Source organism: Bos indicus x Bos taurus, chromosome 22 (assembly GCF_003369695.1).
Source record: "Bos indicus x Bos taurus breed Angus x Brahman F1 hybrid chromosome 22, Bos_hybrid_MaternalHap_v2.0, whole genome shotgun sequence".
Taxonomy (NCBI): domain Eukaryota; kingdom Metazoa; phylum Chordata; class Mammalia; order Artiodactyla; family Bovidae; genus Bos; species Bos indicus x Bos taurus.
In genome coordinates, this window is record NC_040097.1 from 7,936,144 (window position 1) to 8,076,927 (window position 140,784).

Below are 140,784 nucleotides of genomic sequence, written 5' to 3' on the forward strand. Positions count from 1 at the left end.
CGCTGCTTGGGTTCAAACCCCAATCTGTCACTTACTGTCGATATGGCCTCAGATAAGACGCTTACCCTTTTGTGCCGCTGTCTTTTTATCTATGAAGTGGGAGTGACGATGGTCCCCAGGCTTAGGTGTACAATGTATAGCATAGTGTGCTTGTACCTATGAAGCTTGGAACAGTACCAGACACCAAAAGAGAGTTAATAAATGTTAGCTTTTATTTATAATACTAATAAAACAATTGTTTACTGTTATTATATCTCTCTACAGGTTTAAATACGTGTGTGTGTATATATATATTTATTTATTTATTTATTTGGCTGTGCCAGGTCTTAACTGTGGAATGTGGGATATAGTTCGCTGACCAGGGATCAAACCCAGGCGCCCTGCATTAGGAGCTCAGAGTCTTAGCCGCTGGACCCCCAGCGAAGTCCCTCTCTATAGGTTCTATCATTCCTCTTTTACGATGAAGAAGCTGAGACTTAACAAAACTACTTAACTAGTGTGAATCAACCAGTGACAGAGCTGAGATTCAAATCCAGAGCCTCCAAGAGAAAGTGAAAGTCGCTCAGTCATGTCCTCCTCTTGGCGACCCATGGATTATACAGTCCATGGAATTCTCCAGGCCAGAATACTGGAGTGGATAGCCATTCCTTTCTCCAGGGGATCTTCCTAACCCAGGGATCAAACCCAGGTCTCCCGCATTGCAGGTAGATTCTTTACCCCCAGGGAAGCCCAGGGAAGCCCAGGGAAGCTGAACCACCAGGGAAGCCCAGAGCCTCCAAATGTATGCCTTTTCCCATGTGTGTGTCTGAGCCAGTGTGTATGGAAACCTTACCAGAAAGATGAGGAGAGGGAAAATTCAGAAAGAACAGGAAAGGAGAAAGAATAGATTATATTCTAGAGAAAAAGATGTGAAAGAACATCTCAACTGACTGAGGACTATGAAGGAAATTCATGTTCTCACTTACGATGGTTTCCTAAGTTGGAAGCCTCTGCTGCTGCTGCTGCTAAGTCGCGTCAGTCGTGTCTGACTCTGTGCGACCCCATAGACGGAAGCCCACCAGGCTCCTCTGTCCCTGGAATCTACGGCTGGTGAATTCAGTGGTTCAGCAACGTCATGGGTCACATGGGTCCGTCAATCTTTTGACTCCGTGTTGTCAATTCAAAATTCAAACTACGAAAATCAGAAATGTTTGTCCTTTGGAGTAAATGAATTATGGAGACTGTGAAATTCCATGCTAGGGCCTTAAGTAGGTTTTCAGATCACTTGTGAGCACCAAAGGAGCAGCAACTCTTCAGAAGCTCAGGTTGATACATTTTTTCTTAAAGGACTTGCTAATGGTTTGTCTAAGGTCTGAGGAATATATGTATATGGCATGTCAGTTAAAAAAAAAAACTTTCAAGACAATCTTTCACCTATTAAATATTGTTCCATTGTGTATTTCTTTTAAAGAGGAAGATGCAGTTAAAAACTTACAGAATAAATATTTTAATAGCTTTTTTATCCTGTCCTCTCTGTTTGCATATAACGTGTATCAGCAGAAAAACAGTAAAAGCAAAATGGGTATCTTTACCTTTACATACAGTCCAGTGATATCAGCGTTGCTGTTGCTATCATTTTGAATAGGTGATGCTTAGCTCCTTCTTCCCCTGATGAGAAAATCTCCACTGCATGATCTAGTTCTGCTATTCCAACAGGCATTCACAGTAGGAGAGAAAAGATTTATTAAAATACCTCTACAGATTGAACATCAGCAATTCCACTTGCATCACTGCCCTCGGATTTTACAGTGGAGGCTTGAGCTCTGACACTGACACTCATATAATTAAGTTATAAGCACGCTTACTAGTAGCCCAGCAGGGTCTGAAGATGACCTGACTGTTCTCAGATAGGGACCATTTCAGATGTTTAACCCAAGAACTCAACAAGCTCCTTGAAATTGCTTGAAGGCCCCTTTCAACTGAGAAGCCCTTCTCAGTTTAATGCCTTTGCTGGAAGATGGTCATCGGTGTCCAGTTCCTGCTCCTGCTGGGGGAGAACTAAGCAAACTGTGAAATGTCATCACCAAGCTCCCTGAGTGGATTAGCGGCTCCAAAGGACAACACACATCTCTAAGTCATCCTGTAAAGTGACCCCGAAGCGTGGCTTGTCACACCATCCTGGGCTCGTTTACTCTCTGAAGGGCAGAGGGCGGCCTGATGCACAGCAGGTTCAAGCTCACGGATAATCCAGAGCATTTTGCACAATAACTCTGGTTCTAGCCAAGTCATGGTCCCTGCAGGGCCTGCCAGAGCAGAAGCTTACCTGCCCTGAGGTTGGTAGGGGGAACAGGCGATGGGGGCTATTTTTCACCAGGAAAGAGGTCATCATGTGCCTGGAATGATATCTCTGTGATTCTGCTACTAATTTGGTGCCTGTAACCTTGAAAGGCTGAGTCGTTTCTGAAACACCTCCCCTCCACATATAAAGGGTTGATGCCCTGAGGTTTCAGGACCAGACCGGAGCTGCTGCAAACCCTAGCTGCAATACTCACCCTCCTTGACACCGTATCAAGACAGCAGCAGATTCATCACAAAGGTAAAGGATGTTGAACTTGAGTGTACATGGGATGGAAGTTCATCTTGCCCTTCTCAGGGGGGAGTGAACGGAGAGAGTTCTTGTAACCCTGTCTTTTTCAGCCACTGAGGTTCATCTTTCCCTCTGAATTCTCACCTTACACCTGTTTGGGAATGGTGGAATTCCACTGCTTAGAAATCTCAACAGGACTTTTCCATATCAAGTTTATATATTTAAGTAATGCAATCAAAACAGCTCTGTGAGAGAACCAGAAATCTGTTCCAGTGTTCATTTAACAAGGCTCTGATAAGATGATTTCCTGTAAACAAAAACAGTGCATATTGAGGGGGAGATGCTAAACCTCAGAGGAATCAACATCCTTTCAAATAGAGATGCTCAGCTACAGCGGGCTCCTCAGAAGACTGATGCTTAAGAAGATGTACTAAACTCTGGTCTTTGTAATTCTGAAGCTGAGCTTCTTAAACTTTCCTATGTGCGTGAATCATCTGGGGATCAGGTTAAAATGCAGATTTTGATTCGGATTTTGGTCTTGATAAACTCTGCCTTCATAACAACTCCTCGGTGATACTGGTGCAGCTGGTCCACACAACAACTGAGATGGTTCTGTGGTGTTTCAGGGATTGTAAATAATCTTTAGACTTTTCAATGACTGCATCTTATCAAATCAGTGAAAAATCAAAAACAGTTCTGTTCTATTTTTAAATTTTGATTTGTATGTTAACATAGAGCAAAATGACTCTTCTGTGTTTTCTAAGAATTTATCACATATTCAGCTCTGTGGAACCACCACCACAGTTGGGATACAGAATAATTCCATCACCCCCACCCCTAATTTCTTCAGCTCTGGCTTTGAAGTTATGCTCTCCCCCTATCTCTAACCGAAAGCAGTTATTATAGGCTTGTTTTTTAGAGAATGTCATATCAGTTCATTCGCTCAGTCATGTCTGACTCTTTGCGACCTCATGAACCGCAGCACGCCAGGCCTTGCTGTCCATCACCAACTCCCAGAGTCCACCCAAACCCATGTCCAGATGCCATCCAACCATCTCATCCTCTGTCGTCCCCTTCTCCTCCTGCCTTCAATATTTCCCAGCATCAGGGTTTTTTCCAACGAGTCAGCTCTTTGCATCAGGTGGCCAAAGTATTGGAGTTTCAGCTTCAACGTCAGTCCTTCCAATGAACACCCAGGACTGATCTCCTTTAGAATGGACTGGTTTGATCTCCTGGCAGTCCAAGGGACTCTCAAGAGTCTTCTCCAACACCACAGTTCAAAAGCGTCAATTCTTTGGTGCTCAGCTTTCTTTATAGTCCAACTCTCACATCCATTCATGACCACTGGAAAAACCATAGCCTTGACTAGACGAACCTTTGTTGGCAAAGTAATGTCTTTGCTTTTTAATATGCTGTCTAGGTTGGTCATAGCTTTCCTTCCAAGGAGTAAGCGTCTTTTAATTTCATGGCTGCAATCACCATCTGCAATGATTTTGGAGCCCAGAAAAATAAAGTCAGCCACTGTTTCCACTGTTTCCCCATCTATTTGCCATGAAGTGATGGGACTGGATGCCATGATTTTAGTTTTCTGAATGTTGAGCTTTGAGCCAACTTTTTCACTCTCCTCTTTCACTTTCATCAAGAGGCTTTTGAGTTCCTCTTCACTTTCTGCCATAAGGGTGATGTCATCTGCATATCTGAGGTTATTGATATTTCTCCTGGCAATCTTTATTCCAGCTTGTGCTTCCTCCAGCCCAGCATTTCTCATGATGTACTCTGCATATAAGTTAAATAAGCAGGGTGACAATATACAGCCTTGACGTACTCCTTTTCCTATCTGGAACCAGTCTGTTGTTCCATGTCCAGTTCTAACTGTTGCTTCCTGACCTGCATACAGGTTTCTCAGGAGGCAGGTCAGGTGGTCTGGCATTCCCATCTCTTTCAGAATTTTCTACAGTTTATTGTGATCCACACAGTCAAAGGCTTTGGTATAGTCAATAAAGCAGAAATACATGTTTTTCTGGAACTCTCTTGCTTTTTCAATGATCCAATGGATGCTAGAAATTTGATCTCTGGTTCTTCTGCCTTTTCTGAAACCAGCTTGAGCATCTGGAAGTTCACAGTTCATGTATTGCTGAAGCCTGGCTTGGAGAATTTTAAGCATTACTTTACTAGTGTGTGAGATGAGTGTAATTGTGCAGTAGTTTGAACATTCTTTGGCATTGCCTTTCTTAGGGATTGGAATGAAAACTGACCTTTTCCAGTCCTGTGGTCACTGCTGAGTTTTCCAAATTTGCTGACATATTGAGTGCAGCACTTTCACAGCATCATCTTTCAGGATTTGAAAGAGCTCAACTGGAATTCCATCACCTCCATTAGCTTTGTAGTGATGCTTCCTAAGGTCCACTTGACTTCAAATTCCAGGATGTGTGGCTCTAGGTGACTGATCACACCATCGTGATTATCTGGGTCATGAAGATCTTTTTTGTACAGTTCTTCTGTGTATTCTTGCCACCTCTTCTTAATATCTTTTGCTTCTGTTAAGACCCTACCATTTCTGTCCTTTATTGAGCCCATCTTTGCATAAAATGTTCCCTTGATATCTCTGATTTTCTTGAAGAGATCTCTAGTCTTTCCCATTCTATTGTTTTCCCCTATTTCTTTGCATTGATCACTGAGGAAGGCTTTCTTATCTCTCCTTGCTATTCTTTGGAACTCTGCATTCAAATGGGTATATCTTTCCTTTTCCCCTTTTCTTTTTGCTTCCCTTCTTTTCACAGCTATTTGTAAGGCCTCCTCGACAGCCATTTTGCTTTTTTGCATTTCTTTTTCTTGGGGATGGTCTTGATTCCTGTCTCCAGTACAATGTCAGGAACCTCTGTCCATAGTTCACCAGGCACTCTATCTATCAGATCTAGTCCCTTAAATCTATTTCTCACTTCTACTGTATAGTCATAAGGGATTTGATTTAGGTCAGTGGCTCAGACAGTAAAGCGTCTGTCTGCAATGCAGGAGACCCAGGTTCGGTCCCTGGGTTGGGAAGATCCCCTGGAGAAGGAAATGGCAGCCCACTCCAGTATTCTTGCACGGAAAATCCCATGGACCGCGGAGCCTGGTAGGTTACCGGCCATGGGGTCGCAAAGAGTCGGACACGACTGAGCGACTTCACTTTCACTTTCCTTTGAGTGGTCTAGTGGTTTTCTCCACTTTCTTCAATTTCAGTCTGTATTTGGCAATAAGGAATTCATGATCTGAGCCACAGTCAGCTCCTGATCTTATTTTTGCTGACTGTATAGAGCTTCTCCATCTTTGGCTGCAAAGAATATAATCAATCTGATTTCGGTGTTGGCCATCTGGTGATGTCCATGTGTAGAGTCTTCTCTTCTGTTGTTGGAAGAGGGTGTTTTCTATGACCAATGCGTTCTCTTGGCAGAACTCTATTAGCCTTCGCCCTGCTTCATTCCATACTCCAAGGCCAAATTTGCCTGTTACTCCAGGTATTTCTTGACTTCCTACTTTTGCATTCCAGTCCCCTATAATGAAAAGGACATCTTTTTTGGGTGTTAGTTCTAAAAGGTCTTGTAGGTCTTCATAGAACTGTTCAACTTCAGCTTCTTCAGTGTTACTGGTCGGGGCATAGACTTGGATTACCGTGATATTGAATGGTTTGCCTTGGAAACAAACAGATTATTCTGTCGTTTTTGAGATTGCATCCAAGTACTGCATTTCAGACTCTTTTGTTGACCATGATGGCTACTCCATTTCTTCTCAGGGATTCCTGCCCACAGTAGTAGATATAATGGTCGTCTGAGTTAAATTCACCCATTCCAGTCCATCTTAGTTCGCTGATTCCTAGAATGTTGATGTTCATTCTTGTCATCTCCTGTTTGACCACTTCCAATTTGCCTTGATTCATGGACCTAACATTCCAGGTTCCTATGCAATATTGCTCTTTACAGCATCGGACCTTGCTTCTATCACCAGTCACATCCACAACTGGGTATTGTTTTTGCTTTGGCTCCATCCCTTCATTCTTTTTGGACTTATTTCTCCACTGATCTCCAGCAGCATATTGGGCACCTACTGACCTGGGGAGTTCATCTTTCAGTGTTCTATCTTTTTGTCTTTTCATACTGTTCATGGGGTTCTCGAGGCAAGAATACTGAAGTGGTTTGCCATTCCCTTCTCCAGTGGACCACATTCTGTCAGACCTCTCCACCATGACCCGCCCATCTTGGGTGGCCCCACACGGCATGGCTTAGTTTCATCGAGTTAGACAGGCTGTGGTCCGTGTGATCAGATTGGCTAGTTGTCTGTGATTGTGGTTTTCGTCTGTCAGCCCTCTGATGCCCTCTCTCAGTGCCAACCTCTTATTTGGTTTTCTCTTACCTTGGATGTGGGGTATCTCTTCACAGCTGGAATCATAAAGGGTATATAGTTTATTGAGACTGGCTTCTTCCACTCAACATGAATGCCTCTGAGGTTCATCCAAGTTATTGAAAATATCAACAGGATTCTTTTTTATTACTGCACAGTATTTCATCCTTCAGATGTTCAACAGTTATTCACACATTCAAAGACTGTTGGTTGTCTCCCCTTTTTGGCATGAAAAATAGAACTGTGGTTAGGTGTACAGACTTTGCTAGAACATTAGCTTGCATTCATTGTTGTTGATTGGTGAGTTGCTAAGTTGTGTCTGACTTTTTTGCGACCCCATAGACTGTAGCCAGCCAGGCTCCTCTGTCCATGGGATTTCCCAGGCAAGAATATCAGAGTGGGTTGCCATTTCCTTCTCCAGGGGAGCTTCCCAACCCAGGGATTGAACTTGCTTCTTCTACATTGGCAGGTGGATTCTTTACCACTGAGTCACCTGGGAAGCCGAGGTTTGCATTTCTCTAGGCTAAATACCTAGGAATGGAATCCTGGGTCATATGGTGGGAATATGTTTAATTTGACAAGTCATACATTGACAGTTCCAATTGCTCCACCCCTCTCCTCTCTAGCACTTGATATTGTCAATATGTTAATTTTTATTTTGGCCATTCTTATAAGGATATAATAGTATCTCTGCACTTTTTACTTAATTTGTAATTTCCTAGTGGCTAATGATGTTCAACATCTTTTAATGTTTACTTGTTATCTATTCATTCTCTTTGGTGAAGTGTCTGATAAAGTGGTTTTCCCGTCTTTTACTTAGGTTGCTTGTTTTCATACTGTTGAGTTTTGAGAGTTCTTCATATACTCTGGACACAAATCTTTTGTCATAGACATGATTTGCAAATATTTTCTTCTCAATTTGTATCTCATCTTTTCATTCTTTTTTGGAGAGCAAAACTTTCTAATTTTGATGAAGCCCAATTTATTGAATTTTTTTTCTTTCATGGAGTGTACTTTTTATGTCATATCTAAGAATTCTTTACCTAGCCCCAAGTCACACACACACACACACACACACAAAACTAGATTTTCTCTATAAGAGTTTTATAGGTTTACATTTTATATTAAATCTATAATAAGTTAATTTTTATACATGGTGTGGGCCTTAGAGGATTTTTTGGGTTTGTTTTTTTCTTTTTTTTTGGCATATTGGTATCCTGTTGTTCCAACACTATTTGTCAAGACATGTCTTTGATGTGCTTTTTGTTGTTTTTTTTTTTTTTGCTGAAATCACACATCTACATTACTATAGCTTTACAGTAAGACTTAACATTAGGTAGTATAATTTCTTCAACTTTACTCCTCATTTTCAAAAGTGCTTTAGTTACTTTAGTCCTTTTGCTTTTCCGTATAAGTTTTAGAATTATTTTGCCTTTAATTATTTTTAAAAATACAGTTTGGATTTTTGCTAGAATTGCAATAAATCTATAGATTTATTTTTGGAGAACTAATATCTCTGCTATGCTATCTTCTAATCCATTAACATGATATGTCTCTCCATTTATTAAATTTTTATTTTATTCATTAGCATTTTGCAGTTTTTAGCAACAACATTTTGTACACATTTTGTTAGATTTATACCTAAGTATTTAATTGGGGGGCATTATTGTAAATGGTATTATCTCTTTAATTTCAATTTCCAATTGCCCATTGGTAGCATACACTAATTTGTGTGTATTGAACTGATATCCTGCATCTTTGCTAAACTCACCTACTAGTTTTAGGAATTATTTTGTGACTTGACTCATGTGCACTTGAAAAGAATCTATATTCTGTCATCATTGGATAGAGATCCAATAAATTACACTTAGATCTAGTTGGCAGCTGCTGCTGCTCAGTATTTTTATATCTGTGATGATTTTCTATCAGTTCAGTTCAGTCGCTCAGTTGTGTCTGACTCTCTGCGACCCCATGGACTGGAGCACACCAGCCTTCCCTGTTGATCGCCCAACTCCCAGAGTTTACTCAAACTCATGTCCATTGAGTCAGTAATGCCATCCAGCCATCTCATCCTCTGTCGTCCCCTTCTCCTCCTGCCTTCAATCTTTCCCAGCAACAGGGTCTTTTCCAATGAGTCAGCTCTTCGCATCAGGTGGCCAAAGTATTGGAGTTTCAGCTTCAACATCAGTCCTTCCAATGAACACCCAGGACTGACCTCCTTTAGGATGGACTGTTTGGATCTCCTTGCAGTCCAAGGGACTCTGAAGAGTCTTCTCCAACACCACAGTTCAAAAGCATCAATTCTTCAGTGCTCAGCTTTCTTTATAGTCCAACTCTCACATCCATACATGACTACTGGAAAAACCATAGCTTTGACTAGACAGACCTTTGTTGGCAAAGTAATGTCTCTGCTTTTTAATATGCTGTCTAGGTTGGTCATAACTTTCCTTCCAAGGAGCAAGTGTCTTTTAATTTCATGGTTACAGTCACCATCTACAGTGATTTTGGAGCCCCCAAAAATAAAGCCTGTTAATGGACAGGGAGGCCTGGCGTGCTGCGATTCATGGGGTCGCAAAGAGTTGGACATGACTGAGCAACTAAACTGACTGACTGACTGACTGACTGACTTTTTCCACTGTTTCCCCATCTATTTGCCATGAAGTGGTGGGACCAGATGCCATGATCTTAGTTTTCTGAATGTTGAGCTTTAAGCCAACTCTCCTCTTTCACTTTCATCAAGAGGATCTTTAGTTCTTCTTCACTTTCTGCCATAAGGGTGGTGTCATCTGCATATCTGAGGTTGATATTTCTCCCGAGAATCTTGATTCCAGCTTGTGCTTCCTCCAGCCCAGCGTTTCTCATGAAGTACTCTGCATATAAGTTAAATAAGCACGGTGACAATATACAGCCTTGACGTACACCTTTCCTGATTTGAAATCAGTTGGTTGTTCCACATCCAGTTCTAACTGTTGCTTCTTGACCTGCATACAGATTTCTCAGGAGGCAGGTCAGATGGTCTGCTACTCCCATCTCTTAAGAATTTTCCACAGTTTGTTGTGATCCACACAAAGGCTTTGGCATAGTCAATAAAGCATGCTGAGAAGACAGAGAAAAAAGTAGTGAGGGTCTACTCCACCCAGTGGGACCACAGCTCCTCCTATCAGAGCTGGTGGGTTTTGCATCTCTGCAGGCCCTGCTGCTGGTCCATTCCATTGCTGCTGCCAAGCTCAGCAATGTGTATGTATTGGAGTTTCCTTGGTCAGCTGGGACACAGTGAACCACAACTAGCCGAGAGTCATAGGATTCTTATGAAGATAACTCTCACATCCCTCAATGTGGGTTTAATACTCTGAGTAACCAGAGACTTGGGAAGTTAAATGATTGGCACAGCAGTTAGCAATGGGCAAATGTGCCTTTGTCTCAGCTGACTCACTAAGATCAATCAGCCCCTGGGGCAGTACTGATGCCTCACGGATGGTGAAAAATTCAACACGCTTTGTTTAACTGAATTCTATGAAGGTGTTACATGCTGCTGTTCTCTTTAAGCATGCATTAATTTTGTGAGGTAAAGTTTATAATTGTCATTGAAGTTATGGCTTTTCTGAGTTGGTGGTGATTGACTGGAAGGAATACTATTGAGTCTCTCAACAGGAATGCTTTGTGCTATCTGCTCAGTCGTTCAGTCACATCTGACTCTTTGCGACCCCAAGACCTGTGGCCTGCCAGGCTCCTCTGTTAGTGGAATTTTTCAGGCAAGAATATTGGAATGGGTTGCCTTATTTCCTCCTCCAGGGGATCTTCCTGACCCAGGGATTGAAACTGTATCTCTTACATCTCCTGCATTGGCAGGGAGATTACCACTGTGCCACCTGGGAATGCAGTCTGGTGGATGGCATTGTTGGCACTGTTGAACAGATACAGATGAATAGTCACTTATTCATTGAAGACAATCTTCCACATTTTCAAAGGACTTTCTGACTATTGATATCTTCCTTGTCACCTTTCTGCAAGCTAGAGTAGTTGTCCTTATTTCAGAAGCGAGAAAACACAAATGTTCCTGGAAATGTGTATTATCTGTGAGGGGATGGGCTAAATCCTAACAATGAGATGCTGAATCTCCAAGGAGGTTAGAACTGGGGAACTTGGATGAATCTCTAGTCCAAAGATAGAAGACAATTTTTCTCTATTTATTGAGACATAACTTAAGTGTAATAAAATTCACCTGCTTTAGGTGTACAGTTTGATAAGTTTCAGCATTGTATACAGCTGTGTCACCATGATGAGAAACAAGATATAAAACATTTCCACAACCCAAAAACATTACCAGGCCACCCACCCCATCTGCTTCTGTCCCTCTGTTTCTGCAGGGCTCTCACCCCAGGTCTCTGCAGAGTCCACTTCCTACACCCTGGGCACTCCTACCCACTCATCCTGCATGTCCCTACCCTTAGGAAGCACCCTGAGGCCCTCAGACCAGGCCAGGTGACCTCAGGGTGCCCCTCACTGGCCCCACAGACTGGCCCTCAATGCCTGAAGCACTGCCACAGGAACCACTGCCACTTCCTGGCCAGACCTTCAGGATAAAGATAACTTGGAGGTGGGAGGCATTTATTCAATCCAACAAATATTTATTGAGCACCAGTACACCCTTTAATATATTTAAATAAAACATAGGATAATCTTATTTCCTAAAAGCTCTGGGAGCTTTCTGCAAAGTCAGTTGGATCTCTGCTCTTTCGCCAGGAAATTGTGAGATCACTGAGCATTTCCAGGAGATAAGAAAATCACTCTCCTCCTTCTTAGGGAACAATTGGGGCAGGGGATGGGGCCTGGCCCCTGAGTATGACAGCTGCCCCACTTACCAGCTATATGACCTTGATAAGGTCAGATTGCTACTCAACTTCCTTACCTGCAAAATAGTGTCTACCCTGAAAGACAGCTGTTGCTGAGACATACCTAGGTCCAGCCTTCACTACCTTAGCCTCCCTGGAGCCAGCTCTGGACACAGACATGACCAACACACAAGAGGACAGGATCAAAGACTGAGTTCTCACCTTGACTTGCAGGTTAGAATCACAGGAGGAACTTGTAAAAATCCTGACACCCAGTACATTTTCAAGGCTGATGAAATTAGACTCCTTAAGGAGGAATCCCTGGCATCCATTTTTTGTAAAGCTGCCCAAATGACTCCAAGTTCAGTGAAGGTCAACAGACACTGATTCAGAAAGAAAAGAGAAGTATAATTATTTCATGTCTATAAAAAAAGTTGGGGGAGGTTGTGATGATTACTTACTGCTAATTATTGTCCTATATCCTGTACAATTTGAGGTTTTAGAATTACAAAAGGCTATATTTAGATCAGAATTCATAAACTGCAAAACACTTTTACATTTATGATCAAATTTAATCTTCAGAGAAATTTTAAAGATGAGGAGACTGAGACCTGGAGAATTATTGGCAAAGAGAAGGTGCATCAAGCTGATAGGTCTGGAGTAAACGTCTGGTTTCAAACCTGTCTCGCTTCCATCCTGCCCTAGGGTCCTTGCCCGTCCCTCTGGGAGAGCTGTGATCCAGAACTTCATGCTGATTCCAGACCGAGTATCCACACACCCCTTCAGGAGTTCCCTTGGATGTTGGTGCCCAAACAACTCAAACTCTGTCCAGCATTGCTCAGGGTTGCCCTGCACAACCCTCTTTCTCTGGTTGCCTGTCTGCACAGGCATGGCCTGGGCAGCTCCACTGACACCCCTCACTTTCGTTCACCACGTGGAGTTGACCTCTTCAGAATGCCTCCGTCACCCGTGCCTCTGCCTCCCTGGACACTTCCAGTTGCCCGTTAACTCCTTTCCCTGCACCCACTCTCACCCCTCAGCCCCTGTTTTGACCTGTCTGCTGGACCCACCGAGGTCTGGGAGTTGGGCAGTGGTCTCTTCATGTAAAAAGTGAGCATTATTGAGTATCTGACATGTATGATTCCACACACACGTGTGCATATACACACATGTGCATGTATACACATGCACGTGCACACCGAGCTGCTCGCTCTGTTGTGTCAGATGTTGGGACTATTTTCTGTGACACATCTCTTTAGTAAAGAGCCTGAAAATGTTCAGAGGTGTGCAGCCTGCCTTCTGCCTGTTACAGCCATGAGACCTCGAGCAAATTTAATCACTTCTCAAATGTCTCTCCTAGAAAATGAGGAAGGGGATATTGACTCATGGAGATACGATAACTAAAGGGACCAATAGCATAAAATGCCTGGCTCATACTTCCTGCTGATAAAAAGCTGAGAAGTCATTCATTTGTGAGGCGGAAGGAAGGACAGAGGTATTTGTCAGATGCTGGAGAAGGGTCTAGGCTACCCACTCCAGTATTTTGGGGCTTCCCTTGTGGCTCAGCTGTTAAAGAATCCTCCTGCAATGTGGGAGACCTGGGTTTGATCCCTGGGTTGGGAAGATCCCCTGGAGAAGGGAAAGGCTACGCACGCCAGTATTCTAGCCTGGAGAATTCCATGGACTATAGTCTATGGGGTCGCAAAGAGTTGGACTGAGCGACTTTCACTTCACTTGTGACATGCTTCAGCGGGGAGCTTCTGCAGTCACATCCCTGGATCTCATAAATAAACCAGTGTGTCCCTATCACGAGGTTTTGTGCCTGATTGAGGTCTCCCTCGGGAGTTAAACAGCAAGGTCTGTACCTTCCAGAGTACAAGGGAGCATGTTCTGTGGGGGTTCAGTCGATATTTACTTTTTCAGGGGATGAACAATCAGTACGTCCGCCGGGAGGTCTTCTGCCGGAACACCTGTCACGAGCTCAAACGCTTCTGGGAAAGGGAAATTGGCAAACAGACTTACTATCGAGAATCAGAAGAACATCGCCTGGGAAGAAGTGCACTGAGAAAGTACGTGCCTTGTCTACTTTTTTATTATTAATTTTTAAAAATAAACTTTGATTTTTAGGGTGGTTTTAGGTTCACAGCAAAACTCCGCCACACAGCCTCTCCCACCAGCAACATGCCCCACCAGAGGGTACTCTGTTATAATTCATAAACCTACATAGACACATCATAATGACCTTCGCTTGTGTGTTTTTTGAAAGCAAAATTAATTTCCCCAGAAAAATGCCAGTCCTAGAGGATGCAATTATTTTAATTTTCCCTGAATGTGGTCCTGCCACCATCTGTGGTTATGGGCAGTAATTTAAGAAATTCTTCCAAGTTAACAAGTGTACACAGCTCTCATCTTTATAACCAGAAAAATCTCTCCTCTCTGTCACCATTTCTAGTGTGTGAGGGTTACACTAAATTTGTGGAGTGTGTCAACAGATGTATCCATGAATAACAATCAAACAAAGGAGACAATGACCAGTTAATGGTCAGTGCTCATTTGGATAATGACACAGGATGTCCTGCACGGTTCTGGGAGGCTCTTGGCCCTCTGGTATGCAACCCTGTTCTAGCCAAGCAAGTCGAGTGGAGAGCAGTGACTCATATGAGCAGACCTGGGTTGCTGTCTCTGGAAACAGTGGCACTTCACCACCCTCACACATACAGCCTCTTGATGACTGCAGGGAGTCACCTACAGGCCACAGGAAAGGACAGGCCAGCTTGTCTGTTCCCACAGGGGGAACAGTTCAGTTGCTGTCTGTGCACTAAGACCACAGCTACTGTGTAGCCAGGGGCTATGGGGCATGTGTATGCTAGCCATTTTATCTCCTCTATTGGCTTTTTAGCTATATCTCTCTGTGTTATTCTAGTGTTTGCTTTAGGATTTATATACTTATCACAGTCTGCCTTCAAGTGATATATCATTTCCTGTAGAGGGTAAGAACCTTGCAATCATATGAATACAACTTTATATCACCTCTGGTTTTTGAAAGATAGCTTTGCTGGGTAAACAATTCTAGATTGGCAGGGCTTTTCCCCCCTCTTAAACTTTAAAGATATTGCACTTTCAAAGGAAATTTTAGAAATTAAGACTAAAATAGTACTCAAATAGAAAGAAAGAAAGTGAAGTCACTCAGTCGTGTCCAACTCTTTGCGACCCCATGGACTGTAGCCTACCAGGCTCCTCTGTCTGTGGGATTTTCCAGGCAAGAGTACTGGAGTGGGTTGCCATTTCCTTCTCCAGGGTATCTTCCCAACCCAGGGATTGAACCCGGGTCTCCCACATTGTAGGCAGATGCTTTACCATCTGAGCCACCAGGGCTCAAATAGAAATGAGATTTCAAATATGTATATATTTAAATTTGCAAGTCCTCTGCATACCTTTTCAAGCCCAAACACACACATGCACACACAAGCATACTTAAAACACCTTCAGAATAAAAGGGACAGGAGCTTCCCTGAACCAAAAGTCATGGAGAGGAACACTCCATTTGTGTATATTTTGTTTCTGTTTTCAGGCTCAGGGAAGAATGGAAGCAGAAAGTGGAAACAAAGCTGAGACTACGCAACAATCCAGATGAGACAGAAAAGCAGGCTAACGTTGGCCAAGAGCTGCACTGACACCAGAGGATACAAAGCACTGAGGTTATTCTGCCAGGACAAGCCAGTGCAAATCCCTTAGTCCCTCTGCTACACCATACATATCCCATACTATTGTTTCCCCCACCTGTGAGGGGATTCACCTGGGGATCCTTCTCCAGTGCTGAGTGGAAATTATTAGCCGAGATAGTCCTCTCTTCATGGGAGCCAGAATATTATTCCCAGCACGTCTAAAGATGGAATTATCTAACATCAAAGCTCTATGCAGCTTACTTTATTTCCATATTATTATCTTCCAATTTTGAAATCCCAATATTTGAAATTCTAAGCACACAAGGTGGGGGTGGGTGATGATTTTTATAGTCATACTGGGTTGACCAAAAAGTTCACTCAGGCTTTTTGATAACATCTTATGGAAAAACTCAAATGAACTTTTGGCCAACCCAATACTTTCAACATTTGCACAGTACTGTTGCTCGACATTTCTCCTAAGAAACAGATCATGTAATCCTTTCTCTTGTTTTCTTTTAATAAGAGAAATGCACCTATCTGCAGCAATAAAAATATTGTAAATAGTCAATAGTATAAGGTTCATAAATTAATTGATCTAATACTATGTTTTCTTCACATGAATTTAATTGGCTTATTCAAAAACACGTTCACATCGAACCACTCAATAAGATTAGGATAATTTTAGTCTAACTTGGTTGTCATGCCATTGCTGGCATGTGTGGTCTGTGTTTTGGCCATTCAGACATGCAGGATCTTAGTTCTCCTGACTAGGATCAAACCCACACCCCCCACAGTGAAAGCGAGAAGTCTTAATCACTGGACCACTAGGGAAGTCCCATGTGGTCTTCATTTTCTTGCTTTAAATCTCCATATGCTGGCAGCTCAGCTAAAGTATATCTTGCCACCCCAACAAAGTGTCTCACATAGATTCTGGACTTTGAAATATCATTGTCACTGCCCAACTATCCCTCAGATCCCCTTACAGGGTTGCTGCTTCTTAAAGTGAAAATTATAACTAGGCCTGGTGCACTTCCCAAACAGGGCAAAGGAGCAGAGAGGTAGATGCATGTTGTAAAGTACTTCATGGTTGTAGGTAGCTAGCACCTGCAAAGTCTTACATATTCAAGCAGCAGTGCTACCAGGAGACACAGAGAACAAGGCAAGGCAATTCTGAACAGAGAAAGTGACGCGTCCCAGTCCTCTAAATGCCCTGATATACCACAAAGTGCTTCCATTAACATCCCCAGGGGGCCCAGATGGAAATCACCATCTCAATGGGAAGCAAGAAGAGTTAGGGGATCATTTCCTCAGATTACACTTATATGATCCAGGAAACAGGGCTCAGAGCCCTTCTCCCTGCTACGGTCTCTCATTCAACCTGGGATTCAATTCAATGAATAAACCACGAATCTCAGTTGGGATCACTGAGAGCATTCTGATGAAAGAGGAATTTTTGTTGGATATAAGAGGGAAAGTGAAAGTGTTAGTCACTTAGTCGTGTCTCTTTGCGACTCCATGGACCGTAGCCCACCAGGCTCCTCTGTACATGGAATTCTCCAAGCAAGAATACTGGAGTGGGTACCATTCCCTTCTCCAGGGGATCTTCCTGACCCAGGGATTGGACCTTGGTCTCATGCATTGCAGGTACATTCTTTATTGTCTGAGCCATGAGGGAAGCCCCTAAGAGGGAAATAGAAGTTAAAAAGAAGGAGAATAAAAGACAGAACTTGCAGGCTCTGTCTGAGAGGCTCTTAGAAGCAAAGGCCTACCATCACAAACTGCAAAATGCTGCTGCTGGAATGTAAATGCAATCAAGTGAGGCAGAAAATGCAGGTGAAAATTTGTTGTGGATTTTCTGACTCATCACATGCCCAGCACTGTGCTATAAATACAGCAGGAAAAAAAAAAAAAAAAAAAAACAGAAGTGATGGCTCTGGAGGCTACCAGTCTAGGGAAGAAGATAGCAGAAAAGCCAAGGTAATAATTGTGAAGAACTAAATAACACTGGGAGCCACAGCAGCAAAGGTGCCCACCTGATATAGGGACCCATTCTGGCCGAAAGAGGGCTTCTTAAGAACAGGCTAGTTAAGCCCAGCTGAGCATAATCCAGTGAAGGCGAAATTCAGGACTCAGGTCCTGTGTGTCTTGAGGGAATACATTTAGCTAAGCCAGAATGGGAGTGAGGAGAAAATGTAGCAAGAGCTGAATCTGAAGAAATCAGCATTCAGGGCCTTGCTGGCTGAGTACCTGAGCTTTTCTCAAGGGCCAGCCACTGAAGGGTGTTGGCCAGGGGAGTGCCACAACGGACATGGTTCAGGAGGATTACTTTGCACAGAAAGATGGCAGGACAAAGCTGGGCAGGAAAGCCAAGAGCTTCAGCAGATGCCTCTCAAGAGGCAAGAAGGACCACACGAAGTCCTCAGTGCCCTGGCAGCAGCGACTGGGGGGAAAGAGATGGGGAAAGAAGCATGAGTGCCTTTTCTCACAGTACTAGAGGCTTGAAGTCCAAGATCAAAGTGGCAGCATGGTTAGTTTCTGATGACAGCTCTTTGCTCTATTGTAGATGGCCACTTCTCACCATGTCCTCACATGGCATAAGGAGAGAGAAAGGGAGAGAGAGAGGGTGAGAGAGGGAGGGAGAGAACAAGCTCTCAGGTGTCTCTTCTTGTTGTTTAGTAGCTAAGCCATGTCCGACTCTTTGTGACTCTGTGGACTGTGGCCTGCCACGTTCATCTGTCCATGGGATTTCCCAAGCAAGAATACTAAGAGTGGGTTGCCATTTCCTTCTCCAGGAGATCTTCCTGACCCAAGGATCGAACCTGTGTCTCCTGTATTGGCAGGCAGGTTCTTTATCACCGAGCCACCAGGAAAGCCCGGTGTCTCTTCTTACAAGGACACTAATCCCACCATGAGGGCCCCACCTGCATGACCTTATCTAAACCTAATAACCCCCCAAAGGTCTCATTTCTAAATACCTGTCTTTAGGAAGGGTTAGGGCTTCAGGATATGAATTTGGGAAGGGGTAGGATTTCGGGGATAGGGAGGACACTGCAGTCCATAGCAGAATGGGATGCTTTCAATCTGTGTATGAAGTCCTGGACACAGCCCATTTATCAAACGGATCAGGATCAAACAGCAAAAACTTTGATAACTGAACTACAGCATGGAACAGCATAGGTTTCAAATTGACCTCTGGGTAGCACACAAGCAACAGACCACAAAAGCACTGCAAAGGCTTTGAAAAATAATTGATATTTAAAACATAGCCCACAAAAGTGGGCCAGGACACGCATTCTTAACATAAATAGATTGACTGCCTATTAAAATAGTTATATGAAAAACAGAGTCTCCTAACCTTGTACTCAAAATGTCCAGGATATAGTCCAAAATTACTCATACCAAGAGCCAAGAAAATCTCAACTCAAATGGGAAAAGATAATCAACAGACACTTAGTACTGAGATGACATAGAGGTTGAAATTATCTGACAAGGATTTTAAAACAGTTACATAAACACTTCAACAAGCAATTACAAGAACTCTTTAGGCAAATGGAAAAAGTAAAAAAATATCAGCAAAGGAACAATAGATATGTAGACGAACCAAACGGAACTTTTAGAAATGAAAGCTTTCACAACCAAGGCAAACAAACAAACGACAAAAATAACACTGGATGAGCTCAAGGGTAGAAAGGAAAATACAGAGAAAAGGATCAGTGATGTTTCAGATAGTTGATAAAATTATTTAATTTGAATAAGAAACAGAAAACAGTTTTATTTTATTATTATTATTATTTTTTGGCAGTGCCACATGGCTTGTGGGATCTTCGTTCCTCAACCAGGGATTGAACCCACTCCCCCTGCCTTAACCATTGGATTACCAGGGAAGTCCTGAATACAGTTTTCTCAAAAAAAAAAAAAAAAAGTGGCAGAGTGTCAGGACCTATGGGACAATAGCAAAAGATGTAAAATTTGTGTCACCAGAGTCCCAAGAGGAGAGGATGCCCACTTTCACCACTTCTATTCAACATAATACTAGACATCTAGTGAGAGCAACTAGCCAAGAAAAAGAAAATAAAAGGTTTATCTTTGTTCTTATATGACATGATCTTATATCAAGATAACCCTAAAGATTACACACAAATACAAAATAGACTGTCAGAACTAACAATAAGTGAATTCAGAAAAGCTGAAGAATATAAAATATACTCAAAAATCAGTTATATTTCTAATATACCAAAAATGAACTATGTGAAAAAGATTATGAAAACAATTCCACTTGTTTTAATAGCATCAAAAAGAATAATATACTTAGGAATTAAATTAACTAAAGAGGCAAAAAGTTTTGTACACTTAAAAGTACAAAATATTGCTGAAAGAAATTTAAAAGATACGAATAAATGAAAAGACATCTCATGGTTATGGACTGGAAAAATTAATATAGTTAAGATGTCAGTATTATCCAAAGCAATCTATAGATTCAATGCAGTCTCATCAAAATCTCAATGGTGATTTTTACAGTAATAGAAAAAAATCTGCCGTAAAATTCAAAATTCAATGAACTCCAAATAACCAAAAACAATCCTGAAAAAGCAGAAAGTTGGAGGTCTCATACTTGCTGATTTCAAAACTTTCTACAAAGCTAAAGTAATCAAAACAATGTGGTACTGGCATAAAGACAGACACACAGGCCAATGTAATAACACAGAGAGCCAAAAAATAAACTCTTGCACATGTGGTCGGATGCTTTTCAACAAGGGTGGCAAAACCATTCAATAGGGAAAGGATAGTCGTTTCAGCAAATGGTGCTGGGAAAACTGAATATCGAAATGGAAAAGAATGAAGTTGGACGCTCATTACACCATTTACAAAAATAAACTCAGAATGGATCAAAGACCTAAATATAAGGGCTAAAACTATAAAACTCTTAGAATAAAGCATAGGGGTAACTTTATGACATTGAATTTGATGATAATTTCTGAGTTGGACTTGGATATGATGACAAAAGAAAAAACAGATCAATTGGGCTACATCAAAATTAAAAACGTCTGTACATAAAAGGACACAATCAATGGAGTGAAAAGGCAACCCATGGAATGGGTGAAAATATATACAAATCATATATCTGATAAAGGTTTCACAGCCAGAACATATGAAGAACTAGAACTCAACAACAAAACACAAACTACCTAATTCAAAAATGGGGAATGTAGTTGAGTAGCTATATTTAAGTGGATATTCAACAGAAATCTCCAAAGAAAATATGCAAGTGGCCAGTGAGCCCATGAAAATATGCTCAATATCCTTAAATCATTAGGGAGACACAAATCAAAATTACAATGAGATACCACCTCACATCCATAAGACGGCTACTATCCAACAAACAGAAAATAAGTATTGGGGAGGATGTGGAGAAATTGAAATCCTGTCTGTTAGTGGGAATGTAAAAATAGTACAATTGTGGAAAACAGTGTATCAGTTCCTCAAAAAATTAAATGAAGAATTATCACATGGGCCAGCAATTCTACTGCATATATACTCAAAAGAATTGAAAGCAGGATCTTAAGGTGGTGTTTATACACTTATGTCCATAGCAGCATTATCCACAGTAGCCAAAAGGTAGAAGCAACCCAAGTATCCATCAACGAAGGAATGGATAAGCAAAACGTGGCATAGCCATACAATGGAACACTATGGAGCTTTAAATAGGAAGGAAGGTCCGACACATGGTACAACATGGATGAACCCTGAGGACATTGGGCTAAGTGGAATAAGCTAGTCATGAAGGAACAAACACTGTATCCCTCCAGGCTTGCATGGAATGGGGAAGGAGCAATTTCCTCAAATAAAAAGCGGAAAGTGTACTGAGCAGAAAATAATTTGTCCCCATAAATCCAAGGGGACCACGACCAAATGGCAAACACCCACAGGACCTCAACACATCTGTGGTCACATTCCCACCCTTAGCTGTTCTGAGCAGCATCTGCTCAGAGCTAAACTCAGAGAAGTTCCTTTCTGGCTTTCCTTTCCAAATCTGTGGTTCCCACAGCAGCCAGTCTTATACCGCAGAGCCCTGTCCTGACTTGGGTTCAGAAAAGAGCATGGTGCAGACCCAGCAGACATTTCCCCAGGGTGAGGTGGGGTGGATCAAGGAAGAATCCATTTCCTTCTGAGCATCTGAATGAATACCATGGAAATCTGAGAGCTCCAGGGGCCACCATGGCCTCAGACTGTAAAGAGGAGAAGTCTAGCTGCTTGGAAATAAGAGAGAAGCAGATGCCTGGAGAAAAACATATGGGTGAAAAAAGTGTCCTCCAGGGTTCTCAGCGGCCTTCCATTCCCAGTTCTCATCTTTCCCAGGGTCTGACTGCTTACCCAACTTGGGCTCCATGAGGTACTGATGCATCCGTATAATAAATTCCCTTTTCAAAGCTGCCTACACATTTCCCTTATTCACAAAGTTACAAACAATATGGATTAAAGGAGATTTCAGGACTTCCCTGGTGATCCAGTGATTAAGAATCCACCTGCCAACGCAGGGGACACAGTTTCTATCCCCAGTCTGGGAGGATCCCACATGCCGCGGAGCAGCTAAACCTATGTGCCACAACTACTGGGCCTGTTCCAGAGCCCGTGCCCCGCAACAAGGGAAGCCACTGCAAGAGGCCTGAGCACCACAACAAAGAGAAGCCGCCGTTCGCCAGAACTAGAGAAAGCCCAAGCCCAGCAGCGAAAACCCAGTGCAGTCAAAAAATAAGTATATATATATTTAAAGGAGATTTCAAAGTCTGGGTCAGGGAACGGGGCTGTTCTGTAGAGACCAGGCCTCCCACATCACCCGTGAAGTCTGCTGGGACCTGAGGCCCCAGATGCGACAGTGCTCTAGAATGCCAAGTTACACCTCTATAGGGGAAAGAGGCAGTCTCAGAAGTTTGGTGCTAGGTTGCTTACTGGGAGAACACCCAGAGTCCACTCAACTCATGGACTAAATTCTGCAAACAAACCTCTCCCAGTTCTATCTCAAGGGCAGCCTAAATACCGTCGGTTCTCCAGAGCAGTCCCGATTTTTAATGTGTTGCCAATATCTGCTCCTGTGTCACCATTTTTGGTGAAGAAATGTGGTCACCATAAATATACTCCAACAGGATTCCAAGGATTTTTCAAAGACATCTCTCATAGATTGTCTCAGCTCAGCAAGTAAGTACTATGTGTACACTGGATAAAGGAATTAGTGATCAGAAGCTACTGGACAGGGCAGCATGCATTCCACAGGGCCCAGGGAGCTGGTGCTGTTTGTTCTGAAGCCACAAAGCACCTGATCATCTGTGTCGGGCTAACTTTCTGTACAACATATTAAACGTACAGAAAGAGAATTCTACTGTGCATAATTCTAGCTAGATGACCTTATTTATGAGCTTCAGTTTCCTCACCTTTAAAATAATAGTTAAAAATTACTTTCTTCATAAGTAAAGCACAGTGCCTGACATATCGTAAGTGATGGTAGGCAAATGGTGCAAATGGAGGTGTAAAGCAACTGAATAGATTGCTAAACTTTCAAGAATGGTAATTTCTACAGTTACAAATAGGCTTCAGGTGAGTGCTCTTAAAGGCTGTTCCCACATTTAAATGCTCAAGATCAAAGTATTCTTTCTTCTAAGATTTTCCCAGAAAGTTTCTCCTCTCCCACTCCCATATTCCACCACCCCCAATCGCATTATCTCCATAAATAGTGCCCCAGTCCCCTGTTACTCAGATTAAAATCTAGTCACCCTGGCTCTTCTCTCTCTCTTAAGTCTTCCATCTAAACCACTCACAAATCCTGCCAGTTCTACCTTCAAAATTCACAAGGTTCTTAAGTTCATAAGGTTTAGAATGAGACCACTACACCCTAGTTCAAAGATGACAGTAACTTTAACACAATTAAAAGTTATCATCTTTATACTACGTAATTTATAAGAGGAGGTCAGAGCCACCCACTCCCCCCAAGGACACCTTCTTTGGGAAGTGCTGTTCCCTTCCCATGAGTGATGGTTCACTTAGGATGGGTGCAAGGGAGTAGGGTTGGTGAGCTGTAGGTCCCTCAAGGAGCTTGATGGAAGTGGTACTTTTAAAATAGAGTGTGAAACAGAGAGAGAATTATATTTCCAGGCCACTGCTCAGATATTCAGGAGCACTACCTCCTCAAGACACTTTTTAGATATCTGTAAAAATGGATATCCTAGGACCTTCTGTTTCAGTGTCTACCTGGTCTCCTAAATGGGGGATAGAGACTTGGCAGAAGTCTTGGCTAGGTCCATGCTGGTCTCCAGCACAAGGCATCAGAGAGAATGATGAATTCACAGTCAAGGTGGTGATGAATGGGAAGAAAAGGTCTTGGACTTGGAGATCCCATTTCTATGGGGATAGGTTTTATGGGTGTGCTGGCAGGTGGAACAGTTTGTGAATGTCACATCTCTGAGAATTAAAAAGGGATGTCTCTCTTTGGAAATACACGAGCATTGCTGACTGGGTGGGGCTCTAACCTATTCCCAGGCTGAACATGTCCCGAAGTGCTGGAGGCCAGAGTGAGGTACTCCGCCCATGACAAAGGTCATGAGGAAGGAGGCTCGACATACGCAAAGGCGGGATCGAGCCTCAGGAGTCCCCCTGGAACTCCTCGAGCATCTACCCCCATTACCAGAGCCTGCCTACTTTACTACTTTGTGCTCTCACCTACATCTCTGACTTTACGGGGGGCTGTCCCCCACCACCTCTTTCAGAGAAGGAGTTAACCTAGAGCTCCAGTTAATAATAATTCCTGGGTGTGATAAGAGTGTTTTAACCTACAAACTCCTCTGAAGGTTCTCTAGCCTGCCTGACAGGCTAGTCCGGCCACATGTGATTGCTCACAGCCTCCCAACCGTGAGAGGCACGAGATGCTTTAAACCTTCAGGTTCCTTAGAAAAGTTAGAAAACTATTAGTATAAGTATAATGGGCTGATTAGAAATTGTATTGGTGAAGGGTTTTTCATTTGTTGAGCCAATGTTTGTTGCTACGTCTCCACATCCCCTGCCCTTACACACATTAATGAATATATAGAAGAAATAAGTATTAACATTTGATATTAATCACGTTAGACCTTAGGCTAAGTAAATTCTTTCCTTAACTAAAACCCACTACACCGTCACCCTATAGGAATGTAACTTTATTTGGGTGGTGTCTGTTTTAAGAATAATCACCCCTGGAGAAATAAGTGTCCTGGTTGACTGACTGTTGTCACAAGGAGAGGGTCATAAATTGTCAGCAGGCCCCCCTGGCCAGAAGATGATGTAATACCCCTAAGACTTCTGTATACATTTGTATGAAGCACCTGACTTTGATAAAAGTCAGGACTGCTGACCCCGCGTGACTTTTGCATAACATCTCAGTGTATAAAAGTAGACCATGGAAAATAAAGAATTGGGATCAGTTTCTCGAAATACTGGTCTCCCCATGTCGCTCTCTCTCCCACTCTGGCTGAGTCTCCATCTGAAGCGCGGAACCCACCATGCTTACTAATTATGCCTGGGCTTCTAAGATCCGACCGGGGAGGCCTCAGTGTCTCCTCTCCTTCGGGAGAATGGAAGGACGCCTGTGGCCTACATAAGTGGTGCAAACTTCTTGTCTTGAAGTTTTATTGGTCTCCCGCGTAAACCAAGCCACTCAGCCTCTTTTCTCCACTGAATTTTCCTACTGAGCTATCCTTATTCTATTACTCTTTATATCTTTAATTAATATCTAATTGAAGCTATTGTATCCTGATCCTCGCCTATGCCGTCTCTCCTTCGAATACCCTGGATCAGCCGGGGCTGGTCCCCAGCACCGAAGAGATTTTTATTGATTGGTATGTTTTAGTTTAGTTTTTTGTGAAGCATGTGAATACAAGTAGAATGAAATTCTTCTTTTAGGACTGATCATAAAATCAACTTGTCATGTTGCTGTGGATGTGACTTATCATTTTTGAAGTTCCATTGGAATTCTCTTCTAGGAAAAAACATGTTTATGGAATCTTGTATAGTGCTTGAAAATAATACCTGTATGACATAGGATTAGTTTGTTTGAGGTCAAGAAAGAGACTTAAGGGATGAATCAGGCCCTGAAGCTCAGCTCCCAGGCCATTCTGTCCCTCTGGCTTGTGTACTCTCAGAGATTTGAACAGTCCTGGATGTTGCTCTTTGGAAATGAGCAGACACTGCTTCCTTTTCTCTAATCTGTGGAAAGGTCACCAGGATAATGCATCTACCAGGTTGAAGACCAGCTTTGGGAGAACTTGAGAAACACAGTGGGAGAAGACCAGGAAAGGAAGATTCCAGCTACATGGTCTGGCTGTGGGGAAAGGGTAAGATAAGTTGGGGCCAGGAAGACCCAGGGCCCACCTCAGGGGGCTCTGAGGCTGAATGTGAAAGCAGAAACCTTGGCTGCCTTGGCATCCAGTACAGCCCTAGGGTCTGGAACAACACTTATAATAGGTTATGAGACATACAACTTACCTGCTGGGTGAATGAATGGAGCGTTCACACAAGCACATTGCTCTATGAGAAACTCCTCAACAACACCCCATTCACAGTAGGGCCAGGGAGGCTGAACAGTTGTCACCTCGGGCCTATTTCCTCCCCCTTTCAGCAGAGAACTCACTCAGCTTGTCTGAATTAGTTCACATAAAACAGGCTGAAGTCAGTGGCTAAGCTTCAGAGGCTTCTCCTTTTGACAAGGGCACTTCCTGACCAGGAAGATTTCATTATTTTATAACTGTTCAACTGGTTCCATTCGGCCTAAAAAATGAAGGGCATTACAGTGGCGTGGTGCTTCTAGAACTTTTTTTTTTTTCTTTTTCTTCTTTTTTTTTTCTCCTTTTTTTTTCTCTTCTTTTTTTTTTCCTAGAACTTTTTCATATGGGTCCAATCCAGTTGTGCCAGGCCTGGGCCTACCTCTGGGTGCGCCCTGCGGCTTCTTGGCTGGTACTTTCTTCCTATTAAAGATAATTGTATATATAAGCCCTGAGTGGCTTTAGCGATGGGTGGTCCCTGTTCCTTGTTCATGACAGCGGCCCAATTCATATCCTTCTACCCCCAGAAGGCTGCCTTGGAGGACAGCTCTAGAATCTAGTGAGGACTTGGTACAAGAAGAGGGAAGGGTAAAAAGAAGGCAGAGAACAAACCAAAGGAAGTAAAATCCATGAACGAGAGATAGTACAGTTTTTTGGAAAGAATCCTGCAAAGCGTTTAGAAAAATTGATTCCTGATCTGATACATCTCACTGACAGGCCAGCCAAATGTATTTTGTTGTCAGCAGGTAATTAAGCTGACTGAACAAGACCTCAAGTTGCAGGATGAAACCCTCTGACAGTATTGATTCAACCTCATCCCCCAGGGTTCAGGACCCATCAGCCGAACAAATCCCATCAACCCTGATGATGTGTACTTTAGAAAGCCAAGGGGCTTTCTCCTCAAGCCTCTACGCTGACCTTTCCTCTTGGCCCAAGGCATTTATCCAGGTACACAGGGTGTATTAGGCTCCACTTTCTCCTGCAAGGAGGAAGCCTAGGGAGGTTCTATCATCTGTAACAGACCCAGCCCTCGAGCTGAGGCCGCCCTGAATGCCTTCCAGAGCTGAGGTGGTGGCAATGATCAAGTGGCATTGATCACTTCAGCTGAAATCAAGGACAAGTTTTCACATCACCTTTCCTAACTGGATGATTCCCATTGGAGGGAAAAGTGCCCTCAGGGTCCACATGCATAGTGAATCTGAGCAAACAATGGTAACCTTATTTTGAAGAGATCTCAGCAATTGTCAGGGGCTTCCCAGGTGGCACGACTGGTAAAGGCCCTGCCTGCCAATGCAAGAGACTTAAGAGGCATGGGTTTGAACCCTGGGTCGGGAAGATCCTCTAGAGGAAGGCATGGCAACCCGCTCCAGTATTCTTGCCTGGAGAATCCCATGGACAGGGGAGACAGTTCATAGCATCACAACAAGTTGACACAATAGAAACAACTCAGCATGCACACACACACACAGCAGTTGTCAGGGCTACAGGAGCCGCCGGTGGTTACGCACTCAAAGGTCTCTTATGACAATCCCAAGGTACCAGTCACCTGTGGGCCTGACACGATGGAGACAGGTGTCTGTATCCAACAGAGCCATGAGCCATGAAACAGAGCCGAGCCCCAAGTCCTTCCCTTCTCTGAGTTTTCCCAGCATACTTGAAGAGACGTGTATGGCCTTTGATTTCTCTGGGGGAAATAAAGATCTCTGGCCTCTGCCCCAAGAATCTTACTCCGTAAAGGAGCTGCATTGAGGACATAGGGGGATGGGAGAATCAGTATCATGTCTCATTGATTTACTCCCGGCTTGATGGTTTCCTATGGTGGTGATCTTGGTGCTTCATTATTTATGTAGACTTTAATTCTATCCTGTGCTTTCTGATTGATTCTTGGATGAAAGACTCAAGTAACATACACTGATAGTCAAGTGCATAATTTATACAAATTTTAGGTATATAATATGTAAGAGGCACAGAAGACCTGAAGCAGTGTAGGTAGACAAACATGAAATAAATTAACAAAATGAGCCTGTCTTAGTATGTCAGGTTACAATAGATAACACTAAAAACTGGAATAACTGTGCGTGATTTTTCCCCCCTCTTTGGTCACACCACATGGCATGAGGGATCTTAGTTCCCTGACCAGGGATCGAACTTGCACCCCCTGCACTGGAAGCACAGAGTCTTAACCACTGGACCTCTAGGGAAGTCTTCTGTGCAGACTTTAAAGGAATTTTGTGTTATTTTAACAGTGCTTAAATTTGGGGCTCTGGAATGAATTAACAATTTTCTACTGAAATTAAACTTAATTATGTTTTGTAACTTAGGAGAATTTGCCCCAGATGAGGCTTTTTTTCTTTCCTCTTCTGATCTTTATGTTATAAGCATTTTCAGATTTAAAGTATAATGAATATGCATACATATGTGATCAAAATTTAACAACTGCTGACATTTTGCCATGTTTGCTTTACCTATAACTGTTCTGCAAATGTTTTTGAAAATAAATTACAGACACATTGACATTTCACTCCTTAGGTTTCTCTGAAATTTTCTCTGAAAATATGACATTTTCCCACATAACTAGTATAAAACTATCACACCTAACAAAACCAATAGTCATTCCTTAAACTTATCTAATACTCAGTAAAAATCATATTTCTCGAGAATAAATTACTCAACCTACAGTTGGAGAAACATTGTAATCCGGGAGAGAACCTGAAGATATTATATTTATATATCTAAGACTCTATAATAGTTTCCCTGTGGAAAGAACCAAAATAGCTCCCTTATACAAGGGGAAAAAGTAACAGAAATTTTCATTTTGTTCAAAAAAGTTTTAGACAGCATCAACAGAAACTTGTAAATTTCACTGCTATTGTCTGAGTGTGCATCAAGGTGAACAGGACGTTCAAAGTTCCCAAAGGGGACTCTTTTCCTTGGGCATCAGTAGGAGTCCCTGAACTGGAGACACAGCACATCTTTCCTCTCCTCTTTAGATACACACCGATGTGTGAGGTACACTGATCATCAGTTCTCAAACTCTCAAGACCACTGCCTCCCAAAAAAAGTGACCTTCCTGGATTCTCAAGACCCACTAAGGATGGCTCTGGCCAGCACCGCTCTGTGCTGTTCTGTTCTCACAGCTGTGCTCCTTGGGGTCTCTGTGAAGCACTGAGACACTGGATCATCAAGGCCAGCAACTGACTCTCAGCTACATCCCACTTACCTTCCTCCTCCTGGCTTTCTTCTGTTTTTACTCTCCATCAGCCCTCCCAACACGGGCACCTGCATAGCTCAGCAAGTGACATTTCCATTTGTGTTTACTGTGGTTATTTCTACTGTTTAGGCTAAAATCATGACTGTGGTTTTGGCTTAAAAATAAAGGCAGAAGGATAAGACAGTGGTTTATATCAGGAGCACTGACGCTGTCCCTCCCATCATGCCTTGATCCAAGTCAGAATCTAGAGTCAGGTTGGGACTCTCTCGTTTTTTCACTGAAATGAACACACACTCTGAGTCTACACACAACATCGCTGGATGCACTAAGGGCTCCGTCACTGCCTTCTACTGTGTCCTGGAATGCATGGGATCCCTGGCCCTGGGAAGCACTGCTGTGGATTCCCCAGTCAGGAACCTACCTGACACCCTCGGTGAAGCCAAGTTCAGGCATGCGGGTGTCCTGCAGTGTCTGGGTCACCTCCTTCCCTGTCTGTCACAGCACCATGGTGACCATGCAGACCTTTTTCTTCTCGGCCTCCAGTGCAGGACTACCAGGCTGCATCTTTGCCACCCGAGTGCTACATCAATATTCTGCTGAGTACTGATAAGAAAACCTTGCAGGGTTTATTTTAGGGTCTATTTAAGGAGTAAAACAGGCCCTGGAGTCAATAAACATTTCAAAGATTCATCTTATGGTTCTCAAATAAGATGTCTGATAGGTAGCAGACACATGAAAAAATCACCATTTTTATAGAGATAGTGATTTCAAACCGAATTTATAATTTCACCTGTTTCTCAGTTAGCAGAGGTTTTTCTCCTGTGTTCTCTAGTATACCAGGGGCACAGCTATGCTCAGTCAACAGTTCTTGAAACTTCAAAGTTACTTTGGATATTCCACTCTACAAAATTAAATCTATTATCCCTATTATCTATTTACAGGTACAAAAACTTCATTTTACCCTTCAGTTCTTGACTGAATTTTCTAGCCAAGACACTGATAGTTGGTACAATCTACCAGGTGGTCTACTATTAATATTTTAATTAAATTAAAATATTTTGGTCTCAATTTATTTTGGTCCCAAAAAACCTTTAGGCAGCATCAATAGAAGTTAATGCTCATTCCTAAATAAAATGGCTTTTCACATACTAATATGGGGACTTTTTCCCCTATTTCTTCTTCTAATATATTTAGAGTTTTATTTTTACCTTTTAACTATTCAGTTTATCTGGTGTTTGTTTTTGTGGTTTGTGAAGGAAGCTACACCAACCCTTTTTTTTAAGAGAGAGAACTGGAGGGTATGTGGTTTGCTATCTGTCCTGAGTGAGTCAGGTCTACTGAACATTAGTGACTAAAGTGAAAGACTGAAGAGATTTTGGGGTCCAAAGCCCCAACTTTGGAGAGGCCCTAAATGATGACAGGGCTGTTTATAAGCTGAAGATGTCATAAGCAAGGAGGGAACAGAATCGTAGTTTCCTGGGAGCCTGGGAATCCTATGGGATCTGGGCCACCCAGGGGTCAGTTACAGGACAACAAGATTAGAGAGACACAGAAGTGCATCAGACGGAAGAAATTCCTGCAATTCAGAGCCAGTCAGCATAAGAGATAGAGACGGGAGAGGCGGAGTCTGCCCTGAGCTCACACTGCCCACCATCTGGAGGGACAGGAACATTCAGGATGTGAGGGAGTTGGAGGGAGTCTCTGCATTACCCCAGGGTGGGGAGGATGAAACCTCAAGTTACAGTAACAGAGAATTACAGAAGCAGTGTGTGTGCTTTTTATTGCCATGAGAGCAAATGATCATAAATTTGGTGGCTTTAAAACAACACAAATGCACTCTCTTTCATTTCTGTAGGTAAGAAGTCTGACACGGCTTTCCCTGGGCTGTGTTCCTTCCTGGAAGCTCCAGGACAGAATCCATTTCTTTGCCTTTTCCAGCTTCTAGAGGCTCTTACACTCTTGTGCATATCCCGGGTCATTCCTCCGTGGTCGTTATCTCCTTTTGATACTCTCCCATCTCCCTCTTCAACTTTTAAGGACCCTTGTGATTAGATTGGACCCACCCAGAAAATCCAGGACCAGCTTCCCTTCACAAGGTCCTCAACTTAATCACATCGACAAAAGCATGTGACAGATTCACAGCTTCAGGGATTAGGTAACAGACATCTTCTGAGGACAATTTCTCTGTCTACCACACATTGAAAAGGAAGAAGAAGAAAAAAAAAAAAAAAAAAAGAATCCTCAAACTTCTATCCATCATACAGTGGAGAAGTTGTATTTCTGAGGCAGAAGCCATCAGTGTATGTGGGATCTGTAACTCCAGTCAGAAGGCTGCCTTAACAGGGAAAATACCCACACTCCACGAGGCCATGGCCCCACCTCTTCCTGATCAGATCTCTGACGGCTCCTCTCCAGGCAAGGCCAGGGCTCCAGCCTGTCCTTTTTAGGGTACAAAAATGCAGCTTCCACCAACACCAACCCTACCATGTCCTTGAAACTAATCTGTGTTGTTTCCTGTGAAGGACAGTTCACACAGCCAGGAAACAGAGGTTTTAGGATGAGAACCACTTCTTACTGGGAGGGATGACGCTGTTGGGGAAAGGCCATGGTTAGGACAGTGACATGGGGGCAACTGCCCAATAGAAGCCCTCCAGGCTCCCCGGCCCAGTCACATGGTGGCAGTAGAGAAGTTTAGAAGACAAGGGTGGATGAGGAAGGAGCTCACTGCACATCAACGGAAGAGCTGTGGACGCAGAAGTGCTTAGAGAAAGCAACCCGCAGGCTGCACAGGCTGCCTCCCGCTCAGGCCGGTTTGTCCTAAGAGACTTTCTGATGACGAGTGTGGGGGACTGAGAATTACGCAGCCTGGAGCCTGGGGCAGTAGGAAGCTGACACTCCACGAAGAGGACGCCTGGCGTTTTGATTGGCAGTTGCCTGACAGTTGTGGCTCAGCCTATCCCATTTGAGGCCCGTTACTGGCTTGACACTGGGCATTGGTGAACAGTGAGGGACTAGCTCCCCTTGTGTGGTTCTTCCCTGGCATGTCTGTCATGGAATAAAATGAGCCCTGCCCAGCAAGCCCCTATTATTAAGTGAAAACAGTACGTCCAAGAAAGGAGTAAACCAGCTATCAACGGACTCTCCCACCTGCGTGGAAGTGTGGCCTTGCGATGTGGGGTCTTCAGTATACCACTGTCCTGGAGGATGCCTGGGAAAGAGCTAAAGCATGTAGGGGGAAAACGAAAAAACAAAAAAACTCTGCCCATGAACAGAGATGCAGACTGGAGCTTGTCCTGTAAGACACCCCCTGAACACACCTTGTTATATGTTCAGCAACTTGCAGCCAGTAGCCAACAGCCGTCAGTTGTGGCACCTGACCACTGAACAACCTGGATACAGTCCCAACCCCTTAGGGACAAACTGTGGTGGCAGACTGCTCAGGATTCACATGCTCTGTTCACAACCCACGGAAAAGGACCCTTTGGCAATGAACATCATGGAACCAATGATCAGTTCTGCGTCACACAGGTAAAGACCGCAGCCACCTGCACATACCATCGCCCAGACTCTGGAGACCCCTTACCCTTGCCCCAGGGGTACCACTGGGTGTCAACTACCGTGATCCCCTTTCTGGGTACCACACAACAATTCCCACTTGCAGAACAGACGCAGGACGTGCCATTTGACAACTCCTAAACGTGCTGTTGCATATCTGAACTCCCTGAACACATCCAGTCCGACAGTGATCCCTCCCTCGTGGTCACGAGTGCCAACATCTGGCATTAATGTGGTATTTCATGCCCAGTATCACCCACAGACAATAGAAGCCATGAAAAGATGAAGTGGACTCTTTTTTAAAAACGGGGGACATCATAAGTGGACCCTAATTGAGGCAATTTTCCAGAAATGTACCACCATTTAAGTACACTATTTAATTAGGATGGAGGATGAGAAAAGGCCCACCCTGCCTGCAAGAGACCCCAGCCACACAATGAGACTTCTCCCACCTCCATTTTCCCCTCCTGTGCCCACCTGCAGGAACCCAGGCCACAGGGTCTGTGGGAGGCCGAGCAGAGCTGGGGACCAGGCAGTTTGGGGACATAATGAGCATAAGCATAAGGTGATAACTCCTAGGGTGGTCCTGCCAGCATGGCCAGCATGATCTGAGATGCCATGTATAATCTCCTAGGGATGAATCCATCCGGAGTAAGAAACGGCGAGGATTTTTTAAAGGGTTAAAACTCCCGTGCTTCAGGGACAGGTCATACAGATACTGACCATGGGGCCATGAAAGGACAGCTGTTCTGCTGGTGGGAGGAGACCTCGGACGCTCTGGAGGTCAAAGGTGTTGCGGGGAGGGGGGAGGGGGTACGGCATTTAGTGACTTGGCTGTCACCTGCAGGACCCCTGGCCCAGCCCGTCATCTCAGAATGCCTTGACAACCTCATCCCAGACCACTGTCATGCCTTCCGATCTGAGTCCTGGACACCCCCTCTTGGGACACTCTGAACTGAGGACTGACTGGGAAGGCAGAATGGCTTCCACCAAATGACAAAACGGTATTTCCTAGATGCTGATATGAACTCCCTTAGCTTCACCTTATTACGGCTGGTGCCCTGTGGTTACTCTCTACTGTCAAAACAAAAACAAACCCCTCTTGTGTGCCTCTTGCAGAACTGAACTGGTTGCTGGCTCTGTCACCGCCAGCCCCCACCTGGTCCTGCTGGTGGGACCACCTCCCACTCTCCTGGTTTCTTACCCACCCACCTTGGACCTGAGCCGGGGAGGCCTCCGCCAGGGGCACTTACTCAGAACTCAGGTCCAGCTCCCCCTTCTCTGTACTAGCAAGCAGAGGAAGCAATGTCCCTGGTGAACTGGGGGGAAGCAGGCACCCGCCTGTCATACACCAGTAACGTGACGGAGCAGGGGAACGGACACTAGAGAGGGCTGGGGAGCAGGGAGGCTTTTGCCTTGGGACACGGGGCTTCGTGGGATCGGGGCCTGTGAATATGGCACAGACTGGGACCCAGTGGGACCAGAGGAGGACATTTCTAGGGGAGAGAACAGGGGCAGGAGCTGGAGAGCAGGGAGGGCAGCAGACAGGTTTGACTGTCGAAGGGAAGTAGTCAAGGGTGGGGCGGGGGGCAGGGGGAAGCAGGGTTTGAGAGCTTGCATGAGAGACTGCCTGCAGGGCCAGGGCAAAGGTGGGTCTGCAGAGTCAGGGCTGCAGTGAAAAGTGGGGGGTTGGGTTGTGTGACTCGGACACATCTGCTCACTGAGAGGCCATTTACTAACTCTCAAGTGTCTCTGTCTTTCTCATCCCCAAGTCCAGGCCCCTGAAGGCCAGTGTGGCCCTTTGGAGACTGTCAGAACCCCATCAATGGGAAGCATCTCCCCTGGCCTCTCTCCTCTCCAGCCCTGGAGAGTCTTGATTGAGACAGACTGTGAAGAATTCTACCACTTCCTAGCGATTGTTGCTGAAAGCAGAATCCTCATTCTGGAGAGGAGATGGGGACCAGAAAGACGGGGGCAGAGGCTGCTTTTCACATCAACTGGATCACTCGAGGTGCTAGAGTCCCTGGTTTCCAACCAGACTCAGAGTGGACACCAGTGCTCTTACCGCAGCCAAAGGGCTCCAGCAGCGGCTGGGAGACACTATCACTGAGGGTGGACACGCCTGCCCACAGGCCATCTCCATCAACCTCCCCAGGGGACTTACACGGCAGGTGGTCACCTGGCTCCAGGCGTCTTGTCTGTAAATGAAGCACTGACCTTAGCCGTCAATCTGCTGTCTAATCTGAAGGCCCCTTCTGGCTCTGCAGTTGTGCGGAAAGGGTCTGACAGCAGAGCTGCCCCGGGAATCTCCCGAAGCCCTGTCAGGAGGCCCCAATTCAGTAGGTGTGGGCGAGGCCCAGCCAGAGGATGGGTGAAAGGGCCCTGGTGAATCTGAACTGTGGTGAGTGGGCACCGATGCTGACAAAGCCAGGGAGTGTGCGGGGAGTGAGGCTGCAGCATCGCACCACCTCAGGGCTGCCCTCAGGCAAGGCTGCTGTCACTCGTTAAAGGACAAGAACCAGCTGACAACTGCTGGAGAGCTACCACAGTCCTGGGGGAGGGGCATGCCCACGGCATCCTGGGGATCCCTATTCTTCACCAGTTCAATCCTCTTCCAGGGACCTCTGTGAGGACACCACGGGCATGTCTGGCAAAAACCAGAGCCCAAAACCGTTCTCCATTCCAGCTGTTCATGTGGTGGAACCAGTCAGGGAAGCTCAGCTTTGCCCCTTCTTCTGGAGGCACCTGCAGCCCTCTGCTCAATGCTCCCTAGTATCTCTGAGGGTCCTTGGATTGGCCCCCTGAATCCTTGGGCACAGTCCCCCCGGAACCCTTGGGCCCCTCCTGTCCTTCCTGCTTGCAGGTCCAGAGGTCAATTCCCTTGGCACCTGCTGACAGTGAGGCAAGCAAGGTGAGTTTCTTTCCCCTCTCCCTCCAGCCTGCTCCAGCATGGCCACTGTATGTGGACTGCAGTTCAGAGACCCCCAAGCCCACTCCCTCAATGTCATACCCAATGAGGGGAGGGCCTCACCAGAGGCCACCTAGCAGGGTGGAGCTGGAACAGTTCCTACCCTGAGGCCTAGAGAGGCCCGCACCGCCCTGGGGCAGAGCTGGGAAAGAAGCAGGTCAACAGAAGATGACTCATGGGAAAAAAAAAAAAAACCCAATAAAGGAAGCGATCACTAGCAGTTTGGAGCCTCTGACCAGGACAGGAGAAATGGAATGACACCCCCCACGACACAGGAACTTCACTTACAGCCCAACAGACCAAAGTCAGACTTACGGAAGAATGCCAGAAGTCAGCAAGATGGATGGAAGGCTCTTTACAGATCCCCTAGTCCACCATTTTACAGATGGCAACACTGAGGCCCAGAGCAGCTCAGGCATGTGAAGGCAAGGCTCAGGCAAGGAGAAGTCAGGGTCTCTTTGCCTCAGAGTCAAGGAGGTCATCCAAGACTGGCTGGAGGGTGGTGGGGGACAGACCACCAGCTCCAGGGCCACACCCGTCACCCTCACCCCAGTCAGGACTCCAGCAGCATCTCCCTGGAGAAACTGGACCTCATCTCCTCAAAGAGCCAGAGTCACCTCCAGGGCCCATCCTGCCTTCTGCCCCCTGGGCCAGGCCGGGCCAGGCCCGGGCCGCGGGCATTCCACAGCGGCCCTCTCAGCGCTGCGGTGTGTCCAGGAGAAGCCGAGCTACCATGGCTCCCTGGAGCTCCAGCGGCTGGGCAGGCGATGTAGCCTCATGTCCTCCTTCTGGATGTGCTCGTAGCAGGACTGGCAGGAGAGAGGCGAGGCTGGAGCCAGCTGGCCTGCCAGCCCCCAGCCGCGTGCAGAGGCTTTAGGGCCTAACACGGGTGCACCCGCTCCCAGGTCTGGACCACTGTGTCTCCAATCAGCCCTCAGCCACAGTCTGCAAGGAAAGGGGTCCTTCCCTCTCCTCCTGTGCTCAGGGACGCCGCCTGGAATACACTCAGCCCTGGGAGCCGAGGGCCGGGATGTGCTCTGCCCACTTTCCCCCACTCAGCCCCTTTTAACGAGGGCTAGAGCAGGGGCTCTGTGAGGACCCCTCCCACGGAGACACACACTAGCTGTGAATTTGAGCACATCCCCGTGATGGTGTCTGGGGCAAAAGGGGTCTGCCCCAGAGGCCAGGGCATTCCTGCCTTGGCCAACAGCTTCCATCCCTCACCTCCAGGGCCGTGAGCAGGAAGTCATACAGGCCTCCTGTGTGGAGAGGGTCCATCATGTCACGGATCAGGTGGATCTCGGCTCCCAGGTGCTGGATTCTGGAGCACCGCCGCCGCCACCACAAGAGGGAGAAGGGGACCCATCAGGACAGGTGCCCAGCAGCTGGGAAGGAGCCCTGGTCTGGGTGGCTAGACACCTGGGCTGTGGTCCCCGCTGTGAGTGGTACCCATGGGACCCTGGGTGGGCCTTTCTGGGCCTCAGCTTCCCCATCTGTCCCAAGAAAGGCTTTGCCCATAGACGGTAGTGTTCAAAGGCTTTGCAGTATGTCTTGGTTGGGGGCAGGCAGGGTGGGAAGGGAGGCTCCTGGGCCCACCCCCAGCTGGGGCTCACTGGGCACGAGACACCACGTAGATGAGCAGCGGCAGCAGGTCGTCCATGGGCAGCTTGTGCTCCCGGCCCAGCACCCGCGACACGGTGGCCTCGATTTCCCCGTATGTCCGCTCCAGCACCTCCAGCTTCTCCCGGGGGTCCACCGTGGTGCTGCAGCAGGGTAACTGGCTCCAGATCAAGGCCCTCGGGTTCAGTCCCAAACAGGGTCCCCACACTCCTGCCTCCCACGCCCCTCTCCCCAGGCTGCGGACTCACATCATCTTCTGCAGGCACTCCGTGGCCGACAGGAAGCACTTGTCTCTGACCAGGGAGTATCTCTGTGTGGTCGGGGGAGGGGGTTAGATGAGGCCTCCCCTTCCCAGGGCTGGAGCTGGTCCCCAGGCTCCTCACCACCCACCCCTTCCTCATCACTGGCTTCAGCACCAGAGGGCTGAGCGACCCAGGGCAAGTCGCAGTTCCACTGTAAGCGTCAGTTTACTTGACTGTAAAGTGGGGTAAACAGTCTCCAGGAGGTGGGAGGATCAAGGTGGATAGAGGAGAACCGTAACAGCCAATGGTCACTGGGTGCTGCCCAGTTCTAAGTGCCTTGGTCAACAGCTGCTGAATCCCAGGGCTTGTTGAAACACAAATTCCAAGTTCCCTCCCTGAGTTTCTGGCTCAGTACGTTTGGTGTGGGTCCAAGAATTGGCCTTTCTAAATAGTTCCCAGCAACGCTGATGCTGCCAATCCAGCAAGCACACTGAACACCAGTGCCTCCTCTGTTCTGGCCTGCCCCTCCTCCCGCAACAATCGCATGAGGCAGTACTAGTACTGCAGCAGTAGGTACTTCCACAGATGGGGAAACTGAGGGACAGAGATCAAATATTCCACCCACAGCCATACAGCCAGTAAAAGGGGTGGAGCCTTGGCTTGAGGCTGGTCACTGTGGCTGCACACTCACCCACATGGAAAACCAGAACACTGCAGAAAGCTTGCCGTCTTCTCCCTCACCCACCTCTGCGGCCTGAGACCGTGACTACGAGGGTAACCCGGGGCCCAGCTGAGGCTCAGGCCTCCCTCTCCTGGGCAGGTAACCGGCTCACCCTCTCACCTGATTGGTCGTCAGTGTGAGGTCCTTGAGGGGCCACAAGTGCCTGAAATAAGACGGGAGATGGGAGGCTTTGCCCTCTGAGTCAGAGGGCAAATTCCCTGCATCCCCGTGTCCCCCAGGAGGGCTGAGCACGGGAAAGAGGCTGGGGATGCACAATGCCATCTGGGAGGACTTGTGTGGAGCCCAGGCTATAGGAGGCCAGGAGGGATTCCCTGAGAGGGCAGCCCTCCATGCAGCCCCAAAACACAGTGAGCAGAGAGAGGGACGGTGCTGCAGGCCAGGGGACCCTCCTGCACAAAGTCCTGGGGGTCCATCCAGAGAGCTCAGCTGTGGAGACTGCTCCAGGGGCTCGGTGAGCTGGCACAGGCTGTCGAGAAGTAGGGATGCCATTCAAGGGAAGTAGAGCCAATGAAGCAGGGAGGCCAGCATGGAGGAGGTGGCACTGAGGCGGCAGAGGAAAACCCTTGGGAAGCTGTGGACAACCAGGTCTCTGGGCTGATGACTGGTCAGATGCAGGAAACATTCACCACAACAGAAAGGGGAACAAGGGTTTTGGGGGAAGGGAGGATAGGAAGCACCATTACCTTGAGAAAAGGGGGACCAGGTTTGGGAGGCAGGAGTGCCTTCATACCCTCAACACTCAGATCGAAAGGGCATGGAGGATAAAGGATGTTCTGATTACTGAGGGTAGAAGGGAGGCCCTGACCTGCTTCCAGAACAGTCCTCAGTTTCCCCCTTGAGGATCATCTCTCTCCCACTCTCAGTCCAAGAGCTGGGAGCAGGTGATATTACCCCAGCCCCAGCAGTAGATACTGAGGTCAGCCTGGCCAATCTAGGCCACAGCCAGCATTCAGGGGCACATTCAAGAACCTAGCCATGCCAGGGAGGAACTTTAGAGGCTCTGCTAGAGCTGTTGAGAAGGAGACTCCAACTCCTTGTGGGGACTGAGCTGAGAGAGTATAAACCTCAAGTGACTGGTTCTGTTTGTCACCACACGGGGAAACCAGAGACACACCAATAGAGAGAGGGGTCACTTCCTTTTTCATGCAGCTGAACACCTAGATCCAGCCATACCTGAATCTAGCCGTCCTGGCCACACCCTAGAACTTCATGGGTACATAAGCCAATTAACCTCTTCCCTTTTTCTCTGAAGACTACTGGAGTTGAGTTTGCATCCTCTGCTACATAAGAACTCTGGCCAAGGTGGCATGGTGGGGAGGCTTACTTCTGCACGTCCAGGAACTCAAGCAGCCTAGCGTCAGGGAAGAGGCTCAGGTGGGTGATGCCCTGGCTGTAGAGGCTGTCCTCTCTCTCATGAAGCAGCAGGTAGAGGGTGAAGAGCTCCGAGTAGAAGCTGGGCAGCATGAGAGGGAGCACCAAGCTGTGCACCCGCAGGTCCCTGAGTGAGAGCCACCAGGACAGCTCAGGGTCAGCAGGGCGCGTGTGGGGGTCTACCTGGGCTGCCCCCAAGAGCCCACAGAAATCTGCATTCCACCTCAGCATGCCTGCCTGCAGCCTCCCCCATCCCTGAGAAAACCCTTCCCAGCCCCGTTCTCAGTCATCGCACAATCAACTGCCATCTGTGACCACCTCATGCTCTCATTCAGCTTTGAGAACCAACATGGCAAGTGAGGTTGGGTTTTGATCCGCACTTGACTGAAAGCAAAACCCAGCCCTGATAGACGAGCGACCTGCAGCAAAGCTGTCAGCAGTCACTCCGGGCTAGTCCAGTTCGGCCTCCTAGCTTTCTGTGCTTGCCAGGACTCAGGGGGAAGTTCTCCCTAGGTCAGTAGACCCTAAGGTCTAACCCTGTTTCCCATGCCTCCTGCAATGCAGTAACAGAAATCCCCCTCCCCCTCTGATCAGGAGCCCTGGGCCTGGGATCTGAAGGCAAGTTGTGAGGTTTGGTCTCGGGGGCACTGGGCCGAGAGATTTAATGACCCACTTAATTCCTGCTCTGTGTGACCTCAGGCTCAGCCTCTGCCGGGCTGTTTCCCCATCTATGTACAGGAAGAAGGAGGTGCCTGAGGGAGCGGCTCACCCTCCAGGCACCTAAGAAATGAAGCTGGGATAATATGTTCAGAACAAAGGTGCATTTGATGCATTGTGACAGTGTCCCTTTCCAGGCTGCTCAAGGAACAGAGATCACAGGTCTTTATGATTCCTGAATGGTCAATATAAACAGAGTGTGGTCAACAGCATGAATCCCCAACATTTCCTCAGAAACACCTCTCTTCCCTGAGGGAAGTCCCAGGAGCAAGGTACAAGGATCCCCTGGACCTGAGCCTGGCTGCACCAGTGGAGAAGACCCCATAGACTTCCTGGGGGCAGTCACCTTGTCTCTGCATCTTCGTCCTCCTCTGGGGCCTGGCCCTTGCGCTGTAAGGCAACCTGCAGCAGGCCCCTGTGAACCAAAGAGAGGGGCGGTGTGGCTGCCATCTTCCACAGAACGCGTCCCCAAGGCCAGGCAGGTGGGTTCCGCTCCCAGAACCATGAAGCATGAGGCTAGCAGAGCCCAGCTGCCAAACCTCAGCAGTGAGGGGGATGGGAGTACAGGAGGTCCACGTGAGTGTCCTGGAACCCGGACAGAACGAACTACAGCATTGAAGGTTTCAGTTTATAATGTTTGATGGGGTCACAGCTCAGCCAGGACAGGACAGGAGATGGGGTGTGAGTCCAGGTCAGGATCAGCCTGCAGTGGGGTTAGAGCCAGCCCAGAGCCTGGCGGGGGCTTGGACTCTGGCAGCAATCAGGCCTTGTTATCACCTCCCCACTGTCTCACCCATATGCTCACCAGCGGCACACTAAACAACCCATCCTCTGTTTCTCTCAATCCAGACCCAAGGCAGAGGCACCATTCCTACCCCGCGCAGAGGCAGAGCTGAGGCTAGAAAGGGCAGAGCCCCCCGCCCTGGGGACAGGGCAGTGGTTGTCCCCAAGTGCCACCGAGCTCACCTGTAGGCAGCCCAGAGCTCCTGGGCGTGCTGCTTCACCTCCTCCTGCGCCAGCCCCTGTAGGTGCTTGTTGGCCCCGATACCTGCGTATGTGGCCTGGAAGGTCAGCATCAGCGTCCGGAGCAGCTTCCCCAGGGGATGCAGAGAGTTGCTCAGAGCCTGGGCAGAGGCGATGGCCACAAAGAGATGCTCAGCACCAGGGCAAGACCCTGCTTCTCAGACAGGAGCACCGCGGCCTCTCAGCAAGGCCTGTCCCCTGCAGTCAGCACCCTCCCCTGCAGCCTCACCTTCCTGAGGCACTGCTGCAGGGCCTCAGGCTCCCGGTGCTGCAGCAGCTCCTCCAGGAGGTCCTCCATCCTGCCCGCCTGGTCCTCGGGGCAGGTCCTGGGGCACCACACACAACGTCTCACCCATGCCCGGGCCCGCCCCCTCCAGAAAGCCTTCTTCCCCCTCCCCCACCCACCCAGAGCCCACTGCCCCCAGCCCTGGGTCTGGACACCCCGTGGGCACACACACCCCACACGCCTGGGCCTCACCTCTCACAGCACAGGTACTCCTGCGACTTGCGCAGCTCCCTTGAGCTCTGCACGTGGAAGCCCAGCAGGGCCTCCCGCAGGTCCCCAGGGCAGCCGGCACGAACAAAGTCCCGGAAGGCGCCATAGACACCCTGCCAGCGGCTCTCCACGGGGAAGACGCCCTGACCCAGCTGCCTGCGATGGAGGTGGTGGGAAACGTGGACAGGGAGGGAGCCGTGTAGGACCCTGTCCAGCCCTTGGAAAGGTGGGGATATCCAGCCTGGCCAGAGTTAGGGCCCGGTGGGGTGGATGGACTGGGGTACGCAGAGGGGTCTGACCTCCAAGACTCCAGGAGGAGAAACAGGAGGCAGAGAAGGGTCAGAGAGAATCTACTCCACGGTAGAGAAAAGAGACAGGGGCACACAGAGCCCTGGAAAGGAAACAGAAAGATCTGGAGAGCTGGAGGCCAAGTCCAGAGACTGGGGTCTTGGCCTGAGAGGTGAGGGCCCAAAGCCCAGGGTTCCCCGACTCTCCCTCCTCCCACACCTGGTTCCTTCCTGAGCTTGATCCTGTCTCGGTCGCTAGGCCCAGGGGTCTGGCTGTGTGCGTGTCTGGTGAGCACTGCCCTCCCCTGTCACACTGACAGATATCCCTACACCTGCACCTAACCCGGGCTCATGCCCCTAGGGTTTGCCATCCACTTCTAGCTCCTGCTGTCAGAGAAAAAGAAACATGCTGGGATGATGTGTCAGGTAAATCAACTTCTGAAATGCTGGCTGGCACCATTAGAACCACCAACCACATCTCAACAGACAATACAAGAGTCACCACTTGAACACCTATTTTCCCAAGGAAGAACTCTGTCCCCAGAAGGAAGAAGTCTATCCACTTCTCAAATACCCCATGATAAGGAGTGTGAATCCACTTCCAAGTTTCCCTTTTCACCCTGGCTGCCAGGGAATTCAGAGTCAGGCTAATGCTCAATTATACTGCCTATCTGCACCTCCTTTTCTTTTAAGCTCAACTCATACTTTAGTTGTCTATTTTATTCTCATTTGCTTAACTATCTTGTACTTTCCTAGAAAAAAAAAACAGAGTCTAAGCAAAGGCTATACACAGCATTTTTCTTCAGTTCTGTGGCATGTGGAGTTATCACCACATGGCCCTTGATTCCCAGAGTCTCTGATAAGGGTTGTGTGACCTGAGCTTTCTGAACTCTCCAAAGAGCTAAGAGGAGGTACAGAAAAGCCCTTCTAACGAGACCTGAGTCTTTGGGGTAGAAACACGGGCACCCACAAGCACAACCCCCAGAAAGGCTCCAGAATGCACAGGCCAGGTGGTCAGGCTCTCACCTCTTGCAGGTACTGCTTGGATCTGGAGGGAGGGCAGCTGTGTCCAGCACACCCTGGGTATGCAGTCCTCTCCCTGACACGCTGCCAAAAGAGCCCTCCAGGGTGAAGCCATTGGGGAAGGTGACCTTGCCCTGGAAGCCGGGAGAGGAATGCAGGGATGTCTGTCCATTTGTCTGTTCAGCTGCCCTTCTACCCAATCATGACAGGCCTCATGCCCATCATCCTGGGCCACAAAGGCTGGAAACGGACGGGCGGCCTTCCCACCATCCATTCAATCTGCCCCACCCCAAGGGGCTCCTTCACCCTTGCAGGAGCTCTGACTGAGACCTGTGCCCACCACCAAGGGACTTGTCTCTGAGGTAGAAGATGGCAAGGGAATCACAGTAGGGACTCAGAGGTCAGAGTAGGGGGACCACCACAGAGGCTGGGAGCGGGGAATAAGTCCAGAAGTAGGCAGTGGCCTTAGGGAAGGCGTGAGGTATTAGTGGCCCCAAGAAGGGGCAATTCCTTGCTGCATGGGACTGTCCCATTCACGGACGGCATTCTTGGTCTCTATCCATTAGATGCCACCATACCCTCCAGTCATTACAAAGAGAAAACAGCCCCTACGTGTCCAAAGGCTCCAGGAGGGATATAACTGCCTACTCCTGGGTCAGCTCGGGCAGAAGCTTCCTGAAGGACAATGCCTTCAGGGGACCCCACTCAAGGCACTGATGGTACTAGTAGAGGTCCCTAACTCTGGAGCCAGCGGGAGAAACAAGAGACCACCAGACCCTCTGCACCTAAGGCAAGCCTGCCTATGCCCTCTTGACTCATACCCAATCAAACTGCACCTTCGTGGCAGAGAAAGGTCACTGCACATGCCCCCTAGATATAGTGGAGATGGGAGAGGCCCCCCCTACCTTCTCCACCCACCCTCAGTCCTGGGTCTAAGCAGGGAGATTATAGATTCTGGCCAAGGTCACAGCGCAGAGTGGAGAAGGGTCTCAGTGGCTCTCACCTTCCCCACGAGGGTCAGGTCCCTGGTAAAAGTGCCCTCGTATAAGGAATCATCATCAGAGAGAAGGATCCCTGGGCCCTAGAGAAGGAGTGGGGAGGGTAGGAGCAGTGGGTTAGGAAGGGCCAGAAGGCTGGGGGTAGGGAGAGGAGAAGGGTCCTGAGCCCTGGCACACCTCCTAGGACTGTGCCCAGGTGGGATGCCAGCCCTTGGACTGCACAAACACCATGCACCTCGATCCTGGGTTACTCTGACTGATACCCTCAGACCTGGCTTCTCCCCTCCAGCAGCCTCTCTCAGGAAGTTTTCTGGGGGACCCTTCCTTCCCACCTACAGCTCAGGAAGTGCTGGGCTTTTCCTGAACCATCTCTACTTTCCTGTCACTGATGCCAGGGGCAGCGGAGTTCATCAGGCTCCCTTGCGGCTCTGGTTGCCAGGAAGCTTCAGAGCCAAATGGGATACAATTTGTGTTCTTATTTTTAAATCTATTTTATGTGCCTATTCTTATCTTTTCTTCCTCCTTCAACTCCTTCCAGAACAAAGTGTAGCTAAACAAACAAGCCACAATATCAATAACAGCCATCAGGCCGAGCCATACTATATGCCAACCACCTGGCAGGGTGTGGGTGAGACAGAAGGTGGGGGTTGATATGCCCATGCTCAGGATACCTGGGCTTGAGACTCATTTCTGTCACTCAACAGAATGTGACACTAGGCAGGTTCTCTGACCTCTCTGAGCCTCACATTAGTCACTCATACACTAGGGACGACGACACGAACCCCAGGGCTACTGGGAGGATCCCACGAGACCACGCTGGGAGGCCTAGCCCAGAGCTAGGCACCAGGGTTTCCCTGGTGGCTCAGCTGGTAAGGAATCTGCCTGCAATGCAGCAGGAGACCTGGGTTCGATCCCTGGGTCAGGAAGATCCCCTGGAGAAGGGAATGGCAACCCACTCCAGTATTCTTGCCTGGAGAATTCCAGACAAGACAGAGGAGCCTGGCGGGCTATAGTCCGTGGGGTCACAAAAGAGTCAGACGTGACTGAGTGACTAACACTCCCATTTTCTTTTTTGCAGGCACCCAGTTAGTGGTCTATCAATGTGGGCAGAGGAGGCTGCTGGCATTCTCATTACCATTCACTTCATTACTGCTGTTCCAGTGAGTCATTATAATAGGTAGGTAACCTGAGCTGCTGAAGGGAAAACTGAGGCTGGGAGGGGCAGGGCTCAGCCAAGGCCAGGGTAGGCAGGTGGCAGAACTGGATTCTGGCCCAGGGTTGGGCTCGCTCTAGCACATCAGAACCCTGATTCCTGCCCCATCCACCCCTGACCAGCTTCAGTTCAGCTCAGGACACATGTGGGTCACCGTACTCACCACCATCTTGTCTGCCTGGAAGGTGCCCTGGTAGCAGACACCCGCCTGGGTGACCATGACCCCTGGGCCATGGCGCTGGTCAGCCTGCCACATGCCAATATAGCGCTCACCCCTGGGGGGTGGGGGGGAGAGAAGATGGCCGGAGTTGGATCAGAATTGTTCCCACGTACCTTCTGTGTGCTCTGCTGGCATGGGACCAGGGTGGGGGGGCAAGGGGCAGATAAGGAGCCAGGACATGAATTCACTCAAGTCAGACATGGGGAGGTGAGATTAGGACTGACAAGAGGAATAGAGGGTGGAGGAGAAAGGAAGCCTGCCTGGGGGAGGGCATCCTGGCAGGCTTCTTGGGAGAGGTGGCAGGAAGGACAGATGGAGTGAGATTGCCACTGTGACACATGCAAAGCCATGGCGGTATCAGTACATGTCAGATATGTGGGGACGTTCAGTGGTCTAGAGGGCTTCCCTGGTGGCTCCACTGGTAAAGAATCCGCCTGCTAATGCTTGATCCCAGGGTTGGGAAGATCCCCTGGAGAAGGGAATGGCTACCCATTCCAGTATTCTGGCCTGTCCATGGGGTCGCAGAGTCAGACACGACTGAGCGACTTTCACTTCACTTCACTTCAGTGGTCTAGAAGGCTGGGGGGTACACAGGTGTCATGGCACGGATGAGTTCAGAGGAGCAGGAAAGGCCTCGGATGCCAGGCCAAGGACACTGGGCTTTGTCTCAGCCCAGAGAACCTGGAAGGGCTGTGACCCTTTGAGGGGACCAGATCTTGGGGGCACAAACTCCTCTCTGACAGAGCGAAGGGCTGGAGTTGGGCGGGGGGGTGCATCTGCAGTCAAGGTCAGGGTCCCTCAACCTGAGCCTCAGCAGCAACTGAGGGCGTGGAGTGGAAGTGAGGGGCTTCAGAAAGACTCTGGGAGACAGACAGAATGGACCCACTGATGACAGGGAACCCACGCCTAGAGGCATTTGGTCTGTGAGGGTCCTCTCTCTCCTTAATCCTGCTGGGGGCGCTGCAGAGTGCTCACCTGTCGCTGTCCTCCTCGACACCGTAGCCACTCCGCTGGCCCCTCTCCCAGTGGCCTGTGTACCGCAGGGGCCGAGGGGCCTGTGGGGCACTCTCAAGGACCCCGAATCCATGGCGCAGGCCCTCCTGGAAGTAGCCCTTGTACACCTCGCTGGTGCTGTACCTGAGGAGGGTCACCAATGGCTGGCCCTGCCTCCCAGAGGACGTGCCCAGCCCACAAGGCTACCCCTCGTCAGATGAGGGTCACTTACTCACAGATGCCATAGCCGCACATGCTGCCTTCCCGCCAGTGGCACTTGTAACAGTCAAACTTATCTTCGGAGGCCTGGGGCACCAGGCGGATGCCAAAGCTGCCAGTGTGGGTGGGCAAGGAGGGTGGTCAGCACTGGGGCCACGGCCCTGCCCCAGACACCTGTCACACCCCCTCCATGCCCAGGAGTGTCCCTGCTTCCGAGGTGCCTTCGCAGACAACGAGGAGAATCTTATAGGCGATCAGGTCCCTCTTCTTCCTAAGGGCCCCTCAGGATACCCCACCTCCACCCCACCCCCATGACTCTGAGATTCATGGCCCTAGCCATGGCCCTTCTGGCCCTAGCCCACTCCCTCCATGACCTGCCCTCTCCTCAGAGCCTAGTTTCCCCTTTAGGACAATGAGTGGAGCTAGACCAGAAGGCCTCCAAGTTTCTGCTGGAGGTTTGGGAATTTAGGGTGGGGCCAGGCCGGTGACAGTGATGGGGGTGGGAACCCCCACCACGCAGCCCCATGTCAGCCCCAGCCTTACCCGTGCTCCAGGCCCTGGCAGAAATCCCCCACGTGATTCCGCCCATCTGGCCACTTCAGGGTTCCCCTGGAACACAGTCGAGGTCCACAGTCACAGGTCCATGGGTGTCAGGCCCACCAGACCATCCTTCAGCATACACAAGTCCCCCAGCCGGCCTCCACCATACACTCTCTCAGAGGCCTCGATTGCCCTTGGACTGGACTCTCTGCTCCCACTGGGGCTCTTCCCTAAGCTCTACGACCCTGTATGGGCTCTCAGCCCTTCCCTACTCCTGGCACAGCTGCCCCTGCAGCCTCACGGAGGGCACTCTACACGCAGCAGGGAAAGTTCTACCAGGTTGCCTTGTTCCCTTGACCAACAGGAATCTCAGAGATAACCTTCAAGTTCAAGCCAAGCACTAGGAGTCAGTGGGGTTTCTACCATCCTCATCTCCTCTTCTGACACAGCATTGCTTTTTCTGTGTTTTTGTTCACAGGCTTCCTGAAGCCCTTTCTGGAAGTAGGCAGGGTATCAGAAATGAGTGGAATGCTTGCCAGCAAAACCTTGGCAAGTCCCTTCTGCTTTCTGGGCCTTAGTTTCGCCAGCTGTGGCACAAATTAGGGCCACATTCTTCAAAAGCCTATCTGCCTGTAGAGTCGTATAGATCTGCAGTTGAGGCCAGGCTCCCCCTAGAACCTACCCTGAGGCCTGGAGAAAGTCAAGGTTTCTGCATCTACAAAGGGCATGCTAACACTCCCTCAGGCCATTCTTATAAGGGCCACCAGAAAACGCTACACAGACACTAGTTATTCTTTCACCCGCCTTGAGAACAGAACAGTAACTGTGGGCCCTGCAGTCTGGCCTCCTGATGCCTGTCCCGGGCTCCCCAGCCTCACCGACATCAAGACTATTTGGCACAAACCTATTATGGGCCAGTGCTGTTCAGGAGGACTTAAAAATTGACAGAATTGACCAGAAAGGGTAACAGCCTCTGGTTCATGCCCCGAGGCAATAAGGTCCATCCGGTCCTATGTGCTCCCCAGACTCCCAGGAGGACCCCTGCCTTGCTTGGCCCAGAGCCTCGGTCACTCACTTGCCATGGGGCCTGCCCCAGTACCACTCGCCCTCGTAGGTGGCCTGGCAGAAGCGGCCCTCTGCACGGAAGGTGTATGCTCCACAGCGGCAGGTGGGGGGTTCAGAAGACTCCAAGCCCGCTCCCAGCACCGGGAAGTCCTTCTTCCCACGCAAGGCCTGGCACACAGCCTGGGTAACCTTCCATTGCCAGACCACCTGGGGGAGGACAGGGGAAACACAGGACAGGTCACTGCTGCTGGAGGCAGCCCCTCCAGGAAGCCTCCTGGGGTGGCCCCAGGTACCACCCCCCCCCAACACCCCACTCTGTCACCTGGGGGAAGCTCCAACAGTTCCACACTGCTCCCTAGGGCCTCATCCAGATCTGAGATACTGACTTGCAGTTTGGGGCCTTCCCAGAGCGGCCAAACAAAACCATCAAGCAGGCCTCAACACTGGCTTCACAGAGAAAAATACCTGCTCTCTATGGCAGTCTTATGCCTGCGTCCAGGCAGACGCCTGATTCACTCTGGCCATGGCTCCAGAGGCTTGACATTCCCAAGGAGCCTCCAGGGCAGTATCCTTATGCCCTCCCCTTACCCTCCTGTCGCCTTCCCTTCCTCCCCCAATCCTCATCCCCGAGTTCACAGTCCACCCACACTCACCAGGCCCTGCGGGTCCTTGGAACAAAAGGAGAACTCTTCCTCGGGTGTGAGGAGGTGAAACGTGCACCTAGACAGATGGAGGTGATGAGTCAGCCCCAGTTCCATTCAGAAGGGAGCTGCGGGCGGGTCCCAGTCAGAGCCCTGGGGTGGGCAGGTTTCATGGGGTAGAGGGAGGGAAGGCCTGAGGTGTCACTGGAGAGGGGCGCTCACCTGTCCTGCCCAGGTTCTACCCACACCAGCTTCAGATCAAAGGTGTGGATGTTGTGGCCCTGAAAGAAGATGGGGCATAGGTGGGCAAGATGCTCACCTATTCTCTGGTTTGGCCTTGCTCCCAAGCACCAGCTCAGCACGCCCCTGGGTGTCCCCAGGTTGCTCGGTTCAGCATGCCCAGCGCTGAGTCCCCCACCACCCCTGCCTGTTCCCATCTCCGGGGCAGCCCCTCCACCTCCCTTCCCACCCAAGACCCAGGATCAGTCTCCCACAATCCCCCACGTCCTGCTCCATCAGGGCCACCAGAGTGGTCTTCCGGAAATGCAGCTTGGACCTTGTGAGCCCCTTCTGGAAACCTCCCTGAAGTTCCTACGGCCGAGCCTGACACCTGAGACCACACAGAACAGCCCCAGGTCATGTGCCCCCTCCTTTCTCCACTTGCCACAAACTCTCCTCAGCCTGAACCTTCCCTGTGCTGCTCCTTCTACCTGGAATGTCATCCCTGCTCTGAGAGCCAGACCAAACCTCCCTTCCTCTGGAACATCTTGTGTAGTGACCTCTCCCGCCTAGCAATAGCCACAGGAGGAAGTGGCCCCAGGCCCAGGCCTGAAGGGGAGAAGGAACGTGCCAGACATGGGCAAGGACAAGAGAGGGTCCCGCAGAGACAACAGGACGTGCCCAGATTCAGAGGTGAGAAAGGGCTCGGCGCCTTTTAGTGAGGGTCTTGTCAGTGTACCTGGAGCACAGAGGGGGCAGTCGGGGGTGGAGGAAAACTCAAACTGCATCAAAACCCCCAAACCAGGCTTCAGGAGACATAGGTTTGGATAGGCAAGTAGCACCCTTTCCATGCCTCAGCCCCCTCATCTCCCCCAGGCACTTGTCTCTTTCCTCCTTTTCTCAACCATTCCCAAGACCTCTGGCCAGCCCCAGCCCACCTGCAGCAGGACGAGGGCATCATCAAATAGCAGCACGCGCTCTGCCCGCAGTGGGGTGACTGTCACGGGGACGTCCTGGCTGTCTTGCAAGAGTCGGCGAGCGGGGGTGCAGAGTACATCCTGGTGAGGCAAGGAGGGAACTGCAGAGCTCAGGGACCCCCGTTCTTGACACTGCACCAGTCACCCCACTGCCTGCCTCGGCCCCAGGCACCTCCACCCACACTCTGAGCGTCTCCTGGAGGCCCCCAGGTCAGTGATGGGCACTGGGGCTCTGAGCTGGTGGTGCTTCATTCCTGGCTACTCCCAGCAAGACGTCACAACTTCTCCTGAAGCCCTGCTTTGTCCTCCTCCACCCCATCTCAGGCCATGGCCACGACCAAGCCCCCATCAACTCTCACCCAGGCTTCTACAATCCCTGCCTCTCTCTGGCAATTCTTATCCCCTTCATTTGTCCTCCTAATTCTCCTCTCTGGGCCCCAAGCCTGTCATGCCTCATCAGAACACAGGGGATTTTCCCCCTGTAGGGGCAGTGTAGGCAGTGGCTCGAGGGTGCAATCATTCAGTGACATCCCAGGAGAGAGGGTCGGTTCTGTGACCGCTCTTCCAGAGCCAGCAGCTCACATCCCAGCCCAGGAGGTGCTCAACAAATGCGTGAAGATGGCTGGACAGAGAAGTGTCACAGACACTTGCTTTAGCCACTGCCCCATTTGGGTGGGGAAACTGAAGCATGGAGAATGCAGCAGGCAGCTCGAGCCACCCAGGGGGCCCCCACTGGATGGGAGGGTCTTCTCAGAGCGCCCTTCAGGCGTGGAACTCACCCTCAGCCGGCTACTCAGAGTGGGCCAGAGGGCCTGCGTGGCCGTGGCCTGGTCCAGCTCCTGCCTCATGAAGGACTGCAAGTCCCCAAAGAGGCTGGCGGCGTGTATCACCAGCTCCCGGGTGGGGTGACACTGTGGGGGGACAGAGCCACCGGGGCGGGGGCTCGTCAGAACCTTCCCCCACTCTGGGATGACTGCCCCAGCCCTGCCCTGGCCCAGCTGGTCAGGAGTTTGTTCTTTTCTCCCTGCTGGCTCTTCCTCTGAGGAGAGGTCAGCAGAAGGATGCCTCCGGGGGATTCAGGACCATCTGATGATGCTCCACCTGGGCCTGGGCCATGTGTCCTCACACCCAGCACACGAGTCTACATCTGCTCTCTGGGTCTCCGCTGGCTCCGCCAGGGAAGGCCCATGTAACTCAGATACCCCAGGGCAAGGACATGGCCCTTCAAACCCCCAGAACAAGATGATGTCCCCAAGGCAGGCCAGATCCTTTTCAAACAAGGGGTTCCTGACGTAAGGGGTTCCCTGAGCCAGAGGCCCATTTCTCCCATCCGTCAGCTTCCTCACAGAGGCAGGTCTGGTAAGCATCGATACCGCCCTGGCCCCCTGCCCCCTGCACCCCTGCTACCTACCTCCCCGACGGTGTCCCCGAGGCTCAGCAGGAGGAGCACATACTGCTGCACGTGATGGGCGAGTGGCTGGCGGAGGGCCTGGAGCAGGGCCGTGCCCACCGAGCCCTCGGAGCTCAGGCCAGACAGGACTTGCCGCAGCGCCTTCCGCTGGCCCCGCCAGTACTCACTGAGTGGAGGGAGGGCCAGCGCCCCGTCACTCTCCCTTCCTCTGTTCCCGCACCCACCACCATTGCCTCCTTGCCCTGGCTAATCCCTCAGATCCCAGGACCAATCCCAGACCCCAAAGCTCTCTCCCATGAGAACAGTGGCTGAGGTTTGGGAGGAGCATCTCAGAGACTGAAGGGATCACTGATTACAGCAGCCCTCCCTGAGTAGGAATCAGGAATGCTCCCCTGCCCCAGGGTCACTCCTGCTAGTTGGTGTCTCTGGTTTCTGCTCACAGCCTCCCGAGGCTTCCCTGCCCCTCTTCCGGGGTGTGGATCAGCGTGGGGTTGCCAGAGCCAGGAGCGCTCAGGATGAATCCTGGGCTGTGACACTCACTGCTCTGGGGTCGTGGCTTCCCCACGTCCTCTCTCCCAGACACGCCCCTCTCAGAGGCCCACCGCGGTGCCCTGTGCTCACCTCCTCCTCTTCACTGCCTTCTGAAAGGCTTGCACTGCCACGCAGCATGTGTAGGACTCGATGTACCTGTAGGTAGCACCAGGGATACCCTGCAGGCCCCACCCTCAGGTCCAGACTCAAGGGCCTGCCCTTCTGGGGTTCCTAGATCCTACCCGCTGAGTGGCTACAGCCCTGAGGGCCTGGCTCTGGGCACTGCTGATCTTGAGTCCTCACTGACTCAACCGGACAATTCTAACTCAGTCTTTCTTCCCTGGGAGGTCACCAGGCTCAGATCTGGGGTGTCTGAGCCTGCCCCCAGGCTAACACCCAACCCCAGGGCCGAGTGCAAATCTTTGCCGAAGCCCTGAGCCAGGTGAGTCCCAGCGCCAGCCCCCAGCCCACCGGGGCTATCTTACTCCAGGTGGACCTGCAGGACGCGGTCTGCGCTCTGCAGCAGCAGCAGGGACTCCAGGCCGACAGCTTCGGGGCGGCGCAGCCTCTCCCGCAGCGAGTGCAGGCTTTCCTCCGTCACGTCCCACAGCTGCTGGGAGCTGCTGTGCAGCTGCTGCAGGAGCTGCAGGCACTCTCGGCCCCAGGGGTCTGAGGCCTCTGGACCTGGGGCAGGAGCACAAGCACCCCGTGAGGGGGAACAGGGCCGCTCCACCGTCCAGGGAGCACACACAGGCCCTGGCTGGTCACCCGAGGGGCAGTAGCCCCACGAGCCCTGGAGGTCCTTGGGACAGGACTGGAAGCCCACGTGCCCCCTGGAGCTCAGCAAGGGACGGGCAGGCTGCAGTAGTGGGTGGCACCCTTTTGGATTAAACAGGGGCACATTTCCACCTCCTCATTACATAGGGGCAGCACTGATGACCTACGGCCACTGAGTACACACATTCCCCGAGTTTCAGAACTTCCTCAGGTCCAGAATGTGCAGTGATCCCCTGCCATTTACAGACACGCCGACAGAGCTCCTGAGATGAAGGCACCTGCCTAAGGTCACTTCACAGACTGGGCATCCTGCCTTCCAGTCACGCCCTGGGTGACAGCAAGATGAGAATTTGGGCAGAGAATCCAGACCTGTGCCCTGGGAGAGATGGAATATTGTCTCCATGTACAGCAGACCTAGGTTAGAATGGGGTTCAGAGCCTAACTCCCCGGGGTCCCTTTGAGAAGGAAGCAGCCAACAGTTGGGCGTGAGAACCCTGGACTCATCGAAAGCCATCCACTTCAAATGCCACCGCTCCCATCTGCAGTTAGGGTTAGGGTTAGGGTTAGGGTTAGAAGATCCAACCAGGGAGGACTCCTGTCCCTAGGAGGATGGTTCCTGTGGCCCCCACCTTTTTCACTGGAGAGCCTCAACTCACCAGCCTCAAGAAGGGGCTGGAAGACAAGGCTGTTGATGCGGGCAAGGGTGGCTGAGAAAACCTCCTCCAGCCGCAGCAGGGCCGCCTCCTCTGGGCTGCACATGGCCAGGGTGCCAGACTCAGGCCTGTGGACAGAGCACAGATTAGAGCAGCTGTGGGAGCATGGTCAGTGCTCATCTCAGGCCAGATGCCCAAAAGCAAGGCCCAAGACCACCCCACCTCAGAACTGAGTAGGGAGCCCAGGTCACCCCAAAGGGGAGTTCTAAACAGACCAGTGACTCCTATTTATGCTCTACTTGGACCCAGTTGAGGGGAGCCTGAAGGAGTAGTAGAGAGGGCTCAGAATTGCCTAAAGAAACATCTATTTTTACCCAAAAGGCAGATGTTCCTTAAGCCCTCTGGCTTGTTCATTCCCCTGCTCAAACACCCACCATGGCTCCCAAGGGCTCAGAGTAACATCTAGTAGTGATCTGACCTAGCCCCCTCTCCACAGAGTCTCTGGAAACAAGGATATTGTCAGAAGGGCACAGCCTTTTTCTCAAGGTCATGACTCAGGACCCCCTGTCTTGCCTTATAAACAAGAAGAGGTCTGGGGGAAGTAGGGGACTGCCTGCTGGAGCATGAAGGATGAACAGGAAATAAAAGAGGCAGAGAGGACAAGGCATGCAGGTGAGGGAACCAAGAGCACAAAGGCTCGATAGCATGAAGACCCAGGCTTGGCAGGGGGCCCACCAAGAGCTGCCTAAGTGGCTGACAGAGGAGCCATGGAGGGGCTCAGAGTCGGGGACTGGTGATATTCAAAGTCAGACTTGGGGACACGGACTTGGTGACAGCTGCAGACGAGAAGATGCCAAGCAGTGAGAGGGTGAGATCAGTGTGGGCAGGAGCCAGCCCCTCCATGCTCCCCACCTGGCTGACCCTGCAGGACAGGTCCTACTCCATATGTGGGGGCTTTGGGGATGAGCAGGTCTTTGTACCTCCTGCTCTGGAGAGAGGGACCCACCAAGAAGGCAGGATCACCTGAGAAAGGAGCCTCCTGACTGGAGAGAGAGGAAGCAAAGGGCCTAGGTTCAAACCCACCGCCATAGCCAGGCTGCAGCCTCCAATCAGACACAGCCCTCTCCTACCAGACCTGGTAAACGAGGTCATCTGCCCAGATTTCATGACTATACATCTTAGGATTGAAAATTAAATACTCTTTTAACCCCAGACTCTCAGACTCAGCCTCTCTCCAACTCTGACATGCTGAGTTGGTTGACCCGGGGGGAACTAGAGACATAATTTGAGGCAATGCTGGCAGACCCAAAAGACCAAATGGGAAGGGGTCTCATCATCTCCCCCCTCCCAGCCCTAAAGACACTGAAGGGTATTCCAGGCCCCTGGAAGAGCCTATGATTCCCAGGGAATTGGCTCTGGGGCAACAAAGTGAGACAAGTGTCTCAGAACTCTGGCCATGGGCCCAGGCATTCCTGCCCCACCTTTCCTGCTGTTGTTTCAGGAGGGTGAGGCCTTGGGAGGGAGAGGCAGGAAGGAGAAATGACTGGACACCCAGCTGCAGCCTTCTTCTCTTTCTGCTGGCCCTGCAGCAGCCCCAGGCTGCTTTGGAGGACTAGGGGAAGGTTGCTCCAAATCAACTCAGACAGACCAAGCGACCCCAGCCTAGGAGTCAGAGGTGCAGCAAGTGTCACCTGGGCCCATCTGACTCTCACCCACATCTCCAGAAACTGGTGGAACGGAAAGATCCTTTGGAAGGTGACCTTTCCAACCTTAGCTGGCAGTCTGTCAGGGTCAGAGCTGACAGGTGAGGACACTGGCTAAAAGTGAAGGGGGGAAGGTGTGGTTAAAATAGCAGGTACAGACTAGAGACCAGATCAGGGTGAGCTGGGGACCTGCAGCACATAACTCACTGTTGGGAGGCCTTGAACATCAGATCCCAGATACTATTTGGGGCCCAGCCCAGCCAATGCCACATTCGAGATGCTCTTCTCCCCCTCAGGTTTCCTCCCCTTGCCACATGGGGCTGCCAGTTGCTACCCCAACCCTGGATGCGTGGCTCACACCTCAGCAGTTCCCACAGGCCCCTTCTGATCTCTGCCCAGTCTTGGCCATTTCCCAGCTTATCCAGAGCCTTGCTCATCTCTGGGCCTCAATCACCTTCTCTATGAAATGGAGAAGACTAAATTATAGCTTTTTACTCTGACTAAATCACAGCTTTTTTAGTCTACCCTAGAAAGGATAACAGAGAAGGCAATGGCACCCCACTCCAGTACTCTTGCCTGGAAAATCCCATGGATGGAGGAGCCTGGTAGGCTGCAGTCCATGGCGTCACTGAGAGTCAGACACGACTGAGCGACTTCACTTTCACTTTTCACTTCCATGCACTGGAGAAGGAAATGGCAACCCACTCCAGTGTTCTTGCCTGGAGAATCCTAGGGACGGGGGAGCCTGGTGGGCTGCCGTCCATGGGGTCGCACAGAATCGGACATGACTGAAGCGACTTAGCAGCAGCAGCAGCAGAAAGGATAAAGGAGCTTCCCTGGTGGCTCAGACAGTAAAGAATCTGCCTGCAATGCAGGAGACCCAGGTTCAGTCCCTTGGTTGGGAAGATCCCCTGGAGAAGGGAATGGCAACCCACTCCAGTATTCTTCCCTGGAGAATTCCATGGACAGAGGAGCCTGGCGGGCTACAGTCCACGGAGTTGCAAACAGTCACCAACCGAGTGACCAACCCTTTCAGAAAGGATAAACTGATGGAGGGGAGCTCTTCTGGGGACCTGTTTCTCACCTTCCCTTACCTTTCAGTGCAGCCTGGGGCCCCTGGAGCTGAGTCTTACAGACCCAGACTGGCAACACTATTCTGGGACCCTTCCAGGTCTGTGGCCCCAGAAGGATCTTCTACCTTTGAGTCACACTGCCCAAAGGAAAGGCCAGAGGCTAAGCATTGCTGGTGAGGTGGTGGGTGGGGAGAAAACTGCATTTGAGGCTAAAAACATCTGGTCTGGTAGTCCTGAGAGCCTCTGCTCCCAGGCTAGGAAGCTCCCAGGCTTCATCCCAAGGGCAATGAAATGTGAGGGCAGGACCCAGGCCAGGCATGAGTGTGCCTGAGTGTGTATGAGGAAGGAGAAAGAGGTGCTGAACCTAACACCACAGGCACCCAGCAGGAGTCTCCTCCCTCAAACAGCAGTCCCATCATCAAGCCACAGCCCGATGGTTAAGGGCATGGCCTTCTTACCCTCTCACTCCATCCAGTTCTAAGGTTCCTTAGGAGCCTGCACAGGAGGTACATATGGGGAAGCTGAGGCCCAGGAAGGAACGGGAGGGCCCAAAGACACTAACTATAGAGCACATACATGGCTCAGACCCAGGCCTCCAGCTCCCAGTCCCATGAAGCTCACTTGAGCTAGGCGGTTCAGAAAGGCTGGGCGACTCACCTCAGGGCACACAGCAAATACCTAGGCTCCCCAGGCAGCTTTCACGGTCACCATGGGGCAGGGTGAGGACAGACTGGCTAGCCTTGGCATGCCCAGGTGAGTCAGCTGCCGGTCCTTGCAGCTATCTAACCAGCAGCCAGACCTGCTAGCTCACTCTGGCTCGCTTGCTTGCTCGCTCGCTCGCTCGCTCTCTCTCTCTCTCTCTCTCTCTCTCTCTCTCTCTCTCTCTCTCTCGCATTCTTGGCCTCTCTCCACGCTGGGTCCCTTTCTCCCCTGCCTTCTCCAAGGCCTGGCCCCTCAGGCCCCTTGGCCACACCCTGTCTATGATTTCCTGGTCAGCAAGGAAGTGCTGCCTGCTGCGGAGGCTTTTTCCTGGGCTGCCTTGGAAGCCCCTTGATTATCCAGCAAGCTGGGGCGGTAGACAGAGAGAGGAGGGAGGAGCTGCCCTAGGGAGGGGGCGCTGAGCTGTCACAGCTGACAGGTTCCAGTCCCCACCTGGGCCTCTCCCCCAAACCCTTCCTCTGGGCCTCAGTGGCTCCAGGCACCTTGTCCTAGACCCCACCCCCCATTTTTTCACAGCCTTCCTTCCTCTCCCTGGCCAGGCACACGCAGTCACTGGAACTTCCCAAACATGGGATCTTGTTCCAGTCACCAGGCGTTTGCCCATGCCATTCTCCCTGTGGCAACACTAGACTGCGTCACCTCCTGGCACCAAGTTCCTCAAGCTGGGTGCTGCCCACGAGGTCGCCCAACAGCCCAGGCCAAGCCCCTGGGCACTGCCCTCTTGTCAGGCACGGGACCAGAGAGGCTGTCCCATGGTGACAGGGTGACCAAGGGGCAGGGAGGACGAAGCTGAACCCCGCTGGGAGGGAGGGGCCTTCGGACAAACTCTGACGGGCCCCGAGCGAGCGTGAGTGCCGCTGAGGACTGAGCAGTAGTGGAGGGGCGGCGCGCGGCGGCCCGAGGGGGCGCGGAGACGAAAGTCTCACCTGGAGCGAGGAGAGGGGACAGTAAAAGGGCTCTGCCCCAGACGCGCGACCTCCACCCCGCCCTTACCTGTGAGGCGCGGGAACCCACGCGGGGGAGCGCGCTGCGGTTGCTTGCTCGCGGACGCCCGCCCCTCGCCGGCCCCGCCCCCTCGCCGGCCCCGCCCCCTCGCCGGCCCCGCCCCCACTCCTTCCCGGCCCCGCTCCCGAAGGCAACTCCGCCTCTCCTGCCTCCGCCCGGCCTCTGGATGTTGCTCGTGGTCCAGGACAGGGATCGGCAGGGAGGAGGCGGGAAGTGGCGTCAGTCTGCCCCGCGCACGAGGCCTCTCCTGAGGTCTCAGTTTGGCGTCCTCTAGGGTCTGGGACGCAGTCGGGGTGGGAGAAGGAGGAGAGAAGGTGGGAACTTGATTGCCCGCCCCAGCCAACACACACGCACACACACACGCACACACGCGCACGCACGCGCACACACACACACACACACACACACACACGCTCACGCTCAGGAGAGCCCAGCTACGCCTTAGGAAACATCCTGGAGGGGTCTTTCCCTGTTCCACGCATCTGCGTCCCTCCCCGCTGCCCCGCCATTCTGACGCCCTGCGGACCTAGGTGCACCGGATGGGTTCCTGAAACCTGTGGCGGAGAGGAGGGTAAACCGAGGCTGCTCCTGGTGGCCAGGATGTCCTTGGCCAGCCGCCACTCTTGTCTGAATGACCTTGGGGAAGTCTCCTGCCCCCACTCCCGACTCTCAACATAGCCCGGTAGACCGTGAAGTCAGCGAGTGGTCGTCTGCGCGCCAGGGCCTGCGACCTTGGGAAAGGTGGCAGGAAGCCTTGTCCTGGAGGACCTCCTGGGAGGGGGAGCACCCACGGTTCAAGCCTGTAACAAAGTAGCCCGCTGTCTTCCTCTGGGTCCTCCAATCACTTCCTGCGGCATGAGGATTCTAGGGGATAACCGTGTCACTGACAAGACTGAGGTCAAGAGCGCCCCTCCAGAGACGGGCAGTGGAAATGAAGAAAGGATGCGGGCTGGTCTTCCCTCACTCACTCCCCACTCACTGGATAGCATCACAGGCATTCCCAAGCCCAGTTTTACTGTCTCATAAACGGGGCAAGACCTGCCCAGCCTTCCTTCCAGGGTTGTGGATAATTTGAAATGCCCTGGTAGTGCCCCAAAGACAGCTTCTACTGGGTCCACCTGCTCTTTGCTGCCTGCAGTACCCCAAGGCCCTTACCCAATCCCATCACAGATGTGCACATACCCACCTGAACTTCTCCCCCTTCTACACACATGTGATTCCACAATACATTCACCTGTGTCACATGGACCCATCTGCTATTGAGCCCACTGGCAGGGCTTCTGTGTTGCACAACTTGAGTGGCAGCTCTGTCCATAGGCACATGTGTGCAGACTCATACACTGGTCCACGGAACACACACTGAGACTCAGACCCATGCACGCAGAGAGGTCAGTGCAGAATACTGATGTACTCCCATGTACTTGAGTGCCCCTGGACACAAGTAAATGCTGATGAACACACAGATCTCACCCAGGCCCGGCTCAGCCCCAGAGCTATTTTGGGCCAGGCCCAAGGCCAACAAGGTCAGAGGCTGCCAGCTCCCAACAGGCCCCAGCCACTGTGTCACAGGCCTCAGCCTCCCAGCCCCCACACCAGCCTAGGCTGAGTCCAAGATGCACTGGATCTCAGCCTGGCTCTGTAACAGGAGGGATCCTCCCTTCCTACCTGCTGCTTCCCTAGAGCTGAACTTTGAACTCTGGGGTTTCAGACTCCTGAAGAGAATGTCTTCAGGGTCCCCTGGCTACTGCCAAATGACTCTGCTCACAGCTTCCAACCCAGAGGCCCTAGAGGCTGGACTGGATCCCTACAGGAAACCCATAGGAGCTAAAAATAATACGCAAGGGACAAATAGGCTTCTGCAGGCCAGCATTCATACCACCATGTATAGGGGGACACTATCTTTCAGAGAAGCCAGGCTGGAGAGCTTAGGGGTCCAGAGCTCTGTTTCCCCAGACCTGATGGGCCCAATTAGGAGTGGAGCATAGGAGTATGTGTGGCCCCTCAGAAGAAGTAGAAACAGTACTGAACAGTGAGCAGAGCTCACTGGATTACAAGCTGAAAACTGAGTTTGAGGCTCCAGTTCCTGAGTGACCTTAGGTAGGACACAACCTCTCCCTGGGCTTCAATTCTCACAAGTAAACAGAGGAGAGGAGTAAAAAGGTGGGAAAAGCTTTAGCTTTCAGGATGTTCCTCTCACCATGGTGTTTAACATTGGAGAATTGGAAACACACAAGTATTCGAGAATAGGGAACTGATTGAATAAAGTATAGCTGAGGATTTGTGCTTGGTTTTAGGTTTTGTTTTTCTGCCTGCACCACATGGCATGTGGGATCTAAGTTCCTTGACTAGAGACTGAATGCGTACACCCTGCAGAGGAGGTACAGAGACCACCAGGGAATTTCCTCTACGTGGGTTTTATACAGTGTAATTTCAGACTGCCTTTAACAACGATAACGATAATGATGGTGACTTGCATTTACTGAAGGTTTGTAATGTGCGGGTGCCACGATACTGTAGTTATACCCATTTTACAGATGAAGGGTTGAGGCTTAGAGAGATTCACTAACCCACCGAAGGCTCGCAGCTGTCAATAGGAACATGACCCAGAAGTCTTCATTTTAAGCTTTAATAACTTCAGAAGTTATAAAATATAAAGCTCAAATTTATAAAAAACAATTTGAAAGTTTCATCACATATCTTCTTTAAGCTGATTTCATCGTGAACTTTGGATAACTAATTTTTGGTCATGTTTTGTCATCTTCAGAGGCAGAAAAGGAACTTCAAATAAATTTTCAAATGGGGTCTCTTGTAAGTTTATAGCTTTATACTTCTGAGGTTATTAAAGCTTAAAACTACACTAACCCTTCGGGTCCACATTGTTATTTTAAGTCCGTTTGACTCCAAAGCCTGCATGACAGTACTGACACTGTGTTTAGGGAAGGTGGAGATCTAGGATGTTGTACTGGGAACAACCTCTGGGAAAAAGGTATATTGATAAATGGCATACAGTGAGATTTCAGCTGTATTCAACAGCCTGAGGAGAGGTAGAGCCCACTTGGAGCAGTGGCCATCTCAGGGACACACATGATTGTATTCCCTTTCCGATTTCTTCATTGGGCTTTCCCTACTTTTTGGATGGAAAGAAGCAATGACACCCTTCCCTCCTGGGCTGAGCCATCCCATCAAGGCAAGCCAGATTGTACTCATCACTCCCACAATTGTTAGATCATATAGTCCTCCCATCAGCCCTGGGATGAGAGTTTTGCCCTCTCCATTCCTTAGATGAGGACGTCGAAGCAGAGAGGAGTAACGGTTTACCCAAGGCCACTGTTAGGCTCACTAACCTCAGCCCAATCCAACCAAGGCTTCTCTGACCTCATGACCCAAGGGTAACCTCCCTAGTTGGTCAAAATGGTGGGCAGAGAGCTACAGCAAGTGGTTTGGGCTTCAGTGAAGTTTCTGTTTGCTTGATGAGGGAAAAACCCGGGGAGGATGAGGTGACCCAGCCTATTCAGTCCCCAGACTTTGCCAGCCACTGTCAAGGGTCTTCTCGATGGACCCCTTGGGACAGCCATCATGGTTCACTGCTGGCTTTCCCACTTTCCTGCCTGCCCTGCATGTCCCAGCCCTGATGCCTGTAGGTATCTACAGCTGGCCCTCTCCTCTCTGCTGCAGTTTGCCTTGGTCCTTGCCCATCTACCTGGCACCACCAGGCAGGAGCCATAAAGGCTCTGTATCTACAGGGTTCCCAATTCTAACAGCAGGCCCAAGGCCCAAAGCACCGCAGCCTGCACAGGTCTCCACTGGTGTCCTTGGGGATGAGGAATGGGGGGGTCTAACACCTGGCTGCTTCTCTAGCGCTCAGCAGGGAGATTAATAAAACACAAAAGAAGGAAAGAGAGAAGGGGGAGGATGGACCATAGGAATCTCCCTGTCACAGGCCTCCCCACTTCTCTTCCAAAGTCCTCCCCAGGTCTCCACAGCTCCTCCAGTCCTCCTTGAATCCCGGGGTTGTCGAGGCTCACTCTGAGATCAGGACCAGAGTGCAGTGTGGGCCAGGTTCAGTGTGAGGTCAGGGTCATGGCTCAGACTGGAGTGAGAGTCAGAGCTCCGGCTGGGGCAGATGCTGAAGATCAATCAGAAGCAGAACATGGTCTTCCAGCCCTTTCAGGGGGAGCTCACCCTGTCCTGTGGGGCCACAGATGCTGGATCCTTCAGGAACCTTCTATCACACCCGCCGCTGGCTGCTCTGACCATATAATCCCTTTCCCCCTCCCCCTCCCCCTTGCTCTGGTGTCCAGGGTGACCAGAGCTGCCTCTGGGCAGGAAGCCAGCCCAGAAAGCCCAGGACATCCCTGAGCGCCTGTCACCATAGCAACCTGCCTGCCAAGCCATCCACCCCCCACCCCACCTGGGTCCAGTACGGGTTTTCAAATTCAGAACGTCAGACTGGGAAGGGCCTCCTAGATCAGCAGATTCCAGCCCCTCCCTTTGTCCCAAATGAATAAACTGAGGCCCGAGTTGGGAAGGGAAGGGGGAAACCTGTTGTCCAAGGACCTGACCCCAACCTGTCCCCCCTCCCACCCACTCCCGCCCAATGTCGGTCTTGGTTGGATTCGGAGAATGGGGAGTCTGGAGTGTGATCTCCGGAGGGGGGCGGGCCCTCCACCCGGAGTGATGCAGGGGCGGGGAGCCCAGGAACCGGACACCGACGATGAATAAATGATGCTCACTCGCAGCCTGCCTGCGACCAGATCGCCAGTGCCGAGCGCCGGCTGCCCAAGGGGCAGTCACCCGGCTAAGGCAGCCTGGCCGGCGTCCCTCGGCTCCCCCGACCTGCGACCTGCGGCGGAGCAGCGCGGAGCGCGCGAAGATGGCGGGGCCGCGGCGAGGCGCGGGGCTCCTCTGGGGGCTGGGCGGCGCCGCCCTGGGGGTTTGCCTCGCAGGGGTCGCTGGGCAGCTGGTGGAGGTGAGGTGGGCCGGCGCGGATGGGTTCGGGGTGGCTGTCACCGTCCAGGCAGAGCCAGGCGGTGCCTTTCTGACGGGAAGCTGGTTTTTCTTTTTCTTTTGCCCTAGGAGACCTGACTTAATGGGGAGACAGTCCATCCCAAGCGCTTCCAGGATGCAGGGAGACTCAGCCCCAGTCTTAGTGTCCTTGCTCTGATGGGCGGGCACAGCCCCCGATCTCAGGAACATTATTCTGATGGGGGAGACTCACCCTGACCTTAGGGCTTCCCAATCTGATTGGAGATACAGCCTGGCATCAGCTACTGTCTGATGGGGGACACTCAGCCCCTGTACTCTACTCTTTGGTGTCCAGAGGTGGGCAGGTGGGGGGCGGAGGCAGGGGGACGAGGACAGCCTTCGCAGAGCAGCCATGTGTTGAGTTTGACTCCACACTGCAGGGAGGGGCAGGCAGGGCAGGGCCCAGGGACTCAGGGTCTTACTTGGTCCTGATGATAACTGGGAGCTAGCAAAGGCGTCTGAGCAGAGGAGAATCAGGATGAGTCCTGGACTGGAAGCAGAATAAATTAGAAGAGGGCCTACACTCGGGAGAATTGGAAGGAGCTGCTGAGATAGTCCAGGACGAGGTGAAAAGGATGGCTGAGGGGCTGGCCAGAAAGGGAAGGGTGGGGGCCATCTGCAGCCCCCTTGGCTGGCCTCTCTGTACCCCATTCCTGCTGAGCCAGGAAGGGGAGCTGATGAGGCTGACCAGACCCAGGATTCTAGAGCAGCAAGCAAGAGGGAGAAGGCCAGAGGTAGAGCCAGGGAAGAGTGGGGTAGGAACCTGTGTAGGCAGAGGCAGAGTGGAGAGAGCAGAAGTGCACGAGATAGTCAAGCACCGCGGAGAACCCGCAAGAGGCAGGTGCTGGGCAACAGGATGGGAGAGGGAGGACAGGGCCTCATCTTTGGGGTTTGAGGGGACACACCCCTGAACTAGTGGGTCTGAGGTATGTGGGGACAGAGCCCTGCACCCCCATGCTAGTCTGTGCCTGCTGCTGACCAGGGGGTGTGATCAGAAGGCTGGTCTGGAATCAGATGTCAGCTCTGGTGTCTCTGTAAGGGAAGTCGGGCTGGCTTGAGCCCCATGGAGTGCACTTAGGCCCCTACCAGCTGTCCTGAGGCCTCAGGTGCAGAAACTGAGCTGGTCTGGGTGTAGGAGAAGCCTGACAGAGGGGGTCGACTCAGATCTGAGTCAAGGACTCTTCCCTCAGTCCCCAGGAAGACGTCTTCTCCCACTTCATCAAGGGAAATTGCATTTTGAGTCCTTCTGCCTACCATCCGCCTACAGCCTGAACAAGGGCCTGGCTTAGCCCAGGCGATCCAAGGAAGTACCAGAAAGATAAGCGGGGCTGGGGTCCATGGTACCACCCACCCTACCCACAGGCATCACCCTCCAACTAGCCTGTGAAATTCTGATGGAGACCAGGCCCCCAAGCTTCAGAGTTCAGACTCCCAGCGGTGTCCACCACAAACAGATGCCCGACTATTACCTGCTTCCCCCTACCCAGGGCCCTATCAGTGTGTCTAGAATGTGTCAGAAGTGAGCCCCTGGCTGCCCAAGCTCTGAGTCTGAGATCTTTACCATGGCCCCCAGAATCTCCCAGTCTTACAACCAGCTGGGTCAACACACTGACCCTCAGAACCATGGAACCCTGCCACTGCCCAGACCTCAGCCCTGACTCTACAGATGTGTGCCCGACCACAGGCACATGTACTCCAGCCGCATGTGCCCTGTACCCACAGTGCCCAGCCCCAATCCCACACACATGTGCCAGACCCCACGTACACGTGTCTGACCCCACAGATGGGTCCAGGCCCCTGGGATGATGCTGAGGAAGGGTGTCTCCTTGTCCATTTTACCACTCAGGTTGTGTAGGAAGCCTCTCAGAGACCCCTGGAACCATTCCACTCAAGTTACAGATGGAGAAACTGAGGACTAAAGGAAAGAAGGCTCCTACCCCAGTTCACCTTGGTTAAGAGGAGAGGGCTGGGAATCATGTACCAGTCCTGGGCACATAGACCTTCTTGGTTACCTGGGACAGGCTGCTGGTCCTCTCCATGTGTCCCCAGTATAGGCTGAGGGGTGGAGTCTATAAGGTGAAAAAGTACCTGGCTTTCGGTAGGTGCTCCATCCAGGCTTACGGACCAGGGGAAAGACTGGACAGACGGTTGAGCTATGGGTTGCCTTTCCTTTCCAGAGAGCTGGAAGAGACTCCTCTTGCCTGTCCTTCTTCGGTTAATCGAGGGGCAAGGCGTTGCACTGATGCCCCAGGGGGGTCCCCTCTCCCTCCAAGTACCCCTCCATACCCCTCAGCCAAGCTGCATGACAGAGATAGGGTCATATCCCTCTCAGCCCCCCAGGTCAGGGACAGGTCTCGCTGCTACCTTCCAGAGCAGGGCCGTGTCCCTGACCTGGGGGGCTGAGAGGGATATGACTCTATCTCCTTCCTCAGAACCCCAGGACAGGGAGGTGTGGCACTGGGAAGGTGGGAAGTGGAGCGCAGTGCTCATGATCGCTCCAGCCGTGCTTACAACTTTTGGCCTCCAGGTGTCGCTACTGCACTTCAGACAAATTAGTCCCCCCCTTTTTTTTTGGCGAGGATTCTGGCCTAGCTTTCTGGTCAGAGGAGGTGACTCAGGTAGGACAGGCAACTGCTGAGGCCACCTGGTGGGGATCCTGGTCAAGTAAGAGAGTCATGAAGCCCTGACTGCTGTTCCACACCCTATCCCACACCAGGGGCCCATGAGAAAAAAATACCACGGGGCAGTACAGGACTCGCGTTGTCTCTGGCCTTGGTCCTGAGACCCCATCTGCCTGTGTGGGGCCCAGGCCTGGGGCAGGAGAGAAAGGGCCTTGAACCTGACTAAACAAACCATCCACATTTGCCCCTTGGGTTCGGTTTCCCCAAGCACTAACTACCCTCACACTCCCAAGTTCCCAGCTCCATGGTTCTGGGTTCTGCCGTCTTCTCTTGCTCTAAGGCTGGAACGTCCCAAGGTCTAAGGCATTGGTTATGAATGTCTAAGACCCTTGATCCTGGGAGATTCTGAAATGCTCAGACTTAGTGAGTCCTCGCTGAGACCTGGGCCTCTCTCAGTCCAGTCCCAGCCCCTGGCTTCTGCCTGTCTCACTCTGCTCTCTCCCGACCCACAGCCCAGCACAGCCCCGCCCAAGCCCAAGCCGCCCCCGCTGACCAAGGAGACAGTGGTGTTCTGGGACATGCGTCTGTGGCACGTGGTGGGCATCTTCTCGCTTTTCGTGCTGTCCATCAGTAAGTAGCAGCTGCCCCCTCTACTACCCCCTGCCATGCCACACCACAGTGGGAGCACAGCACCCCGTTACCCCCCAGCACCACCCCCCAGGGGCTCAGAGCAGCAATTCCGGGCAGTGCAAGTGGGCCCGGTGCCCACAGGAGGCCCTCTGTGGTTTCTGGCACCTCTTAATCTACACAAAGTCCCTGTGGAGGGCTGACAGGCTGGTGGTGACCTGAAGTATTCTGCCCGACGGGGGATGCAGCCACATGGCAATTATGGTAATTACAGGGGACTCCACTGAACCAGGACGAAGACGTGTCATTTTTCCCTATCGCTGGCCTCCTCATGCTTTTCCTGCAGCTTGGCCAGCTTAAAACACCCACACCCAGGGCCCCAACAAGGCCACCCTTGGCTGCAGCTCAGCACCAGAGCTCCCCAGACGCCCAGCAGATGTGTCTCCCAGGCTGCAAACCCAGCATTGTTAAATACCATTTCCTTGGAATGATTCACACCCACCTCAGTTAAAAACAGGAGACCCCTGCCCTCGCCCTTCCTCTCTTGGATCTGGGAGTTGCTTTATGCGAAGTTGCAACAGAAGCCAGTTTGGGATGCTCCTCTCAGTTGTCTTTCCAGAGTTGGGGTCTGGAGTTGAGAAAAGTGGGGCTGAGAAATGCCGAATGGATGGGAGAGGCCACCAGGGTACAAAGAGGTTCCCACAGACCATAGGGAGGAGGGGGGCGCAGGCAGTAAAGGGAAAGAACACACTCCCCTAGTAAAGGCTTCGTGGAGGAGGGGTCCTCTAAGCTGTAGATGGATAGGATGGGTGACGGTTTGTGTCAGGCAGCTAGCAACGCATTCTGGAGAGAGGTACAGTGGGGGTGGACGTGGGAGAAGACGGCCTCCTCACAGGTCTCAGATAACCCCTCTAAGACGGTTTCTGAGTGCACCCTGGCTCCGGGGCTACAAGGGCATTTAAGTTCTAGCAGGAGCTATCCTGGGATGAGGTTCCCCAGAGGGCAGGGCTGACCACAAGGGCCCACCCAGATGTAGAGGCTCCAAGGGAGACAAAGACATCAATTTTGCCTGTGCTTCTCCTAGCACCAGAAGTGCCCTTCCACCCCACCCCTCACCCCCACTCTCCTCACAGCTAGAGTGGGAGAGCTTCCCTGGTGGCTCAGACGGTAAAGAATCTGCCTGCAATGCGAGAGACCTGGGTTCGATCCCTGGGTTGGGAAGATCCCCTGGAGAAGGGAACGGCTGCCCACTCCAGTATCCTGGCCTGGAGAAGTCCATGGACGGAGGAGCCTCGCAGGCTACAGTCCATGGGGTCGCAAAGAGTCAGACACGACTGAGCAACTTTCACAGGGTGGGAGGAGGAGGTGAGCAAGAGGCTGCCTTCTATTCTAGCCAAGGCTGATATCAGTCAGGCTTCTGAGTGGAGGCCCCACGGACAGACAGATGTGGCTGCAGCCCCAGCCAGGTGTTTAGAGAGTGGAGCAACCCCGAAGTACCAAGAAGCAGGTTTAGGGGAGGTAATCTGCCTGCAGGAACACAGGAGCAGTCCAAAGTCCAACAGGTCCAAAGAGCAGCTCAGGGGGACCCCGAGGAGCAGGGTTGAGGGCACCATGGGGCCTCAAGACACACAGTGGTTTCTCCCGGGCTCTGCTTGGCCCAAGATGGTGGAAGTGCCTAGGGCCACATAGGAAAGCTGCAGTGTCAGGCCCAAAGAGGCACTTGGACCTCAACTACACAGACTGACTTCTATTCCTAGCCCTATTTCCTGAAAAAGGTAAGGGATAGTCCCAAAGGCCTCTGAGTAACAAGTCAGCACTTGTTACCTTCTATGCAGGGCTCTAGGAGTTGGAGACCCTGGGTCCTGGGGAGGAAACATTTTTCCCACTTCTCTGTCTGCTTGGACCTCGGTGGTACAGCTGTTAGTGGAGCATCATCCCCACAACCTTATGGATAGGATGGAGTTGGATGGGTTGCCTCTTTAGTTCCCTGCCAGCCTGGGGACTCCTATCCCCAGCCTCTTCCTGGGCTTGGAACTCCATCCAAGAAACTTCGTTTCTCTACTCTGAAGAGAAGTAAGCAGGCCAGGCTGGGTGGGACAGGTCCGGAGTGAGGGGCAGGGCCTCCATCCTGCTCTGAGGGACTGGGACCAGCCTTTACTGAGAGCCCAGGCATGGTCCTGAGAAGGTACCTGATGGGGTAACTAGAAGAGGTGCTTCAAGCCAGTAGGGTGGGGGTGGGGGACCAACCCTGGACCTCTGGCATACAGGAGTCTGGAGGTGACCAGAGGCCAGCTCTTTGGGTAAGAAAGGCCTACTGTCTTCCCAGGTCCATCCCTGGGCAGCAGTGCACAGTCAGACCTACTATTAGGGCCCTCACATGACTGTCCCCCACCATATGTTCCTGGATGCTATTGACACCCTGTCCATTCATTCAGGAGTCCTGTCCGAGTCGCAAAAGCTTTGAAACCATCTCATTCATTTTTTCTTTCATTCTGTGAGTCTGAGGAAGACTCAATGGGGCCATAATACTGGCCGAGGAGGTTGCACAAGATGACCCCAAAGGGTGCTCCTGCCCAGGCCACATAGGTCTGATCTATCTTCCCCAAAAAGAGGCCTGGCCTGTCCTGCCTGGCCCTCCTGCCTCTAGGAGTCTGCCAGGAAGTTATGTCTGGTCATCTGATTTATAATAGGAAGCAGCTCTGTCCCCTCCCCCTGAGGCTGGGGCCAAGGTGGTCAGACTGGGGGCCTTAGAAAAATAAACTCAGTCCAGCCGGGTCCTGGCAGCCCTGCCCTGCCCGTCCTGGACAGGCCAGCTCCATGCCTTGGCCCAGCTTGCGTGGGCACAGCCGCCCTGAGCCAGAAAACCACTCCTGGAATAACTCTGTCTGAGGTGAACGCCCCAGGGCAAGGTCTGTGTCCTCCTGCAGGCTCTCACAGCCAGGAGGAGCCCCGGCTTGTCCTCAGGGAGGTTGAGGAGGATGCAGCCTGTCCTCTGGGGTCTGAGGTCCTCTCAAGAGCCTGGGGAGGAAAACCTAGGATGAACCAGGAGCCCAGCGGCCTGGGCTGCAAGTACAGGACACCCTCCAGGAGGCTGTAGCTTGAATCATGGTGTAGCCTACTTCTTACCCTCCAGGACCTCTCAATCTAGTTAGAGAGACCCTCCCCTGCCCAACAAGCCAGGATCACTGACATAATATATGGGACCAGTGAAAAATGAAAATATGAGATCCCTGTCCAAAGATTATTAAGAATTTCAAGAAAGTGACAGCAGAGTATTACACCAAGCACAAGGCCTTTCTGCGAATAGGCCTCCTACCTAAAGCCAGCCCTGCTCAGGAAAGACATTTTGAAAATCTCAGAGCCCACAGGGGTTTTGTCAAAATGTGGAACCTCCTGAAAGAGACTCTTGGGTGAGACACACATAGATAGATGGAGACAGGCCTGGAATTCAGGTGCTATTCCTGGGGTGTCTGAGCTCTGGCCCTTGCCAAGCCTGCTCTGTCCTCCCTGTAGTTATCACTCTTTGCTGTGTCTTCAACTGTCGCGTGCCACGGACCCGGAAGGAGATTGAAGCCCGGTATCTGCAGCGAAAGGCAGCCAAGATGTACACAGATAAACTGGAGACTGTGCCGCCCCTCAACGAGCTCACAGAAATCCCTGGAGGTGAGCAGGCCTGACCCCCAGTCCCGCCAACCCCTAAGCCTGCCAGACTGGCCATTTCCTTGATCCTTCCACCCAGAATGCCCTGTTCCTCCCCTCCACCTGGTTCAGGAAGGGGACTCATCCCTGTTTCTGGAGACCAGAGCAAAGAAATGGGTCAGAGTGAGGCAGGGAAAACAAGAAGCTATTTTGCAGGTAGGAGTGCTTTGGAAGGAAAAAGGAATGAAGGGTGGGACTGGGAGGCTCTGGTGTGGGTCCTAGGACTCTTTCACTCCCGTTGAACCCTTTTCCTTCTATTCCACAGAGGAGAAGAAGAAGAAGAAGAAGGACAGTGTGGATACAGTGGCCATCAAGGTAGAGGAGGATGAGAAGAATGAGGCCAAGAAGAAGAAAGGAGAGAAATGAGGAGAGCTTTCTGGAGGTGGCGGCTGGGGCTGGCCAGTCCTGGGGCTCATGGTCCTGCCAGAGTCCAGACATCTTAGACTCCAAGCTCACACATGGACCCAGGAGGTTGCAGAGAGCCCTCGCCCTGTAGAGAGGGAGTTGCAGGGGCCAGGACCCTGTCCTAGAGCCTATAGGAGCAAGGACAAAACTGTACCAGGTGTGCCACCTCCTGGCCTGGACGCCAACTCCCTTCACCCCGTCACATGGGGCTCAGCAGAGGTGGTCTGTAGACCCTGTCCCTCTATAGATCCAAAGTGGCCTCTACCCACCCAGACATGCCTCTGTCTCCTCTTCTGCCAGGAACAGCTGTGGCTAAGGGGTGACGGGATGTGGGTTTTCTCCTGGAAGGGGATGGCTGGCCTGGATGGGCCAATGTGAGGCCACACCAGGCTGCCCACAGGAGGGAGAGGGTCACTGGAGGAAGCAGGGGCAGCAGGAGGCTCTCAGACTTGGCTGGATAGCAGCCCTGCTGGTGAGGGGCTACCCCAAGCCTGGCATGGGTTCTGGCCCAGAGCAGCGAGCAGAGAAGGACCAGAGGCAGAACCCCCAGCCCAGCAGATACCAAGCTCCAGGCAGTGGACATACTTGTCTTACTTACTGTCACGTAACTGAGGCTGCTGGAGCGCCTAGCACGAGGCCCAAGGGCTCAGGACTGGGGGCTCCAGGGGTGCAAAAGGCTGAGGCCAGTGGACCAGAGAGAGAAGAGAAGACAGCTGGCACCTGGGACCCAACTTGGGAATCCAGGGAATATTTGAGAACCCAATGGGGACTTGAGGCTGTTCTGGGGCCCTTTCTAGGCTTAGCTGTGGTGGGAGGGCCCCAGGAGACCACCACAGGGGGCAGTTAGGGATGGAGGTAGCAGCCAACCTTCCACCTGCTGAATATAAGAGCACAGCTTCCTCTTCTGTTCTCAACCATGATTCCTGAAACAGCACTGCTGACCCGAAGGTGAAGGCTCAAACTTGACCTGTGGACTGGATCCCTGGGGAGGGGACATGCAGAGAGGGTATCTAGATGGCAGCAAACATCGCCTGAAGAACTCGGACCTGGGGGCTGGAGACTTAGGAGATACTGGAGGTTTCCGAGCTGGGGAGAGCTGCTGGAAAAGCTCACGCTGCCTCTGCAGCCTGCAGAGATTTGTAAATAAAGCTGAGTGCCTTCTCATACCCGAGCGACCTGAGATGACTGCTCAGGTACCCCGTCCCTGGAGCATTTACGTGGAGGGCGATACAGTGATCAGTGATAGGCAGTGAAGGCCAGGCTGTTGTTCCCTTTCCTGACTTTTTTCTGTTCTGAATTCAGATGAGCTGGAGGAAGAGGTGGTGGGCCGAGGGGCAGAGGGTCAGCTGTGGCCGGTGGGGCTCAGCCCTGAGGCAGGGCATCAGGACCAAGAAGGAAGCTGCCTGCTCTGTGCTTGCCTCTGCTCCACTTCCTGGTGTCAATAGATGGGTGCTTGAGACACAGAGGAGTCAAGCCTGGATTCCAGCCTGGACCCAAATCATTATTACACGAGGCAAGGGAACCAGGCTGACATGGGGGAAGGAGCACGGGGTCTTAGAGCCACGGCGGGGGGCGGGGCAGAGATTACAGAAGGCCCTGCTGTGCAAGCTGAGTACTCACTGGGCCACCATGTGGAAACCCTGGCTCTGCCCAGGGGTCCAGCCTGTGGGCGTCTCATACATACGGTTTTGGCAAAGACCATTCTACCGATACAAGCCAGAACCCTTCTGTTGGCTTCACAGCAGAGGCCCAGGGAAGCGGGGGCCACTAGAAGTCAGAGAAGCAGCTGGCAATGCCTGGGGTAAGTCCAGGCCCGGGCCACATCTCCCCTACCAGCTGCTTCCCTGACCTCTGACTTGGGTCTCCACTACCCATTTAAGGACAGGCATATCTGCTAATCATGGGGATAATGTCTGATCCCAGTGGGCATCTGCCCCAAGTCCAGGCAGGGGACAGGGTTGGAAGGTCAAAGTTAACTACAGTGCTTCAGGGCAATGACAGAGTATGTTCCAGCCACAGGCCAGAAGATGGGTCAAAGTCAAGGAGAACACACTCACCTCCACGGCCCAGAGCTGCAACCTTAGGCCCAGCCTCACACTGGGTCCTGGCAGCCCCAGAATGAGCCTGGGCAGTACATTCTAGGCCCTGAATCATCTCACCCCAGTATCATCCCCACACATTCCCTCCACCTTCTGCGGGAGCCACCCCGAGCCTGCGGATGGAGCTGGGGCTCTGCACTTTGCAGTATCAACTGCCGGAAGCCACCCATCCCACCCCTTCCCTGTTCTCTCATCTCCCACTGCAGCAGGCCCAGGAAGGAGGAGGCATGGGGAAGAGAGCCATTTAATTGAACATCGAGTCTCTCCCCTGCCTGTGAGGGCTGAGAACTGCACCTGCAGCCTTCTAGACAAGAGGGTGAGGAGGGGCCTGGGCAAGAGAGGGCAGACCCAGGGACAGCAGAGCATCAGAGGGCAGCAAGGAAGCTGAGGAGCATCAGGAGTGCCAGGAGCAGGGCCCGGGATGGGGCTGGCAGAGTCTGCCCGCTGATGCGGTCCCAGATCCACTGTTGGTAGGAGGAGATGTGGATGTAGATAGGCGGAGCCTCGCTCTTCTTGCAGCCTGGGCCCCAGCTCACCACTCCCACCAGGTGCCATATGTTCTGCACAGGACAGGCCAAGGGCTCCCCACTTATCTCCTGTGGGGAGGGGTGGAGAACAAAAGGGAGGCCACATGTGGTCCAAAGGAGACTTGATCCAGCTCGGGAACAAGCAGGGTGCCCTCACCAAACCTTCTGCGCAGCCTCCAAGTGTCTTATAGCTGAGAGGTACCTTTGAAGTCCTGACCCAGGAGACCTTCCTTAAAAGGCTCCACCTTCCATCTCTCTCCATCCCCCATCTCTTTAACATCCACCTTCCATCTTCCCACCCTTCCCGTCCTCCTGCATCTCCAACCTCCATCCCCACTCCCCATCTCTCTCTCCCCAACTCTCATCTCATTCCCCCCAATCTCCATTCCCTGTCAAATTTCCCCCTCCTTCATCTTCCTCCTCACTTACCCCTGCTCATCCCTGGCCCCTCTCTCCTCCCCACATGTCCTGCCTCTGCTGTGCCCCTCACCCCAATTCTGGCCAGGTGCCCTTGGAGGCAAATGAGCAAGGGCGAGAGATGCTCACGTAGCAGAATTTTTCCCTGTCGACGTCCTTTGCACAAATCATCTGGGAGTTGATGATCTGAATCAGAGAGGGGATTTTGGAGAACCTGCGGTAGAGGCTGTCACACTCTGTGCTGTTCAGGATGGTGACTTCCTTCTCCTGGATGGTTCGAAATTGGGGCCACTGACCTGTGGGACAGGGGCCCCCCCATTCAGGCTTGGCTGTTTAGCTCGTGCCCACAGCCACTGGCCTCATGCCCATCCTCCCTTTGTTCCTTGCCACACAGCAGCCCTGGAGATCTCTCCAGGATTAGCCCACCTACCACTCCAGACGCTTCCCAAAAGCCCCTCAGTATAGAGACCCTGGAGCAGTTTACCCAAAATATGGCTTTGCTGGGCCTGATCTCACATCTGGCAGAGTCCAATCCATCAAGTCCATTCTGATCTCGGCATTTTGACTTTTGCATTCCATCTATCCCCGAAGCCTACCAAGTCTATCTGAGGTCCAAATCCTGCCTTTTCTTCAAGCTTTCCTCAAAGGCCTCTTCCTCCCCTGAGCTCCCCCAGACTCGCCTCTGTGGTTCCAGGAACTCCTCACTCCCCTCCCCAGTCTCACAAGTGTGTGTCTGTCCCTAAGTCTGAGCTTCCGGGGGACAGGTGACTTCCAACCGTTCCCAACTATTCACCAGACAGGCCATGGCAGGGATGACAAAAAGCCACCCCACCTGGGCTGGAGATCCTGGGTGCTTTCAGGCATGCTGGCTCTATGAGACCACAGGGAAGAACACTTCTCTTGTGGGAAAGGGACAGGGGTTCCCTGAAGAGGATGGACATTTCTGGGCTAAGGAAAGGGGCCCTTGGATGGCCCTGGGACAACACTCCTGCTCATTGGGCTCCTAAACTGGGATGATAAGGGATTGAGGGCCACTGCTGGGGTAGGGGGAGACATGGGGAACCCTCGGTGACTCCCAGCTTCCGGGTGCAGACTGCCCTTAGCCAGATGCATGGGTCTTCTGGGGACCCTATTACAGACACAGACCCCTTGTCCTCTCGCCTTGCCTGTTCTGCTTCAAAACATGATGCCGTAGGATTGTGTGCAGATAGCAAGATATCACTCTGTGCCCACTATGCCTTCAAGGATGGCCTGTTTACATACCCTGACCTGGGCCTGAGGGTTTCGAGGGCAATCTGGGTCCCCTAGATACATTCACTGCTGAAACCCTCAAAGGGAAAAAGAGATAAGAGTCTGACAGGAGAGGGGTGGTGGGCTCCCTGGGGAAGGCGTCTCAGAAATGCCTGTCCACGGTAGACCCTGGCCTGCACCCAGGTTCTATCCCGCACCATCCACCCTGCTGGGGGTAGGAAGGTTCCAACTCACCATCAACCCTGGGGAGTCCCCAGCCTGTCACAGTGCAGAGCGAGTAGTCCTTCACCGAATAGTCCAAGCCAGGCAGGCAGATGGGCCAGACATACTTGCTGTACTGCAGTGGCCGATCCAGGTTGAGGAGGGCAATGTCGTTGGCCCGGCCAACCCAGGACCAGTAGCGACTGGCTCGATGACGGCTGTGCACGATGACCTCTTTTGCCAGGATGTCGATGGAAGTCTTCGTTATCCGGTCAATCCACGGACTCCCCGCCCGTACTGAATAGGTAACGTCACTCCTAGGGGAAGGGCAAGGGGAGTCCTCCATTAGTCCCAGGAACCCCACACCAGCCTGCACCCCGCTAAACTCCACCGCACTGTTGTACTCTGAGCAAATCCAGGCAAGCCACCCACCTGCTTCGAGTCCCCGAGCCCACTTCTCAGGGCAGGTGTGAATGGGGCCCTGCACACACAGACACCGTGTGGTCAGTCCTGACAACAACCCTTCAGTTTATGGAGAGGGAAACTGACTCAAGTGACTGACTCAAGGCTACACAGCTAGCAAGTGGTGGAGGTGGGATGTGGACCCAGTTTTCTCTGGTTCCAAACTTTAGACTCTGTCCAGTAACCCATGCTGGGTCCCAGGAGTGACAGAGGCCTTGTGCAATCATCCAACCCTCCCTCTAGCTTTCTTTCTCAGTGTGTCCTTTAGGCGTGGAAATCACTTCTCCTCTGGCCAGCCCTCATGGCCAGATGTGACCCTCGGGTCGCCCCCTGGCTCCAGACCACAGGCACGCCTGCTCTCTTGTCCCCACACTGACCAGACTGTGAGCATCTATATTCTTGTCTGTCTTCCCCAGCAACCTGACAGGAGTGGGGCAGCCCTCTTCAGCTACCAGTGCCCAGGCCAGGGCCTGGCTTCAAAGACTGTCAAGGCTACTGGTTGAAGGAAGGAAGGAATAAGTGAAACGAAGGGTATGGAACAGAAGAATTAGAATCTTCTTTCTGTGCACAGGAGGAAGACCTAGACAGTGCTTTGCAAGTCTTCGTTTCCTATCTGTGGAATGACTGCACAGGACTAGGGCATCAGATGAGGGGAGCAAGCCTCCAGTTCCTAGGAAGGAATCTACAGGACTCAGCTCCACCCTGCTAGGAGCTGGGGTGAGGCTGGGATTATGGGGTTCAGCCACTGATGGGCCAGCCGGCAGAATGACTGAAGCCCCGGTGGCTCCACATGACTTTCCACCCGTCTGTCTAGGCCCCGACTCACTCGGTCGTGCAGTGGGCTGCAGTCAGCACCCACTCGGAGGCAATGAGGGTTCCTGCACAGATGTGTGTGCCATTGGCCCGCACACTGACCATCCACGGCCACCGCCGAGCCATGGACTCCGGATCCCTGAGGGTGGGGTCCCGTTCATAGGAGAAGCCGCAGGCTGAGGAGGGAAGTACAAGGAGCTTGATAAGGAGTGGACCTTTCCAGCTGCATCTCACAGCTCTCCCTCTCCCTCTCCTCAGCCTGAGCTCCCACCACTCTAGCTGGCCTGCACCCATCCAACGATTCTCCTTCTTCATTGGTCATCAAATAATGGTGTTGTTCACATGAGGATTGGGGTCTCCAGCCTTAGAAGGGCCTCAGCATCCCCCAGGCATCCCTCACGTCAGGTCCCAGGGCTGACCAGTCTGGGCATCACTGGCTCCTTTGTCCTGGTCAAGCAGGCCTCAGCTCTGGCTAGGCTAGGCCCTTCACAATTCATCTGTGTTTCCATCTGGTTCCCCTACTTCAACCAAAAAGACCCTTTCCTCCTTCTCTAGGACCCTCCTCCTGTGATTCAGTGAGAGAAAAGCAGATGACCTAAGAGAAAAATGAGCACTGTGCATGAACGCGCACACATCTGAGGATAAAACCCCAACAGCTCTTCAGCCCCATTAGTTCTCAGGGGAGCATGGACTTAAATCACAGTGACGTTCTGCTCACCGTCACCTGCCAGGCAAAACTAAATGTCCCTGATGCTAGGAGTTGGTGAGGATCACAGCCCCAGACTGCTCACTCACTGCTCAAGGGAAGCTCAACGGGTACAGCCACTTTGGAAAAGCTTTTATGGAAAAATTCTTTCAACTGAAGAGGCACGTATCCAACACCACAGCAGACCCACTCCTAGGTGTTCCAAATGGACTAGTAGATTGTGAGATCAATGTAAGTAGGCCATCACCAGCAGCTGTAAAGGCTAACACAAGAGAGGGAACGGCAGCATGCACCGCGGAGTGCTGCGGGGTCCTCAGTGTGAGACTTCCCATGACACTTAAATTCTGAGCAATGAGTTCCAGGATGAGAAGTATTCCTTATGTGAGTCTTACTTCAACCAGCTTGGAAGGCACTGCTAGAGAGAACACTTATGGATGTGCCCCCAAACACACAAGGGAAGGCTCCCTGAAAGCGGTGCTGGAGACCCCCAGAGGCCTTGGCTGGGAGCTTGGATCAGGGCCTGGGCCCGATGGAGAGATGCTGTCCCCACCGGCCATTCAGGAAGGCAGGATGTACAGCACGCCCCAGGCTCCCCCGACCTTCCTTGCCTCCTACCTCAGCAGCATGGGAGGTTCCACCAATAGGTGCTCAGTAAGCACTAGTGAAAGGAAGGTCTCCTCTCTCTCCCTGCCCCTTCTTCCTCTGCCCCTTAAGGTCCTCGAGGCTGCTTGGGCGCCTCCTCCCGCAGGGAGGCCACAGTACTCACGGGGAAGGAACTCGTTGTGGGAGGCTTTAGAAGTAGCGTACTGCGAGATACTGGGCGGCGGGCTACCACCGGTGACCTGCCGAGGGAAGCGACGTCTGCCCGAGGGACAGGTGGCACTGGGGGCACATGGAGCATCAAGGTCTGCGGGGACATCCGTGGACAGTGCCCCCAGGGTGTCGCCAGCGCCCAAGCAACCTGTGGAAGGAGGCAGAGAATCAGAAGTGGAGGCCAGATCTGAGGGGGTCGGGGGATGGGCGGGGGCGGGCCTTACCCAGGGGCCGCAGCAGCAGCAGCAGGAGCCCGGCGGAGGCAAGGGCCAGGGCCAGGGTAGACGTCCCAGGGCGTGGGGGGCCACGCCTGCCGGCCGGCAGCTCACACCAAAACTCCATCTGCGGGAAACAGCGACTGTGCCGCGGTGCTCTTCTCGCTACAGCGCTCCCAGGACCCGCCCCACGAAGGCGCCCCCCATTGGCGGCCGGTGACGGCTCTCTGTGGTGTGGTGGGCGCGGGCATCCGCGGCCTCGCGGGCGCCCCCCAGTGGCCTCCTGCCATGGTGCTTCTGATGTCCCAGTCACCCTCTGGCTTGCAGGTGGCTCAGGACTGCCTGGCTTCTGGCCACGCCTCTGCCCTCCTGGGAGCACGTCACTCCCAGGCGGTCTGGCCCAGCAGTTTCCTGGACTCCCTTAACCTCACCTCGTCCAGTTTCTGCACCTCCTCTGGCATCCCACTCCCATCCCTACCTGGTGAGATGGAGGCCCAACCCCTGGGGCTGGCATCCGGGATTTCCAAGCGGTCCCATCTGCCCCCCCAGTCTGGTAACTACAGTGGGGCCTTGCCCCAGGGTACTGAAATTAAGCAGATTGAAATGTTTTCAATAACGATTTTTCAAGAGTGCATAGTTTTAAGCATTGTTCCCCACCCTCCCACCCTCAACTTCCATTCAGCAAATGCCCTTCCCTTACAGATCCATCCTCTTAGAAAGATAGCACAGGTGAGGTTTCCATAGACAGTAAAAGAGTGATGGTAACCAATGGGCTCTTCTCGGTACACTGGAAGTCGGGGAACATTTTGATGGCTCAGTGACACACAAGGATAATACAGTTAAAAGGTAGTCTGGGGACATCCTATGAATTTTGATTCAAAGCTGTTGGAAAATTCTAGCCCAATAAAAGGTGGAAGTTAAATCAGACTAGAACAATTTAACTGTTGCCAAGGCCTGCTCTCTTGGGACAAACAATAGGGCTGGCCATTCAGTACTTCAGTCTCCAGCAAACCACACCTGCTATGCTGTGGAGCCCGAGGGCAAAGATAGGGGCCACTGTGAACCTGAGGCCCACCAGGCCTGATGGGCTCCCATGCTACCTCCCACAGAGGTAGTAGGGCTCTGCCCTCTCAGTCTGGCTAACTGGGGCCTAGTCTTCCTCTTCAGAGTATGACAGATGTCACTAAGGCAGCTCCGGAGTTTAGGGTGCAGTCACCCCCCACAGTCACCTAAGCAGGCGCTCTGCCTTGCCCCTCCCTGCCCCCCATCCTCACTCATTCCTGCTGGGGAGGGAGGAGGAACTGGTCAAGCTCTGTAGACTCTTAGGGTGATATGAGGGCTTGAGAGAGGCCCACAAGTTCTGGAACTGAATCTACAAGTGCAGGTCTGGTCATTTTGAGTTTCCTGGGAAGAAGACAACCCTCATGGTAAGGAAATGAGGGGAAACTGTGGTCAGAGACCCAGGGCATGGCCATGGGGACCTGGGGACTGCTGGAGTGCTGGGTTACTAAGCAGGGAGTGGGGATCACAGAGCCCAGCTTCATATTGGTAGAAGAGGCAACTGCAGCCCAGAGAGGGGAACAGGATGAGTACAAGTACAAGGAAGGCTATCAGGGAGGCTCCCCTTGAGAAGACAGCAGGCCTCTTGGGGGTGGGGAGGCTCTGGCCAGAGTCTAGAAAAAAGATGATGACTTCGGTGACACAAAGTTCAAGAGCATCTTCATTGAACAATTGAAAAAACAGTGGTTCTGGAACCCTCCCCCATGGACTTGCCCTGATGTCCTGTGTTCCTCCAGTCTCCGCTTCTCCTCAGGACAGACAGAGGAGAGGAAGCAGCTGCATCGGGGAGGGACGCCCAGGAAACATCATTCACAGGAGCCACAGGCAGCCCGAGGAGATCAGCAGGATGGAGCTAGTGAGGAGGACTGGGCTAAGGCAGGCAGGCCCGGCCCTGCTGACGAACTTCACGTCACCGATCTGCTTCCTCATCCAGTTAGTGAAGTAGGAGGTGCTGGTGTAGACAGCCGGGAAGTGGCGCCGGTTGCAGCTAAAGCTCCAGGTCACCACCCCCATCTGAATCCAAGAGTTGTCCATTTGGCAGACCAGGGAATTGCCAGAGTTACTCTGTGGAGGGGAGCAAGGGCGGCATAAGAGAGGCAGCAGGAGGGCCTCCTTGCAGGTCCTGGACAAATAAATTTGCACCTTCCCAGGCCATGTCCTTAACATGGGCTGTATTAGGCTCGTGCTGTCCCTGACAATGAGGCATAGCTAGGATCCTGCCCTGTGACATGGAAGCGCTGTTCTGGGGCCTGAGCTCAGGATCACACTGGTCTCTTTCTTCACTCCCCTGCTAACCCTCTGACCATAACTCCCTGGTCCCCTCCTCTGCCCTCTCTCTAAATTGTGGTGGGCCTCCAAGGTGTTACCCTTGACTTCCTCCTTTCCTACCATCTGGCTGGCATAATGAACTATTTGAAATGCAAATAAATCTGTTCCCTCTTTTCATGCAAAGCAGAGGCAAATGTAAGAATAATGTTTACAACAGCAAACATCAAAAGGTAACAGCTTTTATTTCTGCTGCTGATGGGTTTATGATTTTTTAAACTATTCTATACTTTTTAGTATTGTTGAAAAGTTTTATAAATCAGAAAAATAGCCCATGCTCTCCCTCCCTCCCTATATGTATACATATATATTTTAATGTAATGTAAACCAAGATTTGGAGAAGGAAATGGCAACCCACTCCAGAATTCTTGCCTGGAGAATCCCAGGGACGGGGGAGCCTGGTGGGCTACCATCTATGGGGTCGCACAGAGTCGGACACAACTGAAGCGACTTAGCAGCAGCAGCAGCAGCAAACCAAGATTTATAAGATATAATCTAATGAAGAGTGCATAAGATACATAAGGACAAATAACAAAATCATACTTAATAAGATAAAGGAAGACCTACATTAATGTACAGATATACTATTGTTCTTAGGTGAGGCAATTTAAAACAATGTAAAACTGTCAATTCTCAGCATCTGGCTTCCTGCAACATGGAAGGCTAGATCCCCTATCCCACCTTACTTAAGATAACATGTGAGTTTTTTTTAATTATCATTTTAAATGCATGGGTGAGCTGGCAAGAAAATAGACTCCTCAGATTGCAAAACCCAAGGGAGGGCTGAAACCCAGAGAGCTGACAGCTAAGCCCAGAAGATGACTTTTTGCTCCAAGGCCATGGGCCAAACCCAGTGAAACTGAGTTTTGGTTTTCACAGCCTTATTCATGGGTGCAAAAGACAAAATGCAAAACCCAGAGCCTGCTCAAGATGGGGAGCCCAAGAGGAAACCTCCTGCAAAAAGTTATTCCTGCCAAAAAGGACCATACCTTCTGCGTGAGGATAAACTAGGAACACCTGCCCTCATGTGAACTTGTAATTCAAATTCACACTGTCTGGGTGATTAAAAAAAATTGAGCCAAGAACATCATTTAAAGCAGTTCTTGGTTGGCTTTATGCCCTGGTACCTGGCAGAAGCAAATATAGATTCTGTCTGAAGGACCTCACTTTTCAAGCCATGCTTCAGCAAACTCCCACGAAGAACACTCTAAAGAGCATGTCATCACTTTTAAAACATCACTGCGCACACAGGGAAGTTGAGGCACCAAGAGCAAATGTCAGCCAGCAGAAAAAACCAAAAGCAGCATCAGAGCCTTCACAGTTTGATATTCAGAAATCATCACATGAGAGCCTCAAAGTTTCTGGTGATGCACTATTTTGTAGGCTTGGTGGTGAAGGTATGGGTATTGACTGTGTTATTCTTTGTTCTCCAAACACATTTTATAAATATCTTTTATCTTTATTCATTAGAGAGTAAAACAGTCAAAATATTGTGACAATGTCAGTTCTTGCATTGACCTCTAACATTCAAGCAATTCCAAGTAAAATGCTACCAGGATTTTTTCAGGACCTTGACAATCTGATTCTAGAACTAATATTAAAGGATAAAGGCCATGAATTCTATGACAAGTTTGAGGAAAAAAAGAGCAAACTGGAGACGCTGTGGACTGGAGATATATCTAACCAGAGTTAGATCTATTTCAAAGCTATAATTATACAAACTATGGCACTAGCATAGAAATAGAAAAATAGACCACTGGGGCAATGGAGAGCCAGCCAGATGCCTGCAAGTGAGGAAACTTGGCACATGCTCCAGAAAGTGTCATGACTATGGAAAAGGAGGTCTCTGTTGTAGGTAGTAGGGAAATTGACAGAGAAAAATTAATTTGGACCCCACCATAACAAAATTCCAGGGAGGTAGAGTGGGCTTGGTGAAGTTTAAATCAAACTGATTTTTAAATTGAGGCTTATAATAGGACAAGGCATTTACTAACTGAAAGTAACTGAAAATTATGGGCTCCTCCCAAAATGGAGGAGAGAGAAAGATTTGACATAGGGCAATGGGGGAAATGACTCAAAAGAATAAAACTAATGTGGATTCTCTAACAAATTGAGATTCCCCAACAAACAAATACAGGAGGGGAATGTAGAACAACATCAGTTATGTAAATTAAAATACCCATATATCATGCTACACATTTTTCAAAGATACAAACATCTTTAAAGACATTACTAAACACATTTCAGTAGGGGCCTTATGTGGGGAGAGAAAATGGAAGATGAAGGGGAAAATCAAGCCAGTGATAATTAAGCTAGTAATGAAAGTGTGAGGACCCTTACCTGAGAGAGATGGTTGACTGGACTCTGGGAATCCAGAGTTAAAGAAAAGTCAGAGAAAAAGAGAGAGAAAATTGGAGGGCAAAAGAAAGATCCTATGTGGACATTCTCTTACCACAGTGAAATAAAGCCATAACCCAATAAAAAAATGTGAAACACCCCCATCAGAGGAAAAAAAATTAACTTTCAAAAATGCTAAAATAAAAACAGAATTAAATCTACAATTGGAATGCAGAAAAATAAGAATAGCATATATTGCAAAGTCCATGGGATGTGGGCCAAAACTGCACACAAAATAGTCTTAGTCTAAATACTTTTAACATCAAACAAGAGGGAATGAAAATAAATTATTATCAATTATTTATCACTGCACATTCAGCTGAAGACAATTAAAATGGAATTAATAAAGGCAAAAAGGAGATGTCATGCATTAGAAAGCAAAAAAATCATGGACTTGAGAAATAAAATCAATCACTTTTTCTTAAAAAACAACAAAATATATAAATACCTTTTAAGTCCTACCAAGGAAAACTGAAAGAGGAGGAAAATGCAAATATTTTGTGGTGTAAGTAGAAGAGATTAAAGTCAGATTCAGGGAAAATACACTTTCTAGGATCTGAAGACTGTTTATAACTTTCTCTTTATGGATTTAAATTCTAGATGAAATGAATAATTCTTAAGAAAATACAAATCATAAGCCAATAACCATGGACAAAATAACATAAAATACTGCTCAAGAACTACCCCTTCAAATGAGAACAGGTCTATGTGGTTTTACAGGCAACTTCTTTCTAGCGTTCAAGGAGCAGATAATTTATGTCATTTCAAATGTTCTAGAACATAGATTGTACTTTCAAGTGAAGCATAGTTGTGACTCTATAATTTGACAAGGAGAGTGCCTTTCTCAACACACCTTAAATGCAGCCCAGTCTCCCTGGAGGAAAACAAAACACGATGCAAAGACTGCGTGTATGGCGTCTCACGGGACTGCTGTTCCCTGGCTGCACCTTTCCTGGGCTGTGCACCACCACCATCCTGTGTCTGGTCCAGGGCCCAGTACAGGGTGGTCTGTTGGATGAAGAAAGAAATTAAACATATCCTAAAAAAGGATATTATAAATCTGAATACAACAGATGAATGAAACCAAGGCAACTATGACCAGGGAGAGCTGATCCTAGCAGGCAGGGTAAATGGACATGAGGAATCTGTTCACAGAACCAACTTAGCATGCTGAAGAGTATACAGTCATCTTGATAGCCGCAGAAAACACGTTTTATGAAGTTTAGCATTCGTTCCTGAAATAAAATGCCACAGTGAAACAGAAAGCAATCACTCTCTCCTCCACAGATGATATGCCATGTTAGCAAGATGCTTCATCATGAAGTGTGGGGAGCATGTCCAAGAAGGTCAGCAACAAGAAAAAGCAGAGCCACAATTCCAGGCTGCTTTCAGGGACAGTACCCAGAATAATGGAAAAAGTAAAAATCATGAAAACGAAAGAGGCAAAATCATCACTAATCATAGCTCATATGGGCATAGACATGGAAAGCCCAAGAGAGTCAACAAAAACTCTTGGAATATAATAAAAGGGTTCAGTGAGCTGAACTCCTAGATGTTTTCAACAAAATGAGTCTGGTGGATGGAAGTAGGGCAAGTCAAAAGGAAGGAAGGTTCTTGTTCTTCTGAGGAAGCTGTAGACATTGATTAACCCTGGGTGTTAAATTTAAATACATGTGTGGAAACTATCAGGTGACCAACAGGAGAATGACCCTGAGATACAACAACTTCTAAACCACTACAGGGAAAAAGTGGAGTGGAAAAAATATCAAACCAGTATATAAAGTGAGGGGTATAAAAAGAAACATTCTTCTTGGTAAATGGGTTAAAGGAAAGCCTCCCAAATGTGTTGGAAAGTATAAGGCACTGAGCCTTATATTGTTTATAAGACATATAACTAAAACAAGATAGCACAGTGTCTCATGGAAGACAGAGGGATTGTTCTGGAATATGATTTTTGATATTACAAAAAAATAGAAAAAGAAATAGGCATAATATTGAAAAGTAGGAGACAAATTTATCACTGTTTGCAGATGATGTGTCTCTGGGCCTACAAAATTAAAGAGAATCCACTATACCTAGGAAGCTTGCTTAGTACAAAGTAAATACACACAAAAATCAATATATTGATATAATACAAACAGAAAATACACTGAAAAAAAATACTGCTCACAATAGAGATGTGATATAAAACACCTAGGAATAAACTTAAGAAGGGGGGCATGCAATAACTATATAGAGAAAGCTATATAAACTGTTGCTCTAGAGACACAAAGAAATAAACCAAAATAGGGTCTATTTTTCCCTCAATCAATCTATTAATTTCCACCAAAATCACCATGATTTTCCTTTTATATTGTACTAAGACTGTTCAAGAGAAAATGGGGAAAAAAGAACATATGGAGACTACACGACATGCTACTAAAACACCAGTGAGTCAATAATTAAATCAAAGAAGAAATTAGAAAATACCTTGAAACAAAGATTGTTCAATTTGAATGAACGTGGGAGAACAGCCAGGTAAATTCTTTAAAATAAAAATAATAAAGGAGGACTTGCCTTACCACACACAAAAAGGAATTGTAGAGCTATAATAATTTTAAAACAGTGGTGGTGGCATAGGAACAAGACTGCAAAGGACAGAAATACACAAAATAAGATGGAAATGTATAACATAATAAAGAGGGCATTTCTAATTCATCGCCCCAAAAAAGTATTCAATAAAAATTGTTGACCTAACTGGTTTCTTCTCTCACCCTTCCAGATGAATCGAAAGTAAAATATTTAAAGAAAATAATTAAGAACATATATGAGTAAAGAATTTTAAAAATCTTAGGGTGGGAAAGATTTCTAAGCACAGCATGAAAACTACAATCACTAAGGGAAATAATGATAAATGTGGACATATGGAAATTTTAATTAACTCTATGAGAACAAATCCATACCCAAAGAAGGTAAATCGTGAACAAGTAGGGTGGAATTGTAAAGCATTTCACAAAGGGTTAAAACTTCCTGTTTCCAAAGTTTAAAAAAAAACCCAAACTTTTGATTTTGAAGTAATTCAAGACTTACAGGACTTCCCTGGTGGTGCAGTAGATAGGAATCCGCCTGCCAGTGCCGGGGACATGAGTTTGATCCCTGGTCTAGGAAGATTCCACGTGTCCAGGGCAACTAAGCCCGTGCACCACAACTGTTAAAGCCCGAGCCTAGAGCCTGTGCTCCACAAGAGGAGCCACTGCAGCGGGAAACCGGCGCACCAATGCGACAAAGAGCAGCTCCTGCTCGCCGCAACCAGAGGAGGCCCGAGCACAGCAACTAAGACCCAGGGGAACCGGCAATAAAAGTAATTAATAAAAAAAGATTGACCAAAAAGTTATGAGTATAATATTTTTACTCAGACCCGCTGATTTAATGTTTAACCATATTTGTTTTATTTTCTCTATCCATTAGTATGAGTGTATACATACACATATTTTATAAGCCACTAAAATTAAGTTGAAAAAGACATGATGTTCCTTACCAGTAATTACCACAGCATATAATAGCTACAGTTCTTACAAATCAATAAAAAGAAAAGTAGTTTAATAGAAAAACATGGGCAAAGGACAGGGAAAAGTGTAAATGGTACACTGAACACAATAAGCATCTTCATTTGAACCCTTTTGTCCCTTTAAAATGTATTTCCTTGATCCTGGGTAAAAAGTGGGCAGAATCAGAATGTTTTGCTCACTGTGACTATTGTAATCATAATCACTGTGATTACACTGTCATATAAATGTCTCAGTTTAGAAATCAGAATACACACACCCACACAGTAAGCACAAAGCTAGACTTGATTTAAAGTCAAACTTCTCAGTAGATAACCAATGAGGACCCACTGTATAGCACAGAGAACTCTACTCAATACTCTGTAATGGTCCATATGGGAAAATAATCTAAAAAAGATAAATCTGGGACTGGCAGAACTCCTGGACAACCAAGGCTGCAAGAAGGATCCCCATGTAACCAAGTCTGACAGGAAAAAAAGCATCGGGTCAGGACCTGTGCCCCTGGAAGGGGTCTAAGAGGAGAAGAAAGACTGCACAGTAAAACCTCACCTTGAGGAGTGAGCCATAGACTGGCCATCCCAGTTCTGGGGTCCTACATGGAGGAGACAAGCCCCCTTGGCTGCTGGGAGAACCACTGGGACAGATAGGCAGGAGAAACCTAGATGCCACACACGAGGAATGTGCCAGTGCTAGCTTAATGACAGGTTAGAGAGACGTCTGCCTAATGACTGCTGCCTTACTGCCTTAAACTTAAACCCCACTCACGTGATGCCACAGCTTAGCACAGAATGGAGGGCAGCTGGGTCCTGAGAAAAGACTCAGTCTAGCAAGGCAGAGGCAGCAGAGGGGTGTGGGGTGGGGTCCAAATGTGGGGACAGTGGCCATGGTTGGCACTTACTCAAACAGCACTTACTCAAACAGCACCACAGAGACAGCCTGGGCCTCTGGTGGCAGTACAGCCACTTGAACCCTTGCAACCAACACCACCATCCCCACTCCCATTCCGCACCACGATACAGCACCAGAAGTGGGACAACCAAGCAGGGGAAAAGACTCAGTCTTGGGCTATGTGTGAGCAGAGCCCCAGAAGCCTACACCGGCAGCGCAACAGCCCTGTGTGAGCACACAAGCCCCATTTACTCCAGCACTCCCCTCCTTCGGGGCAAAAGCCCCAGTGTAGGGAGAAGAAAAACACAGACTTAAAAGGAACAGAATTAGCTTGAACTCGACCTCAGGGTTTCCTAGCAACGTGGGAGCAAACTCCACCCTTGAGGGGGTGGCCACACAGAGGGAGCAGAGAGGAAGTCCCAGCTCCTACCCTGCAAAGTCTGTAGCTCCTCTAACAGCAGCCACACCTTCCATCAAGGTGATAGTGGCCAGCACACCATGAGGAAAGACTTGGCTGGCATCTACATCAAATCCAGCCCTCACAGCAAAGACACTGGGCACACACAGTCTACGAAGGGACACTTCCACATAAAAACATCACCCCTTCAAGACAACAGCAGACAACTGTGTTTCACCTAAATTCATAGACAGAGAAAGTTAAGTAAAATTGAAAGAAACTTACTCCCAGCTGAAAGAACAAAAGAAAACCCCTGAACAAATAATGAAACAGATAATCAGTCTACCAGACACTGAGTTCAAAAAGTTGGTAATAGGGACTTCCTTGGTGGCCCAGTGGCTAAGACTCTGCATGCCCAATGCAGGGGGCCTGGGTTCAATTCCTGATCAAGGAACTAGACCCCACGTGCTGCAACTAAGAGTTCTCCTGCCCCAACTAAAGATGCCACATGTTGAGATTGACAATTCCCTGTGCCACGACTAAGACCATTTATTTGGTGCAGCCAAATAAATAAATGTTTTTTAAGTTGGTAATAAAAATGCTAAGTGAATTAAGAAAGAATTATTAGTATAAACATAGATGATTTTAACAAGAAAGCAGAACTACAAAGAAGGCCCAATCAAAAATAGATAAATCAATTTCTGAGATAAAAGGCACTCTAGAGGCAATGAATAGCCAACAAAATAAAAAAGAAGAATACATAAGAGATCTGGAAGATAGAAGAATGGAAATCACCAAATCTGAACAGCAGAGAGACAAATGAAAAACAAAAAAATAAATAAATAAAGCAAAATATGAGATCTGTGGGTGTAATATAAAGGTGCCAATGTATGCATAATAGGGATTCCGGAAGGAGAAGAGAGAGAAGGGGATTGAAAATGTATTTGAAGGAATTTCCCTGGTGGTCCAGTGATTGGGATTCCGCCTGCCAATGCAGAGGACATGAGTTCAACCCCTGGTCCAGGAAGATCCCACATGCATGGATCACCTGAGCCCATGAGCCACAACTACTGAACCCATGCCCCACAACCACTAAAGCCTGTGTGCCTACAGCCCATGCTCCACAAAAAGAGAAGCCACCACAATAAGAAGCCCGAATACCACAATGAAGAATGGCCCCCACTCGCCGCAACTAGTGAAAGCCCATGCATTAACAAAGATCCAGCACGGTCAAATAAATAATTTTTACAAAAAGAAAATGTATTTGAAGAAATTATGGCTAAAAACTTCCTAAGCCTAAAGGAGGAAACATATCCAGGTACAGAAAGCACAGAGGGTCCCAAACAAAATGAATCAAAACATTCCCACACCAATACATATTATAGCTAAAATGGCAAAAATTAGGACTTCCCTGGTGGTCCAGTGGTTAAAAATCCACCTTGCAACACAGGGGACATGGGTTGGATCCCTAGTCTGGGAAGGTTCTACATGTAGTGGAGCAACTAAGCCTGTCCACCACAGCTACTGAAGCCTACCCACCCTAGAGCCCGCACTCTGCAACGAGAAGTCATCACAGTGAGAAGCCTTTGCATCACAACTACTAGCCCCCACTTGCTGCAACTAGAGAAAGTCCTTGCAGCAACAAATAACCAACACAGCCATAAATAAATAAATATTTTTAATGGCAAAAGTTAAAGAGAGAATCCTAAAGGCAGCAAGAGAAAAACAGAGTCATGTACAAGGGAACCCCCTTAAAGCTATCAGCTGATTTCTCTGCAAAAGCTTTGCAGACCAGAAGGAAGTGGCATAATATACTCAAATTCATGAAAACGGGAAGACCTGAAACCTAGGATACTCTACCCAACAATATTATAATTTAGAACAGAAGTAGAGAGAAAAAATTTCTCAGACAAGCAACACTAAAAGAATTCAGTTACACTAAACCATTCTGAAAGAAATGTTGAGCATCTTCTCTAAATGGAAAAGAAAGAATCTATAGGGAAAGGAAAATCCCAATAGGAAAGGCAAACTATATAGTAAGCATTGAGATCACTTAAATAATTCAAAACATAGAATAAAAAACAAACAAAAACTATAAAAGCAACTATAACTGCTGAGACGGTCAATTCCTAGGCAGGTTGATTAAAAAGTCCAGGGTCCCCAAGGAGGAGAAAGGGGTCCGGGGCTCTCAAGGAGAAGGAAAGGACAAACTATTTTTCCTACATTCCTTAGTAAGGATTATATAACAATAACGTATCCTGCTTGAGGACATGTTTCTCCTTCCTGAAAACCTTCTGACTAATCCTGTTATCTTAAAATGTATATTGGGCGAGTGGGTCTAGTAAGATCTTTACAACCTTGAGACATTATTTGATTTATTGCAATAACCAATTAAAAAATCTATAATTCCCTTGCTAAGAATAGGGATGGGGGCACTTTCTATTCCCCTTCTGATGTCTATGTCAAAAGATTTCTCTGTCCCTTTTTCACTTTAATAATACTCTGCTATGCAAAAGCTCTTGAGTGATCATGCCTGGTCCCTGGTCCCGAAGCTAAATCTTCTTCAGAGATCATGAATCTTACGTTCACTGTAAGCTATCACTACAATAAACAGTAAAGGGGCAAGCATGAAGATGTAAAATATGACATCAAAAACACAAAATCCGGAGAAGGGGAGTAAATAAGTAGATCTTTTAGAATGTATTTGAACTTGAATGACTTCTTTTTAAAGCAACTAGATATAATTATGGATCAACATATATAAATTCCATGGTAACCACAACTCAAAAGCATACTTATTGTAGGTTGTGTATACACAAAAACCAAATAGAAAAGACCTCAAGCATACTATTAAAGAAAATTATCAAGCCACATTGGAAAAGCAAAAGGAAGAAGAAAGGAACAAGTAAGAACTACAAACACACTGGAAAGCAAGGAATAAAATAGCAATAAGTACATACCTGCCAATAAAAACTTTAAATGTCAGTGGACTAAATCCTCTGATCAAAAGACATAGAGAGACTTACTGGATACCAAAAAAACAAATGAGACCCTTCATTACGCTGCTTACAAGAGACTCAGTTCAGGGCAAAAGACATACGCAGACTGAAAGCAAGGGGACAGAAAATGGAATTCATGCAAATGGAAACGACAGGAAGGTGGGGGTACTGCTACTGCTAAGTCACTTCAGTCGTGTCCGACTCTGTGCGACCCCATAGACGGCAGCCCACCAGGCTCCCCCGTCCCTGGGATTCTCCAGGCAAGAACACTGGAGTGGGTTGCCATTTCCTTCTCCAATGCAGGAAAGTGAAAACTGAAAGTGAAGTTGCTCAGTCGTGTCTGACTCTTAGCGACCCCATGGACTGCAGCCTACCAGGCTCCTCCGTCCATGGGATTTTCCAGGCAAGAGTACTGGAGTGGGGTGCCACTGCCTTCTCCGAAGGTAGGGGTAGCAATACTTAAATGAGACAAAACAGACTCTAAAACAAAGGCTATAATAAAAGACAAAGAAGCACATTATATAATGATAAAGGGGTCAATACAAGAAGAGGATATTACACTTGTTAACACACACACTTAATACAGGAGCAATTAAATACAAAGCAAATACTAACAGACATAAAGGGAGAAACTGACAATAACGCAGTAACAGTAGGAGACTTTAATACCCTACTGATCTCAATGGACAGATCATTCAGAAAGAAAATCAATAAGGCAACAGAGTTCCTAAGTGACACCAAAGATCAGTTGTACTTGATATCTACAGGACACCACATTAAAAAAAAAAAAAATAGAATACACACTCTTTTCAAGTGAGCATGGACTGTTCTCCAGGTTATCTCACACACTAGGTCACAAAACCAGCCTCAACAAATTTAATAGGATAGAAATTATATCAAGCATTTTTCCGACCACAACAATATAAAACTAGAAATCAACTACAGAAAAACTGGAAAACAAATATATGGAGACTAAACAACATGCTACTAAAAATCAATGAGTTAATGATGATATCAAAGACAAAAACATTCTGAGAGAAGTTTATAGTGATACAGGCCTTCCTCAAGGGAAAAAGAGAAAAATCTCAAATAAACAACCTAACCTACCACCTAAAAGAATTAGAAAAAGAAGAACAAAGAAAGTCCAAAGTTGGCAGAAGGAAGGAAATCATAAAGATAAGAGATGAAATAATTAAAACAGAGATTTAAAAAAATAGAAAAGAAGGATGAAACCAAGGGCTGATCCTTTTGAAAAGATTAACAAAATTGATAAACATTTAGCCAGTCTCATCAAAAATAAAAGAGGACCCAAATAAACAAGAAAGAAAGAAAAGAAATAACAATCAATATCATAGATGTACAAAAATCATAATAAAATACTATAAACACTTAAATGTCAACAAACTGGACAATACAGAAGAAATGGACAAAATTGGACAAATTTCTAGAAACATATAGCTTGCCAAGACTGAGTCAAAAAGAAACAATTTGAATAGACTAATCGTAATCATTATAAGTGAAACAGATTCTGTAAAACAAACAAACAAAAACATGGCCTGCAAACAAAAGTTCAGATCTGTCGTGGTTAAGACTCTGTGCTTCCATTGAGGGGGCATGGGTTCAATCCCTGGTCCTGGAACTAAGATCCCACATGAGGCAAAAAAAAACAGAATCAGTTTATTTTTAGGGACTTCCCTGGAGGTTGAGGTCTGAACAGCTTCACTGAGGAATTCTATCAAACACAGAAAAAAAAAAAAAGTTATCCCTATCCTTCTCCAACTATTCCAAAAAACTAAAGAGGAGGGGATACTCCCAAATTCATTCTATGAGGCCACCATTACCCTAATATCAAAACTAGACAAAGATCAGAAAAGAAAATTACAGGCCAACATCTTTTATGAATATAGATGCACAAATCCTCAACAAAATATTAGCAAACTGAATCCAACAATACATTAAAAAGATCATACACCATGATCAAACTGGGTTTACTCCAGGGTCACAAGGATGGTTTAACATACACAAATCAATATTATACACCACACTAACAAAATGAAAGAAAACCCACATGATCATCTCAGTAGATGCCAAGAAATGCATCGATAAAATTCAATATCCATTCATAATAAAAACCCTCATCAAAGTGGGTATAGAAGAAACATATCTCAACATGATAAAGGTCATTTATGACAAAATCAGGGCCAACATAATATTCAATGGTGAAAAGCTGAAAGCCTTCCTCCTGAATTCAGGAAGAAGACAAGGATGCCCATTCTTGTCACTGTTATATATATATATTTTTTTTGGTCACTGTTATTTAATATAGTACTGGAAGCCCTATCCATAGCAATCAGACAAGAAAAAGAAATAAAATATATGCAAATTGAAAGGGGGGAGAGAAAATTGTCACATTTGCAGATGACATGATACTCTATATTGAGAACCCTAAAGTTTCCATCCAAAACTATTAGAATAAATGAATTCAGTAAGTTTTCAGGATCCAAGATTAATATACAGAAAGTTATTGCATTTTTGTACCCTAGTGAAATATCTGAAAGAGAAAGTAAAAAAACCATCCTGTTCAAAATCTTGTAAAAAAAAAAAAAACAAAACCCTAGGAATAATCTTAACCAAGGAGGTGAAAGACCTATACACTGAGAACCATAAAACACTGATGAAGTAAGCTGAAGATGACTGAAAGAAATGCAAAGATAATCTGTGCTCTTGGATTTCAAAATATTATTAAAACGGCCATACTACTCAATCTACAGATTTAATTTGTTGTTGTTCAGTTGCTCAGTTGTATCTGATTCTTTGAGACCCCATGGACTGCAGCATGCCAGGCTTGCCTGTCCTTCACTATCTCCCAGAGTTTACTCAAACTCATATCCATTGAGTTGGTGATGCCATCCAACCATCTCATCCTCTGTCATCCCCTTTTCCTGCCTTCTATCTTTCCCAGCATCAGGGTCTTTTCCAATGAATTGACTCTTCACATCAGGTGGCCAAAGTATTGGAATTTCAGTTTCAGCATCAGTCCTTCCAATGAATATTCAGGGTTGATATTTTTTAGGATTGACTGGTTTGATCTCCTTGCAGTCCACGGGACTCTCAAGAGTCTTCTCCAACACCACAGTTTGAAAGCATCAATTCCTTGGTGCTCAGCCTTCTTTATGATCCAACTCTCACATCCGTACATGACTACTGGAAAAACCATAGCTTTTACTAGGAGGACATTTGTCAGCAAAGTAATGTCTCTGATTTTTAATATGCTGTCTAGGTTTCTCATAGCATCTCTTCCAAGGAGCAAGACTTTTAATTTCACGGCTGCAATCACCATCTGCAGTGATTTTGGAGCCCAAGAAAATAAAGTCTGCCACTGTTTCCACTGTTTCCCCATCTATTAGCCATGAAGTGATGTGACCGGATGCCATGATCTTAGTTTTTTGAATGTTGAGTTTTAAGCCAGCTTTTTCACTCTCCAGGCTTCCCTGATAACTCAGTTGGATAAATTTATATTAAAAAAAAAAAAAAGAATCCAACCTCAATGCAGGAGACCCTGGTTGGATTCCTGGGTCAGGAAGATCCACTAGAGAAGGGATAGGCCACCCACTACAGTATTCTTAGGCTTCCCTTGTGGCTCAGCTGGTAAAGAATCTGACTGCAATGCAGGAGACCTGTGTTCGGTCACTGGGTTGGGAAGATCCCCTGGAGAAAGGAAAGGCTACCTACTCCAGTATTCTGGCCTAGAAAATTCCATGGACTGTATAGTTCACAGGGTCGCAAAGAGTCAGACTTAAGTGAGTGACTTTCACTTTCATTCTCCTCCTTCACCTTCATCAAGAGGCTCTTTAGTTCCTCTTCTGCTTTCTGCCATAAGGGTGGTGTCATCTGCATACCTGAGGTTATTGATATTTCTCCTGGCAATGTTGATTCCAGCTTATGCTTCATCCAGCCCGGCATTTCACATGATGTACTCCGCATATGTTAAATAAACAGGGTGACAATATACAGCTTTGACACACTCCTTTCCCAATTTTGAACCAGTCTATTGTTCCATGTTCAGTTCTAACTATTGCTTCTTGACCTGCATACAGGTTTCTCAGGAAGCAGTTAAGTTTGTCTGGTATTCCTATCTCTTTAAGAATTCCCTAATTTGTTGTGATCCACACAAAGGTTTTAGTGTAGTCAATGAAGCAGAAGTAGATGTTTTTCTGGAATTCTCTTGCTTTTTCTATGATCCAACAGATGTTGACAATTTGATCTCTGTTTCCTCTACCTTTTCTAAATCCAGCTTGTACATCTGGAAGTTCTCAGTTCACATACTGTTAAAGCCTAGCTTGGAGGATTTTGAGCATGACCTTGTTAGCATGTGAAATGAGTGCAATTGTGTGGTAGTTTGAACATTCTTTGGCACTGGAATGAAAACTGACCTTTTCCAGTCTTGTGGGCACTGCTCAGTTTTCCAAATTTGCTGGCATATTGAGTGCAGCACTTTAACAGCATGGAAGTAACCCAAGTGCCCATCAACAGACAATTGGCTTAAGGAGATATGATACCCACACACACACAATGGAATATAACTCAGTCAATAAAAAAGAATGAAATAATGCCACTTGCAATGTGGATGAACCCAGAGAACATTACACTTAGTGAAATAAGTCAGATAAAGACAAATACTACATGATATCACTTACATGTGGAATCTAAAAAAGAATACAAATGAATGTATACACAAAACAGAAACACAGTCACGGATACAGAAAACAATCTTGCGATTACCAAAGGGAGAAGGGACGCGGGGAGGAACAAATTAGGGGTATGGGATTAACAGATACAAACTACTATTCAATATATATAAAATAGATAAGAAATAAGCGTATACTGTACAGGACAGAAATTATACTCATTATCATGTAATAACCTATAATGGAATATAATCTGCAAAAACACTGAATCTTTATGCTATATACCTGAAACTAACACAATAAATCAACTATACTTCAATTTTAAAAAACCAAAAGAAACACTTGTATTAAAGATGAAAAAAAGTTAAGATGTCCAACTCAAGAAATTATCCTTTGTGTATACAGAAATTTGATTTATGAGATTATTGGTGACAGCCAGTAGAGGAAACGGTTTTTTTCACTGAATGACACTGGGAAAACTGGTAGTCCATACACAGAAATAAATAAAAACAGACCTCTAACTTTCACTATTCACGAAATGAATACACATGATTCAAGACCTAAATGTAGAAACCAAAATTTCCAAACTTTTAGAAAAAAGAAAACATAGGAAAATGTCTTTATAACCTCAGGAAAATGAAGGATTTCTTAAATAAGCATATGCCAAAAGGGGAAAAAATGGATATATGTTTGACTGAAATAAAAACTAAATTGCTAACACAACACTGTAAATCAACTATACTTCAAAACAACATTTTAAAAAAATCCAAATTGCTGTTCAGCAAAGACAGTATATATAAAATGATATATAAAATGATTTCAAAAAGAAAACATTTGCAATATATATAATGAACATAAAATCAGTATCCAAAATATAAAAATATAATAAAAAGAAAACAGCAAACAATAGAAAATGTATAAAATATCTGAACAAGTGACTCACAGAAAAAGAATCATGAATGGTGAATAAACATAGGAAAGGATGCACAAGTACACTAGTAACCAGAACATGTACATGCAGCCACATAGGATACTATTTCTCTAGTTCTCATTCTCAGAATGGAAAACATGTTAGTCTGACCAATACCAAAATTTGGCAAGGATATAGAGCAGTGAAATTTTCAAACACTGCTGTAAGAATATAGATTAATACAATCACTTTGGAAAACAATTTGGCAATGACTATTAAAGATGAAAGTACGCACGGCCTATCACCCATCAGCTCCCTGTAAGTACTGCCATGATTAACTATAATTGGGAAGAGGAGTGAAAAGTATTTTCATCCCTGTTTTTACAGAGTGGGAAAACTGAAGCCCAGGGAAAGGCAATTTTTAATCCCCCAGTGCCATGTGGGAAAGAATGCATGACCCCTAACAGTCACCTTCTTGCCCAGGTCTAGACACTGCGCACCTGACAGGTGTCCATGCCCAAATGAGAGGTGGCACAAATCATGTCATTCCCAAGTAACTTCTTCTGGTTTGTCAAGAAGAGGAACTTGTACTGTTGATTGCAGATATCATTATTTATGATCTTGACAGCCACCTCCTGAAGGCTGTAGGGGGACTGTGGGTTCGCTGGAGAGAGAGAGATCCTGCCTCACTGTCTCTTCAGCTCATCTCCATCTTGGAGCTATCCAGATTCATAATGTGGGAGGCAGGGCCATTTCCTAGGATAGTGATTCACAAAGGCCCCACTCCGCAGTCTGACTTTTGAAAATGCCCAAGCACATTAAAAAGTCCAAGCAAAAGTCTCCTGAGGGCTCAGAACAACATCCAGGCACAGAATGAAGCCAAGGATTCAGGTTTCATGAGCATGAATGGCTAAGCACTGCTCCACTGCTACCTGCCAAGATGGCAAGATCCTAAAGCCTAGACGGAGCCACCCCCTGGAAGGCAGGGCCCCACAAAGGCTCCTCAACTCTAGGACCTCAGAGGGACACCAACAGGGGACAGGAAGTCTCGGTGCTCAAGGCAACAACTGTGTAAACGGCTCCCAATGTCTAGGTAGCCCCTGTGACCCTGTGCCACCTGCAGACAGGAAATCCCAGTAACAAAGTTAATTTCCTTCCAGGCTGCAAGGTGAGAGTTTGACATTGGATTTAACTTAACTTTGGGAACCGAGATCCATGGACATCATGGGTGTCTTTTACACCAGGGTGCTGCATATATTCTCACATCAACAGAGTTCAGGACAATGTGCAGCACACTTAGGTGCTCAGGAAATGTTTGCTGATGGAGTGAATAAAGGAAGGGGATGGAGAAGCCCTTGGTGGAGCTATGTTCTGAAGAGGCAGGTGTCTTGGAACCTCAGCCTGCTTTCACTTACCGTGAATATCCACTTTTCCCCACCCGATCATCCAGCACAGGGATCCAAAAGATGGCTTGAGTTTGGGGTTAGGTAGACAGACAGGCTGGATGAGTGGGGACCAGGAGACAGAGTCCCTGAGCTTCAGGAGGGCAAGATCCTGGGATAGGTTAGTGAAATCCTCATGAATCGTGATGCGAGCAACTTGACGTTCGGTACCATTTTCCAAGAGGCTCTGAACTCCCATCTTCACGGAGTATGACAAGGGGTCCTTGGATCTGCAGGGTCACGGGTAGGAGGCAGGTCACCAGCAGTGAGGTCAAACATGGAACAGGTAGAGAGACACAAGCTGAGCACAGGGCTACCCAGCCAGGCCCCTACTCCTGGATCACCAGATTCAGTGGGGGCTCCCAGGCCAAAAAGCAGAGCCCCGGGGACCGCTGGCCACCCTGACTGACCTCTGTAAGCAGTGCGCAGCTGTAAGGACCCACTGGCGGTGGATGAGGGAGCCACTGCAGATGCTCATGCCCAGGAATAGGATGCTCACCTGCCATGGCCACTTGCCTACCTCCACTAGCTTTCCGTTCACATTCTTGCAGGAGATGTTAGTCTGACCACAAGCCCGGAACCAGGACCCTTAGGAAAAAGGTAGAGAGGGGGCCATGCCAGCCTCATGCAGACTCTCAGGCAGCAAGGGGCAGCCCTCAGGCTTCTGGCCGTCACAAGCAGCCACTGCCGCATGCACATGTGGGGAGGGACTTTTCTCACCACCCCCAAAGTGGCAACCAAAGGTCCAGAGGCAGCAGGAGCCCCATGCTAAAAAGAGAGCCTCCAAACAACCGGGACCAGACAACCTCTCCAGGGCTTGTTCGGATCCAACAGCCCAGGAGTCATCCCTTCTCCCTTGTTAACACAAGCAAAAGGTTAGGGGAGTGAAGGGGAAAAGGGAATCATCAGAGGGATGAGAGTCAGTCAAGCACTAAGTGATGGGGCACAATGAGCAGGGCTGCTAGTCAGTTGTAGCCAGAAAGCAACGGACAGTCACGTCACATTGTACAACTCCAGGGCCTGGTCCATGGACCACCAGCCCTGGAGGTGTGCTCTCTGTGACTATAACAGGAAATGAGTAAAGATGCTGTCAGTTCCCTCCTTGCCCCTCACTGGCCCCAACAGCATGAGTGGGAGGAGACAGGGCTGTATTGAACTGGCTATGAGACTGAGATTTTGAACTGGACCTTCCTGGACTAGTATTTAATAACAGCATCATTGAGGACAGGAAAAGGAGAAATTCTACAGCAAAGGTTGGAGACTGAGATTAAAGACAAAAAGATGTTTTATCAACGTATAACCTGCTGTCAAGTTTGGACTGGTCTAGAACCGTCACAGGGAGGTCAGAGACATCCTCATTACATGCAAACTTGGACATGTGTTTACACTGTCTCAAGGAGACGCGGTTCCAGCAAGTGTTTCCTTAAGCAGTTCAGCGTGCAGTGCCACCCAGAGCTTCAGGGACTCAGCAGCAGCAAGCAAAGCTTGTCCTTGCCTGGGAATGGGGGAAAGGGGCAGGAGGGGAATTATGGTGGTGGTGGAGAGGGTACAACAACAGACAGACCAGGCTAATCATCTCTTGCGACCCATACACTAGCAGAAACATCTACTGGGCCATGCCTCAGAGCAATCCCTAAGAGTCCCAAACCACTGATGTTTGGTCTTGTTCCACCATGTCCAAGGGCTGTTGGTACTGCTAGCAGATGTGGGTGGCTGGTTTCTTTGCCACACCTGAGGCTGGTCACCTTTACCCTCAACCAGTGGCTCCCTACAGGGATCCACAGGCACCCACACAGGCCCCAGCATCTCCATGGAGTTTTGTCTACCTTGCCCTCTCATTGCTCCATTCTTGCCCATGTCTCTGGCCAGTGGCTTGCTGTCCTATTTTCTGTCTGTCCCAGGTGGGGTGGCTATATTTTCCAGCCTCTCTCATATACTGTGGTCGGTTTATGGCTACCTTGTTTCAGATTACAGCCTACCCCAATGGAGACTTTGGGAGGAAAGAGATGGCTTCCAACGTCTTGCCCTTTCCTTTCTCACAAGGCTAAGGCCCTGAAGAGCCAGGGTCCCACAGAATGAACTTCACCACTTGAAAATCTAAATCTCATATCTAGTTCAATGCAGCCCATTCTCCTCCCACTTCCGCTGTTGGGGCCAGTGAGTGGCAAGGAAGGAACTGACAGCTAGGAGGAAGGGTTGGGCTTTGCTTCTGTGCTCCACAAGTGTAGTGGGTTCTTCAGTTTCAGAGAATAGCACTCCTCAGAACTCATGTCCAGGACAACACTGACTCTGATCTCTTCCCCCAAAAGCTTATGAAAGATTTGCAGGATTCAGCTTGGAGATGCCAGCACCAGATGCCAGCACCAAGTACAGCAGCTGAACCTTTAGGGAACCAGGATGGATTAATTTGGGGCCGTGAGATGTTGCAGATCAATCTTCTCATAGGCACAGTGATACTATTCCACACACAGGGGACACTTAGTGGCTCCAAGAGACCACTGCAGATCACCTCCACCCCTCCTTGGAGTTCCAGAGTCCAAGTATTCCCACTCACAAGCTGTATTCTGATGTCACCACCTGCCCTCACACGTGGTGATGGAGACACCTGTCTTGGCTCATGACCTCCATCCCTACAAGGTCACAGGTCCTCACCCGCACATCATCACAGGCACAGCCATCAGCAACGAGGAGCAGTGCCTATCCTCACCAGCCACAGACGCCACAGACGCCTGAGGACAGCAGAGAGCAGGACGGCACTCATTCATTCAGTCCCTCACTTAAGGAACTGGTCTGGGAAGGCAAGTCACACTAAGGGAAAAGGACAAAGTCCCTAAGTTGGGGGACACATCCCGACCAACAGATGCCATGCCAGCATATTTTCTGCCAAGGGGCAGAATGGGCAGGTAAATCTGAACCAGGGCTGCCACCACAATATTACATGTGGTCAGTTAGGGTGGGATCCCAGACTTTGTCACATGGGGTCCAAACTTTTTACCCCCAAAGAGTCTATTGAAAATTGGTGTTGAATCCTGGCTCCATAAGCATTTAGTTCTCTGGACCGCAGGTTCCCATGGTGAAATGGCCCACCTCATGGGGTGCTGAGACGTAAGCATGTGAATGACGCCTTTCATGGCTGAGCAGCCACCTACATACCACACGGCTGAGAATGATGCCATGGGAATGATACCTTCTGGGGCTGAGCAGCCACCTACACACCACACTGTCCTCAGCACAAGTCCTGCTGCTCTGAGACTGTGCCTCCCTAATGAGCTCACTCATTCCACAGATTATTCGTTTTCTTCCACTTTTAATAAGGCTCTTTCCTCATGTCCATGGTCACCTGCACACAGGAACTGCCTTGCCACTGTCTGGGTCCCCACGCTTGGCACACCATGCAGTCTGGTGAGGAGGTACCCATCAAGAACAAATGAAGGCCCTTCAGGCATCAGGATGGCTGACATCGGCACCCAGGCAGAGTCCTCCTGCCTCTTTCTCATGCTCCCAAAGCCCTACCTTCAGCATAGAGGTGACTGTCAGCCCTGGCAGAAGGAAATGGAGATGCGAGGCCCTGAAGAGCTCCCTGCCCACAGGCCATAGCAAGCAAGTGAACAGCTCTCACTGGTTCTCATAATGGGACTTGGGGGCAGGGCATCTCCACTGTGTGAGAATTCTAGAACTCATGGTTTGTTTATATAGCAGGAAGTGGGGCAGAATCAGGAAGCTAAGGAGACAGTGTGGTCTGGGTCATGACCTGCCAGGGTTGTGAGGTGATGCTGTTGCCAGACACCCCTCTGGTATGGCGCACCTGTTGCCAAGCCCAAGGCCTGCGACAGCACCTGGTGTCTGGCCCATGACCTCCTGGGCTTGGCCTTGGCCTTGACAGTGCCCCTGTGTGCCTAACACCCAGTCTGTGGTAGCACAAGGTATCTGGCTTGTGACAGCGCCTACTCCCTGGCCTGTGAGGCATCCCCAGTACCCAGTTCAAGAGCCTCAAAGCCCTTCTCATGGCTTCTCTGGAGGATGGAAACTGAGGCTCTAACAAGGGGATGGCTAGTTCCTGCTGAGACTCACTGAGCTGGAACTTGAGTTTTCCTTTTCCCCCACACTTTTTCTCTTCACTTTTAAGAGAACAGCTCATGGGTGGAGGGAGGTGAGCGGTCTGGGGCCTGGAAGGTGAATTCCTGAGAGGAAGCAGTTTGCAAGCCTGGGTCTTCATGAATCAGCAGAGTGACATCTTGCCCTCCTCATCACTCCAGTGAAGTCCCACCCCAAGAATCCCATCTCCTCATACTATACAGGAGGATGACTCACTCCTGCTCCACCCTGCCGTTAGTGTTGTCAAGAACATGGAGTAATGAGATCGCTATCATTACACTGCCACAGGAGATGGACTGGGACCAGCACTGTGAAAAACTTTGGGATCATTTCGTAAAGCAGAAAATGTGCCTAACTCACAACCTGCTGGTCCGTTACTTACAGTGTGCCCTGGAAATATCATGCATGTAAGCAGCAGGAAAGCCACACGAGACTGTTGATAGTGGCACTGTTGAGTATAGTCCCACCTAGAAACCCACCAGCTGTCATCAAAGGCAGGATGAATGCACAGGATACTCAAAAGCAATGAGAACACAGCAACATGGTAAATCTCATAAAAACATATTGTTGAAAGAAGTCAAACACATATCACATGAAGTTCAAAAACAGGCAGCACAAACTATTTTTAGGGACTGCTAAGTCACTTCAATTGTGTCAGACTCTTTGGGACCCACCAGGCTCCTCTGTCTATGGGATTCTCCGGGCAAAAACACTAGACTGTGTTGCCATGCCCTCCTCCAGGAGATCTTCCCGACCCAGGGATTGAACCCACATATGTTTCCTGTATTGGCAGGCAGGTTCTTTACCACGGAGTCATCAGGGAATACATGGTACAAAAATCAAAAGAATGATTAGTGAAGTGAAAGTCACTCAGTCGTGTCTGACTCTTGTGACCCCATGGACTGTAGCCCGCAAGGTTCCTCTGTCTATGGGATTCTCCAGGCAAGAATACTGAAGTGGGTTGCCATTTCCTTCTTCAGGGAATCTTCCACTGAAGTGGGTTGCCATTTCCTTCTTCAAGGAATCTTCCAGATCCAGGAATCGAACCCATGTCTTCTGCATTGTAGGCAGATACTTTACCGACTGAGCTAGGAGGGAAGCCCTAGAGAAGAAGACAATGATTAGTCCTATACTTAGACTGCCTCTGAGAAAAAAGAGTAAGGAAAAGAGAGAAGAAAGAAAACCCAGAGAAGCAAAACCACCTCTACTCTTCTGGCTCTGTGGAAAGTAATGCTCCGTGGGGAATAATCAACCAAGAATAAAAGATAACTGAATAAAGACCAAGCATATTCATGACCACCAATGTGAATACAAAGAAAAACCTCTACTTACACAACAAGTCAGAAATTCTTATACTGGGTAGAAAAAAAATCCACTCATGTGCTACTTGAGACTCACCTAAAACAAAGTAATATGAAGCAGTTGAAAATAAAAGATGGGCCGAAATACATTAAATATATGTAAGCAAAAATAGAAATGACAAGATTAATTTCTAAAGATGTAATCCAGGATAAAAGCTTTAAACAGAAAAAATAAAGTTATGGTGAAAAAAGATAAAAATTATAATGACTATGTGATAGCAAGGGATTCCCTAGTGGCTCAATAGTAAAGAATTCACCTGCAATGCAGGAGACGTGAGTTTGGTCCCTGGGTCAGGAAGATCCCCTGGAGAAGGAAATGACAACCCACTCCAGTATTCCTGCTAAGATAATTCCACAGACAGAGGAGCCTGGCAGGCTACAGTCCATGGGCCTGCAAGAGTTAGACGTGACTTAGAGACTAAACCGCCACCATCACCATGTAATATCATGACATCAAACACAAGTGATACATGAGAAACAGAAAAACCTCACTTGCAATGGGAGAGTCTTCTCCAGCTCTGCCTATCTTTGAGGGAGGGAACATCTATAAAAGTCAACCATAAACTAGACTACTAAGAAAATCACAGTTAACCTCCCTAAAAGCAGAACTATTCTGGGCCACAGCTTTAACCATAATGCAATGAACAAGGATTTAATAACAATTAAGTGAGATTAAACAAATGATTTAAAAATCGTAAAAATAAAGTTGGTTAACTTATTTCAAGGAAATAAAAACATTATATCAACTACTTAGAAAATACTAGTAATTAGAGCAATGCATTGAAAAAACTTACTTGAACTTGGGTATGTTCAAGGCAAATCCATAACTTTAAATGTATTTACTACTGAGTAACAAACAATGAAGGAAGTGGAGAACACCACTAGACCATTCAGGTATGACATAAATCAAATCCCTTGTGACTATATAGTGGAAGTGAGAAATAGCTTTAAGGGACTAGACCTGATAGATAGAGTGCCTGATGAACTATGGATGGAGGTACGTGACATTGTACAGGAGACGGGAATCAAGACCATCCCCAAGAAAAGGAAATGCAAAAAAGCAAAACGGCTGTCTGAGGAGGCCTTACAAATAGCTGTGAAATGCAGGGAAGCGAAAAGCAGAGGAGAAAAAGAAAGATATACCCATTTGAATGCAGAGTTCCAAAGAACAGCAAGGAGAGATAAGAAAGCCTTGCTCAGCGATCAATGCAAAGAAATACAGGAAAATAATAGAATGGGAAAGACTAGAGATCTCTTCAAGAAAATTAGAGATACCAAGGGAACATTTCGTGCAAATATGGGCTCTATAAAGGACGGAAATGGTATGGACCTACGGGAAGCAGAAGATATTAAGAAGAGGTGGCAAGAATACACAGAAGAACTGTACAAAAAAGATCTTCATGATCCAGATAATCACAATGGTGTGATCACTCACCTAGAGCCAGACATCCTGGAATGCGAAGTCAAGTGGGCCTTACGAAGAATCACTACGAACAAAGCTAGTGGAGGTGATGGAATTCCAGTTGAGCTATTTCAAATCCTGAAAGATGATGCTGTGAAAGTGCTGCACTCAATATGCCAGCAAATTTGGAAAACTCAGCAGTGGCCACAGGACTGGAAAAGGGCAGTTTTCATTCCAGTCCCTAAGAAAGGCAATGCCAAAAAATGCTCAAACTACCACACAATTGCACTCATCTCACACGCTAGTAAAGTAATGCTCAAAATTCTCCAAGCCAGGCTTCAGCAATACGTGAACCATGAACTTCCAGATGTTCAAGCTGGTTTTAGAAAAGGCAGAGGAACCAGAGATCAAATTGCCAACATCCATTGGATCATTGAAAAAGCAAGAGAGTTCCAGAAAAACATCTATTTCTGCTTTATTGACTATGCCAAAGCCTTTGACTGTGTGGGTCACAATAAACTGTGGAAAATTTTGAAAGAGATGGGAATACCAGACCACCTGACCTGCCTCTTGAGAAACCTGTATGCAGGTCAGGAAGCAACAGTTAGAACTGGACATGGAACAACAGACTGGTTCCAAATAGGAAAAGTAGTACATCAAGGCTGTATATTGTCACCTTGCTTATTTAACTTATATGCTGAGGACATCATGAGAAACGCTGGGCTGGAGGAAGCACAAGCTGGAATAAAGATTGCCAGAAGAAATATCGATAACCTCAGATGTGCAGATGACACCACCCTTATGGCAGAAAGTGAAGAAGAACTAAAGAGCCTCTTGATGAAAGTGAAAGAGGAGAGTGAAAATGTTGACTTCAAACTCAACATTCAGGAAACTAAGATCATGGTATCTGGTCCCATCACATCATGGCAAATAGATGGGGAAACAGTGGAAACAGTGAGAGAATTTATTTTCTTGGGCTCCAGAATCACTGGAGATGGTGACTGCAGCCATGAAATTAAAAGATGCTTGCTCCTGGGAAGAAAATTTATGACCAACCTAGACAGCATATTAAAAAGCAGAGACATTAGTTTGTCAGCAAAGGTCCATCTAGTCAAAGCTATGGTTTTTCCAGTAGTCGTGTATGGATGTGAGAGTTGGACCGTAAAAAAAGCTGAGCACTGAACAATTGATGCTTTTGAACTGTGGTGTTGGAGAAGACTTTTGAGAGTCCCTTGGACTGCAAGGAGATCCAACCAGTCCATCCTAAAGGAAATCATTTCTGAATATTCATTGGAAGGACTGATGCTAAAGCTGAAACTCCAATACTTTGGCCACCTGATGCAAAGAGCTGACTCATTTGAAAAGACCCTGATGCTGGGAAAGACTGAAGGCACGGGAGAAGGGGACGACAGAGGATGAGATGGTTGAATGGCATCACTGTCTCAATGGACATGAGTTTGAGTAAACTCCAGGAGTTGGTGATGGACAAGGAAGCCTAGTGTGCTGCAGTCCATGGGGTCGCAAAGAGTTGGACATGACTGAGCAGCTGAACTGAACAAAGAATGAAAATAAATGAATTAAATGTTTGAAGCAAGAAATTGTAGAATGTACAAAATAACCCCCAGGAAAATTTATAAGAAACACAAAATATAAAATTATATTCTAATCAATTATTACAGCAGAGTTAGGACTGAACTCTATGATCTGGATCTCTGTAAAAACAAATATTAAATGCAATAAAAGGTGTATTTTACACTGATAGTATATATTCCACCAAGATGGTATAGTAGGCATGAATCTTGTACTCCTAACAATACAGCTTTAAAAAATAAAGCTAGAATTGCAGAAGGAAATAGTCTTTGTTCCCAAATGTGGGTGTCCCTGTCTATACATATGTTTTTATAGATGTCATCTTTTTCACATATAAATTCTTTATCAGGTAAAACTTTTTTAATGCATAATATGAAAAATAATAAAACAATCTCTAAGTTTCCCCTAAGTTGTAGAATTTTTTAGTATTATCAATACTCCCATTGATTATTTAAAAATAATAAATGTTCTTTACCTTCCAAAAAAGAAATAGTCTTAATTCTCAGAAATCAACAGATTTATAGATATAAACTATCTGAAGTGTTGAGAGGATTTGAATAACACAATCAACAAACCTGATGCAATCACTTATAGCTAGAACTCTGTTTCAAAACACACACTTTTATTTCACACACACATGAAATATTCAATAAAAATTACCAAATACTAGGCACAAAGAAAACCTCAGTAAATTCTCCTATCCCTCTCCCAAACTATCTGTCAGGAGATTAAACAACACACAGATAGAACTCTTGGGTTAAGTAAGAAATACAGTGTGAAATTAAAAAGTAATATAGAAATGACAAAGAAACGAATGACAATGAGGTCAAATGTCAAATGAGGCCAAAGTGAGACTCACAGGAAATTTTATGGAATTAACTGAAAATATCAGAAACCAAAAATAATGAATGAATTAAGCATACTACTCAAGAAGTCAGAAAAAGAACAATAAAATAAAGCCCCCCAAGGGGGAACACTGGACTACTAAAGCTAAAAGAATTTTCATGAAATAAACAAAAAGAAGGGTATTTGATCACTAAAATCAAAAGGCAGTTTGTACCATTTAGGAGTTCCCAAGTAAAACGTTCACTTAAACAGGCTTGAAATTTCTGTCTCCTCGCTTCAGTGATGGCAACTTCATTGTGAGTCAGTCCCCTTATTGAAAAATGGTGGCCAGCATCCTTCTGCTTCATCATCCACATTGAGAGAGAGGGTGTATTTCTCTCCTCTCAGGTCTCAGTTCAGTCACTCAGTCGTGTCTTTTTGTGACCCCATAGACTGCAGGATGCTGGGCCTCCCTGTCCATCACCAACTCCTGGAGTTTACTCAAGCTCATGTCCACTGAGTCTGTGATGCCATCCAACCATCTCATCCTCTGTCATCCCCTTTTCCTCCCGCCTTCAATCTTTCCCAGCATCAGGGTCTTTTCAAATCAGTCAGTTCTTCACATCAGGTGGCCAAAGTATTGGGGTTTCAGCTTCAGCATCAGTCCTTTCAATGAATATTCAGAAATGATTTCCTTTAGGATGGACTGGTTGGATCTCCTTGCAGTCCAAGGGACTCTCAAGAGTCTTCTCCAACACCATAGTTCGAAACCATCAATTCTTCTGCACTCAGCTTTCTTTACGGTCCAACTCTCACATCCATACATGACCACTGGAAAAACCATAGTTTTGACTAGACTGACCTTTGTTGGCAAAGTAATGTCTCTGCTTTTTAATATGCTAAGTTGGTCATAACTTTTCTTCCCAGGAGCAAGCGTCTTTTAATTTCATGGCTGCAGTCACCATCTGCAGTGATTTTGGAGTCCAAAAAAATAAAGTCTGTCACTGTTTCCACTGTTTCCCCATCTATTTGCCATGAAGTAATGGGACCATATCTTATGCTAACTGGGATAACCCACCTGGGGTCAGGTGGCCGAGCACTGGCTATGCTAATTAGATCAAGCCAATGGGCCACCCAGCTTTGGAGCTGGGAGTGTGAGAGCTTCTCCCTGAAGATGATGAGCAACATGGCAGAGAGTGTGAGCTGCTGTCTGGATCTGTAGTAACATGAAGGAAGGATGGCTATCATAAAGCTAACCAGTAATACTACATCAGGTTTTGTGGGAAATACCTATGAAATAGACAAAAATTTGGTAAATCTAATCTTTAATAATTAAGAAAAGTGACAGAGTACACCTGTACGTAACAATTAAAAATAGGAAAGGAGCCATAGGTTCAAATTTTACTTATCAGTTTGAAATATTAAAATTTAAGCTAAATTGCTTTTTTCTTTTTTACTAAAATTAATGCAAAAAGAGGTGGGAAACCCAACTAAGCCAATAACTATGAAAGGTTTTTTTTAACACTCAAAGATCTACCCCATAAAAAAGGCATCAGGCCCAGTGAATTTTATGTTTACTATCTATCAAATGTAAGGAACAGATAATGCTGGTGTTATACAAACTGTTGTAGGGCACAGGAAGATACTAGAAAACTCCTCAACATGTTTAAGAGGCCAGTATAGTAATGATACCAAGAGTGGAACAAAAAAGAAAACTGTAGGCCAGTCCAACACTGGAACAAAAATTCTAAACAAAATGGTAGAAAAATGAATCCAGAGAATATTATAAATTTACCTAAGCAATCTGGTGGAAATCTAGTAACGTATTTCATTATGTGAACAAATTTAATAAAAATTATATCTTAAAAGCTCACAACTGTGTCACCAGGGCCCAAAACAGTGCCTCACACAGAGGAAAGTCCCAATAAGTATCTATGAAATGAATAGAAGAAGAATTCAGCACATATACTCCCACCATTATTGCTACTAATTCATATTGCACTAGAGTCTCCTGCAATGAGATAGCAAAAGAAATAAATGGCGTGAATTTCAAAACAGACAAGAGGTAGCTGTGACCATTTTAATTTGATTACCCCAAAATAAGCCAAGAGAATCACTGAAAAACCACTGAATTAAATACACAGTTTTGCAAGATGACCAGGAATCAAGATCATTATGCTTTTACTCCATCAACAGCTTTAAAATACCTAATAAATGGAGTTTTATAAATGTAGTGGAAAAGATACCATTCCTAAAAAACATAATCAAAACTTGTAAACTACTCAGAAATAAACTCAGTTTTTTTCCAGACATCCCTGAATAGAAGAGCTGAATGAATGGAAGCATATACTACATTTCTGGCTAGGAACTCAATTCTGTAAAAATGACAATCTTCCTCAAGTTATTCTGTGTATTTAATTTTAATTCAAATGCCAATATTTTTAATGAAAAATATTAAAGAAAAAATTTAATGAAAACTGACAGATTATAAAGTTTATAAGGCAAACTTGGTAGATTAAGCTGTTTTTTTTAAAGAAGAGAGCTTTTGCTACCATTTAACTAAGCATAACATGAAGCTGGTTGAAACAGTACAGCATTAGCCCAGGGACAGACAGATTAGTGGGAAATAACAGAGATTTCAAAAAAATCTACCCACAAATATATTGGAATTTTGTTATTATAAATGTGGACATTCAATTCAGCAGGAAAAGGATGGACTCTACAGTAAATAGTGTGAGAGGCTGACCTCACACTATACATAAATTTCAAATGGATTACAGTTACACATGAAAAACAAATTTATCAAAATATTAAATATGTGAATACAGCTTTATAATCTGAAGGTGGAATAGGCCAAGTTAAGCAAGCGCCAAAATTCATAAAGAAAATAAAGACTGACTGACTTCATTCAATAATAATTTTTGAAGTCTTTACAGGAGGATTACCCTTCTATTCTACATATTTCTAAAAGATGAGTGGCAACAACTGGGGAAAATATTTGTAAAGTAATCGACAAAAACTTAATATTCAGGACTTTCCTGGTGGTACAGTGGATAAGAATCAGCCTGCCAAAGCAGGAGACACAGGTTCAGTCCCTGGTTTGGGAAGATTCCATATGCCACAGAGCAAGTATGCCTGAGCACACAGCTACTGAAGCCCATGCGCCTAGCGCCTGCGCTCTTCACCAGGGAAACCACTGCGAGAGAAGCCTGTGACCACAACCAAGAGTAGCCCCTGCTCATCTAAGCTAGAGAAAGCCTGTGCACAGCAATGAAGACCCAGCACAATCGTAAATGAGTTTTTAAAAAGCTAAATATTCAGAGTCGACTCACTGGAAAAGACCCTGATGCTGGGAAAGATTGAGGGCAAGAGGAGAAGGGGGTGACAGAGGATGAGACGGCTGGACCGCATCACCAACTCAATGGACATGAGTTGGAGCAAGCTCCATGAGATAGTGAAGAACAGGGAAGCCTGGCAGACTGCAGTCCATGAGGTAGCAAAGAGTCAGATATGACTTAGCAACTGAACAACAACAAAAAATATTTAGAAAAGAGAAAGACCTTCCATGAGAAAAAGATAAACAATTACTAAAATAGGCATATGAGCAAAGGTTTTATTAGGGGAAAGATATGCCTTTTTTTCAATAAACACATGAAAAGATATTCTTCCAATCAAGGAAATGCAAATTAAAACAGCAATGATATAACTTTCTACCACTGGATAGGCAAAATTTTTGAAGATTAATAATATCCATTTTTTAGTAAAAAAGAAGAAACATTCGTTCTTGTATACCATAGGTATAAATGTACACTGGTTCAGCTTTGGGAGGAGTAAATTATACCAACAGTGCTCATCCAAAGTTCCTACGTTTGCGTTTCCTTTGATGGGCCTCCCCTGAGTACACTCCTAGGAAGACGTTGCAGACATGCTGCAGTGTGTCCCCCAACTCCACCCCAAGTGTGCAGGAACGCATTCATGGCAACACTGCTGCAAGGCAGGCAAGTTCAGAAACTGCCTAAACCCTGGTGCTGGTTAAAGGACACACACACATTCACATGGTACACGTGACATGATGTAAAATTATGAACAGCTCTAGGTATTGACATAGAAAGGTTTTCAAGGCATATAGTTTTTTTAATGTAGGTTATTAATAATATATATATATGAGTCTAATTGCTTAAAAAATCATTGATATATTTAAGGATGCTAACAATGACTACTTTTGAGGAGGGGAGCAGCATTACTGGTGGGGGGTTAATGAGCAAGGGGGAATCTTTATGTGTATTTCTGAATTTTTTTGGTAAATCACAACAAAAATCCAAATATTGCCTTTAATTATTTTTAATTTTTAAAAAATATAGGATCAGGACTTTTGTAATCATTTTTTTATATGCCAGTTATAAAAAAAAGAAAGCTGATTTTGGAGCACGATAGGTCCTTCCTACTGCCACCTATAGCGCGTGTCTCAGTTGCTCCCCTCACGCCCACTTTCCAGTTGAGAAAACTGATGCCTCAGGCCCAAGCCCTTTCCCAAAGCCGCAGCACAAGTGGCTTAGCAAAAACAACAGTCTCCACTCTGGGAAGCCTCCTGAGAATTAATTCCAGGAGGCCTTGCCCACCCACCGATCCCCAATCCCCAGGGCCACCCAGAAAAGAGAACAGAGTCAGCTTATGTTTTCACAAATTTAATCCCCGCTATCCTGATCCCCAATTCCAGAGCGCTTCTAGGCCACACTTCCTTTCTCCTGGTCACTCAAGGCTTAGTCATCCACCACTTCCCTCCCCACTAGGAGGCCAAAACTGGTCTCAGTCCCAGGGGCCACTTTTTCCCCATCTTGACTCTTGTTGAATACAGACGCATGACCTTGATCTAATCTTGATCTGGCCTCATTCAGCAAAGGCAAAGCATGGAGAAGGGAGAGCGAAGATCAGGGGCCCATCTGGGGCTGCAGCAGCCAGAACAGGAGTAGGAGCCAGGCAGAAGTGCAGGGAACTGAGAGAATCCCATTGCTTATTTGCTTCTTGATCCATCTGCTGTATTTGGTGATACGGGTATACACGCCCGGATTACGTACTTTGGCGCAGGCCTTTTCCCAGGACAACACCCCAGCAAGAATCCATCTGCCCTCGACTTCACAAGCCAATGGACCCCCAGAATCCCCCTAGGCAAAGAGAAAGGAGTGATGGAGGCTCCCGGCCCAGCTGGGGCCCAAGGGACTGGGGGACCCAGAATGCCCACCCTCTGAGTTCTGCTTGGAAGCTTGTTTCAATCCTTGAGGATCTCACTACCTGGAATCTTCCTTCACTCCTCAGTTGAGGACCCCATCCCAGAATATCAGGCAAAAATCAAAGTCACGGGGAAGGAAGATGGGAGAAGGGCTCTGCCTGATGATGATGACAAAGAGGGAGGCCAAGCAAACCCCTCCCTGGGGAACTGCCCCCCTATCTGGAGTCATCCCAACCGAAGGACAGCTGCCAGAACTTCCCAGAAACTCACAGAGCACAAGTCTTCTCTGTAATTGGTGGCACAAATCATATCCCCCAGCACAAGGGGGACAACGCGGGGGATGTGGGACTTCTTGCGGTAAATCTGGTCACACTTCTTGTTGTCCATGATAAACACCTCGGCTTCCTGCAGCTCTGAGGCCAGCGTGGAGTTGGCTGTGGAGGAGTCCAGTGTGGTGAGAACTGACTCCTCACTCCACTCAACCCTGCCTCTCCCCAGGGTTTGTCCCTCCAGCATCAAGACTCGGCCACAGCCCTTCACGTCTCCAGGCCCTCCTTCACTTGTCCCTTCCCCTGCGGTGTGGACCATGTCTGACAAGCACCTAACTCTCTAAGGCTCTACTCCAAAACCCTTTTCTCTGGGAATCTTTTGCTTTTGAACCAAGCAGGATACAATACAAGTTTCAGTGCAACTACTCTGAAATTGAGACCCCTACACCACGCTGCTTCTCTCCAGCCTCTGAGCTTTGTACTGGCTGCGCCCTCTCCACCTGATTGACACTCACTCCTCCTTCTGGCACCTCAGGCAGACCCTCTGCCCAGAGCTCATCCCAGACTCCTCCTCACTTACTCTCATGATCACCTGATAAAGTCTCTGCCTCTTTCCTTGAGTCTGTGCCCCTACCCACACTCCAGTTATGAGTTCCCAAGAGGCAGGACATACATCCTCAGTGCCAAGGGTCTGGCATGTGGCAGATGCCTGAACATTGACATTTGTCAGGTAAACGAATAAGTGAATGAATTTATGAATCCCTAACTCTAAGCTTCTGAAAGAAGCAAATGATCAGGCTTTCCTAGGTCTAAATGAAGGGCCCACAGCAAGTGCAATGGTGTCAACCATGGCAACAGTTCTCATGTGAGGAGCAATCCTAACACATCCAAAGAACCAGGGGTCATAGGTAACAGCTTCGAGAAGCACCATGAAGGAGCTCAGCAGGCAAGACCCGAACAGAATGGAGTGTACCCTCTGGGGTGCCATACCTCACCCCCAACCCCTTCCTCCTTACCTGAGAAGCGCTGTTTAACCTGGCCCCAGCCAGTTACCCAGCACTGTGTCCCAACCTTCAGGCTGTAATTGGGCTCTGGAAGGCAGATGGGCTGCACATACTTGCTGATGATGACAGGATTGTAAAGTTGGAGAAGGGCCACATCACCCATGATGAAGGTCCGGCCCCAGTACTTGGGGTGCATAATGATGTCCCTCACAGGGATCAAGAGGGTTCTTGTGGAGTTCGGGGGCTTCAGCTTGGAGGTGCCAAGAATCACTGAATACTCTTTTGTGCTACAGGAGACACAGAGCCCCATCTGGTGGATCTCAGGTTCTCAAGCAACACTATGCTCCTACCTCCACCAAGGATGCCCCCATTAATAGAAGTCCTGCCTGAGTGACTCTCTCCTATTGTGGAAATCCCTTCCTGCTCCCTCAACCTCCTATATCCCCACACTATTTCACAGAGGAAACAAGGAGTCTAGGCTGGGTCCTTTACAGTCTTGGGTCTCCAGAGGCCATACTCACCCTTGGATGCAGTGGGCAGCAGTCACCACCCATTTGAGGTCAATGAGGGCCCCTCCACACACGTGCTCATTTCCCACTCGGAGGCTCACTTCCCAGGGCCAATGGCGAGACAGGTCCAAATTCTTCGGCCACCAAGGTTGGCCACAAGCTTCAGGAACAGTGTGCCAGGGAGATACAGTGGCCACACAGAGGAGGCTAAGGATGACTAAGACCAAGATGCCCCCAGGGGAACTTGCACAAGGCTGTAAACTCGGGGACTTGCTTCCATTTCAAAGAAGGGGAAACTAAGCGTGAGAGAAGAGCAGCGGCCTGCCCGAAGGCACTGAGCTGGACAGAAGATGACAATAACAGAGATAAAAAGCATCAAGACAGAGACGTGACAGGAGGAGAGGGATACTGAGACACACAGGGAGCGAAAAGCACAGAACTTCAAAACTAGGGAGAAGCATAGAAGGAGCCCCAAGACAGGAAATGTATTTTCTTATGTTCTCAGGCCATGTTCCTAAAAGGTTTTCTGCATCTCTTAAATGCAAAAGGCCTCTGTCCCCATACTACTCAGAGTCAAGAAAATCTCCAGACTTCTATGTCAGAAATCTTTACACAGACGATTCAAGAAAAAGCCCCAGCATGGAGCCAACAGAGGCCTCCCACTCACAGCTTACACACTGTTAGTTTGCAAGTAGTTTCAACAATCAAGTTGTATGACTGTATGAATGTGAAGATACATGCAGAATTGTAAATAAAATATTAGCCGATATTATATTTTTTAAAATAATGAACCATGATCATGTAGAGACTGTCCCAGGGCACAAGGGTAGTCCACAGGGGAAGCACTCTTGGGGTATTCTCCACATACACAGTTCTTTTTCTCTAAGGAAAAATCATGCGCTTTTCTTAACAGATATAGAAAAGGGCATTTCAAAAATTCAACACAGCTTTATGACCAAAAACAAAACAAACTCTTACTTTAGCAGTAAGAAAATCTACAGGAAACATTATACAACATTAAAGAACAAACCAAATAAATTATACTTTCAGAAGCCAGGAGTAATGATACTTTGTGGGAGGAGGGCAAAGGAAGTAACTGGGACGACAGAAGGGAGCTTCTGGGTGCTGGTACCACTCTACTTTCTGACTGGGTGGAGACTTCACAGATGCATTCACTGTCTGATAATTTCATGAGCTGGGCACAAGATTTGTGCACTTTTTGCAGGCGTGTATATAATACTTCAATAGCTGATTTGTAAAATCAGTAACATTTCTCTACCCCAACCGACCTGAATATAGCACAACTATATTCAAAATAAGATACATTTTATAGCTAAAAATTATAAAATACCCTGGAATTCAAGTATTCAACACTAAGCAAGATGTCTGTGGTAATATATTTCAAACTCTAATAAAGGACACTGAAAATGACTGGAATAAATGGAGAAAGACCCATTGTTTTAAAATAGAATAAATATTTCAGATGCAATTCTTCCCAAAATTAATCTGTAAAGTCACTTTCCCATTTCAAATTTTTAAGAAATTTGATAAACTTACTTTAAAATTGAAATAGAAAAACAAAGGTCCATAAGGTAGAGCAAAGAAGGGATACTTGTCCTAGCAGATACTAAGGCGCACAACAAAGCCATAGTAACGAAAACTGGTACTGACAAGCACAGACCAGAGGACCCCAAAAAAGGAACAGAGAACTTGAAATTGTTCCTCAGAATACAGGAACTTAATGTAAATAAAGGAGCTACCACAATCTGAGTAAATGATGGACTGTTGAGCAGATGGTTAAGGAAAACTGGCTCATTATAAAATAAGTAAGAAAAACAAAACTCAGTTCTTCTCTAGTAGTACTTGAAGACCTTGAAGGTAAAACTGTAAGGTTAACAGCCAAACATGTGACATGGGATGGAAAAGGACTCTTTAAACAAACCACAACCCATAAAGGCATTAAACTGATTAACATGAGTACATAAAAATCAAGGATTTTTGACCCCAGGAACAAGGTTAACAGACAGATGACAGATTAGCAGGTAATATCTGCAATGTCTAAAATCAATGCTTTTGTTAGGAATATACAAGGAACTCCAGGAAATCAAGAAAAAAGAACAACAGACTATGTACAAAGTGATAAGGACAATCAATTTATCAGAAGAGGAAATTCAAGAGGCCGAAAGCACAATGAGACATGCTCATTAGTATTGAGAAAAATCTCAATTAAACTAAAGAGTCAGTTTTTTAATCTGTTAGATAGGCAGAAGCTGGATAAAGCCAAGGGGTGGGAGGTCTGTAACAATATATACACCTTCACAAATTGCTGGTAGGAATGCAGAGGGCTGACTCAATTAGAATATGGACAGTAGATAAAAATATGGTATCAATGTACATTTTTGAAATTTATAGGTTGTACTGTGATTACCTAAGAGAATATCCTTAGAAAATACACATCAGAGTATTCAGGGATAAAGAGTTGCATGCTACTCTCAACTGATTCTGAAAAAAATTATGTATATGTGTGTGTTCCTTGTACTATTTTCAGTCTTTTGTATGTTTAAAATTATTTCCAAGGAAAATATTTTTTAAATGGAGCTAAATGAAAAGAGGAGGAAACAGAAAGAGATCTAGAGCACATACTGTTTATGTAAGTTAAAAATACATGCACACAAAACCACAATATGTAATTATACCAAAACACAGATATGCATTGAACATACAAGAAAGGTTGGGAGGAGAGTGAAGAGAAGGAATAGGGGTAGGGCAAAGATATAAGAAGAAATAACTAACCAAACAATCCACAATAAATCAGGGTGCACCTGTTAGAATGGAAACCTATGAACAAACAGGAGCAACACAACCCTCCACCCTTAAAAGTCTAAGGAAAAAGACAGGAAGAACCCAGAAGAGCCAGGCTCTGCAGACACTTCCATAAGGCCCAAGAGGCTCCATTTGCAAATGAACAGTTCAGAGCTCAAAAGGTTTCTTCCTGGGCATGTTCCCTGATGGGATACAGCCTGGGTTGAACTTGAAGAGGCTCTGCATTCTCACAGGAGGCCAAGATATGCTTTCACTGTGCACTGTTGAGTCTGTACTTCCTGGCAGGCACAGGCTGTTCTTTAGAAAGCAGGCCATTTACACTGAATTTCTGCTTGCTATAGACCCAGAAACACTATCTCTGTGACCCTCTTCAGAATATACCCTCCCAGGATCCAAGGTTTTCTTGAGGCAGGGTCTTACCCTACCTACCTGGTTTGGTGCTGTCTCCTTTGTAACCTGGAGGAGAAACGGGGAACAGAGATGAAATAAGAGGTTGTAACAGGATGACAATGAAGAAGTACATTTTTCATTAGTTCATTCAATCCTTCACCAATTATTTCCTTATCTCCCACTCTGTTCCCAGCCCTGGAGCCCAAGGCCAAGGAGCTGGGGGTTCTATCAAGGGACAGAGGTGTATCGACAGACACATCCTGTATGTGCTCTTGAGGAGCAGGTTGTCCAGCAGAGAAGTCACAAGTAAACACACAGTCACTCATGTGAGATCAATGTGGGGACAAGGCTCCAGGTGTCAGGTAAGCCCAGAAGAAGACAGAGAGGATTCTGGAAAGAGGGGTTATTGTGCCAGATCTTAAAGATGAGAGAGTAAAACAGAAATGAAAAGTGACAATGACATTCTTTATGAAAGAAACATCATGGTGTAAGCTAGAGACTCTAGAGGATAAAGGACAAAGCCTGTGATGGCAAGAAATGACACCAGGGAAGACAGTCAGGAATCAATCAGAAGTGCATTCCTAAGTCAGGCCAAGAAGCCTGGGTGAGACTCTGGGAGGAGGGAGGCCAGTGGAGGTGTGACATGGTCAGGCTTGTATTGTGAAGGCAGTATGCAGATTAGATAGGAAGGTGAAAAGGATGAACGCAGTAAGATTTCACCAAAGACTTGGCAGAAGCCAGGCTATAAATGAGGGCTGAACGAAGTGGCAGTGGCAAAAGACTTGATGAGCTGGATGTGGGACTAAGGAAGATAGCTGAGTCTAGGGAAAACTCCCTAATTTCTGATTTTAGAGAAAAATGACTACTATCCACTGAGTAAGAGGACAGAATAAGAGAACCTAGTTTATCGGAAGAAAAGGATCTCAACTTTGGAACCCAAGGAGCTGCGATGGCTCTAGGTCATTCAAGAACAGACGCCCAGTATGTTGCTGTGCATCCAGCATATTGTTTCGTGAGGGAGCATCACATAAATGGCAGCTGCAGCTCAATACCCAGGGCAAATGAGTTCACTCAGGGAGCAGTGAAGAGGGAACCCAGACAAGACTTCTGGGAACACCAATTAGTCAGGGATGACCGAACATGGGGGGCCTGGGAGGAACACAGAAGAGCATGGGAGTCACTCTGAGGTAGAGGAGAATCAGGAGGCACGGCCTGAGAGAAGCGGAGGGATTAGAGAATATCAAAGAGGGAGGAGTGGAAAGGTCAGGGATGACAGGGCAAAGACATGCCAGGAACGCGCTAAGGATTAAGTGAGAAATGAGGAAGCACCGAAGGAAAGATGAAGTGAAAACTTACTGCGAGAAATCTGGCAGTGAGGGGATGACACGGTAAATAGAAAGGGAGAGGATACAGATCTACGAGAGCAGACGGAGGGCCCAGAGTCCAGAGCAGGGGTGAGCAGGCTGACCTTGAACAGGAGGCCTGGCTCTGATTCCTAAAGAAAGGGTAACAATCAGGTTTGGAGGGGCCGCAGGGGCTGAGGGAGTCAAGGGAGACAGCACCTGAGGGCCTGAGTTTCCTGAGGGAAGGAAGCCACTGCTAGTAAGGCACTCTCCGAAGAACAGAGGCTCTGAGAAGAAAGTGAAGTTGACCACACTGGTTTAAGTGTGGGGAGACCATGGGCTTATCCCCCACAGCAGGGGGGACTACCCTCGCACCACAAGGCCTCAGGAGGCTGTAGGGCTGGCGGGCCTAAGGGTAGCCGCAGAGAGGGCGGGAGTTTGCGAGCCCTGGAACAAGGGAACCGCCCTGAGACAGGCCCGAAGGCTCCGTAGACAAGGGGCTCCGGGCTGGCGGGCGGCGCAGGGCCCATCCCGGCCTCTCCCGCGGGTTGGAGGGCAGCGTCGGGGGAGGACGACCCGGAGCGGGAGCGGCGCGGAACAGACACCGCCCTCACCCGAGTTCAGCAGCAGCAGTACCAGCAGCAGGAAGCTGCGGCTCAGGCCTAACGGCCTCGAGGCTGCAAGCCCTGCGCTAAGGCGGGACAGCGAGGCGGCCATAGGCCCCTGAGGCGGCCTCTAGCGGCAGCAGCGGCGGCGCGCGTGAACCCCGGACGCCGCGACGACTTCACCCGCACTTGACGCACATGACGGAGCTTCAGACACGTGACGGCCCGTCCAGCACGTGATGACGTCGATGACGCGCGATGGTGCACCTGGAATCATGAACGCTTAGCAACACGTAGGCCCACCTCCTGCAGGCTCCGTGAAGATGCCTCTAGTTGCCTCTTCAGTGGCCGGTGCCATGGAAGTACACCCAAGTGCCTTAAGTTGGTGACTGTACCCCCAGACCTGGCCAGTGAAGGCACATCCAAATCCTCAGACTGGTGTTGGCGACATGTCGTCCAGCCTCTGATCACAACCTTGTTTCCCTTGCATTGAAGAGTTTCTCAGTTTATGTTGTTTTGAGACTCTGGAAAGATGTAGAAAGTACCAGAAAAGAACACTAAGGCTAGGGAATCAGGCAAGATGTCCTTATAAAAGTGACATTTAAGCTGGACCTAAGACTTGAACAAGAGATCTTGGGGGAGACCTCAGAAAGGCGTTTATACACTTTCACAAACCACCAGTGGGATGGTAGAAACAAAGAAATGGTGGCAGATATGAAACCTTGGGCTTTCACAGGATGATTTGTAGAAGAATGCTGTTTGGGGATCTGTTTGGTGTATCCCGGATTGGGAGATGACAACCAAGATTCCTGCTGCTTCTGTCAAGTGTGGGGGACCCAACTCTGGGAACCACATTCTGCACCCTAGCATCTGCAGTAGTCCAGAATATGAGTTCCACTAATAGGAGGTGAGGGGAGGTGACATGTGCCACTTCGATGCAAAGGCAGTAGAGAGAAGATTGACTTCTCTACTGTGTTGATGCAGAGCAATGGCTCTCAAAGTGTGGTCCACAGAGCAGCAGGAGCAGCACCTGGGAACTTGAGATGTACATTCTTAAGACCCACCCAAACCTACAGGATGTAAAACTCTGGGAGCGGAATCAGTTATCTGTAGTTTAACAAGCCCTCCAGGGGATTCTGAGGTAGGTAAGCATGAACCACAAGGCTGAGAGGAATCATAATATAGAGAAAAGCCACCTGCTGACCAAGAACACCTGATTAGGATGATATTGGAACAAGAAGTTGAATTTATTTTGTTAACCCGTGAATATTCAGTGACTTCTTTTTTTAAATTTTATTGAGGTATAGTTGATTCACGTTACATTAATTTCTGCTGTACAGCAAAATTATTTATTTATATAGATACATAGATTATATGGGGTGTCCCAGGTGGCTCAGTGGGTTAAGAATCCACCTGTAATGCAGGAGATACAGAACACGGGTTCAATCCCTGGGTCAGGAAGATCCCCTGGAGGACATGGCAACCCACTCCAATACTCTTCCCTGGAGAATCCCATGGACAGAGGAGCCTGGTGGGCTACAGTCCATGGGGTTGCAGAGTCAGACATGACTCAAATGACAGAGTACAGAGATTATATAGATGCATTCTTTTTCATTTTTTTTTCACTATGGCTTATCATAGGACATTAAATATATTTCCTGTGCTATACAGTGGGATTCCCTGATAGCTCAGTTGGTAAAGAATCTGCCTGCAATGCAGGAGATCCCGCTTTGATTCCTCATTGGGAAGATCTGCTGGAGAAGGAATAGGCTACCCACTCAAGTATTCTTGGGCTTCCTTGGTGGCTCAGCTGGTAAAAAAAAAATCTGCATGTTTATCCACTCTATATATAATTGTTTGCATCTGCTAATCCCAAACTCCTGATCTATCCCTCCCTCACCCTCTCCTTGGCAACCACAAGTCTGTTCTCTGTGTCTGTTAGCCTGTTTCTGATACATAGATATATTCATTTGTGTCATATTTTAGATTCCACATATAAGTGATATCATATGGTATTTGTCTTCTTCTGACTTAACTTCACTTAATATGAGGTCCATCTAGGATGCTGCAAATGGCATTATTTTGTTCTTTTTCATGGCTGAGTATAATCTGTCGTATATATGTGCCATATCATCTTTATCCATTCAACTGTTGATGTACATTTAGGTTGTTTCCATGTCTTGGCTATTGTGAATAGTGCTGCTGTGAACACAGGGGTGTGCATATCTTTTTATAGTTTCATCCATGTATATGCCCAGAAGTGGGACTACTGAATCATTATGGCAACCCTATTTTTAGGTTTTTGGGGACCCTCCGTATTGTTTTCCATAGAGGCTGCATCAAGTTATATTCCCACCAACAGTGTAGGAGGGTTCCCTTTTCTCCACATCCTCTCCAGCATTTGTGTATTTTTTTATATAATGGCCATTCTCACTGGTGTGAGGTGATACCTCACTGTAGTTTTGATTTGTGCTTTTCTACTAATTAAAAATGCTGACGTTCAGCATCTTTTCTTGTGCCTATTGGCCATCAGTATGTCTTCTTTGGAGAAATGTCCATGTAGGTCTTCTGCGCATTTTTTGATTGGGTTGTTTTCTCTGTTGAGTTATATGAGCTGTTTATGTATTTTGGAAATTAAGCCCTTGTCAGTCATATCATTTGCAAATATATTCTCCCAGTCAGTAGGCTGTCTTTCATTTTGTTTATGGTTTCCTTTGCTGTGCAAAAGCTTGTAAGTTTCCTTAGGTCCCATTTGTTTATTTTTGCTTTTATTTTTATCGCCTTGGGAGAATGATCAAAGAAAACATTGGTATGATTTAGCTCAGTGAGTTCTGCCTGTGTTCTCTTGTAGGAGTTTTATGGTGTTATGTCTTATATTCAGGTCTCTAAGCCATTTTACGTTTGTGTACAGTGTGAGGCTGTGTTTTAACTTCACTTGATTTACATCAGTTCAGTTGCTCAGTCGTGTCTGACTCTTCGTGACCCCATGGACTGCAGCATGCCAGGCCTCCCTGTCCATCACCAACTCCTGGAGTTTACTCAAATTCATGTCTATTGAGTAAGTAATGCCATCCAATCATCTCATCCTCTGTCGTCCCCTTCTTGTCCCACATTTAATCTTTCCCAGCATCAGCATCTTTTCAAGTAAGTCAGTTCTTCACATCAGGTTGCCAAAGTATTGGAGTTTCAGCTTCAGCATCAGTCCTTCCAATGAATATTCAGGACTGATTTCCTTTAGGATGGACTGGTTGGATCTCCTTACTGTCCAAGGGACTCCCAAGAGTCTTCTCCAACACCACAGTTCAAAAGCATCAGTTCTTTGGCTCTCAGTTTTCTTTATAGTCCAACTCTCACATCCATACATGACCACTGGAAAAACCATAGCTTTGACTAGATGGACCTTTATTGGCAAAGTAATGTCTCTGCTTTTTAATATCCTGTCTAGGTTGGTCATAACTTTCTTCCAAGGAGCAAGCATCTTTTAATTTCATGGCCGCAGTAACCGTCTGCAGTGGTTATTTATATTTATATTTATATTTGGAGCCCCCAAAAATAAAGTCCATCACTGTTTCCACTGTTTCTCCATCTATTTGCCACGAAGTGATGCTGCGAAAGTGCTGCACTCAGTATGCCAGCAAATTTGGAAAACTCAGCAGTGGCCACAGGACTGGAAAAGGTCAGTTTTTATTCCAGTCACTAAGAAAGGCAATGCCAAAGAATGCTTAAACTACTGCACAATTGCACTCATCTCACATGCTAGCAAAGTAACGCTCAAAATTCTCCAAGCCAGGCTTCAGCAATATGTGAACCGTGAACTTCCAGATGTTCAAGCTGGTTTTAGAAAAGGTAGAGGAGCCAGAGATCAAATTGCCAACATCTGCTGGATCATGGAGAAAGCAAGAGAGTTCCAGAAAAACATCTATTTCTGCTTTAATTTCTGCTCTATTGACTATGCCAAAGCCTTTGACTGTGTGGATCACAATAAACTGTGGAAAATTCTGAAAGAGATGGGAATACAGACCACTTGACCTTCCTCTTGAGAAATCTGTATTCGGGTCAGGAAGCAACACTTAGAATTGGACATGGAACAACAGGCTGGTTCCAAATAGGAAAAGGAGTTTGTCAAGGCTGTTTATTGTCACCCTGCTTATTTAACTTCTATGCAGAGTACATCATGAGAAACACTGGGCTGGAAGAAGCACAAGCTGGAATCAAGATTGGTGGGAGAAATATCAATAACCTCAGATACGCCGATGACACCACCCTTATGGCAGAAAGTGAAGAAGAACTAAAGAGCCTCTTGATGAAAGTGAAAGAGAAGAGTGAAAAGGCTGGCTTAAAGCTCAACATTCAGAAAACAAAGATCATGGCATCCAGTCCCACTTCATGGCAAATAGATGGAGAAACAGTGGAAACAGTGAAAGACTTTATTCTTTGGGGCTCCAAAATCACTGCAGATGGTGACTGCGGCCATGAAATAAAAAGACGCTTACTCCTTGGAAGAAAAGTTAAGACCAACCTAGATAGCATATTAAAAAGCAGAGACATTACTTTGCCAACAAAGGTCCGTCTAGTCAAGGCTATGGTTTTTCCAGTAGTCATGTATGGATGTGAGAGTTGGACTATAAAGAAAGCTGAGCGCCGAAGAGTTGATTCTTTTAAACTGTGGTGTTGGAGAAGACTCTTGAGAGTCCCTTGGACTCCAAGGAGATCCAACCAATCCATCCTAAAGGAAATCAGTCCTGAATATTCATTGGAAGGACTGATGTTGAAGCTGAAACTCCAACAGTTTAGCCACCTGATGCAAAGAGCTGACTCATTTGAAAAGACCCTGATGCTGGGAAAGATTGAAGGAGAGAGGAGAAGGGGATAACAGAGGATGAGATGGCTGGATTGCATCACCAACTCAAAGGACATGAGTTTGAGTAAACTCCAGGAGTTGGCGATGGACAGGGAGGCCTGGCGTGCTGTGGTCCATGGGGTCTCAAAGAGTTGGACATGACTGAGCGACTGAACTGAACTGAACTGATGGGAATGCAGACCTTTGGTAATAAAGCGGAGGTGACCAGTAAGCAGAAGCAGGGGAGGAGGAATAATATTACTCATGCCCCTGCCTGAGTTAAGTTTTACTCCCAGTTCCAGTCTCTCTTGACTCTCTACTCTAAGCTATAAAGGCTATGAAATTAGGGTACAAAGCCCCCCACAGACATGCTGATAACTATAATAGGAGTACAGGGAGCAGGGACCTGCTAGCTAAAACCATTCCTAGACTCATCAGTGAGTAGGTGTGGACTCACCTCCCCCTCTAGAGCTTAATGAGAACCATGAATAGTTTCTTAGCCAATGAGAAACTAGTTTTCTACAGAGTATGTCATATGCAACCCCACAACTGCAAGGAGAGAACAGCATCAGAACACAAAAGAATAAACATTTATTCACCTGACATCAGAAATCTCCATACTCCATAACTGCCTCAACACAACTTGGGGTAAGCCTGGATGTGGCCGCTGGAGCACTGAGAAGAGGGTTCCAAGACTGAGTTGCCCCAGGAAGATTTGTGTGGCAGAGGATGGGGACTCGGATCCACACTGGGCAGCAGGGGACCTGCCAACCCAGACAACTGAGTCAGAAGTGAACACAGTGAGGCCGCCTCAGTCTCCTAACAGTCACCACGCAGACTGGTTTGATAAAGTGTCAGGTCTAATGCTGATGCACCGCTGATGATGTCTCTTCTTTGTTAGATGATGCCCAGATGTAGATAAAGAATCACGAAGCATCACCTGGCAGGTTGCTGTCCATCCAGCTGGGATGGTTCACCCACTCCTTCCCAGCAGGCAGAGCACAGCCAAGGGGTAGGCATGGGTGATGCAGGTGCCTGGAACAGCAGGCTGGAAAGCTTCCAGGGTTCCTTCCTTGCTACCACTTTCTGTCCTGTGGATCTCCACAGGGTCAGTGGGTCCCAAATGGAATTGAGGAAACAGCACTGAGTAGGAGTGGAGGTCAGAGGCAGAGCTAATTGAGACTCAGAAACAGTGGGGAGTGTGGACCAGGGTGATCACAGGGCCACCAGGAGGCCCAGGGGCAACACCAGAGACAGTGATAGGATCAAGAATCCAGCTGAGGCACAAGAGGACACCTTAATGATGTGATCAATGATCCAGTCCTTGTACATGCTAACTTCTGTATAAACTATAGGCAATTCACTGCGACCACAGGCAATGCCCCAACTCACAATCCCCACCTGGACCCAGGTGTCATTAAATTCACAGACCAGGGGACCCCCAGAATCTCCCTGGAGAAAAAAAAACAAGAATGGAAGGGGATCATTATAAAAAAGGCTGATTTCCAGCAAGGCACTAGGGACCTTGCCAGTGTCACCAAGGTCCTTCCCCAGGTACCCACCAGGCCCAGGTTTCCTTGAATGACATTTGAGAGCTAAATACTTTAACATCATCTGAGAAATACTACTACTTCTCAGGTGCTCAGGAACCCACAGGAGCTATAAGGCCAGTGAGCCCTGAACATCAGTCCTGCCAGGATATACTCAAATTCTCCTTCAGTGCCCCTAACCCTCCCCTGCCCCTCTCCAAGCCTCCCACCACCCAGCAACTAAAGGGGCATCCCCTGGCACTGTGAGGAGCTTCCAGAGCCCTTCTCGGGCTCTAAGGCCAGAGTTTATTCCACTGGTCAGTCCTGGGCCTTCCCAGCTGCGACATTCTCTCACTATCATTCCAGCATGGGGGCACCAGAGTCCTCACCTCTACACTGAAATCTCTCCCAGTCCCAGCTCCACAATTCAACTACATCCTCTTCCAGCGGCCCCTCTCTCCAAACACATCCAGACTTGCAAAACCCCAGCTCACACACACTCTGCACATCCTTCCTCAACCCTGTTCCGGTAGGCCCCTCACCAACCAGCTCATCATAAACTCAGAGTCCTCCTCAAGCTCTCCCTCACCCCATCCTCACATGTAGTTGGTGACTAGAAGTGATGACATGAACACAACCCCTTTCCCAACCCCCACCAGCCCAGGTCCCGCCTGCAGCTCAGCACCATTGCCCACACAACGAAGAACAAACTCCCGGCCTACAGGCCTGCCTGGACAGGACCAAGAAGCGCAGCACAGCCTGCAGGCCACACGTTCTGACTCCAGCCCCTACTCTGGCCATACTGGCCTCCTCATTGCTCCAGACTGGAAACCCATTCCCTAAACATGACCGGTGCGTCAGACCTTGAGCCTCGGACTCACTGCTCCCTCTCCCACAGTGATGTTCTCCTCTTGCCAGGATCCAAACACTCATCCTCTGAGACCTGTCCCCTGTCCCCAGCTCAGGAAGGCTGCTCGGGGCAGAGGGGAGGCTGTGGGCCCAGGGCTCCTACAGGCACTCCCAGGGGGACCTGGGACTTCTGTCTCTGGAGGGCCCACATCTGTATAGTAAGATGTATAATGTCTAGGTGGCAGGTTTGTGAGCTGAGAGACTGAGCTAATGTGGGTGAATGCTCACACTGGCACAGGAAGTGACTACAGAAAGAAATCAGTTATAGGAACTACGTGATTATCATCATCACCCCCAACTTCACCACACCCTGGCAGCACCCCCAGGATGGGAGGGCTGCTCCCTATTGGAGGAACAGGCCAGGCCAGCTCATGGGTATCTTGAGGAGTTCTCCCCTGAATCTCCTTAAGTAAAGGCTGAAAGAGGAGGTGGGAAATAACCCAGGCCCAGCTGCTGAGGAATGAGGAAACTGCACAGCCACAATACAGAGGTGGCGAGGGACCCATCAACTCACCTTGCAGGGGCTTTTAAGATCTTCGTGATAGCCACATATCATCCCTTTTCGAACTAATGTACGACGATATCCTAAGTGTGCCTGCAATTTCTTGTTACATAATGTGTGGCGAAGAAGGATTTGGTCAGTCTCCTGAAGAATTTCTGGCAGCACTTTGACTACAGAAAGACAACTCAGAAATAAAACATTTGCTTGAGTGGAATAGAACGGGGCCCCTAGATCCCATTCTGGGTCTCTTTTGTTTGTTTGAGTTTTTTGGCTGCACTGTGCAGCATGCAGGATCTTAACTCCCTAACCACAGATCAAACCTGCACCCCCTGGAGTGGAAGCGTGGGGTCTTAACCACTGGACTGCAAGGAAGTCCCACACTCTGGGTCTTGATCAGTACATTCACACTCCTATCTTCTAAGAGAAGGAAGGACAGTGGGTTTTGTCCCATTTGACACAGAAGGACCTGAGGCCAACTGCTGACACGGGGAGCAGACGAGGTAAGAAGCTAAGCCAAGTCAGGAGGAGGAACGGATCAGGACACAAAGAGACAAGGCTTCTTACAAGGCCTGATACAAAAGCAAGTGTCGCCACTCTGAGTATCAGCAATAGCAGTGACAGTGTCTGTACAGGGCAGGGTCACAGACTCCGGGACAGGCAGTGCCCACAGGTACCAACCCAGCCTCCTCCCAGGGCTGCTCTGGCTAGACCTACATCCCAGGACAAGAAGCTCCCTCCCCACCTGGCAGGTAATTCCAGAGCAGGACAGCTCTGACTGGCAGACAGCTCGTCATCCTGGAGCTGAAGTCCACCCTGGAGAGGACCCACCATACCCAGACCCCGGCCCCCAGGTCTAACGCAACAGGAGGAATCCCTACTGCACTGCAGTCACTCCCAGGCAGCCTCAGCTCCACCTGCTCCCTTGCCCACCTGTAGAGAACCAGCCTCCCTGTCCCTCCCTTCAGCCTACTGGCCAACCCCAGGGCTCCAGACTTCCCCCCTCGGATCCTGCCTGCCAGTCTCACCGTCTTCCATCTGTCGGCCCCATCCAGTCACCCAGCACCGTGTCCCAGTTTCTGCTTCAAAATTCTTTTCAGGGAGACACACTGGCTGGATGAATGCAGAATAATTCACAGAGTGGGCCAGCAGAACAAGGGCAATGTCATTAATCAAAGTTCTAACATCATAAAAGCTATGGCAAACGATGTCTCGAACTGGAATGACCATCCCCGACTCGGGAAGTAACAGTGTGCTTCCCATCCGCACTGTATATTCCTCAAAGCTGTGGAAAGAGAACATGCCCCTCACAGAGATGCTGGAGGGGCTACACTCCCCCCCCCACCCCTTCCAGGTTCTTCTCATCCTGATCCCATCTCCTACAACAGCCATCAGGGCTTTCCGGGTTGCTCAGCAGTAAAGAATCTGCCTGCCAAAGCAAGAGACATAAGAGACTCGGATTTGATCCCCAGGTCTGGAAGATCCCCTGGAGGAGAGCGTGGATACCCACTCTGGTATGCTTACCTGGAGAATCTATGGACAGATGAATCTGTTAGGCTATGGTCCATAGGGCCACACAGAGTCAGACACGACTGAAGTGACTTAGCACACATGGCAGCCATTGGCCTTTTTCTCCCTCTAAACCACATCCCCTAGCAGACCCCTAACCACTGGAGTCAGTGGTCTACAACTGAGGTCCCACAACCACTGGAGCAGAACCTGGGATCTTGGTAGAAATGCAGAGCTCATGTAGCACTCACAGTGAGCACCAACTAGGGACTGTGGCCTCTTTTTCAGATGAAGAGGAGGAAAGGGGCAGGAATGGCTCCACTTCATAACAGCCTGAGCAGCAGGCCAAGCCCAGAACAGAAAACACTCACCCAAATATGCAGTGAGCTGCAGTCAGTACCCACTGTGGGGCAATGAGGGAGCCTCCGCACACGTGTTCATTGTTGATCTGCAGGCTCACCTGCCAGGGCCACTTTCTGTCTGGGGCTGGCATTCCACCAATTATCCTCATTTTCCGATGGCCGCATGTTCCTTGGCTCACTAAAACGAGAGGCTGGAGGTGAAGCTGCTGCCTCCCTTCTAACACCTCCACCACCTTCCACCGCCGCCACCACCACTAGCTCTGCATCTGCACCCCACCCCCTCACCACTGAGGTAGAGACAGATTTCCTCTCAAACCCACCAGGACAGTCAGCCAGCCAGGCACGTACTGCCTCTAGTTCCCAGGCGGGCCTGTGAAGCCCCGCGTAGAAAGAAGCAGTACCTTGTGCAAACCACCCTCCAAAGGGAGGAGGGATCTGCAGAACATCTTCCGCTGGGGGTGTAAGCAGCCCTGGAGCTCTTGGAACCTCCTCAGATTTCAGGTGTCCTGGAGCTGAGGGGGCCTCTGCGTTTGCCCGGCTCATTGCAGAATCCTCCTTGGGTCTGGCACCCTCACCTGAGGGAGGCGAGGGACCAGTGAGAAGGCGCGGCCTGGAGTGCAGCCTGTCAGCACCGGCCTCTGCCCAGGGGACCATCCCCAGCTCCCACTTCCGTCCCCCAGCCCTAGTCCAGCCGTCAGCCCCAGCTGCCACCCATGCAGTGCAGCCTAGCCACCTCCAGTCCTTGCCGGCCCTGTCTCACAGAGCTGTGGCCAAAGGAACAAGAGCCAGACCAGAAGGCCTAGGGAGCTGCCTCCGCCGCCGCGGGGAACTCCCAGAGACGCCATGGCCGCCTCTAGCCGCCTCCGCGCTCTGCGGCGCCCCCTCGTGGGGGCTACGCGCCTGCCCTCCCGTTGGAGGGAACGCAGAGCCAGGGCCTGCGGCTCCAACATCTTCACTTTATGCTTCTTCAGCCGTGTTTCTTCAATCCAGCCTGGTTGTGGTTTCAAGGCCCTTGAACTCGTAATTAAGTTCTCCACATTAAAGTAGAGATATCAGGAATTAGATGCCTCAGCGTGATCTAAACACTGGAGACTTAAAAAAAAAGAAAGAAAAAATGCGATCTGCCCAATAAAACATAAAAACAAAAAGAAGTATGATAAATAGAAAACCACAGGACAAAATGGCAGTTTCCAGCCCGAACATAATAGCATCTGCAATAAGCGTGAATGAGTTGAACATGCCAAACAACAACTTTCAAACTGGAGGAAGAGGCAAGGTTCAGAAGTAGACCACTGAAGGTACAAATTTACACAAAGATACAGACACCTGGAAAATAAAGAGAAAGCGGAATGCCACAACACGCTGGTGCAAAAGAAACCAAAAAAAGCTGGGATGATATTTTAACATTTGATTATCAAATGAGAGCATAAAGAGAAGACTGTGTAAAGGACAGAGGGAGGTAGATACATAAGATACATAAGAAAAAGCCTTTAAAAGGCGAAGCACAGGGACCAGTTATGGGAAACTGGAAAGTTATAATTTCCTCGTGATTTCCCTTTTAAAGGATGGCCATTCACTAGGGTTTTGACTTTGTTTCAGAAATATGGGATTTTTAAAAATTGATTTTACTATTATTGATATGTGGCTCTTGAACAGAATGTGTATCACACGGATTCCCTGAGATTATTGATTTTCCATAGGCTCTTTAAAAAATTTACTTAACTGCACTGTGTTTAGTTCACCCCACTCCACTGTTCTTGCCTGGAGAATCCCAGGGACGGGGGAGCCTGGTGGGCTGCCGTCTGTGGGGTCGCACAGAGCTGGACACGACTGAAGCGACTTGGCGGCAGCAGCAGTGTTCAGTTGTGGCACACGTGATCTTTTTAGCTGCAAAAGGTAGGATCTAGTTCCTGACCAGGGATCACACACCGGGCCCCCCTCCCGCCCCGCCCTCCCTCCCGTCACATTGGGAATGCAGAATCTTAAAATTTGACCACCAGGGAAGTCCCTCTGTAGGCTTTTACTCTGCAAGTTCCCTGAGCATTCAAAAAGAATAAGTGTTCTGTCGGCAGTTGTAAAATTCCTCATAGCACTGTTAGGTCTAGATGATGAATTGTGAGAGGCAACTCCTCTGTGTTTTTGCTTAATTTTACCTACATAACTTATCTCCTGGAAAATCCCGTGGACGGAGGAGCCTGGTGGGCTGCAGTCCATGGGGTCGCTAAGAATCGGACACGACTGAGCGACTTCACTTTCACTTTTCACTTTCATGTGTTGGAGAAGGAAATGGCAACCCACTCCAGTGTTCTTGCCTGGAGAATCCCAGGGACGGGGAAGCCTGGTGGGCTGCGGTCTATGGGGTCCCACAGAGTCAGACACGACTGAAGTGACTTAGCAGCAGCAGCAACTTATCACCTTCCTGAGAGGAGCATATAAGAAGCTCCAGTTTGCAATGCCTAACACATCACTATGAAGAAAGCTGAGCACCAAAGAACTGATGCTTTTGAACTGTGGTGTTGGAGAAGACTCTTGAGAGTCCCTTGGACTGCAAGGAGATCCAACCAGTGCATTCTAAAGGAGATCAGTTCTGGGTGTTCATTGGAAGGACTGATGCTGAAGCTGAAACTCCAATACTTTGGGCACCTCATGCAAAGAGTTGACTCATTGGAAAAGACCCTGATGCTGGGAGGGATTGGGGGCAGGAGGAGAAGGGGACGACAGAGGATGAGATGGCTGGATGGCATCACCAACTCAATGGACATGAGTTTGAGTAAACTCTGGGAGTTGGTGATGGACAGGGAGGCCTGGTGTGCTGTGATTCATGGGGTCGCAAAGAGTCGGACATGACTGAGCGACTGAACTGAACTGAACTGAACACATCATACTTCTAACCAAGTACACAGGCTCCTCATCTCCCACTTTCTAGAGAGTAATGGATGCCATGAAAACTCCCCCGGTTAAATGGGAAACTAGTTTCCTAATATGCTATGTGTAACACCACAAACTTCAGGAGAGCACAGCTTCAGAACATACAAGAGACTCTCCAAACATTTATTAGTTTCATACCTGAAATTTCCATTCTCCTAAATGCTGAGTGGTGAGTGCAGAGCCGCCACTGCAGCACTGGGAAGGTGGTTCCAAGACTGAGTTGACCCATGAGGGTTTATGCGGCAAAGCCTGCACACTCACAGAGTGATCTGCACTGGGAAGCAGAGGACCTTCTCCCAACCCAGACAACTGAGTCAGATATGGAAATGAAGAGGCCTCCTCCCTCCCTCCCAACAATCATCAGGTGGGCTGGTTTGATAAAGTGTCAGGTCTAACACTGCTTCACTGGTGACAATGGAAAAATGTTCTCCAAGACTCGTGCAGCATCCTGAAGCATCACCTGGCAGGTCACTGTCCATCCAGGTGGGATGGTTTCACCCACTCCTTCCTGGTAAGCAGAGCACGGCCTACAGATAGGCCTCGATGAGGCAGGTTCCTGGAGCATCAGGCAGGTACAATTTCAGTCTCCACTTGCTGCCACTCTGTCCTGTGGATCTCCACAGGATCAGTGGACCCCAAATGGATTTGAGGACAGGGCATTGAGTAGGAGAGGCATCTCAGAGGCAGGGCTAATGTGAGACTCAGAAGCAGGAATGGCAGAGGCCAGGGTGATCACAGGGTTGCCAGGATACCCAGAGGCAGCAACAGACACAGTAGCAGAATAAGGAATCCAGAGTCCAGACCCGATGCTTGACTCATTCTTGCAGTGATCCAATCCTTGTAGAAACTAACATCTGTGTACACTGCAGGCACTTCTTTCAAACCACAGCGATCACCCCAGCTCACAATCCCCACCTGGATCCATGATGTCTGAAACTGACAGACCAGGGGACTCCCAGAATCTCCCTGGAGGAAAAAAAAAAAAGAAACAAACAAAAGAATGGAGGAGATAATCATAACAGGTTGGCAACTATGAAAGGACTGGGGAGACAGGCACCAAGGTCCTTCCCCAGGCCCAGGTTTCTGTGAATGACATTTGAGAGCTGAACACTTTACCATCATCTGAGAAATACCATTCTTTCCCAAGTTCTAGGAACGCACAGGAGCTATAAGGCCAGTAAGCCCTGGACATTGGTCCTGCAGGGATATACTCAAATTATCATCATGACCCCCACTTTACTGCACGCTGGCAGCACCCCCAGGATGGGAGGGCTGCTCCCTTATTGGAGGAACAGGCCAGGCCAGCTCACAGACGTCTTGAGGGGTTCTCTACTGAATCTCCTAAAGCAAAGGCTTTAGGAGAAAAATAAGGTGGGAGATAACCCAGGCCCTGCTACTAGGGAATGAAGAACCTCAATACAGAGGTGGCAAGGGACCCATCAACTCACCCTACAGGGACCTTCGCTCTTTATGTTCTGGGCACAGACCATTCCTTTTTGAACCCGATTCCCTGATTTATTTGATGTTTTCTCGACCATCACAGCACATTGCTTTAGGGGGATGATGAGTTGCTCAGCTTCCTGAAGTTTAGGTGACATTGAAGCTGGGTCTACAGAGACAATTCAGGAGTAAGAGAATCTGCATGAGTGGAACATGGCAGGGTCATTCAGATCGCACGGTGGGTCTTGATCAGGGCATTCACACTCCTTCCCTCTTAGAGAAGGAAGGACAGTGGGTTTTGTCCCATTTGACACAGAAGGACCTGAGGCCAACTGCTGACACAGGGAGCAGACGAGGTAAGAAGCTAAGCCAAGTCAGAAGGAGGAACGGATCAGGACACAGACAAGGCTTCTTACAAGGCCTGATACAAAAGCAAGTGTCGCCACTCTGAGTATCAGCAATAGCAGTGACAGTGTCTGTACAGGGCAGGGTCACAGACTCCGGGACAGGCAGTGCCCACGGGTACCAACCCAGCCTCCTCCCAGGGCTGCTCTGGCTAGACCCACATCCCAGGACAAGAAGCTCCCTCCCCACCTGGCAGGTAATTCCAGAGCAGGACAGCTCTGACTGGCGGACAGCTCATCATCCTGGAGCTGAAGTCCACCCTGGAGAGGACCCACCATACCCAGACCCCGGCCCCCAGGTCTAACGCAACAGGAGGAATCCCTACTGCACTGCAGTCACTCCCAGGCAGCCTCAGCTCCACCTGCTCCCTTGCCCACCTGTAGAGAACCAGCCTCCCTGTCCCTCCCTTCAGCCTACTGGCCAACCCCAGGGCTCCAGACTTCCCGCCTCGGATCCTGCCTGCCAGTCTCACCAAATTCTAAAGTGCGGCCCCATCCAGTTATCCAGCACTGTGTCCCAGGTCTCACTTCAAAATTCTTTCTAGGGAGACACACTGGCTGGATGTATGCAGAATAATTCACAGAGTGGGCCAGCTGAAGAAGAGCAATGTCATTAGGGGTAAGGTTCCAATCAAAATCCTTATGTGATTTGATGTGTTTAACTGGAACGACCACTGTAGTTTTGCAATGTGAATATAAATATGTGGTTCCCATCATCACCGTAAACTCTCGAAAGCTGTGGAAAGACAATATGCCCTCACAGAGATGCTGGAGGGGCTACACTCCCCTCCACCCCTTCCAGGTTCTTCCCAGCCTGTTCCCATCTCCTACCAGCCATCAGCCTTTCCTCCCTCTAAACCACATCCCCTCCTCACCCGTAACCACTGGAGTCAGTGATTCTCCAAGTGAGGTCCCAGGACCACAGAGTAGCACCCGGGATCTTGGAAGAAATGTAAGACTTATGTTTCACTCACAGTGAACACAAATTAGGAGCTATGGCTTCATTATAAGGTAAAGAAAGGAAAGCTCAGGTACGCGCTCAGGTAGGGGGGATGTGAACGGCTCTGTTTCATATAACCCAAGCGACAGATCAAGCCCGCCGCACCAGATACTTACTGTTCTACACAGTGAGCTGCCGTTAGCACCCACTGTGGGGCAATGAGGGAACCTCCGCATCTGTGGCGACCTCTTAACTGCAGGCTGACCTGCCAGGGCCACTTTCTTTCTGGGGCTGGCTTTCCACCAATTATCCCCAAAGTCCGATGGCCACAGGCTCCTTGGCTCAGTAAAGGGGACTAGAGTGAAGCTGCTGTCTCCATTCCACCTTTCCCATCACCTCCACTTCCCCCACCACCTCCAACACCACCTCCAACTCCACCTCCACCACCGGTGCCTCCCAAAGCAGAGCCAGGTTTCCTCTCAAATTATCCAGAAGGGTCTAACCCTGCAACCCACTCCACCCCTACTCCCCCACCCCTGGCCAGGACATGATCCCAGTTGGCCTCCAAGCAGAAGTACAGCCCTGTCCAGAGGCAGTACCTAGAGGAGGCAACCCTTCCAATACAGGGGTCTGGCTGGATCCCACAGTCTCTTTCGCTGTGGGTGTGGGTGGCAAAGGAGCAACAGTGGGTACTGGGACCTGCAGGGATTTCAGTTGCCCTGAAGCTGATGATGCCTCTGGGGTTGCCAGGCTCATTGCATAATCTTCCTTGGGTCTGGCACCCTCACCTGGGAACATGAGGGTCCAATGAGAAAAGCAGCTGGCTGCAGCAAGGACCCTCATCACCGGCTTCTTCCCAAGAAACCGTCCCATCTCCAAACCCAAATTCCTAACCCCCACCCCCGAACCCCACATCCCAGTTCCCAGTACCTACCCACACCCCCTGCAAGTAACCCTCACCCTCAGCACCAGGCAAACAGCCTAGCCCATCCAAGCCCAACCCCTACCTGCCGTGGTCTCCCTGAGCTGCGGCCAAATGACCAGGAGCCGGACCAAGAGGCCCAGGGAGCCTCCGCCCCTGCGGGTGTCACTCAGAGAAGCCATGCCCACCTCTAACCGCCTCCGCGCTCTGCGGCGCCCCCTCGCGGCATCCCCGCACCTGGCCTCTGGTTGCCAGGAACACGGCTAGGGCCAAATCCCAAGGCTGCTCCTCCAACATCTTCACTTCCTTCTTCCTCAGCCATGAGCTTCAATCTATTCTGGTTGTGTTCTTAAGGCCCTTGACTTATGATTGATTTTCCATCTTAAAGGAGAGATATTCTGGGTTAGATACCTTAGCGTGATCTAAACACGGGAGCCCTTAAAAAAAAAAAAAGAAACAGACACACAGATGCAATCTGTCCAGTGAAACGTAGAAGAAAATCAAAAGAAAGAAGGTAAATAGAAAGTGCGGAACAGATGGCAGTTTTGAGCCTGAATATAGTAGCATCTGCAATAAGGGTGAATGAGTTGAACACACCAGACAACATAACTTCCAAATTGGAGGAAAAGCCAAGCTCCAGAAATAGACGCTCTGAAGAGACAAACTTACACAAAGAGATAAACACACGTGGGAAATAAAGGAATAGAAAGGGAAATGCCAGGTCACACTGGTGCAGAACCAACAAAAGCTGGTATAGCAATATGGTCATTAGATCATAGCGTTTAAAGCAAAAATGATACAAGGGACAAAGGGAGTTATGTACCGTAAGACCAAGACATAAAGGATAGGATACAATGACAGCCTTTAAAACGGAAAGCGAATGGGATCAATTTACGGGAAACAGGGACTTCTTAAACACTCCTCTTAGGAAGCTGACAATTTACATAGGCAAAATTAGCAAAAATATAGACTACTTGACTCTCATAACTTACCGTCTAGACCTAACAGCACTATGATGAATTTTACAGCTACTGAGAGAGAACACTCTTACTGAACACATAGGCAACTTTCAGAATCAAAGCCCTAAGGAAAATCAATAATCTCAAGGAACCAATGTGATACACATTCTCTTCATGAGCCACACATCAGTAACAGTAAAACCAACTTTAAAAAATACTCTATTCCTGAAAAAAAGCCAAAACTCTAGACAAAGGTGCACCTTTAAAAATTAGGAAATCATGAGGGAAATTTGACATTTTAGAGATCAATGCCAATGAAAGCACTACCTATGAAGTTGTATATGATAAAGCCACAGTGGACTTCCAGATGTTCAAGCTGGATTTAGAAAAAGCAGAGGAACCAGAGATCAAATTGCCAACATCTGTTGGATCATAGAAAAAGCAAGAGAATTCCAGAAAAACATATACTTCTGCTTCACTGACTACACTAAAGCTTTTGGCTGTGTAGATCACAACAAACTGTGGAACATTCTTAAAGAGATGGGAATACCAGACCATCTTACCTACTTCTTGAGAAATCTGTACGCAGGTCAAGAAGCAACCATTAGAACCGGACATGGAACAACAGACTGGTTCCATACTGGGAAAGGAGTACGTCAAGCCTGTATATTGTCACCCTGCTTACTTAACTTATATGCAGAATACATCATGCAAAATGCCGGGCTGGATGAAGCACAAGCTAGAATCAAGATTGCCGGGAGAAATATCAATAACCTCAGATAAGCAGATGATACCACCCTTATGGCAGAAAGTGAAGAGGAATTAAAGAATCTCTTGATGAAAGTGAAAGAGGAGAGTGAAAAAACTGGCTTAAAACTCAACATTCAAAAAATAAATATCATGGCATCCGGTCCCATCACTTCATGGCAAATAGATGGGGAAACAGTGGAAACAGTGATCGACTTTATTTTCTTGGGCTCCGAAATCACTGCAGATGGTGACTGTGGCCATGATATTAAAAGACACTTACTGCTTGAAAGAAAAGCTATGACCAACCTAGACAGCATATTAAAGAGCAGAGACATGTCTTTGCCAACAAAGGTCCATCTAGTCAAAGCTATGGTTTTTCCAGTAGTCGTGTATGGATGTGAGAGTTGGACTATGAAGAAAGCTGAAGAATTGATCCTTTTGAACTGTGGTGTTGGAGAAAGACTCTTGAGAGTCCCTTGGAGTGCAAAGAGATCAAACCAGTCCAACCTAAAGGAAATCAGTCCTGAATATTCATTGCAAGAACTGATGCTGAAGCTGAAACTCCAGAGATCAGTGAGGGCACCCCCTTGAATGTGGGCTGGGAAGCTACCAGAAGCCAGACAAACCTCTTGAGAAGATTCGAATCAGAACGCCTGCAGGCCACACGGGACCGAGAATAGTGCCTGGTCCATCTGCCAGACTGGAAAACCTCGAGTCACAGAACATTCCCTAGGGTATTTAGGAAGGTCTTGCCTCAGCAACAGGGAATAGTCTCTACACTGAGAATCACTCCAGGCCTGCCAAAAAAGGTAAAAACAAGACGTGAGAACATCAGTTTCCAAGGAATTTAACTGCACCCCAAAAGAAAGTCCAAGAATATTTCTAGGAAAATATCAAACACCATTGTAAAGGTCACAATGTCTGGTTCTAATCACCTAACACCCACATTCAATTAGCCACCTATCATGGGATTAATCAAACAATCATAGTTAACCCAGAACTGAGACAAACGTTAAATGCACAGGCAAGAACAGTAGCACAGCCACTAGAACTGAGTCCTCCATACACAATTAAACTTTAGGTAGACATGCTGAAGATGTAAAAGGACTCCAATCAGACTCTGCTGCTGCTGCGGCTAAGTCGCTTCAGTTGTGTCCGACTCTGCGCGACCCCAGAGACGGCAGCCCGCCAGGCTCCCCCTAGGTATGAAAATGTGCATGAAGATGAAAAAGGTACACTGATGATGGGTTTAACACTATAATAAACAATTAGAAGAACTGATTGGGCAAGTCAAAGATGGACAGTTTTATTAAAAACAATTTCATAATGAAACACCGATACCAGAGCATAAAGTGCATTGTGAGCTGGGGACAAATACACGTGTGACTGAACTTCCAAAGTATAGCAGGGAGAAGGATCAAAAGTAGTCAAAGAAATAATGCTGTGTATTTTCCAATCTGGTAAGAACTGTAACTCCAGAGATCTTACAATATGCTCCCCGAACACGAAAAAAAAGAAAGATGAAGACAAGAAGATCAACATACGACATAAGCAAATTGCTCAAAACAAATGAGAAAGTAAGAGGAAAAAGGTAAAAATGACAGGACATAGAAACAGGGGAAGCATGTCCTTCAGTTGAAGTCACTGAAGATGTTGCTGGGCATTCTTGTTTCAGCTCCCATAAGGATAAGAGATGTCCTCATCCTAGACTACTCAGTACCATGCTTTTGCATTTCTGTGCTATTGGCTGGTGATTTCCCTCTTTGAAAAGGCCCTGCCCAGACTGTTGCAGTGCTGTCTACTGCCCCTGAGGGCTCCAGCCTGGGATGCACACTGCAGAGAAAACAGATGGGTTAGGTCACCTCCACACAGGTAGGAACTACACTGCTGTTGGCCACGAGTTCAATGGCACTGAATCAACAGAGTGTATTAAATAAAGTGCTTTTAAGCAAAAAGAAACATAAGGTCACATATTTATCACTCAGTGAAAATGCTGTGATCAGAGGTTCCCAGGAGTCTAATCCTGCATTTGCCTGAGAAGCAACTCTTCAGAGCTGGCTAATTCAGTGCTCAAGCTGCTTCATAGAACATACCGCCACAAGAAACCTGATGATTTTGGCCACGAGGTCTTAGGGTGGTTTGTCACCCACCAATAGGTAACTAAAACACTTATTGAAAATCAGATTGTCCTACCTTGGCCTGGCCAAGGGTCCTAGATCAGTCCCCTGGAAACACACTTTGAGACAGATCTGTATGCCAGGGTTTGTTGAGGAGTGCTCTGAGGAGGATTCACACCTGGAAGGGAGCAGGTGAGGCAGAGCTGGGCAATAGGAGAAGCATAGCAGTCATGGGGTTGCAACTGAGGTCTCAGCTGATCCTCAAGAAGCCCTTCCCAAGTTGTCCTAAAAGGAGGCAAGGAGGCTGGGCCTTCACATTCCTGCTTGACAGACACACATTTAACATGGGCTACCTGCTGTGAAAGGGTGGCATCTTGAGTGAATTGAGTGTAGCGCTTGCCCGTGAGGGAGCTATGACTGTATTCACAGATGCTGGAGAACACGTGTGACTTAGCAGAAATGCCACACTTCACTACTGAGCTCCTGAGTCCTTTGGACATGATCCTAGGATCCTTGTCATCTGGAGACCTTGCTCACCATCTGGTGTGACAGGATATTTCAGGGTGAATTCACACATTTCCTGGCCCACTCCTGGATACTACTCAAGCCATTTCTCCAAGAAGCCCTGGTTTCTGTGGGTAGAAAATCATTATTTCAAACCACAATTTGGGCATTAGAAACTCACATCGGTATGCCTCACTACTCCTTATGACTGGAAATTCACAGCATTTTGTGTTCTGTTTTGTGTCCTTGTCCTTTGAAGTCCAATATTTTTACTAGAACTCACTTCCTACCTGTCAATCTCATCTTCTCCCTGTGCTATCTAGCTCTTTCAGTTCAGTTCAGTTCAGTCACTCAGTCGTGTCCAGCTCTTTGCAGCCCCATGGACTGCAGCACGCCAGGCTTCCCTGTCCTTTACCACTCCCAGAGCTTGCTCAAACTCATGTCCGTCGAGTCGGTGATGCCATCCAACCATCTCATCTTCTCTCCTCCCCTTGTCCCCCTGCCTTCAGTCTTGCCCAGCATCAAGGTCTTTTCCAGGGAGTCAATTCTTCACATCAGGGGGCCAAAGTACTGGAGTTTCAGCTTCAGCATCAGTCCTTCCAATGAATATTCAATACTGATTTCCTTTAGGATGGACTGGTTGGATCTTCTTGCAGTGCAAGGGACTCTCAAGAGTATTCTCCAACATCACAGTTTAAAAGCATCAATTCCTTGGTGCTCATCTCTCTTTATAGTCCAGCTCTCACATCCATACATGACCACTGAAAAAACCATAGCTTTGACTCGAAAGACCGCTGTTGGCAATGTACTGTCTCTGCTCTTTATATGCTGTCTAGGTTGGCCATAGCTTTTCTTCCAAGGAGCAAGCTCTTTCAGAGGTGGTTCCATCCAGCCACCAAGCCCTGACCTAAGGGTCATCCTAATGACCACCTCTTCCCTCCCACCTGAGCCCCACATTTTATTCCTGCTCAGAGCCTAGTTC

General features: G+C 48.3%; 7 protein-coding genes across 15 annotated transcripts; 2 read left to right on the top strand and 5 right to left on the bottom strand.

The window, feature by feature from the left end:
* The first annotated feature begins 2,490 nt into the window (after positions 1–2,490).
* Positions 2,491–16,008, top strand: FAM240A (family with sequence similarity 240 member A). Its single transcript, XM_027523280.1, has 3 exons — positions 2,491–2,575; positions 13,699–13,844; positions 15,347–16,008. Exons 2-3 carry the CDS (start codon positions 13,702–13,704, stop codon positions 15,447–15,449), a joined length of 246 nt encoding a protein of 81 aa, XP_027379081.1. The 5' UTR covers positions 2,491–2,575; positions 13,699–13,701; the 3' UTR covers positions 15,450–16,008.
* A 20,063-nt stretch (positions 16,009–36,071) lies between these two features.
* ALS2CL (ALS2 C-terminal like) lies at positions 36,072–58,281 on the bottom strand. Of its 9 annotated transcripts, none has more exons than XM_027522509.1 (26): positions 58,204–58,281; positions 53,718–53,842; positions 52,770–52,968; positions 52,375–52,440; positions 51,754–51,919; positions 51,122–51,253; positions 50,304–50,423; positions 49,369–49,427; positions 49,159–49,225; positions 48,516–48,712; positions 47,444–47,509; positions 46,914–47,012; positions 46,664–46,825; positions 45,632–45,743; positions 44,261–44,338; positions 43,261–43,391; positions 41,930–42,103; positions 41,681–41,777; positions 41,395–41,552; positions 40,775–40,843; positions 39,665–39,838; positions 38,440–38,482; positions 37,605–37,666; positions 37,350–37,499; positions 36,961–37,057; positions 36,072–36,545 (listed from the first exon to the last, which is right to left on the bottom strand). In XM_027522509.1, exons 2-26 carry the CDS (start codon positions 53,818–53,820, stop codon positions 36,465–36,467), a joined length of 2,862 nt encoding a protein of 953 aa, XP_027378310.1. In that variant the 5' UTR covers positions 53,821–53,842; positions 58,204–58,281; the 3' UTR covers positions 36,072–36,464. The 9 variants fall into 9 exon arrangements, 8 of the variants coding, with proteins under 8 accessions (XP_027378310.1, XP_027378308.1, XP_027378309.1 ...); XM_027522507.1 differs by having other exon boundaries at positions 53,691–53,842; XM_027522508.1 differs by lacking the exon at positions 58,204–58,281 and adding an exon at positions 57,148–57,241 and having other exon boundaries at positions 53,691–53,842.
* A 4,453-nt stretch (positions 58,282–62,734) lies between these two features.
* On the top strand, positions 62,735–71,758 carry TMIE (transmembrane inner ear). Its single transcript, XM_027523285.1, has 4 exons — positions 62,735–63,184; positions 66,374–66,491; positions 70,002–70,151; positions 70,453–71,758. The coding sequence occupies exons 1-4, from the start codon at positions 63,089–63,091 to the stop codon at positions 70,551–70,553; spliced, it is 465 nt and encodes a 154-aa protein (XP_027379086.1). The 5' UTR covers positions 62,735–63,088; the 3' UTR covers positions 70,554–71,758.
* A 1,159-nt stretch (positions 71,759–72,917) lies between these two features.
* PRSS50 (serine protease 50) lies at positions 72,918–78,437 on the bottom strand. Its single transcript, XM_027523182.1, has 6 exons — positions 78,106–78,437; positions 77,835–78,029; positions 76,376–76,538; positions 75,121–75,404; positions 73,765–73,931; positions 72,918–73,287 (listed from the first exon to the last, which is right to left on the bottom strand). The coding sequence occupies exons 1-6, from the start codon at positions 78,221–78,223 to the stop codon at positions 73,057–73,059; spliced, it is 1,158 nt and encodes a 385-aa protein (XP_027378983.1). The 5' UTR covers positions 78,224–78,437; the 3' UTR covers positions 72,918–73,056.
* Positions 78,438–79,965: 1,528 nt separating this feature from the next.
* LOC113880448 (serine protease 46-like) lies at positions 79,966–101,208 on the bottom strand. The gene is made up of 5 exons (XM_027522631.1): positions 101,088–101,208; positions 98,158–98,335; positions 97,721–97,977; positions 96,806–96,969; positions 79,966–80,220 (listed from the first exon to the last, which is right to left on the bottom strand). Exons 1-5 carry the CDS (start codon positions 101,206–101,208, stop codon positions 79,966–79,968), a joined length of 975 nt encoding a protein of 324 aa, XP_027378432.1.
* Positions 101,209–111,699: 10,491 nt separating this feature from the next.
* LOC113880974 (serine protease 45) lies at positions 111,700–119,365 on the bottom strand. The gene is made up of 6 exons (XM_027523685.1): positions 119,200–119,365; positions 117,282–117,308; positions 114,042–114,189; positions 113,533–113,807; positions 112,518–112,681; positions 111,700–112,182 (listed from the first exon to the last, which is right to left on the bottom strand). Exons 1-6 carry the CDS (start codon positions 119,300–119,302, stop codon positions 111,949–111,951), a joined length of 951 nt encoding a protein of 316 aa, XP_027379486.1. The 5' UTR covers positions 119,303–119,365; the 3' UTR covers positions 111,700–111,948.
* Positions 119,366–125,245: 5,880 nt separating this feature from the next.
* LOC113880449 (serine protease 44-like) lies at positions 125,246–129,009 on the bottom strand. The gene is made up of 4 exons (XM_027522633.1): positions 128,848–129,009; positions 127,983–128,252; positions 126,983–127,124; positions 125,246–125,482 (listed from the first exon to the last, which is right to left on the bottom strand). Exons 1-4 carry the CDS (start codon positions 128,985–128,987, stop codon positions 125,246–125,248), a joined length of 789 nt encoding a protein of 262 aa, XP_027378434.1. The 5' UTR covers positions 128,988–129,009.
* Between the last annotated feature and the right edge of the window lie 11,775 nt (positions 129,010–140,784).

What these genes read in the sequence shown, in the direction of transcription:
- FAM240A (XM_027523280.1), top strand. Translation starts at nt 13,702, where the DNA reads ATGAACAATCAGTACGTCCGCCGGGAGGTCTTCTGCCGGAACACCTGT. An exon ending in GGAAGAAGTGCACTGAGAAA is followed by an intron (nt 13,845 to 15,346) that starts GTACGTGCCTTG and finishes TTCTGTTTTCAG; the next exon opens with GCTCAGGGAAGAATGGAAGC.
- ALS2CL (XM_027522504.1), bottom strand. An exon ending in GAGGCTCTCCAGTGAAAAAG is followed by an intron (nt 52,969 to 53,690) that starts GTGGGGGCCACA and finishes CTCCTGCCCCAG; the next exon opens with GTCCAGAGGCCTCAGACCCC. An exon ending in CTCTGAGTAGCCGGCTGAGG is followed by an intron (nt 50,424 to 51,121) that starts GTGAGTTCCACG and finishes TTGCCTCACCAG; the next exon opens with GATGTACTCTGCACCCCCGC.
- TMIE (XM_027523285.1), top strand. Translation starts at nt 63,089, where the DNA reads ATGGCGGGGCCGCGGCGAGGCGCGGGGCTCCTCTGGGGGCTGGGCGGC. An exon ending in TCGCTGGGCAGCTGGTGGAG is followed by an intron (nt 63,185 to 66,373) that starts GTGAGGTGGGCC and finishes CCCGACCCACAG; the next exon opens with CCCAGCACAGCCCCGCCCAA. An exon ending in GCTTTTCGTGCTGTCCATCA is followed by an intron (nt 66,492 to 70,001) that starts GTAAGTAGCAGC and finishes TCCTCCCTGTAG; the next exon opens with TTATCACTCTTTGCTGTGTC.
- PRSS50 (XM_027523182.1), bottom strand. Translation starts at nt 78,223, where the DNA reads ATGGAGTTTTGGTGTGAGCTGCCGGCCGGCAGGCGTGGCCCCCCACGC. An exon ending in CCACAACGAGTTCCTTCCCC is followed by an intron (nt 76,539 to 77,834) that starts GTGAGTACTGTG and finishes TTCCCTCCTCAG; the next exon opens with CCTGCGGCTTCTCCTATGAA. An exon ending in GCAGCCCACTGCACGACCGA is followed by an intron (nt 75,405 to 76,375) that starts GTGAGTCGGGGC and finishes CCCTTCCCCTAG; the next exon opens with GAGTGACGTTACCTATTCAG.
- LOC113880448 (XM_027522631.1), bottom strand. Translation starts at nt 101,208, where the DNA reads ATGTCAGCCATCCTGATGCCTGAAGGGCCTTCATTTGTTCTTGATGGG. An exon ending in AAGGCAGTTCCTGTGTGCAG is followed by an intron (nt 98,336 to 101,087) that starts GTGACCATGGAC and finishes CTTTTTCCTAAG; the next exon opens with GGTCCTGGTTCCGGGCTTGT. An exon ending in GCTGCGCACTGCTTACAGAG is followed by an intron (nt 97,978 to 98,157) that starts GTCAGTCAGGGT and finishes GTGACCCTGCAG; the next exon opens with ATCCAAGGACCCCTTGTCAT.
- LOC113880974 (XM_027523685.1), bottom strand. Translation starts at nt 119,302, where the DNA reads ATGGCCGCCTCGCTGTCCCGCCTTAGCGCAGGGCTTGCAGCCTCGAGG. An exon ending in AGGAGACAGCACCAAACCAG is followed by an intron (nt 114,190 to 117,281) that starts GTAGGTAGGGTA and finishes CTGTTCCTGAAG; the next exon opens with CTTGTGGCCAACCTTGGTGG. An exon ending in GGTTAAACAGCGCTTCTCAG is followed by an intron (nt 112,682 to 113,532) that starts GTAAGGAGGAAG and finishes ACTCCTCCACAG; the next exon opens with CCAACTCCACGCTGGCCTCA.
- LOC113880449 (XM_027522633.1), bottom strand. Translation starts at nt 128,987, where the DNA reads ATGAGGATAATTGGTGGAATGCCAGCCCCAGACAGAAAGTGGCCCTGG. An exon ending in GCAGCTCACTGCATATTTGG is followed by an intron (nt 128,253 to 128,847) that starts GTGAGTGTTTTC and finishes CTCTTTCCACAG; the next exon opens with CTTTGAGGAATATACAGTGC. An exon ending in GAAGACGGTGAGACTGGCAG is followed by an intron (nt 127,125 to 127,982) that starts GCAGGATCCGAG and finishes AGTGCTGCCAGA; the next exon opens with AATTCTTCAGGAGACTGACC.